Source organism: Pleurodeles waltl, chromosome 9 (genome assembly GCF_031143425.1).
Source record: "Pleurodeles waltl isolate 20211129_DDA chromosome 9, aPleWal1.hap1.20221129, whole genome shotgun sequence".
Lineage (NCBI taxonomy): Eukaryota > Metazoa > Chordata > Amphibia > Caudata > Salamandridae > Pleurodeles > Pleurodeles waltl.
Genome location: NC_090448.1, coordinates 143,083,105 through 143,227,283, shown reverse-complemented (window position 1 = coordinate 143,227,283; position 144,179 = coordinate 143,083,105).

Below are 144,179 nucleotides of genomic sequence, written 5' to 3'. Positions count from 1 at the left end.
GGTTTTCCGCTGCCCTGTAGAATCCTCCATGGCGGCGCAGCTCGCTGCGCCGCCATGGGGATTCTGACACCCCATACCGCCATCCTGTTCCTGGCGGCTCTGCCGCCAGGAACAGGATGGCGGTATGGGGTGTCGTGGGGCCCCTGGGGGCCCCTGCAGTGCCCATGCCAATGGCATGGGCACTGCAGGGGCCCCCGTAAGAGGGCCCCACTTTGTATTTCAGTGTCTGCTTTGCAGACACTGAAATACGCGACGGGTGCCACTGCACCCGTCGCACCTTCCCACTCCGCCGGCTCAATTCTGAGCCGGCGTCCTAGTGGGAAGGCTGTTTTGCACTGGGCTGGCGGGCGGCCTTTTGGCGGTCGCCCGCCAGCCCAGTGCAAAACCCAAAATACCCTCAGCGGTCTTGCGACCGCGGAGCGGTATTTTGGAGGGGGGAACTCTGGCGGGCGGCCTCCGCCGCCCGCCAGGGTGAGAATCACCCCCTATATTTGTATTTGGGCGGGGGGCACATGCCCCCCTCTCTAAGCCTTTGAGAGGCTCCAGAGACCCCAATCACCAGGGCTTACGCAAAATAATAAGAGAAGGGAGAGCACCCCCTTCCCTCCAGGAGCCTAATTTGTCCCCAGAACACTATCAGCTGGGGCCGAAGCATAAGTATTTTTTAAGGGTAGCGGGCCACAGGGACCCCGTCCTCAAGCCTCAAAGAAACCTCAGGGGCCCAATCCGCTGTTGCCGTAATATATTTAAAAAAGGAAGGAGAACCACCTCCCTGAACCATTATAGGCCCTAGGGAGCCCACCCCAGGCTGAAATATGCCAGAAAGGGAAGAGGGGCCACATGGCTCTCCTCTCCGAACCTCAAAGAGGCCACAGGGCCTAAACCCCCTCAGAGCCGTATAACACTTGAAAAAGGGAGGTGGGGCACTTGGTTTCCTTCCCTGAGTCAATAATGGCCTGAGGATCCCAGACCCTGGGCCCAGCCTCACATGCTGTGTCCCAAGGAGGCCACCCAGGGGACACAGTGGTTTCCCTGCCCACCAAGAGGGACATTTTTTAAATCTCCCATCATGCACAAGCAGACACAAAGGCCCTCATTACAACCCTTGCGGTCAGTGATAAAGAGGCGGTAATGCCGTCAATAGGCTGGCGAAAAGTACCACCAAATTATGACCATGGTGGAAACTTCTCAGATAGACAGCCACTTTACCACACCGACAGCCAGGGCGGAAACAACAGCCACCATGGCGGTAGCCGCCTACAGCCAGGCGGAAGTCAATGTTCCGCACACCATATTATGACCCCTGAAACTGCCACCTTTTTTGGGGTGGTACCAACAACATCAAAAGCTTGGCAGAAACTGAGCTCAGAAGGGAAAGGACTCACCTTTGGAGACACACGGAACAACCACAACGGCATGGAGCCTGAGCTGCAAATCTTTCCTATGATATTTTACGTCCTGCTCCACCACGATAACGATGGTGAAGACGACCACGGTGAGTACAGCCGACTAGCACACAGGGATGGGGGGAGGAAAAAGAGAGTGACACACACACGCGCAATACACACCCCCACCCCCACCCCCACCCCCAACACCATACACACAATCAGATATAGTAAGAAAACATATTGACACTATACCCCTCAAGAATATTTTAAGGACAACACGAATAGATGAAAGTGAGTGTAATAATATAAATAAAGTAAAAATACGAACATTCCATCTAAAAATGTATACATATGTACAGTTCAAATGACACTGCCCAGTCCTCAATGTGCGTGGGCCAGAGGGCGAAATGAAAAATTCCAAGGCGCAACTTGTTTCCTGCACCAACACGGAGAGAACACTGCGGGGGCATCAGTTGGAAAATAGGCAGGCACCTCAGGTGGAAGATGGAACAAATCTACTGGTTCTGGAGGGGGCAACATGCCCTATGCTCGGTCCTGGGGAGTGCAAGGCCAAATCTCTCAAGTGGGTAACTTGCCCACATGCCCTGGAGGAGGCAACATGCCCTGTGCTTGGTCCTGGGGAGTGCAAGGCCACAGTCTCTTGAGTGGTTGACTTGCCCACTGGCTCTGGAGGGGACATCGTGCCCTGTCCTTCTGATCCTGGGGAGGCTAGGGTGAGTGGGTGTCATACCCACTGGTTCTGGAGGGAGCATCATGCCCTGTGCTCTTGATCCTGGTGAGGCTGGGGTGAGTGGGTGTCATACCCACTGGTTCTGGAGGGGGCATCGTGCCCTGTGCTTCTGATCCTGGGAAGGATAGGTTTGGTGGGTGTCATACCCACTGGTCCTAGAGGGGGCATCGTGCCTTGTGCTTCTGATCCAGGGGAGGCTGGGGTTGGGGGGTGTCTTACCCACTGGTTCTTGAGCGGGCATCGTGCCCTGTCCTCTTGATCCTGGGGAGGCTGGGGTGAATGGGTGTCATACCCACTGGTTCTGGAGGGGGGCATCATGCCCTGTGCTTCTGATCCTGGGGAGGCTGGGGTTGGTGGGTGTCTTACCCACTGGTTCTGGTTGGGGCATTGTGCTCTTGATCCTGGGGAGGCAGGGGTGAGTGGGTGTCATACCCACTGGTTCTGGAGGGGGAATCGTGCCCTGTGCTCTGGATCCTGGGGAGGCTGGGGTGAGTGGGTGTCATACCCACTGGTTCTGGAAGGGGCATTGTGCCCTGTGCTTCTGATCCTGGGGAGGCTGGTATTGGTGGGTGTATTACCCACTGGTTCTGTAGGGGGCATTGTGCCCTGTGCTCTTGATCCTGGGGAGGCTGGGGTTGGTGGGTATCATACCCACTGGTTCTGGGGGGGGCATCGTGCCCTGTGCTTCTGATCTTGGGGAGGATGGGGTGAGTGGGTGCCATACCCAGTGGTTCTGGAGGGGGCAACATGCCCTGTAATTCTGATCCTAGGGAGTGCAAGGTCACAGTCTCTCAGGTGGGTGTCATACCCACAGGATTTGCAGGGGGCAGGCCGCACAACAGCCCATGGAGGCAGGTCTACAGACTGTCCACCGGCAGTGAAGGCTGCTCAGTGGTGGTAGTGGTGCTGGTGGTGGTAGGGGGAGGACCCTGCTCATCCCCTGCAGCCTCGGATGGCTGCCCATTGCTGGTGGTGTTGGTGCTGCTGCTGGTGGCAGTTGTGGGGGGAAGCTCCTGCCAATCCCCTGCAGCCATGGGAGGCTGCCCACTGGCGGTAGTGCTGCTGCTTGTGGCGGTTGTGGGGGGAAGCTCCTGCCCATCCCTGAAGCATCAGTCGGCTGCCCACTGCTGGTGACGGTGGCGGTGCTGCTGGTGGCTGTTGTGCGGGGAAGCTCTTGCCACGCCCCTGCAGCCTCGGACGGCTGCACAACCATGGTTGTTGTTGGAGGCTCTGAGTCCCAGCACAAGGCCACTTGTCCTTCCTGGCAACAGCTGGGGATCGCTCCTTGCTCTTCTTTGCAGCACTTGGTGCAGGCTCCTTGCCCTTCCTGGCAGCAGCTGGGGATGGCACCTTGCCCTTCAGGGCAGCAGCTGGGAAGGCCTGCTTGTCCTTTCGGGCAGAACCTGGAGCAGGCACCCTTTCCATGAGGCTGCCTGGTGCCCTGGATCCTTTACCACCACGAGTGGGTGTGGACACTACTGGGCCTGTGGACTGGGTGGCTGTCAACACCAGAGCAATACGCACTCTATTGGCGACTAGAATGCAAAAACCCAGCACTCTCAAAACACCGTAATTTATGCATTTTGCTGATATGTTGTGGTTTAACCTTTTGCATTGCAGAGTTAAATCCTGAAGACTGATTTTGAATATGCTTACAAATAATGTTCCTTTGCAATGTATTGTTGCAGGTTTTCAAAGTGTGTTAGGGTGTGGCCCCTTTCCAGGGTCTTCCAGAGACTTTCCCTACAGCATGCCTGGGTGTGGTTGTGGGCTGGGCCAAGACTCTATAAAAGAAGAGCCAGCCCAACTCCCAGTGCTCACTATTCAGAGGTCCCGGTGCAGAACAGCAGCTATTTCCAGAGTTCCTGTCCCGGTGGCCTATTTGATCTTCCAGACCTCTGCTTTTCATGCTTCATTGGTGATCCTTGTTCTGGGCGGTAAGACGGTAGTTGGGTTTACTCCCGACGCCGTTTATTTTGAGAACTCTCATATTCTTGAATCTAATTGTTTATTTGATTAGCGGATTGCTTTGAGCTCAGGAAAAGTGCACTTGAGTGTTTTGTAGTGTTTACATGGCAATTTGTGAATCGGAAAGATGCGCGATTCGTTTTGTGGAAGTTTGGAACTTGTGTTTCATTGCGCGCTGCCATTTTTTACCATGTACATGGACGCTTACGAATGGGCAAGAGGCGCGATTCGTTTTATGAAAATTTAGAAATTGTGTTTCATTACATGCTACCATTTTTAACATGTACATGGACGTTTACGAATCGGCACGACGCACGATTCGTTTCATGAAGATTTAAAACTCGTGTTTCATTACGCGCTACCATTTATTACATGGAGGCTTGTGATTCAATTCAAGATGATTTAAAGCTTGTTGTTTATTGTGCGCAACCATTTCTTGACATTTACATGAAGGTTTACGAATTGGAAAAACACACGATTCGTTTCATGATGATTTAAACCTTGTTATTTATTACGCGCTACCATTTCTTGACATTTTGCATGGCGGCATTCGAATCAGTAAGACGTGCGATTTTCTCCTCAAGTTTATTTCATGTTGTTCATTGTCTACTACCATTCTAGGACATTTGTTTGGTAGTATTCGAGTTGGCAAGTGTGTGATTTATTTCTTGAACTCATATAGTGTTAGTCATTGAAACACAATTCTTCCATAGTGTTTACTATATATAAATATATATATATATCTGCAAAGAGTGTAATCTGTGTTGAAAACATTTCAAGAAAACATTTCAAGAAAACACAAAAGGCCAGAGTTTCTAAATGTAATATTGTATGCTTCTATTATGCATTCTTACAAAAAGGATTCATACCACTAATTTAAAATTTAGTCAGAATGTTCTTTTTTCTGATTCTCATGTAAAGGAAAATGCTTGAATGAGAAAGTTTTAATTTAATTCATCTTGATTCCATTACAGGTATCCGACCATCTTGAAACCTAGTCATTTTAAACTTCATTCTTAGATTGTTCATGTTTTCAGAATGACTATGCTTAAAACCATAGTCTAGTGTTGATTTCAGGTCATATTGTGTGTTCTAACCTTTTTTCTTACTATGGGTCTCCTTCCCAGCTGTTCCCTTCCTAATCCCCTCTTCCCCTCTTGAACTCTCTTAGCCTCTGTGATTTATCTATCAGAGTCTTGGAGCTGTTCAGTGGTGGACGTGTTGGGAACGTGCGTAGACCCCGAGGATCTGGTGACTCTGACAGTGGCTGAGGTGCTTGCCTGGGTTTTAGCCACCCTGGCCAGACGTGAAGGACGGGAGGGAGGGATAGGGAAGAAGTCAATGGTGGACAGGCAAAGCTGCTTAGGGACATTGGGACAGGAAGAGGGAGAAGGTTTGGGAGTGGAGGTTTGGGAGGTGTCTGTCTGCTATATTTGGGTGCAGGTGCATGGGCTGGATGCTGTTGTGAGGTGGATGGCTGTTGGGTGTCTGAGTGGTTGCGTTTGTGTACCTTGGGAGGGGGGGTGACAGACACAGTGGGAGAGGACACAGGAGACGTGTGCATGGCTGTTGTAGTGGTGTCTGCAAGTGAGGTGTGGGTTCTGCTAGATGTTGTGGTGATGATAGTGGATGATGGTGTAGTGCATGCAGATGTGAGTGTAGACGCAACTGGGAGGGAGGTGGCAGAGGAGGGGGAAGAGGGGGACACAGTGGAGGCAGTGGATGTTGGTATGTCTGCATCTGGATGGTGTTTGTGTGGGTGCCTGTGGGATGAAGTGTGGTGATTGTGTTTGCCTGTGCCACTCTTGTGTGTTGTCCTGTGTGCATGCTCATCTGCCTGTGTGCTTGAGATAGGTTGGGGGTGAGGGGAATGGGATTGGGAAGAGGAAGTTGGAGGGGGTAGCGTGGAAACAGGGACAATGGCTGCCATCAGAGAGGAGGCCAGAGCCTGGATTGATGTTTGTTGGGCTGCCAAGCCATTGTGAATTCCATCCAGAATTGCATTAGTCTGTTGCATTTGGGCTGCCAGGCCCTGTATGGCATTCAGAATGGTTGACTGCCCAACAGAGATGGATCTCAGGAGGTCAATAGCCTCCTCACTCAGGGCAGCAGGGCTCACTGGGGCAGGGCCTGAGGTGCCTGGGGCGAAGGAGATGCCCACCCTCCTGGGTGAGCGGGCACGGGCAACTCAATGAAGGTTTGTTGGGAGGGTGGTGCTGGTACAGGGGTGGCGGCTGTACCTGTAGCTGGGGTGGTCACAGAAGTGTCCACCAGCACCAGGGAACTTCCATCGCAGGAGGTATCTGTGTTTGAACTGTCCCCTCCAGACTCCGGCGTGGTGCTCCTCTAGCCCTCCGTCCCACTGGTGCCCTCAGCGTCAGTTGACTGTGCCTCTTGGGTCCTGTGGGATGCAGCTCCCTCTGTCACCTGTGCCTCTGCTGCTCTGCCAGATGATGCTAATACACATAAGAACAGGATGATAAAACAAAAGGGGGGGGAGAGACAAAGGATACACCTGGTCAATGGCTACACCAACACAACTGTTGGCGTACATACCATCCTCACACACAGGGAACAGGCCTACTCACTATACAATTCACTACCAGTCACAATACTAGCCACTAGGGCGGAACTCATAATGCCAATTGCAGCATATCTGGGACCCACACAGCCCTGCCCAGTCGATGATGCCTACAAGCTAGGGAGGAGGAATATCACATCAGAACCCTGCCCAACATGGGACCTACTCTGTAATGTCAGGCACCCACAGACACACATCCACCACCCGGATACCACCCCACCAGGTGTAAGTTGTAATCACAGGCACTGTACTCACCCCCTTGTGGCTGCTGCGATGCCCTCAAGCACCCATCCAGCTCAGGATAGCCCACCGCCAGTATGCGGGTGTAACAGGAGTGCCGCCGAACACAGCTCCCAAACACCTGTCGGGGGAGGAACACAATGGCCCGGGGGCACGAGCGGGAACCTCCCTGCCATGACGTATGACGCTGAGGGCGTCATAAACATCAGAAGAGAAGACGGACGAGAGAGATCGGGGAAAAAGAAGGAGGAGCTGAGAACGCGAGGAAGCCGGAGTGAGGAGATCGCCATCGGAGCATCGGAAGAAGAGAGAGAGACCGCCGTGACCGGAGAGCCGACAACGGAAGGGGAAACCGCCATCACCAGGGGGCCGGAGGAAGAGAAGGACACCGGCGAGGCCGGAGAGTCGGTTACAGCGAGGGGAAGCACCGCCATCCGAGTGCCCGGGACGGAGGAAGAGACCCAGAAGTCAGGACGCCTCGAGGGAAGGAGGAACCATTGGGCAACTCCCGGCCCAGACGAAGAGAAATCGGGAGACCACCCAAGTGCCGGCCGCGCCCCGGGAGGGACGTGGCCCTCCCAGGTACGTCTATACCCTGCCTGGCAGACCCTGTCAGGCTGGCTGACAGGGAAAAGAGGGAGGGGGGGGAAGAAAGGGAGGACGGGAAGACCTTGTGAAAGAAGGGGACTTAGCAGAAAAGGAGAGGGGGACCTAAACTGCTTTAACCCACGGACAGGGACACCACCCGAGAAACCCTAAGAAAAGGAAAAGAAAGGGGTTTTCTTGGAGTAAAAAGGAAATAAGGGCACAATAACCACAGAGTGATACCCACCACCAGCACCAGCCCTACCTAGTCCACACCACCCTACTAACCCCTGTTTGAACCCTTGTCTTGCCCCTACTTTATTCACTTACCTGATTACTTTTATTTTTCTTTTTTTCTTTTGGGAACACGGGAGATCAGAGGACGGAAAAACCAGACCGCCTCAAGACGGAACCAAGACACCACCAGAGACTGTAAAACCCAAGAAGGGCTTTGGGGAAACAGAAAATAGGGCTAATCTTGTGGAAAGAAACAAGAGAGAATTGGCCAACTTTAAATAAAACAGTTATTATTCCGTCAAATAGTGGTGCCAGTCGCATTCTTACATCATTCCGATAACGAACTCATTTACAGTGGTGTCAGAAGTGGGATATTGGAACAGGCGACAGGAGAACCCTAGAAAATGGAGGGTACGCCCACAATGGCGGATATGATGCAGCAACTAGCTGAGGGGCAACGCCATCTGCAAATTGTATGGGAGGAGCAACAGAAGGCAGCCAAGGTGGAAAGGGAGGCTCTGCAAAACGCGCTTAAAAGTCAGGCTACTATCATGGCCAACAATCAGTTGGTACATGACAACGCGATAAAGACTTTGACGGATACCATTGCAGCAACTCGGGTACATCCAAATGTACCTAGTTCTGTTTTGCAGAGATATCAGGAAGGCGAAGACCCCGACGCCTTCTTTACTAACTTTGAACGCGTCGCCATTTCAGCCACCTGGCCGCAGGAAAGATGGGGTCAATATATCGCTCCCTTATTAACCGGGACCCTCCAAGCAGCATACCAAGCGGTTAACCCGGGTGGGACAACACCCTATCCGGACATCAAGAAGAGCATCCTAGAAAGGGTCGGCTTTGATACAGAACACTATCGGGTTCGCTTCAGGAAGGCCAAGTGGGGCCCCTCTGAGAACCCTCGAGCTTTATATTTTAGGGTCAAAGATTTAGGTCTCAAATGGCTTGGACCCATAGGGACGAATAGGGAAGATGTTATTGAGGCCGTTCTCCTAGAACAGTATCTAGACGCCCTACCCGCCAATACTCGCCATTGGATCAAGCAGCACCCGAACCCCGACACGAATACTACTATTGAGCTGGCCTGTGCTTTCCACCGCTCCCTCGAATTCAAAACACCCCTTCCGCGGTTGTTACCTCAACCAGTTAGGCAAAACACGGGACAATCCGCAGCCTCGGGGAAAAGGCCGATAGAGGAACCGGGAAGGTTACGAGGGATAGAGAAGCCCTATGGACAGCAGCTCAGTGTTTTAGTTGTGGGGAATGGGGACACATTGCCCGATTTTGCCCGCTGAAGTCCGGAAAACCCGAACCCATGGAAATAGGGGTTACGAGAGGCCGGGTTTTCTACACCGGGGGGAAAGATACCCAATACAAAAAGATACTGTCCATTAATGGGAGGGACACCGTAGCGCTCATCGACTCCGGATGTAGTCAGTCCGTAATCAGAGCGGATCTGATTGCCGAGCATACACTTGACCCAGGTTTCACAGTATCCATATGTTGTATTCACGGGGAAACAAGAGAATATCCCCTAATATGGACTACCCTTTTTTGGGAAGGTACAAATACCCCCATACGGCTGGGGGTAGTTGAACGGTTGGTGGAAGAGGCCATCATAGGAACAGACTTTAAAGACTTTCCGATCCTTTTGGACAGCACACAGAGCAAGAAAGACCTGGATGCCTGGTTGGGAAGCGCCCCTTTTTCTGAATTACCCATACCAGCCCCGGCGATCCGCTATAAACCCACTAAAAGAGAAAAACGAGAAGCCAGGAAGTCCTATAGAAGAGAGGATACAAACCACGACAGAGATAACGCACAGGTATTCGCCCTCGTTGGTCTTCCGCCCTTCCGATGTAGTCAAAGGGACGATCCCAGTTTGATCCACGCCTGGAGAAGTGCCAAACCTCGAACCATAGATGATAAGGGTCCCTCCTTTGTGATCAATAAAAATCTGTTATATCGGATCACCAGTAACGAGAGAGGGGAAAAGAAACAGTTACTGATTCCCGAACCCTATAGGCAGCAGGTGTTGCAACTAGCCCATAATCAGCCGGGGGGGGGTCATTACGGGAGAGAAAAAACAGAGGAATACCTATTAAGGAAATTCTACTGGCCTGGGGTTTTTTCCCATATCAGAAAGTTCTGTCAGCAATGTCCTAGATGTCAGTTGATAGATCCCGGACCCAGGAAAAAAGCCCCCCTACATCCTCTTCCCATTATTGACGTACCGTTCTCTAGAGTAGGAATGGATCTAGTCGGGCCCCTCCTACCGTCTTCCAAGGGATACCGTTACATTCTAGTATTGGTCGATTACGCCTCTAGGTATCCGGAAGCTATCCCCCTAACTAGTATTAGCACTAAAAGTGTCGCCAACGCCATGATAGGTTTCTTCTCACGAATAGGGTTTCCCCGAGAAATATTGACGGACCAAGGGACCCAGTTTATGTCCAACTTGATGGCTCAGATTTGTCAATTATTAGGGATACGACAGATAAGGACAGCGGTTTATCATCCCCAGACAGACGGACTAGTAGAAAGGTATAATCGCACCCTGAAAACCCTTCTGAGGAAAGCGATCTCCGAGTCAGGTAAAGATTGGGACAAGAAACTTCCCCTAGTGTTATATGCCGTCAGAACCCATGAACAAGCATCTACAGGACATAGTCCATTCGAACTGCTGTTTGGGCGACAGCCTAGGACCCTATTAGACATGGCAGCTGAGTTATGGGAGGAAGACGAAAGCGGGGAGAAACCTCTCCTAGAGTACACCAGTGAGTTAAAGTCCCGACTACAAACGATATGGGAAGATGTGAGAGGGCACATGGAAAAAGCTCAGGAGAAACAGAAGCGTTATTACGATAGGAACACTCAAATGAGATCTTTTGTAGAGGGAGACCAAGTATTAGTGCTTTTACCCAGTTCAGACAATAAACTTTTGGCAAAATGGCAAGGCCCATATAAAATAATAAAAGCAGTAACTCCGGTTACCTATAAACTACAACTCGCGACTAATCCCAACCGATTTCAAATCTTTCATGTTAACTTACTAAAAAGATGGGAGGAATCTCAAGTAGACCAAAATATAAACTGTTTAGTTAACACAGTAAAAGAGCTAGAAATAGGGTGGTGCCCCACAGACCCCCCCTCAAAGGGCGATATACCCCTCCGAAATGCAGAGTTAACAGTGCAACAGAACCAACAACTAAACCAACTCCTTAATGCGCACCCCCACGTGTTTTCCCCTGTTCCAGGTAAAACAGAGCTAATCCACCACCAGATTATAACCCAACCGGGTAAAATAATCCGGTTACGTCCCTATCGCATTCCCGAAGCGAGGAAGGTCATAGTTGAAGAGGAGGTAAAAAGGATGTTAGATTTGGATATTATAGAGCCGTCCCAAAGCCCCTGGTGCTCCCCGGTGGTGTTAGTGCCAAAACCGGACGGATCCATACGCTTTTGTATCGACTTTAGACAAGTCAATGCCGTGTCCCAATTTGATACATATCCTCTTCCAAGGGTAGACGAACTTATAGAACGGCTCGGTAAAGCCAAATACATGTCTACCCTGGACCTAACAAAAGGATACTGGCAGATTCCTTTAGCTAAAGCCGATAAAGAAAAAACGGCGTTCTCCACCTCTTCCGGTCTATATCACTTTAAGGTACTCCCTTTTGGACTGCATGGAGCCCCCGCCACTTTTCAGAGACTCATCGATACTATATTACGACCACATACCAGATACGCGGCCGCCTATCTGGATGACATCGTTATTCATAGCGAAACCTGGGAAGACCATTTAAACCATGTAGGACAGATCTTTAAAGCACTGTCGGCGGCCGGATTGACCGCCAATCCTTCCAAGAGCCGACTGGCTTTCAATGAAATTCCCTATCTGGGTTATCATATTGGGAAGGGGAATATCAGGCCCCAAATGAGTAAAATAGAAGCCATTTTACGTATAAGCGCACCCACCACAAAGAAAGAGATCCGATCCTTCCTCGGACTAGTGGGGTATTATCGAAGATTCATACCCCACTACTCTACAGTGGCCGCCCCCCTCACTGACCTCTTGAGGAAGGGTCAACCCAAGAACATCACAAGTCTAACCGGTCCACAATCACATAGCTACCGTACCTTGCAACGGTGTCTAACCACGCAACCCGTATTAAAATGCCCTGAATTCAGTCGTCCCTTCCATCTCCAAACGGATGCCTCGGACGTAGGCCTGGGTGCAGTACTGTTCCAAAAAGATGAAAATGAGATAAGCCATCCGGTGGTCTTCGTTAGTCGTAAGCTATTTCCACGGGAACAGAACTATCCCATAATAGAGCGTGAGTGCCTGGCCATTAAATGGGCTGTTGAAAGCCTTCAATATTATCTCCTAGGGAGGTCCTTCCTTTTATATACCGACCACGCCCCTCTTACCTGGCTCTCGAGGTATAAGGACACCAACGTTCGCATTTTAAGATGGTTTATGGAGCTCCAACCTTTCTCCTTCCAGGTTTGCCATCTCCCTGGAGACCTTATGGGACAAGCAGACTATTTGTCTCGATTTCCGGGACCTGGGGGGCTCGAACAGCCCCATCCAAGGGAGGGGATGTGTAACGGGAGTGCCGCCGAACACAGCTCCCAAACACCTGTCGGGGGAGGAACACAATGGCCCGGGGGCACGAGCGGGAACCTCCCTGCCATGACGTATGACGCTGAGGGCGTCATAAACATCAGAAGAGAAGACGGACGAGAGAGATCGGGGAAAAAGAAGGAGGAGCCGAGAACGCGAGGAAGCCGGAGTGAGGAGATCGCCATCGGAGTATCGGAAGAAGAGAGAGAGACCGCCGTGACCGGAGAGCCGACAACGGAAGGGGAAACCGCCATCACCAGGGGGCCGGAGGAAGAGAAGGACACCGTCGAGGCCGGAGAGTCGGTTACAGCGAGGGGAAGCACCGCCATCCGAGTGCCCGGGACGGAGGAAGAGACCCAGAAGTCAGGACGCCTCGAGGGAAGGAGGAACCACTGGGCAACTCCCGGCCCAGACGAAGAGAAATCGGGAGACCACCCAAGTGCCGGCCGCGCCCCGGGAGGGACGTGGCCCTCCCAGGTACGTCTATACCCTGCCTGGCAGACCCTGTCAGGCTGGCTGACAGGGAAAAGAGGGAGGGGGGGGGAAGAAAGGGAGGACGGGAAGACCTCGTGAAAGAAGGGGACTTAGCAGAAAAGGAGAGGGGGACCTAAACTGCTTTAACCCACGGACAGGGACACCACCCGAGAAACCCTAAGAAAAGGAAAAGAAAGGGGTTTTCTTGGAGTAAAAAGGAAATAAGGGCACAATAACCACAGAGTGATACCCACCACCAGCACCAGCCCTACCTAGTCCACACCACCCTACTAACCCCTGTTTGAACCCTTGTCTTGCCCCTACTTTATTCACTTACCTGATTACTTTTATTTTTCTTTTTTTCTTTTGGGAACACGGGAGATCGGAGGACGGAAAAACCAGACCGCCTCAAGACGGAACCAAGACACCACCAGAGACTGTAAAACCCAAGAAGGGCTTTGGGGAAACAGAAAATAGGGCTAATCTTGTGGAAAGAAACAAGAGAGAATTGGCCAACTTTAAATAAAACAGTTATTATTCCGTCAAATAGTGGTGCCAGTCGCATTCTTCCAATATCTTACATCATTCCGATAACGAACCCATTTACAGCGGGCCATCAGGAGGGTCAGGGTTCGACAGGCACCCCTTCCTCGCTGGGACACCATCCCCAGCTGGGCCTCCGCCGTCTTCCATGCCCAGCGTCTCATGTCCTCCTACCGTTTCCGACAAAGGTTGATCCACCTGCCGTAGACCCCCAGGGACTGCATGTCCTTGGCGATGGCACGCCATATACCCTTCTTTTGATAGGCGCTGACCTGTAGAGAAATACACACAGGGAAAGTAATTAGTCAGACTATCCTGCCTGTTACAATTATGGCCCACCATACCTCTTCACATCGCCATTTGCACACACAGGGCCCAGCACACAATCTGCACATCGCCCAGGGGACATCTACCAACACCCCCCACACAAGGCCTTCACACACACCACTCCAGTGCATTTGTGCCCCATGCATCGTGCTCACAGTGTACTCACCTGTTGGTCTGGAGGCCCATACAGCAGTCCATACTGGGGTAGGACCCCATCCACCAGTCTCTCCAACTCCTCTGAGGTGAAGGCAAGGGCCCTTTCCCCAGTCACACGCGCCATGGTAGGTCCCAGACACAGGTCACAGCAGCACATGCAGTGTAGGTCCTCTCCTGTTGAAGGTCAGGTAGCAAGTGAGAGAACAGATGACGTCCACAGCGGTCCATACCGTCACCGCCGGCGTACATAACCATTGGCCACTGTACCCCATAGGGGCCAATAGTATCCAATGAGGAGTTGCACTGTGGTTCCTGACCGCCTCCTGCAACGCGGCACAACATCAGCGGAATTACCTCACTTCCACCTGTCCCTCCACACAGGGCAGGCGGATGCCATTTCGGGGGGGGGGCAGGCCCTGGATTATAACTGCGTCACAGTTCACAATTGGACGCACAGGACAAATGCCACTTATACATTTCAAATTAACATCATGCATTGTACTGTTGTGGCTACAATGTTCAGTTTGTGACCGGCTCCTCACTCTTTTGTCCCTTAGACTGCAACCGCTGCGGATGAATAGGAGATGGAGACATACCCCCGTGTACAGACCCCTGGTGGACTTGGCAACAATGGAGGACAGGCACATTATCCTCACCTACAGACTTGTCAGGGCCACAATCACGGAGTTATGTGCCCAACTGGAGCCTGACCTGATATCTGCTATCCGTCACCCCACTGGGACCCCCCTCTTGTGCAAGTTCTGTCAGTGCTCCATTTCCTGGCAACTGGTTCTTTCCAAGTGACAGTGGGCTTGGCAGCAGGAATGTCAAAGTCAGTGTTCTCAATAGTGCTGACCAGAGTGTTGTCTGCCCTGATAAAACACATGTGCAGCTACATTGTATTCCCCCAGGTGGAGGATTTGGCCACAGTGAAGGCTGACTTCTATGCAATGGGACATATCCCCAACATAATTGGGGCAATTGATGGAACACATATTGCATTTGTACCCCCCCCCAGCAAAATGAACAGGTATTCAGAAATCAAAAGAGGTTTCGATCCATGAATGTCCAGATTGTGTGCCTGGTGGACCAGTACATCTCCCATGTCAATGCTAAGTATCCTGGGTCTGTGCATGATGCCTTTAGCCTGAGGAATAGCAGCATCCCAAATGTGATGGCCCAACTACAGAGGCACAGGGTGTGGCTAATAGGTGAGCCCTGGTTCCAACCCGGTGGATGTTGGTGTATGGGTATGTTGTAGGCCATATGGGATGGTGTGTGGCTAAATGTTGTCCCTCCATATTTGCAGGCGACTCAGGTTACCCTAACCTATCATGGCTACTGACGCCTGTGAGGAATCCCAGGACAAGGGCAGAAGAACGTTACATTGAGGCACATGGGCGTACAAGGAGGATTATAGAACGTATCTTTGGCATCCTGAAGGCCAGGTTTGGGTACCTCCATCTAACAGGTGGATCCCTGTCCTACTCACCCAAGAAGGTCTGCCAGATCATCGTGGCATGCTGTATGTTGCACAACCTTGCCTTGAGATGCCATGTTTCTTTTCTTCAGGAGGAGGAGGTGGCTGGAGATGGCTGTATGTCAGCAGTGGACCCTGTGGACAGTGAGGATGAGGAGGCAGAGGATGAAGATAAGGACAACAGAACTGCAGTGATCAGACAATACTTCCAATGACACACAGGTAGGACAGTGAAACTTCATCTTTTGTTGACATTTTCTTGTTTATCTTTGTCACTGGCATGCTGTTTTTCCCACTTCTATGCCCACTCACTATACTCTTTGGTAACTCATTTTGCAGATGTTAGTGCCCCACTATCGCTCCTGGTGTGATCACTGCAGCCAACTACAGGTCATCCAATGTGACCATTACTGTACGTTTGAAATACAATGTTTGAACCTGGTTAAACAAATACATACTTAAATCATTTGACACACTCCATATTTTTTCAAAGGGTGTTTATTTAAGTGATAAGGAGCAGAGGGGCAAGTGCTTTGGGCTGGGGGGAGGATGGAGGAAAGTCCAGGGTATAGTTCCAGTCTATTTGTAGCACAGGTGCATTGTCCATAGGGACATAGGAAGGGGAGCAAAGGCAGTTCAAAGTGGACAAGGTGACAGAGTGGGACACAAGGGTGACAATCAGGAGTGTCTCATTTCCTGGAGGGTTCTTGGCAATAGTCTCTGGCTTCTGCCTGGATTGTAGGGAACGTTTGCGGGGTTGTTCTCCTTCTGCAGGGGGAGGGGTACTTGTGGCCTGTTGGTCCTGTGGCGGGCCTCATGTTCACTAGCAGCAGCAGGGTGGAAGGCAGTTCAGATGTCTGGCTAGTGGCAGGGGCCCGCTGTTGTGAGGCAGCCTCTCTCATAATGTTGCCCATGTCTGCCAGCACCCCTACAATGGAGACCAGGGTGGTGTTAATGGCCTGCAAGTCCTCCCTGATTTCCTGGTACTGTCCCTCCTACAGCCACCTGTTCTCCTGCACGTTGGCCAGGATCTGGCCCAGAGCACCCTGGGGATGTTGGTATGCTCCCAGGATCTCAATGAGTGCCTCCTGGAGAGTCGGTTACCTGTGCATGTCCTCCCCCTGGCACACAGCAGTCCTCCCAGTTTACCTGTTGTCTTTTGTCTCTGTCCCCTGAACTGTGTGCCCACTGCCACTGAGCCAATGTCCCTGATTGTCTTGCGGGCGAGGTGTGCCCTGGGGTGCCTGTAGTGGTGGACACACTGCTGATTGACGTGTCCTGGGGACGGAGGTATGGGTTAGCTGGATGGGTGCTGTGGTGGTGTTTCATGAGGGGGAGGCTCTGTGGTGGTGTGTGACTGTGGCTGGGTTACCGACTGTCCAGAGGTCCATGATGGGCCAGGTTGGTAATCCAGATCCAGGCGCCCAGAGTCGCTGTCATCACTGTGGGCCTCTTCTGTGGGAGGAATGGATATTGCTGGCGCTTCTTCTCTGGTGACATTGGCTGAGTTACCTGTGGGGATGTGAATGCAGTGGTATTGTTTCTGTGTGTGACATATTGTTCATCAGTGGGTTACCCTCTTTGGTTGTATTCACCCTGGCAGCTTTCATTTGTGTAAGTTGGTATGTGGTGGGGCAGCTGACATTCTCTAGTGTGCATGCTTTAGTGCTAGGTGTCCATGCAGGGCTGTGAGTGGTGTCCATGCATTGGTATGGCAAGCAGGGCTTGGCATTGGGATGAGTGATATGTGACTGTAGGGTGTGTGGGAGGTGGTGGAGTGATGGGAGTGAGGGTGAGGGTATGTGGTTGGCATGCACGTAGGGGGTTGATAGAAATAGTGAGTTCATTTACCAGAGTCCAGTCCTCCTGCTACTTCTGCCAGGTCCTCAGGATGCTTGATTGCCAAGACTTGCTCCTCCCATGTTGTTAGTTGTGGGGGAGGAGGTGGGGGTCCACCGCCAGTCCTCTGTACAGCGAGTTGGTGTCTTGCTGCAATGGAACATACCTTCCCCAGTAGGTCGTTCCACCTCTTCCTGATGTCATCCCTAGTTCTGGGGTGCTGTCCCATGGCATTGACCCTGTCCATGATCCTCTGCCACAGCTCCATCCTCCTAGCAATGGATATCTGCTGCACCTGTGCTCCATATAGCTGTGGCTTTACCCGGATGATTTCCTCCACCAAGACCCTTATCTTCTCCTCTGAGAATCAGGGGTGTCTTTGTGGTGCCATGGGTGTTGTTTGAGTAGTGTGGGTGAGGGTGTGTAGGGTGATGTGTTGGGGTGTGTGATGTAAGGTGCTTGGGTGGTGTATAGGTGATGGTGGTGTGTGGCTCTGGTCTTGTCTGTAGTCGTGGTGTCAGTATGTTGGCAATGTTTTTTATTCGTAAGGGATTGAGGGTAATGTGGGTGTGTGTTTTATAGTGGTGTGGTTGTGTGGGTGTGGTGTGTGTATGGGGGTCAGGTGTGTGTTGTTTAAATTGTCCAATGTGATGTTGTTTTGTATGTGTGTGTGTATTTTGAGCGAGGTGATGTGAACCGCCAATGGTTTACCACCGTTGAATGTCCGCAGTGGTGATTCGTGGGTCATAATGTGGAGGACGTTGCTCTGTTGGTGTAACGAGTGGGCTTTGATACCACCAGTTTATCACTGACCTTTGGTGTGGTGGACTTGTGTCTGTGGCTGAATAGTGACGGATTGGTGTGTGTGTCATAATATGGTGAGCGGATGTCGGCCACATTCGGGGTAGGTTGGCGGCAGTCAGCGTGGCGGTAAGTGGGATTTACCGCCAATGTCATAATGAGGGCCGAAGTCTGCTCCCAGCAGGCAGAAGCTTTAAAAATGCTCCCGCCAGATGGGAGCAAACGTTTGATCTGTTACCCTGCCAGCACTGATGGGGGAGGTGAAACAGATCAATAGACTGCTTTTACCTGGAGGGAGCAGCACAAGTAGCTGCTCCCTGTGGGCAGTAACAATATTGGCTCTGCTGCATGAGGCAACTGGCTGGGGCTGTGGGGCCCTGGAGCTCTCCCGTGGCTCCCCACACTGAACATGGTGAGTGCCCTAGGGGGGCACCAGGGCACCTACTTTTAAATCAACAAGCCCCTAGGGATGAGGTCAATGGGGCCTTTAACACCTCAAGTAATGGGGCGACGGGGTCTTCTTCCCCTTTATGTGAAGTAGTAGCCATGGGAGATGGGGTCCCCAGGTCCCAATAAGGCTCGGACAGAGGTCCATATGTCCTCTATCCCTTTAATTAAAAAAAAACTGTCTGGGGGATGGGATCCCCAAATCCTGATAATGCTGGCATTTGGGAATTATTGTATACATTCAGTTGAATGGCCTAAAGAATGATGTCTGCAACTGTCCAATATCTTTCCTTGATTAGTGGGCAAAACATAAAGGAAATGTACATACTCAGAATGAAGGATGGGTTTGTGATGTGAGTCCAAGCTTATTATTTCAGCCCATGCAGGTTTTTATGCGGAAAGAAGAGAAGGCAACAATGTATGAGGGATCTAGGTTTCTAGGCCGTTGTAATGTATCAAAAGTATATTTACTTAGAACGAGTCTAGTTATGTCTGTCATTTGAAGATCTGAGATATGCTTTTGATCTGGTTGATCATTCCAAATATTTTATGTTGCTAAAATCATATGGTCTCTGTCTAACGTTAGGGGAGTCCTATTTGGCTGTTGAATGTGATTCCAGAACACACATAGATTTTGTAAAGATAGGAGAAGCCACAGATGTAGATGAAAAGGGATACATGGGTACTCATTGTCAACCATTTGTTTAATGATTTTATTTGCAGACTAGATTCTGGTTAAAAGAGAATTTTGGTATAAACAAAAAATAATAATCTCTCAAAGTTGCTGCCTTCACCTCACCTATTGTACGTGGTAAGGCACTTGGGATCGCAATGCATACATGTCAAGTTATGGAGATGACAAGAAATCAGAGCAGTGCTTATGGATAAAACACAGAATAAAAGGCTTACAGCCAAGCAGCCAAGCAAGAATAATATTTTAACTACTTTTTAATGGCAGTAGTATCTTAAGAGAAAGGGTGTTTAAAAGATCTCCAGGAAAATTCAGAAAAATGAAATGGTTCCAGATCACTTCTCAAATCCAGGAAATACATCTTAAGTATCTATCTGTCTAGCATAGGGAGATACATCTAAATAGGCTCAGAAGAGCCAGGTGTTGGATTAGCTGCATTCACTTCTGAATTGCTTAGACAGTTTGGGGTTCCATCTTTGGTTTCTCTTTTAAATTGTAGTATACTATCACTCCTAACAGTGCCAGAATCGATTTCAACCCTTGCTCGGCAAGTCAGACTGGGGGTGCAAGTTATGCATGATATGGTCATTCTCTGCCCATTTGTTATTTGGCTAAGGGTTTAGGCAAATCCACAGGAATAAGCACTTTAAAATGATTTGAAGGACCTCTTAAGTAGAGTGTGGCAAATCTTCCATGATTCACACAGGCACAGTTAATTCTGAGGACAATTAATCAAAAACACTATCGGAAGTTAGAACTATTGTTATGTCTAAGGTTCCTAAGTGAAGATCAGGTACTGGGATTTTGGGATTGCATCTACAGCCCTCAAAGTTAGTTTGTCCAGTCTGATGATTTGGTACTTTTGAAGATGAGATTTACTTGGCAGGGAACCATAGTTATAATATAAACGTATCATTTCAACTCATTTGCTTTATGCAAAATACATTGGTGGTGTTTTTCTTTTGGGGTTCATGGCAACATAGGGGAAATTGTGTTTGTAATGGTACCAGATGTCAATCTGTTGCTCCTTTTTAATTTTCTTTGAAAATGTGAAATGGGTATGCTACTGGTACTTTTCAGGCGCTAAATCTGGAGCAATTTCATCGCAGGCATTACTTCGGGAGTCATTACATTGTAGGTAAGTTTGAGAACCTTTATTTAGCTGTATTTTACCTTGCAGATAAGTTACTTTAATAATGATTGAATGCACTTAGTATTAATATATAAATGTATATATGTGGTTGAAAAGGTGTTATAGTTAGGTGTTGAAATAAGGTAAACGCTAATGTTTAAAAAACAAAAAAAGCTTCGTAATTCACCAGTTGTAGTTTACTGATCTAACTATACTTGTGCGCTATCATGCACTGATTAAGACCTCACATATTACATCACACATGACATGTTGAAAGACATAATTGATTACATAATTTATGACATCAAATTACATATTTGATGATATCACTGATCGCATCATACAGTGAGTGTGACACCATCCTATAGGGTTTGTGGACTTGAAATAATTCAACATGCTACACCTGTGAACACATTCCCATTCACCTTAATGGGATTAGCCTCTTGTATAAATCACATGAACCACAATTTTAAGACAACAGGTTGTCAGGTATTCATTTGCCACTACAAAGGCACCTTCTGTCAAGCTCTATGGACAATGCTCTGTGGTTTAGCAAAATACACTACTCCTATTTCTGTGGTGGCATAATGACTGTATTTCATCTTTTAAATAAAAGTAAAAAATCCATGGCAAGGCAGCAGGCTGTGGCCAAAAAAAGCTCCACGTCATCAGATAGTCACTGAATGCGATCTCTGTGAAACTGTTAACTTTTGACAAAGAAGCTTTGAGATGGAAACATTTGAAATCTGCTCTTAAAGAAGGTCTCTCTGGCCAGATACTTTGTGCACCTTCACCATGTAAAGATTTCTACCTTTGGATTCGGTCACTTTTTTGGAGCTCGGACTTCTCAATCAATCACTGCATTTGTAAAGCGCGCTACATACCCGCGAGGGTCTCAAGGCGCTGGGGAGTGGGGTTGCTACTGGTCGAAGAGCCAGGTCTTGAGGAGTCTTCTGAAGGCCAGCAGGTCGTGGGTCTGTCGTAGGATGGTGGGGAGGGTGTTCCAGGTCTTGGCGGCGAGCTGGGAGAAGGATCTGCCGCCGGCGGTGGTTTTTCAGATGCAGGGGACTGTGGCGAGGGCGAGGTTGGCTGAGCGGAGGCTTCGGGTGGGGGTGTGGAAGCTGAGTCGGTTGTTGAGGTAGGTGGGTCCAGTGTTGTGCAGTGCTTTGTGTGCGTGGATCAGGAGCTTGAAGGTGATCCTTTTGTTGACGGGGAGCCAGTGCAGGCCTCTCAGATGGAGTGTGATGTGGCTGCGGCGGGGGACATCGAGGATGAGTCGGGCTGAGGCGTTCTGGATGCGTTGGAGTCGTCTCAGGAGCTTGTTTGTAGTTCCTGTGTAGAGGGCAATCCCGTAGTCGAGTCTGTTGGTGATGAGGGCCTGGTTAACGGTTTTTCTTGTGTCGAGGGGGATCCATTTGAAGATCCTGCGTAGCATACGGAGGGTGTTGAAGCAGGACGCGGAGACAGCATTGACTTGCCTGGTCATGGAGAGAGTGGAGCCGAGGATGACCCCCAGGTTGCATGCGTGGTCCGTGGGTTCCGGGGCTGTGCCTAGTGATGTGGGCCACCAAGAGTCGTCCCAGGCTGATGGGGTGGGTCCGAGAATGAGGACCTCCGTCTTGTCTGAGTACAGCTTCAGTCTGCTGTCCTTCATCCAGTCGGCTACGGCCTTCATTCCTCGGTGGAGGTTAGCTTTGGCGGTGTGGGGATCTTCGGTGAGGGATATGATCATCTGGGTGTCGTCGGCGTAGGAGATGATGTTGAGGTTGTGTTGTCGTGCGACGTGGGCGAGGGGGGCCATGTAGATATTGAACAGTGTCGGGCTGAGGGAGGATCCCTGTGGGATGCCGCAGATGATCTTGGTGGTTTTGGAGCGGAAGGGTGGGAGGCGGACGCTCTGGGTTCTGACGGAGAGGAAGGATGTGGTCCAGGCCAGGGCCTTCTCTTGGATACCGGCGTCATGGAGGCGTGCTGATAGGGTGCGGTGGCAGACCGTGTCAAAGGCTGCTGATAGGTCCATGAGGATGAGGGCGGCTGTTTCTCCTTTGTCCATCAGGGTCCGGATGTCGTCAGTGGCGGCGATGAGGGTGGTCTCGGTGCTGTGGTTACTGCGAAAACCGGATTGGGAAGGGTCCAGGATGTTGTTGACTTCGAGGTAGTGGGTCAGCTGTTTGTTGACAATCTTCTCGGTCACTTTTGCCGGGAAAGGGAGCAGGGAGATGGGCCGGAAGTTCTTGAGGTCCTTGGGGTCCGCCTTGGGCTTCTTCAGAAGGGCGTTGATCTTGGCGTGCTTCCAGCTTTCTGGGAAGGTTGCTGTCTCGAAGGAACAGTTGATTGTTTTCCGGAGGTGGGGCGCGATGGCTGCGCTGGCTTTGTTAAAGACGTGGTGAGGGCAGGGGTCCGATGGGGATTCGGAGTGGATGGAGTTCATGGTTTTGATGGTGTCTTCATCGCTGACGCTGGACCAGACGGTAAGGCGACTGGTGCGAGTGGTAGTCGCAGGGGTTGTGGACTCGGTGGTGGGTGCGGGGGGTCGGGGTTGGAGCTGTCGTGGATGTCGGTGATCTTGCGGTGGAAGAAGGTGGCCAGGGAGTCGAACAGGTCTTGAGATGGCGGGATGTGGTTGGAGATGGAGCTGGGGTTGGAGAGTTCTTTCACGATGCTGAAGAGCTCTTTGGTGTTGTGTGCGTTGTTGTCTAGGCGGTCCTTGAAGGCGGTCTTCTTGGCGGTCCTGATGAGTTGGTGATGTCTGCGGGTGGCGCTCTTGAGGGCTGTGTGGTTGGCTGGTGTTCGGTTGTGGAGCCATTTCTTCTCCAGCTTCCGACAGCTGTGCTTGGAGATCCCGAGGTCCTCGGTGAACCAGGCGGCTTTCTTGTTGGTGTGGTTGGTTGTAAAGGTCTTGAGAGGGGCGAGGGTATTGGTGCAGTCGTTGATCCACTGTGTGAGGTTGGTCGCGGCGATGTCTGGGTGGGTGGGGTCGGTGGGTTGTCTCAGGGCGAGGGCGGTAGTCAGTTGGTCCTCGGTGACCTTGCCCCAGCAGCGGTGTGGTAGCTGTTGGGTGCGGTGGTGTGTGGTGGGTTTTCTGAAGGTGAAGTTGACGCATCTGTGGTCGGTCCAGTGTGGTTCAGTGGTGTGGTTGAAGGAGACATGGGGGCTTGCGGAGAAGATGGGGTCGAGCGTGTGTCCAGCGGTGTGAGTGGGTGTCGTTACGAACTGTTTGAGTCCGAGGTTGGCGAGGTTGTCGATCAGGGCGGTGGAGTTGGCGTCGTTGTTGTTCTCGAGGTGGAAGTTCAGGTCCCCGAGGAGGATGTAGTCCGTGGAAGCGAGGGCGTGGGTGCTGATGAGGTCAGCGAAGGTGTCACTGAACTGTGGGCGGGGTCCGGGAGGTCTGTAGATGAGAGTTCCTCTGAGGGTGGTGTTGGGGTCGGTGTGGATCTGGAAGTGCATGTGCTCGGCGGTGGTGAGGGTGTCATCGGTGTTCGTTGAGATTTTGATGGAGTCTTTGTGGATGATGGCGATTCCACTCCATTGGTGCGGTCTCTGCGGGAGATCTTGTAGCCCTGTGGGATGGCTATGGCGATGTCTGGTGCTGAGGTGGCGTTCAGCCAGGTCTCCGTCAGGAAGGCGACGTCGGGCGGTGGAGTCTAGAAGGTCCCAAAGTTCGATGGCGTGCTTGCGAGCGGAGCGGGTGTTGAGGAGGATGCAGCGGAGGTGGTTGGGTTCTCTGGCTGGTGGTGTGGAGGGTTGGATGCTGGTGAATCTGCAGTTCCGGCAGGTGAAAGGCGTTTCGGGGTGGCCCGGTAGCAGGGGTGGTCTCGTCTGGTGTTGAGTGCGTGGAGGGTGCTTGCGTCGAAGTGCAGTCTGGTGTTGCGGGGGTGCGGGTTTCAGGGGTTCTGGTGCTGGGTGTGGTCCAGGCGCGGACGGGCGCAGACGGGCTTGCCTTAGGCGCGCCTTTGGCTCACCAGCGGCGCGCCCGCTTCGCGGCCTCCACATGAGGGCAGAGGGAGGGAGGAGCAGCTGGGAGGTGGGAGCGGGGCGGCCAATGGGAGTGAAGGGGGCGGGGCAGCAGGGGCTCAGCAGCAAGGGAAAAACCCAGGGAAAAACCCGGGGGAAAACCCGGGGAAAAACGGGGACATAGGGAATACACTGTCAGTCTCTCACATCTATTGTATGCCTCATAATAAACATTTGCCTATATGCTGACTACTGTACTACATTGCCCATAATGCACCATTCTAGTGGTTGCTAGACTGGAATGGAGCTAGTCTGGTTGTGCCTGCTGCTGTGTACTGGGAGAGTGTGGATACTGACTTTGTAGGTGTGAATGCATATTTCATGGTACTCACTTTTGGATGTCCCTGGCGCAGAACTGTCCAATTCTCCCATTTCAGACACGGCCTCAGGCTCCAGGGTCTGCTCCACCATTTCTTCCATGGCTGTGGGTGGTGGGACGGTGGATGGGCCTCCTCCTGTGCCCCTCATTTCCCTGAGCCAATCTGCCACCCTCTCCTTTGTCCCGGAGCACAGGTCATACCACTTTATTTTATTTCATCCAGGGTGCAGTGGCTCACCCCTATAGCATTGATCCGGTCCTGGATTTGCAGCCAGATCTTCTTTTTCTCAGTGTCTGGGACACTCAGGGCTGCCTTGCCAAACAGTTTGCCATGGTGCTGGCAGCATTCCTCAGTTAGCACCTCCAGTTCTTTCTCAGAAAACGTAAGTTTTATTTTTCTCCCTGCACTGCCTGTGTCCTCCATAGTAGCAGCAGCTGGGTGTTGCACTGCAGTTTGAAAAGGGTGTGGTCCTCCCTCTTCCCACGTGTATTTGATGACTTCCTGGGTCTGATGTCATCAGCAAGAGCCAAGAAGCGTATTTCCCAACTGTTATGCTGCACCTCCAGACCAATTGTGGACCAGTCGCAATTTGTGACACCCGACTCGCAAATTGGGAGCTCGCTTTTAGCAAGGTCGCAAAAAGCGAGCTCGCTAGAAGCGAACTCGCAAAATGAGGTGCAACATCATTTGCGAGTCGCAAATTGGTGTCGCTTTTTTTTCTTGGATCCCATTCTGCGAGTCGGAAATTGTGATTCGCATTAAATCGCAATTTCCGACTCACAATTTTTTTCCTACCTACATCTGGCCCTAAATCCCTTGTTTTTTTGCCTAACATGCCACCCCAGTTTGGACCCAACCATATGGAAATCAGTCTTGACCCCCCTCCCCATGGGAACAGTCCAGCCTGAACTGCCAGTCCAGGTTCTACTGAGCCAGAAGCAAGCATCCTGGAACCGGTTTTGGGATATCCCCTCATAAGCCAGACTAGCTTGAATCCAGTGGCACAGTGAGCCCGAGGCCCCTGTCTGGGCATACATGGCGCACCTAAGGCAACAAATGCAAAAAGAACAGATGATGGATGGAATGATGAACAATGTCAAAAATTAATTACCAGTCACAGATCGTTGGCTAAATCAATTTTTTTTTTGCCCACAATGCCACCCCAGTTTGGAACAAGCCATATGCAAATTAGTCTTGACCTTGCTCCCCATGGGAACAGTCCAGCCTGAACTGCCAGGCCAGGTCCTCTATGGACGCGATGCTGTAGCAGCCACCATCAGTGAAGCTCTCTGGCTCCTTGCAGCTTCCTCCACCTCAAACTGGACTTGTCACACTGAATTTTGAGAAGGTAACTCTTGGCAGGGACTACCTTGGTCCCTGTATCTAGCCTGTGCTCCATCGCCATCAGCCTGAACTAGTGACTCTCTCCAAACCCACACGACCAGGTGACAGTGAGTGGCACTTTGGGCTTATAGATGCTATATTCACCTAAATCTTTGAAATCGTTTTTTTTTTCTTGTGTTGCTTTCACGTTATTACTGTTTAAGTGCTGCATGAATACTGTACACATTGCCTCTAAGTACCTAGTGCTTGTGTGTCAAGCTACAAGAGGGGTATCACAGGTAAATTTAGTGACTTTTTGTTGTTTACCTTGACCGGGATTGTGGTTTTTGCTTGAGTAGCGTTTCATCCCCTCAACCAATAACCCAATTTCTCACAATGTAGATCTATAATGAGGCAGCTTATTGGAATGCATCTTTTCATTCACTCTAGGAGATAGAGCTTGAATTATGATCAAAAGTTTGAGACAAAAAGATCTGAGGAGGAGAATAAGGTTCGGGAGAGACAGTGGCTTATAGAAAAATGACAAAAAAGGATGAGGTTGAGATAAAGTTATAACCCTGGTGTTTTGATGCTTTTGTTGGCACAAGAGAATGAGAAGGACGCAGCAAAGAAAGAAGACAGTCCTCAAGGGAATTTTTTTTGCTAGAGTCAGTGGAGTTACAATACAATTGGGTACGGTATAATGTTGGCCATACTATAAGGAATAGAGTAAATTTACAATTGTAAGCTTAGAATTACAATTTCAAAAAGGTTGCTTTTTCATCGGATTCATAAGACTCCAACCCATGGTTATTCGTAAAAAAAAATCATATAAGGCCAGGCCCCAAAGTGACAGAACCCAATGTGTTTCAGTTAGAGCTCCCCCTTAATTTACCACTGTGGAAAAGCCTCCACATTTACAAATATTTCCATGGCATATCTGTTAGAGTAAAATGCCCACACACCTAAAATCAGATTCCACCATTTATGCCTGCTAATGGCACTGTTTCCCCACCTAGGTTGTGCATTGTGCCTGTGCTGATTTAAAGGGGATGCTGTGGGGAGAGAGGAGGAAGAGAGGGACTGAAGGGGTCTAAAATGGGTTTGTTGGATATGCAACAAATGATTTATGTTATTGTGGACGTGAAGTCACGAAATGCAGAAGCTGCAGAAATGAAGAGATATTCGTCATTGCCTCAGTAGGGAATAAGCTTTGAATCGTGTGATGGTGAATCGCACACTTTCATGTTATTTTAAATTCAGTATAACACATGCTAGTTATTGAAACAAAAATCCATTCGTGAAAAGCTCTTGAGACCATTAATTGTAACTACTAACTCACCAGTGCCGGTCATCTTAATTCTGCATTGATTTATGGGCAGATTATTTCTTTATGAGCCTAAAAGGTGTTTAATATACCGTGGGATGAACATTTACTAGCAAAGAAATGCTTTGAAAAAGAAACTCCCTCTTATTTGCAAGTGAGTATTTCAGCCAAGTGTTATTGCACATTTTTTGCTTATTCTAACACATTTCTACCCGGTTTAATTATACACGAACAAGCTTTACATGTCTGAAGAACAGCTCAAAAGATTAAGAACAAAGCCTTTCTCTAGAGCGAACATGCTCTTCAGATATGCCAGTCTGCTGGTGACTACTGCTTAGCCGTAAATAGGTTCTGTCAGTTTGAGCTTTTATCTCCTATGCTCCTGAAGGAATCTGGATTTGCATAATGAGAATGCTCATGAACATCTCATTATATTTTAAGAATAAAATGTGCAGAGAGGGATAACATCCTTGTTTTTATTCCATAGCTGTAAGACAGCCCGTGCCCATCAGTGCTAAGCCAAACTGTTTCCAAATCTAGGTTTCCATGCATCCACTCCGGTAGGTGATATGTATTGTGTGGCTGGAAAATAAAACAGGAAGACATTCATTTTAACCTCTATGTTTAAAATACAATGGTGAAGCAGGTATTATCTTGGTATATAAAACAAGAAAATACTGCTTTGGCTATTCCCATTTTCCATTCCGCCTTAGTTCCAGCCTAATTCATAGTAAACTTGGGTTTTTTCATTATTAAATAATATGCAAATATATTCTGTTAGAAATGGGGTCTTTGGTTGGCAGTCATGTTACCCCCTGTCCAAGCAAGGACCATCACTCTAGTCAGGGTAAGTCACACACAATCCAAATTATCATGTGCCCACCTCTGGTAGCTTGGCACTGAGCAGTCAAGCTTAACTTAGAAGGCAATGTGTAAAGTATTTGTGCAATAGATCATACAATAACACAATATAGCACCACAAAAATTCACCACAGTGTTTAGAAAAATATGTAATATTTATCTGGATATTTGCAGGTCAAAATGATCAAAGATGCAGTAAGTAAATGTAGAGATATAACTGAAAAGTGATATAAAGGCCCATATTTATACTTTTTGACGCACAACTGCGCCAACGCAGTTGTGCGTCAAAAATTTTAACGCCGGCTAACGCCATTCCAAAGCGCCATGCGGGTGCCTTATTTATTGAATGACGTTAGCCGGCGCTGCGGACTGGTGTGCGTCAAAAAAAATGACTCACACCAGGCAGCGCCGGCGTAGGGGAAAATGGAGCTTGGGCGTCAAAAAATGGGGCAAGTCAGGCTGAGGCAAAATTTTGGCCTCAACCCGATTTGCGCCATTTTTTTTGACACCCAACCTCCATTGAAATGACTCCTGTCTTAGCAAAGACAGGAGTCATGCCCCCTTGCCCAATGGCCATGCCCAGGGGACTTATGTCCCCTGGGCATGGTCATTGGGCATAGTGGTGTGTAGGGGGGCACAAATCAGGCCCCCCTATGCCACAAAAGAAATACGGAAACAAAACTTACCTCAACTTCCCTGGGATGGGTCCCTCCATCCTTGGGTGTCTTCATGGGGTGGGCAAGGGTGGCAGGGGGTGTCCCTGGGGGCATGGGAGGGCACCCCTGGGCTCCTTCTGAGCCCACAGGTCCCTTAACGCCTGCCCTGACCCAGGCGTTAAAAAACCGCGCCCATCAGGCTGGGCGCCGTTTTTTAAGGCCCGCCCCCTCCTGTGCGTCAAAATGACGTCTCAGTATAAATAAGGCGCACAGGCCTTAAAGTCATTTTTTGGAAGGGAACGCCTACCTTGCATATAATTAACGCAAGGCTGGTTCCCCCTTCTAAAAAATGACGCACATGGTGGAACTTTGACGCCCGCGGGGTCGGACGTCAAAGTATAAATATGGGGCAGTGTTTGCGCCGATTGATTTTGACGCACATTCGGCGCAAAGAGAGTATAAATATGCCCCAAAGTATCTTAAGTCTTTTGAAAACAAACAAAGTCTCTTTCAAGCACAAAGTATCTGGTTCGCGTGAAAAATTTACCGCAAAGGTCTGCAGAGGAGGAGAAGCGTGGAAACAAAGGGGTGTGAGTCGATTTCTCAGACCCGCACACGGCAATGTGTCGTTTAGTTTCCACGCAGGGACGGCTGTGCATCGATTTCCTGAGCTCGGTCGTGGAACCTCTGTGAGTTGCGGGGTTTTCAGACGCCCCGGGGTCTGTGCGTGGGATCCTGGGCTTGCAGAGCGAAGTCACAAGCACTGCGTCGTTCCGGTGGGCGTTGCGTGGAAACTTCTTCTGCTCGGCAGGCGCTGCGTCGATTCCCCCCCTGGAAGTCAGGTTGCGTCAACCCAGGTCGGCTGTGCGTCTATCCGGTGGGCCGTGCATCGAAGTTCCAGTCACAACGCAGGCGCCGGGTCGATCGTCTCCTTGCGAAGTTGCGGTCCATCCAAGCCCTTGGAGAGCACTTCTTCACCACTGCCAGAGAGCAGCAAGGCAGCAGGCCAACAGCAAGGCAGCAGTCCTTCACAGAAAGCAGTCAAGTGAGTCCTTTGGACAGCCAGGCAGTTCTTCTTGGCAGGATGCAGGTTCTGATTCCAGTTATCTTCTCCAGGAAGTGGCTGAGTTGGAAGGGGCAGAGGCCCTGTTTATATACCTAAATGTGCCTTTGAAGTGGGGGAGACTTCAAAGAGCGGCTTAGAAGTGCACCCGGTCCCCTTTCAGTTCAATCCTGTCTGCCAGGGTCCCAGTAGGGGGTGTGGCAGTCCTTTGTATGACAGCAGGCCCTCCACCCTCCCAGCCCAGGAAGACCCATTCAAAATGCAGATGTTTGCAAATGAGGTTGAGTGTCCTATGTTTGGGGTCTGTCTGAGTGAATGCACAAGGAGCTGTCAACTAAACCCAGCCAGACGTGGATTGTAAGGCACAGAAAGATTTAATTGCAGAGAAATGCTCACTTTCTAAAAGTGGCAGTTCTAAAATAGTAATATTAAATCCAACTTCAACAGTCAGCAGGATTTTATATCACCATTCTGGCCATAAGAAATATGACCTTCCTACTCCTTTCAGATCAGCAGCTACCACTCAAACAAGGTATGAGGGCAGCCCCAATGTTAGCCTATGAAGGGAGCTGCCTCACAGCAGTGTAAAACGAATTTGGGAATTTTACACTACCAGGACATCTAAACTACACAGGTACATGTCCTGCCTTTTGCCTACACAGCACCCTGCCATACGGGTTACCTACGGCATACCTTAGGGGTGTCTTATATGTAGAAAAAGGGGAGTTTTAGGCTTGGCAAGTACTTTTAAATGCCAAGTCGAATTGGCAGTGAACTGCACACACTGGCCTTGTAATAGCAAGTGTGAGACAAGGTTAAGGGGCTACTTAAGTGGGTGGCACACTCAGTGCTGCAGGCCCACTAGTAGCATTTAATCTACAGGCCCTGGGCACATATAGTGCACACTACTAGGGACTTATAAGTAAATTAAATAGTCCAATTGGGTATGATCCAATGTTATCATGTTTAAAGAGAGAGAGCATATGCACTTTAGCACTGATTAGCAGTGGTAAAGTGTGCAGAGTCTAAAAACCAGCAAAAACAGTGTCCAAAAAGTGGAGGGAGGAAGGCAAAAAGTTAGAGTTGATTTACTTTTTTTAATGTTCCATGCCAGATATAAATAATCGTTCAACAATGTTTTAAAATACATCAGCCGGCATGTAGATATTCAGGTGTGAAACACTGGACTTTTTCAAGGTTGACGAGATAACTCAGTCATAAGAAAAACTAGAGTCCTATTACGGCTATTACATGTAAGAAACAGCAAAACGCCTTGCAGTAGTTTATATAGAAGAAAATATGAAAGTTTAAGCCTGCAACAGAATTTATTAGTAGGACCCCTATCAAAAAATATTGCCTACTAACTGATCAAATATCTCAGCTTACATATCTCCCAGTATGATGCATAGTCAGTCACTCAAATATATATTAATTATGCTCTCCAATCTTCTAGTTATTGGTGATCAAATCTCTCTCGCCCATTTAACGCTACACTCAGATCACTCCAATAGAGCCACTATCTTGGGCAACAAACACGTTCTGTACTGTGAGTCTTGACATCAACTAGAGTGATCTACTAGGGTCATGTACACAAACCCATTAATTGTGGTCCCCATCTCACACACCCGACTTCGGAGGCCAAGATGTTGTAAAGTGCTGGTCTAAAGGGGACTAACCACTGATACAAACAGGGACCAAACCATCTGACTTCCAAGCAGGCTACAAGGAGGCTCACATCCTTCCCTTTGTGATGAGTTTTGTTAGTAAGAGCATTAGGCATGCATAATGGGCCACATCTCCCACCACGTTTTGCACCCACTGTAACCAAAATTGTTCAATTTTATTTAAAGTAGGCCAAATCTTGACCAGACCGGACCCATTTATATTGAAATGATGATCACTGAGCATTTCCTTTGCACATTTGAGCATAATTCTCTCCTAGCTCTATCCTTTTTCCAACACTGTATGAAGACATAAATATATTTTCTCACTTTCATTAACACATGTTCTTTTATAGACATTGCAGTGATAAAGTTTGCTGTACTCCCTATTCCACGTGTGGATACCTTTTACTTTCTAAAATACATTGTACTATTTATAATAGGACAGTAATATTTCTGACTAATATGTTATTGTGCGCTTGAAAACCGTAACGAATAAGAATGTAATGTCCCCAATAGGACATCGGTTGTGATTTTACCTACGATTGGTACTAAACTTTCTTCAACAAATTGTGCATGTTATTTACTACAGGGAAAAATCTGCGATTGCAATAAATGAATCTGATACTAAGGCACACACACTAGAATTCTCTTACCACTGGTTTAAGGACATACCCAGTGTCTCACTTTAGTAACCTAAACAGTATTGATATTTTCCAATAAAGGGGCGATATTAGGCAAAGTCTACTTGCCTAAAAGCCCTTCTATGTTACTTTAACACCTCATAGATGAGTAATAACTTGCACTGTAAACTACTTCTTGAATTACAAGTGCCTCCAAAAAGACACTTATACCCTTATGTGCCATAAAAGAACCAAGAGATAGATGTATAAAGCACTATAAGTCAGTCTGCAAAATACTACACTGGCTGTAAAAATACTAGTCGCAAATTGTTACAATCATTTTGAGACCAGTACTTCATACAGCTGGCTCTTGTTTTTCTTTTTTGCTGTTAGCTTATAGGGCATATCCATGCTGAGAGGAAATCTTGTATGGGTTACAGAGGCAGGCATATGGGAACAGCCAGTTCTTTACAGCTCTTTAAAATCCAGGTGGTTGGGAACGCACAGAATCTTTTACTCCATTAGAAATTGGATTTCTGGTTGGCAGAGGTATGCCCCATGTCCAAGCAGAAACCACAATCATAGTCAGGGTAAGTCACAAATACACCCTAAATTAACTGCTCATCCTCTGGTAGCTTGGTATAGCGCAATCAGGCTTAAGTTAAGAGGCAATGTTTAAGGTATTAGTGCAACACTTCAAACAGTAAAATAATGAAAACACCACACAAAAAGATACCACACATGGTTAGCAAAAGAAAACATGATTTAATAAATGAAACAAGACCAAAACAACAAAAATCCACTAAGTAGTACTTAAGCCATGCATTTTTAAAGAATAAATTGTAGAAAAGCACTTAGAAGGAAAAAAACCCTACTGGAGCGGTCTGGTCGCTCAGGACCGGGACAAAGTTAAAAGTTCAGGCCCACTGCAATGAAGCGTGGGCCAGTTCCAGGGCCTCAGTAAGGCCTACTGAACAAAAATACCTTAGTCCTGTTGCGTCGATGTCGAAGATGAGGGGAGCAGGCTGAGGCAATGCATTGGTGTTGATCCCCGTAGTGAAGGCGATGTGCCAATCTTTCCCATGCAGCTGCGAAGATGCATCAGGTCTGAGATGCAGCAAAGGCCATGTGCTAAGGTCGATCCATGCTGGAGAGGCAATGCGCCAGTTCTGATCCACACAATAGTGACGAAGTGCTGGTTCCAATCCACGCAGGGATGGCAATGCATTATTTCAGTTGCAGCAAACACCTTAGATACACTTCCAAGGATCCAGGACTGGTGTGAAACCGCCTGGAAGGGCAGACTCAGGGATTGCAGAGACCAGGTGTAGATGTAGATGAGTTGGAAGTCTTTTATGTCTTTGAGACTTCAAAAAAAAGGAGACTAGTCAGCTGGCCCTTGGAGTCACCCTAGATTCTGCTTTTAGGTGATGTGGGTCTAGTCCTTTTCACCCAGACAAGGAGGACAGCAGGCCAACCCAGCAGAAATCAGCTCTTCCAGAGTAGCAGTCCTTCAGCAGCACGGTAGTCCTTCTGCTTGGCAGGGTATCCACACATCCAGAAATGTACTGAAAGTGGTAGAGTCTGAAGTCTAGGTCTTATGCCCAGTGGTGCTATTGAAGTGGGGAGGACTTCAAAGGAGTGTTTGAACTGCTTAGAGGTCCTCCCTTCTTGCCCTGACTCCAGACCCACTACAGGGGTTAATGCAGCTCTTTGTGTGGTGACAGGATACAGTTTATTCAAGTGTAAATGTGAGGCTTTGGCAGCTCCTCCTTTAGGTCCTGTCCGGATGACAAATGAGGGACCATCAAGTCACACCCAAACATCCATTGTGTGTGGCTGTCTGGAGAAATTACACAAAGTCCAGTTGTCACCCACCCCAGACAAGTGATCAGAGACAGGCTGCAGGTACACAGGGCTAAGAGCAGGAAAATGCCAACTTTGTAAATGTGGCATTCTCAAAATTGTAACAATAAATCCGACCTTACTATTAAAGAGGATTTAAGAGAGATCTACCTCCTCCCAATCAGGAATTACAGCTTATTAAATATATTAAGGATTCCCTAATGCTTTCCTACGGGCAAGATAGGCCTGGCAGTAGTGAAAAATGAATTTAAGAGTTTTTCACTCCCAGGACATGTAAAACTTAAAAGTACATGTCCAGCTTTTTATGTACAGTCCACTCTGCCACAGGGGCTGTCTAGGGCCTACCTTAGGGGTGACTTCTGTATATCAAAAGGGAAGGTTTGGGCGTGGCAAAAGATTTATTTTGCTAAGTTGCATGGCAGTTTAAAACTGCACACACAGGCTCTGCAATGGCAGGTCTGAGGCATGTTTAAAGGGCTACTTAGGTGGGTAGCACAATCGGTGCTGCAAGCCAACTAGCAGCTTCTAATTTACAGGCCATAGGCACACGTAGAGCACTTTACTAGGGACTTACATGTAAATTAAATATGCCAATTGTGCAGAAGTCAATGTTACCATGCTTAGAGTACAGAGCACATGCTCTTTAGCACTGGTTAGCTGTAGTAAAGTGCACAGAGCCCCAAATCCAAGAAAAACAAATGTAGCAAAAAGTGTGAGTAAAAAGGCAAAAAGGTTGGGGTGACCCTGCAGAGAGGGCCATTTCCAACATTTTTGTTCAGAGAAGTTTCCATAGTTTGGCTGTCTGCATCCCAAAGGAGGTTTTCCTAATGTGAACCTTCAGGAATCTGGGAGTAATCACAAATAAGGCCTAATCTGAGGGTCATTTGTGGGTAGTAGGTGCAGAGAGTGTGTTGTAGGACTATTTTTTCCAGTGCTGTGAATTTCACAATGGATGATGCAGGTTGCCTTAGAATAGATATCTTGCCCACTGGGAAACAGTGAAGAGCAAGTTGGGTGGAGGTGATATGATGGCAAGGTGTAATAACTGCTCAGAATGTAGTGCTGGTTGTGCTTAGACACATAATAAATGCCTTTACAATATTTATATATTGTGGACCTCAATTTCGGTAATTTGGGTTTTTAGGGCACTGGCAACAAAAAGCAGAGGATGGCATTGTTGCAAAGCACGTTTGACTAGATATGGTTGCTTTCTAATTGTAGGTTTTTTCCATTCATTAAGGACTTTTTCCATAAAATGTAGCTTTACTCATCAGCTTCCAGGTACTACCCACCAAAAGTAGCCAGGGAAGGGGAATGTGGTGTCTCAGCTTCTTGATGAATATCTTGCAAAAAGTATTTAAAATCAAAATATAGTTTGGTGTAACTGAGGGAAGGCCCAGCCACTGCAGTGGATTGTAGATGCTGTCGATTAACTGGTTAAATGTAGTGTTTGGGGATTCCAACCTGCATATGCCATCTTTAGGTTGCAGACGTTCTGTCCATTCTGAATAAATTATATTCCATAATCAGGCTTCTCCGTTTTAGCACATGAAGTGTTCTTTTTTCAACCACTTGTGAGGATTTCGGACATCTAAAAGGGGAGAACATTGGACTATTTGGCACAAGCCCTGCTCCTATCAAGGTCTCTCATTACATCACTAAATCTATTCTAAATCGGAAAAGCAGGCTCAGCAGCCTTTGAGCATTTGTATTCTCAATTAGGTAGGCATTAATAGCTGTCCCTAGATGTCACCACAAAATAACAGAAGGGGTTCGCTTTCCATTTGCTACCTGAGCCCAACAAAAGCGCCTGCAATCCTGATGGAAGTTAACTAACAGAGCCCCGGGTTGTAAGAAGCTGAGGTATAAATTCCAGATGTTACATCTCCTCCGGCAAGAATAATTGTCTTAAGTGATGCTGCTGGTTGAAAATTGTCTGACAACAAAAGATGAAAATCGACTTCTTAATACTTAAAAGAAGAGCGGTAAGGAACAATCATTGTGCATTTTCTTTCTTGGTTTCTGGCAGTAATGCGGAGCTGAAAGAATAATCAATAAATTCAGCCAGTATGAATCAAATACAACACCATGGTTTACAGGAAATATTCTCGCTAGAACAAAAACTGGAAGCAGGAATAGAAAATATGTGGTTTTCTCAGATAAGGATCTCTCTGTACAGAACATATTTTATATCATGGCACCAAAAGGCGCGTTGACAGAAAGAACAAAACAAGGAAACAAAATAAGCAGTCTGCTCTAGATAGAGGAATGCGGCCAAGAAACTACTTTACCAGGAATTTCTTGATAGTTAATTTCTCAGTATTCTCAAGGGGCGTGTAATGGATTCCCTGAACTAGGTCTGTCATAATTAAAGGGACGTTTACCTCACGAACACATGCACTGAAATAACACTGCAAGGAACCACCCACTCGTGAAGGTCTGCTGTAATTTATTCCGTGATCCACTGTACTGATTCTCTACTGATATGAAATGGAGAGGTCCGTCTGTAAAAGAAGTCTAAAGCATCTAAGCAGATCACCACTCTTCCCAGGCCCAAAGATGCCTCACTTTGGGCTGGGAAGCCATGGTGTTTAAGACCATGGAGCATGCATCAGCCATGATCAATGGAGCCCTTTTCTCTAGTAACGGAGCTGCTTGAAGGATACTGAGCTTGTTCTCTAGGACTCCGTGGGTAGGCGAGGAGAACTTCCTGCACCACAGGTGTTATGCCACCAGCAAGAGGTAGCCTCTGTAGTTTTTTTGTCAGAGTGAAATAATTGGCTTTTCTTTGCATTTGCTTTCTATAAGACCTTTGCACGAAGCTCAGTCAAATGCCCAGGAAAAGCCCATACAATGTGCCAGCCATAATGGAATAGCTCTACACTATTGGAACTGCCGTTCCTGTGTCCCAGGTGGTGTGGTATGGCAGGAACTGACTTAGAATGCGGCTGATAACCCACTCACAAAAATGTGTGTGGAGGGCCATCGTGTCTTACCACTTGTGAGGCTAAGTGGTCACACTACTTTGGGTCTGGAGATTGTGCCCAACATCGCATGATATCTAGAGAAACTCTTAGCAAGAGTTCAGTATGGCAGATACTGGTTTCAGCATCTCTTTCAACAGGCAATGTCATACATGTACCACTCTATCCTGGGGCAGCATTTACAGTTTCAGCTGTCAAAATTTTATTTAGTTACAACACGCAATTTTACAATATAAAGGTTAGGTAGCTGCAAAGGTTTTTCATTAAATTGACATTTTCTGAAGATAGATGCTCGGAACCACAAATGTTATTTTATTTTCAGCAGCGCTCTTCAGTGAATCAAGACCAATAAAGAATAGTTTTTTTAACTATTACTCAAATCACTCTGGATATCCCCACATTTAATCCGCCCGGCATCCAGTGAGACCTCCAAGAATAACTAAGATAGAAGGAGTAGGCTTTCAGTCTGCTGTCTGAAGCATTAGTGATGTTTCCCCTAACCAGTGTTCAAACAAGAAATTTAAAGAGATTATAGTCCTTGGCGTTATAGTCTTTGGTTTAAAATTGTGCATCAAATCTATTTGAAATGTGTTGGACCTGACAGCCTTAGGGACTTCATCCCCCAACTTTTTGCCTACCTCCCTCCACTTTTCTGTCACTGGTTTTGCTGGTTTTAGGACTCTGCCTTCTCCAAAAGTGCTCTCCAAGGGCTTGGATTGTGCTTGCCTCCATTTTCCTGAAGTCTCAGGACCAAAAAGACTTCATCTCTTCAGGAAACTCCTTGTGCGTCCAAAATCAATTCACTGCCTGCTGTTTTCACTGTGTTACTGTATGACTTATTGCACAAATACTTTACACATTGCCTTCTAAGTTAAGCCTGACTCTTCAGTGCCAAGCTACCAGACGGTGCGCACAGGATAATTTGGATTGTGTGTGACTTACCCTGACTAGGGTTGTGGTCCTTACTTGGACAAAGTTGTATACCTCTGCCAACTAGACACCCCATCTGTAACATTGGTGATCAGCGGTGAAGATAGGACTTGGGTTTGTGCAGTGCCATACAATAGCTATGTGTACACTACCCACCCACAGTGAAAGATCATTGTTTTGAATTGTTTCTCCTTGCTACACATGTCCCTGCTTGATGTTTCCTAACCTAATCCTATACAACATGTCTCTGGCTGGGTCCGCAAGTGGAGTTGGAGAGTTTGAACTGACCAAACTGGAGACATACAGGCCCTCATTATGACATTGGTGGTAAATTCTGAATACCGCTGCGTCAGCCAGATTCTGACATACACACATCAAACCGACAGAAACCAGTCACAACCACAAATCCGCCAGACTCCACGAACGTGATAAACTGTCGTAACTAGCACCCATACCGTTACGCCACCAAAACAACACCCTCCAAATAATAACCCACAAATCACTACAGCGGACATTCAATGGTGGTAAACCATTGGCGGTGCACACTGCTGCAGCTGAAATGGCTGCCCAAAAACAAAACAAGACAACATTGGCAGAAGAGCAAAAAACCCACACCTGACACAAATACACAAACCCCACACACCAACCAACAGCACCATAAAACACCACCCACTAACCTTTACAAACATGAAAAGACTGCTACACCTTGCTATGCTGATCCCAAAGACAACTGCACACACACCACAACTACCCATTCATCCGTCATGCACCACACACCCCACCACATTACTCAACACCCTCTGCACAACAAACACACCACACAACACCCATGTCCCCACAAAGGCACCCCTGTGTCACAGTGTCCTTTCCTCAGGATCTGCACGTCGCTGAGCAAAAGGCCCACCTTCTGGCGTCACCAACTCAGAAAGCTATTTTAGCACAGAGTTATGATGAAGCCAGTCGGGGGGAAGGGAATTAGGGTAGGGAACAGCAGGGAGAGAGATCTGAAAAGTAAAGGTTAGAACAAACATGCATTTACTCATTCATAGAAATGTAACTCATCAATAGACACTTGACTAAATGCGACTCCGAGATATCAGATGGAGACCCCTTTTGAAATGAGGGCAAAGCCCCGTCTTTGAAACATGGAACAAGGGTAAACTATGACCTCAGAATCAAGAGATGGCAAGAACTTTCGACTACGATTATACTCAGAATATCACTCCTGTAACATTTATGCCTTCACAACCTAAACCTTTGATCATGACTTAGAAAATCTCAAAGAATTAAATATACTTTTCACATCTTAAGCTTTTCAAAGAACAATGAAAACTATGATTTGCTTATCTCCAGAAATACTTTCACATTCACAACAATAAATGCCATAAAGTTTTACTCATTGAACTTGAAGTGCTTTACTTAATAATACCTGGACGCGCTTTTACTCAAGTAGCCTGAATCACTTAGATTGTTGTGCCAAGAACCTTTTACTCCTGTGAATTGAAGCGCTTTTATTGTCGTGCCAAGAGCACTTTAAACCTGAGGACAAAGGCGCTTGAATTGTTGTGCCAAGAACGCTTTACATCTGTGAACTGAAGCGCTTGAATTGTTGTGCCAAGAGCGCTTTACATCTGTGAACTGAAGCACCTGAATTGTCGTGCCAAGAGCGCTTTACATCTGTGAACTGAAGCGCTTGAATTGCCGTGCCAAGAGTGCTTTACATCTATGAACTGAAGTGCCTGAATTGTCGTGCCAAGAGCGCTTTACCACTGGGAACTGAAGCGCTTTAATTGCTGTGCCAAGAGCGCTTTGCATGTGTGAACTGAAGTGCTTGAATTGCTGTGCCAAGAGCGCTTTACATCTATGAACTGAAGCGCCTGAATTGTCGTGCCAAGAGCGCTTTACACCTGTGAACGAAACGCTTTGAATTGTTGTGCAAAAGAGCGCTTTACATCTGTGAACTGAAACGCTTTGAATTGCTGTGCAAAAGAGCGCTTTACATCTGTGAACTGAAACGCTCTGAATCGCTGTGCACAAGAGCGCTTTACAACTGTGAACTGAAACGCTTTGAATTGCTGTGCACAAGAGCGCTTTACATCTGTTCTCTGAAATGCCTTTGATCTTTGCACCAAGGCCGCTGTACTCTAGAAACTGAAAACGCTTTGCTCGTTATGCTAAGGGGCGCTTTACCTTTTGGAAGTAATGACTTCCTCCAATCTTGGATTCAGCAAGGCCTTACCGCTACGAGTATGACCCACTCGTTTTGAAATGCACCATGGAAACAAGGATACTATGGTTGGACGACACTCTGCCATTCAGGAACTCTGCTCTTCTCCAGAGAAACCCCCACATGGTCTGGCTGCATCGAAATCTTCAAAATAGTGAACAACACGCTTGGGGGTGGCTGGGTTTTATAGGCCTGCCACACCCCAAGATGGCTGCTGCCTCTAAAAACATGGGAATTGTAGTCCCTTCATAGAATAGCACTGATAAGTGAATCTTGTTCACCAATGTCTTGAACCTGCAGCTCTATGAGCTTTGCCACAGGCAGACGACACTGAAGGTCACCTTTAGAACAAGAGGGGATGACAAGTGGTGTGCATAAAGCGCTGCAGAGTTGTGCAGTGGAGTTTCGGGCGCTCCTGGCCTTATTCCTGACACCCGGTTTCACTGATGAGCAATTGCGGGTGATGGTGGAGGAAATAGTCAGGGTAGAGCCACAATAGTTTGGAGCACAGGTACATCAGATCTCCATTGCCAGGAAGATAGAGCTATGGCAGAGGATCGTGGACAGGGTGAACGCCATGGGACAACATCCATGCACAAGGGACAACATTCGGAAGAGGTGGAATGACCTACGGGGGAAGGTGCATTCCATTGCAGCAAGGCACAAGGTCACCATCAGGAGGACTGGCAGTGGAGATCCACCTCCACCCCCACCCCCACAGCTGACATTATAGGAGGAGCAAGCCTTGCCAATACTGCATCCTGAGGGCCTCACTGGAGTAGCCGGAGGACTGGACACTTGTGAGTCACCATTACCAACCTACCACCGCCCCGTGCCTGCATGCCATCTCATCCCCTCACCCTGACTCCCTTCACCCTACTCCATCCCACACAGTGCACCACCCCAATTTCCACACCTAAATGTCTACCCCTGCATGCCATACACACTGCAAGCACATCCCTCCCAGCTCTGCATGCAAACCCACCAGCAATGCATGGACAGCATGGAGAACTACCAATCCCTCAATCCATCACCATACACTACAAAAGGTGGGAGGACAACACCAATATCATTCGGAGAGGTAGAAATGTGCATTATGTGACAGACAATTACCCTAACTAATCACTCACATCCCTACAGGTGCCCCAGCCAATGTCAGCAGCAAGGAGGTGCCATGGCAACCCAGTCCCCCCCCAGAAGATATGGAAGAACTCTCTGGCCCATCTGGGAATACTGGTCAGTCAGCTACCACATCCTACAGCCAGTCCACCACAGGGCCCCCCTCAGACTCAAACACCACAGCAGCCAGCCAACACCACCAAACCTCTTTCCCCAGGACACGTCAATCAGTAGTGTTGCTACTTGTACAGTGACCTGAGTCGACACTGCACAGGCAAAATTATGAAGGTCCTGGTGTCAGTGGGAGCGGGCACACCATTCAGGGGACACAGGTACAGGGGCCAGGGACAGTCAGAGGACAGGTGTGTGCAGGGGGAAGACAGGCCCAGGGAACCGACTGTCCAGAAGGCACTCACAATCCCAGGACAGGATGGGGCAGGTGATCAACATCATGCAGGAGAACCAGCGGCTGCAGGGGGAACACCACCAGGAGGTCATGCAACAATTGCAGTCCTTGAATACCACCATGGCCTCCATTGCAAGGGTGCTGAGTGTCATGGCGAACATCATGCAGGAGTACACAACACACCAGCCGGCCCTACCTCTAGCCAGTATACTGATCAGCCCTCCACATCTGCTGCAGCTAGTGGACAGGAGGCCCTGCCACAGGACTCACAGGCCACTAGCACCCCTCCCCCTGCAGAAGGTGAGCCACCCCGCAAAAGTTACCTCCGACCCAGACAGAAACCAGAGACAGTTGCCAGACCACTGCCAGGAAATGAGCCCCTCAAGGATGTCCCCTTTGGGTTCCACTCAGTCACCTTGTCTACTTTGGACTTCCATTGCTCCCCTTCCTATGGCCCCTTGGACACTGGACCTGTGCTACAAACAGACTGGACCACTACACTGGACTGTTCCCAACCATCACCCCACTCAATTGCACTTCCCATTGTTTTTATTATTCAAATAAACACCCTTGAACACAACTTGAGTAATAGTGCTTTATCAGATAGAATTGTGCAATGTATTGAACTGTACTGAACTCCATTATCCTATGCAAAAGTCCTTTAATGTGTCAATCCATCCAACAAATGTGTCTCAGCAATATGTAGTCATGACATCAGTACACTGTTGTAATCACACCAACATCTGCAATAAGAGAAGGCATAGGTGACAGTTAATTGTGATGCAAAGGTAGTGACTGGCACAATACTACAGCCACACAGCACTTTACTTAATTGGAGACAAGTATGGATCAACAGTCTTACCCAAGTGCCATTGGAAGTACTGATGAATGATATGGGTCCTGTTATCCACATCCTTCTCCTCTTCCTCCTCACTATCCTCAGTGTCTACTGCTGCCACAGGTGAATTGTCACACCCCCCCTCCTACGGCAGATAGGGCACATGGCGTCTGAGGGCTAAATTGTGCAGCATGCAGCAGACCACCATAATCTTGCACTTTCTCAAGGGAGTAGCGTAGGGATCCACCTGTCAAATAGAGACACCTCAGCCTGGCTTTCAGCGCCGGCGGTGACGGTGTTCACCGCCATAGAGGTAACTGCCAATTTCTGTCTATCACTTCACTTCACTCCTGACTTACCACAGGACTACATCTCCACTGCATGTGCTGCTATGATCTGTGCCTGGAACCTGCCATGGTCCGTGCTACAGGGGAAAGGGCCCCAGCCTTCACGTCGGAGAAGTTGGAGAGCCTCGTGGATGGGGTTCTACCTCTTTATGGGCAGTTGTATGGGCCTCCAGACCAACAGGTGAGTACATCATGGGTACGTTGCATGCAACATGGCTGCATGTAGATTTATGTGTGTGCTAGCAGTGTGTCATTTGGGGGGTATGGATGCAGGCAATGTGAATGCAAAGGTATGGTGCCATGCGTGTGCTTGATTAGGGGCAAATGCAGTATGTGAGCCATTTGTTTGACAGGCTGGATTGTCTGGTTCATGGTGGTCATGGTGTTCCTCTGTCTATGTTTTCTCTGTAGGTCAGCACCCACCAGAAGAAGGGGTTGTGGCGTGCCATTGCCAAGGATGTGCGGACCATGGGGGTCCATAGCCGGCGGAGCACCCACTGCAGGAAATGGTGGGAGGACCTGAGATGCTGGGCTTGGAAGACCTATCCTGTGTCTAAAAAGAAAGGGTTCTTTGACAGTCAGACTGGGAGGTTTGTACTCCAATGCATAGAGTGCACTAAGTATGGTCACTCTAAGGGTGACTCCAAATGTCCAAAGACGGCACAGCCCACCACTGTAGGGCAGGCACCTGGGTTAGCTAGTGTAGCTCTCGGTAGGGGTAGGGGCAGTCCCAGTTAGTTTTGGGGAACAGACAGATGGAACCCTAGTGTGCCTGGGATGCAGAAATGGTGCCAAAAGCTCACATGTCTGCTAATACTTCCAAGTATAGGCAGTGGGTCACCATTAATGGGCAATAGGTGGAGGCTCTGCGTGAGACAGGAGCCAGCATGACTACTGTCAGGGGTCAGCTGGTGTCAGCAGAGCACGTCCTACCAAACACATTCCACCAAGTCATAGTCGCTGACAATGGTGAGGGCCACCTACCGGTAGATCTGGTTCCCTTTGAGTGGGGAGGGGGTCTCCGGTACTCTGAAAGTAGCTGTGAGTCCTGCCATGCCTGTAGATTGTCTATTAGGCAATGACCTTGAGCACACTACCTGGAGGGAGGTGGAGCTAAGGTCTCACTTGGAGATGTTGGGATTTCCTGAGTGGGTCTGCATGACCACAAGGTCCATGGCTGTCCGGGAGGGGAGTCAAGGGCGTCTGGAGCCTGGAAGAGTAGCCCAGACAGCTGCCAAGTAGAGGGTCAAGGGGCGTGGAAACTGGTCCAGGAAGTTCTCACAGTGGTTGATGGGGTCCCTGAGGAGGAGGCCCCTGAGCCGACCAGGGAGGACATTGCTGCCCTGGGTGACTTACCTGAGCTTGCTGGCCAAGCGGCAGGTGAAGCCTTTGGTGATCATCTTATCTATTGGGAATGATCTCCTTTACGGTGAGCCTAAGGTACCGGAGGCTGGGGCAACACATGTGCTGGGGTCCCCCAGTGTTACTGGGCCTGGCTGATGACATTCCCCTGGCAGGACATTTAGGGCAAGGCAAGATCTTTGCCAGACTTCTGACCCACTTTTATTGGCCCCAAATGCAGACAGCCTTAGATGCATTCTGTAGGTCCTGCCCTACCTGCCAGGCCAGTGGGAAGACAGGAAAAAGGCACAAGGCCCCACTGATCCCACTCCCTGTTGTGTGCACACCCTTTCAAAGGGTGGGCATCAATATAATTGGTCCATTGGACCCTAAAACTGCCCTAAGCAACAGGTTTTTCCTGTTTTTACTGGGCCATGCCACCTGCTACCCAGAGGCAATCCCTCTGAGGACAGTGACTGCACCGTTGGTGACAAGAACTCTGATGGGAATCTTTACCCTTGTGGGATTACCAAAGGAGATTATGTCTGACAGAGGCACAAATTTCATGTCTCCTTACATGAAGTCCATGTGGGATGCGTGTGGGGTGACCTATAAGTTCACTACACCCTATCATTCTCAATCCAATGGTCTTGTGGAGAGATTCAACAAGACCTTGAAAGGCATGTTCGCAGGCCTCCCTGAGGCCATGAGGCGTAAGTGTGACGTCCTCTTGCCATGCCTTCTCTTTGCTTATAGAGAGATACCATAGAAGGGGGTAGGGTTCAGTCCCTTTGAGCTTCTCTACGGGTACCCTGTCAGGGGACACCTAAACACTGTAAAGGAGGTGTGTGAGAAAGCCCCCTAGACACCCCCCCAGGATGTGGTCAGCTACATGTTGGCCCTCCGCAACCAGATACACCACTTCTGGAAGAAGGCTAAGAGCATCCTCGAGGCCAGTCAAGAAGTTATGAAATGGTGGTATGACCAGAAGACCCCCCTGGTGGAGTTTCAGCCTGCAGACAAAGTTTGGGCAATGGAACCAGTAGAGTCTATATTTCCCCAGGACGCTGGACTGGTCCATTTGAGATTAAAAAGCGTAAAGGGGACGCCATCTACTTAGTGGACATCCAGTCCCATAGGAACCCCGCTAAGGGTGCTCCACATGAATAGACTGAAGCCTCATTTTAAGAGGACTGAGGTCAACATGCTTCTGGTGACAGATAACGGTGTGGAGGAGGAGAGTGAACCTCTCCCTGACCTCCTCTTTGCCCAGGATGGTGATGAGTCAGTGAAGGGTGTCAATCTCTCTGACTTCCTGACCCTGGACCAGCGAGGGGACTGTTACCAGCTACTGGAGCAGTACTCCGCCCTGTTTCCCTCATCCCTGGACTCACACACTTGTGTGTTCATGACATTGACACAGGAGACAGTCTCTCTGTAAAGAATAAAATGTACAAGTTGTCAGTCAGGGTGAAGGCCAGCTTCAAGGATGAAGATGCAAAGATGGCTCTGAGGATAATTGAGAAATCCAGCAGTACCTGGTCCATCCCTGTGTTGCTGGTACCCAAGGCTGCTGCACCCGGTACCAAGCCAGAACTTAGGTTCTGCGTGGACTACCGGGGTCTCAATTCTGCCACGAAGAATGACGCTCACCCCATCAACCGAGCTCATGAGCTCGTAGAAAGGTGAGGAGCTGCCAAATTCTTTAGTACTTTTGATCTTACATCAAGGTACTGGCCGATCGCCTTGACTGAGGTGGCCAAAGAGAGATCGGCTTTTTCATCTCCATTACCAGTTCAGAGTAATGCCCTTTGGTTTGAGAAATTCCCCTCTACCTTCCAGCAGTTGGTTAATGGGGCCCTGGCTAGTAAGGATGCGTTCAGTGCAGCCAATCTAGACGACATTGCCATCTACAGTTCCAGCAAGGAGGAACACCTGCTCTACCTCCAAGAGGTACTCCAGGCTCTGCAACAGGCAGGCCTGACAATCGAGGCCGGTAAGTGCAAGATTGGGCAGGGTGTCGTGGTGTATTCGGGAAACCTAGTAGGCCGTGCAAGGTGCAGTCCCTCGAGGCCAAGACTGAGACAATCATGGCCTGTTAACCACCTAGAACCCAAACAGAAGTGAGAGTCTTTCTGGGCCTCACTGGATGCAACTGCAGATTGGTTAAGGGATATGGCACCATGATGGCCCCCTTAACAGAACTAACTTCCAAAAAGAAACCTATGTTGGTGATCTGGACAGAGGCTTGTCAGAAAGACTTTGATTCTCTAAAGGAAGCTATGTGCACAGCATCCATGCTCAGGGCCCCTGACTACTCCAAGGAGTTCATTGTGCAGACAGATGCTTCAGAGCATGGCATTGGGGTTGTTCTAGTACAGGTGAATGAGGACGGCCTAGACCAACCAGTAGCTTTTATTAGCAGAAGGCCATTACCATGGAAACAGAGGAGGAGTGCCACTGAAAGAGAAGCATTTGCTGTTGTCTGGGCACTGAAGAAGCTGAGACATACCTGTTTGGGACTCACTTCCGGGTTCAGACAGACCACAGACCCCTGAAATGGCTCATGCAGATAAGGTGTGAAAATCCTTAACTCTTGAGGTGGTCTATCTCCCTACAGGGAATGGACTTTACGTGGAGCATAGCCCAGGGACTGACCACATCAATGTTGATAGTCTCTCCAGATTCTTCCGCCTTAGTGATGAGAGCGCCTAAGGGGTTGGGTAGCTCTCCCCATTTTCAGCTGGGGGGACACATCTTTTAGACCTGACAGCCTTAGGGTGGTCATCCTCCACTTTTCTGTCATGGATTTTGCTGGTTTTAGGACTCTGCCTTCCCCAAACGTGGTCTCCAAGGGCTTGGATTGAGCTTCCCTCCTGTTTACTGAAGTCTCAGGGCCAAGAAGCCCAAAAAGACTTAGGCCCTCATTACGACCCTGGCAGTGGGTGCTAAAGTGGCGGTAATACCGCCAAAAGGCTGGCGTAATTACCACCAAATTATGGCCATGGTGGTGATATATCCCATAGACAGCCAATGTACCACACCGACCGCCAGGGCAGACACAACAGTAACCACGGCGGTAGCCGCCTACAGCCAGGGGAAGACAAAGTACAGCCCACTATATTTTGACACAGGAAACCGCCACCTTTTCTGGGATGGTACCAACGCCATCAAAAACCTGGCGGAAACAGAGCACAAAAGTCAAAGGACTCATCATTCAATCAATCAATCAATGAAGAGATTTATCAAGCGCGCTACTCACCCGTCAGGGTCTGAAGGCGCTGGGGGGGGGTAGCTACTGGTCGAAGAGCCATGTCTTGAGGCATTTCCTGAATATCAGGAGGTCCTGGGTCTGGTGTAGGTGGAGCCGTAGGGAGTTCCAGGTCTTGGCAGCAAGGTGATAAAAGGATCTTCCTCCTGCAGTGGTGCTGCGGATGCGGGGAATGGAGGCGAGGACGAGGCTGGCGGAGCGGAGATGTCTGGTGGGAGTGTGGAAGGTGAGTCTGTCATTGAGGTAGGCTGGACCTGTGTTGTGGAGGGCTTTGGGAGCGTGGGTGAGGAGTTTGGAGGTGATCCTCTTCGATACAGGTAGCCAGTGTAGGTCTTTGAGGTGGGGTGAGATGTGGTTGCGGCGTGGAACGGCGAGAATAAGGCGGGCGGATGCGTTCTGGATTCTTTGCAGCTTTGTTTGGAGTTTGGTGGTTGTTCCTGCGTATAGTGCATTACCATAGTCCAGTCGGCTGCTGACCAGGGCGTGGGTGACAGTTTTCCTGGTTTCGACGGGAATCCACTTGAAGATCTTGCGGAGCATACGAAGAGTGTTATAGCAGGAAGAAGAGATTGCGTTGACCTGCTGAGTCATGCTGAGAGTAGAGTCCAGGTTGAATCCTAGGCTGTGTGCATGGGTGGTGGGCGAGGGTGCGGTTCCTAGGGAGGATGGCCACCAGGAGTCGTTGCATTCTGAGGGGTTGGTGCTGAAGATGAGGATCTCTGTCTTGTCTATGTTTAACTTGAAGCAGCTTGATTCCATCTAGCCGGCGATGGCGAGAAGTCCATTGTGGAGGTTGTTTTTTGCAGTTGTAGGGTCTTTCATGAGGGAGAGGATCAGCTGGGTGTCGACTGCGTAGGATCCTATGTTGATGTGATGGGTTTGTGTGATGTTGGCTAGTGGGGCCATATAAACGTTGAAAAGCGTTGGGCTGAGGGAGAATCCTTGGGGGACACCACAGATGATCTTGGAGGCTTCGGACAGGAACGGCAGGAGGCAGATTCTCTGGGTTCTGCCGGTGAGGAATGAGATCCAGTTGAGAGCCTTGTCGCGGATTCTGACGTTGTGGAGGCATGTGCGGATGGTGTGATGACTTACAGTGTTGAAGACTGCGGAGAGGTCCAGGAGGATGAGTGTTGCGGTTTCTCCTTCGTCGAGCATGGTCCTGATGTCTTCCGTGGCAGCGATGAGAGCAGTCTCAGTGCTGTGGTTCTTGCGGAATCCGGATTGGGAGGTGTTGAGCGTCTTGTTGTCTTCCAGGAAGTGGGAGAGTTGGCTGTTCACGATCTTTTCGATGATCTTTGCTGGGAACGGGAGGAGGGAGATCGGCTGGTAATTCTTGGGGTTGTCTGGGACCGCCTTGGATTTTTTCAGCAGGGCGTTGACATCTGCGTGTTTCCAGCTTTCCAGGAAGGTGGCTGACTCGAAGGAGCTGTTGATGATGTTGCAGAGGTGGGGAGCGATGATGTCGCTGGCTTTATTGAAGACATGGTGTGGGCAAGGGTCTGATGGGGAGCCAGAGTGGATGGAGGCCATGGTGTTGGCGGTGTCTTCTTTGTTGACAAGGGTCCAGGTATGAAGGAGGTTGGTGTTGCTTGTGGCGTTGGGTTTGTGGACGTCTGTGGTCTGCTGGTGGGTCTGGGGGTTGAAGCTGTTGTGGATGTCTTCTATCTTTCGATGGAAATGGGAGGTGAGGGAGTTGCAAAACTCCTGTGATAGCGGGGGTTGGAGAGCTCTTTGATGATGCTGAAGAGCTCTTTGCTGCCTTGAGCGTTGGTGTCTATGTGGTTTTTGAAGTTGGTTCTCTTGGTGTTGCGGATCAGCTGGTGATGTTTGCGGGTGGCAGTCTTGAGTGCAATGTGGTTGGATTCAGTAGGTTCAAGCCGCGAGGTTCTCTCCATTTTGCGGCATTTCCGTTTAGAATCCTGTAGGTTGGGAGAGAACCAGCTGGCCTTGGTGCTGTGGAGGGTGTCTGAGGGTTTTTTGAGTGGTGTGAGGATGTTGGCGCAGTCGTTTATCTATAGATGCAGGTTGGTGGCAGCTGTGGCAGGGTCCGGGGTCCCAGGGGCCGGAGCCTGGGCGAAGGTGGAGAGCAGTTGTTCTGTTGAGATTTTGCTCCAGTAGTGTCAGGGGGGTTGTGTGCGATGATGGTGAGTGACAGGTTTCTGGTAGGAGAAGTGGATGCAGCGGTGGTCTGTCCAGCTGAGTTGGGTTGTGTGGCTGAAGGCAACGTGGCTGCTGGCTGAGAAGATGGGGTCAAGTGTGTGGCCTGCAGTGTGAGTGGGCGATGTGATGAGTTGTTTGGGGCCAAGGTTGTCGAGCAGGTTGGTGGTGTTAATGTTGTTGTTGTTTTCTAGGTGGAATTTTGGGTCGCCGAGGAGGATGTAGTCTGTTGAGGTGAGGGCCTGGATGCTGAGGATGTCACCGATGGCGTCGCAGAATTGAGGTCGGTAGATCAGTGTTCCTTTGAGGGTAGTGTTGGCGTTGACGTGGATTTTGAAGTGGAGGTGCTCGGCGACGTTGAGGGTGTTGTGGGTGCTGGTCGCGACTTTGATGGTGTTTTTGTGGACTATGGCGATTCCTTCTCCTGGTTTGTTGGTGCGGTCTCTTCTGGTGATTTTGTAGCCTTCTGGGATGGCTATGGCTATGTCGAGTTCCGAGGCCAAGTTTGTCCAGGTTTCGGTGAGGAAGGCGATGTCCGGTGATGTTGAGGTCAGTAGGTCCCAGAGTTCGATTGGGTGTTTGTGGACGGAGCGGGTTTTGAGTAGAATGCAGTTGAGGTGCTTGTTGGCAGGTCTGTTGTGGTGCTTTAGGGAGCAGGTGAAGTAGCAGGTTCGGCAGGAGAAGGGCCCCTTGGTGTTCATCGGAGTGGACTGGAAGCAGCTGGAGGAGCGTTCTGGATTGATAGCGTGGAGGTTACTGGCGTGCCTACAGAGCGTCTGCTGCGCACGTCCACTGCGCAGTTGCGCAGCGACCGCCATTAAGAAGGGGAGGTGGGAGGGAGGAGCAGCTGGGAGGCGAGAGGGGAAAGCGAATGGGGGTGCAAGAGGGGCAGGGCCGCAGGGACGCAGCGGCGGGAAGCAGAAAGGCTCGGAGAAGCCGAAAACGCAGTGTGGGTGGGGATCAGGGACACAGGCACAGCTAGGTGGTGCTGCGTGCACGGGGGAGCGAGCTCTAGACCAAAAACAGGTCAGAGGTCACTCCCTGTGATGCGCAGCGACCGCCATTAAGAAGGGGAGGTGGGAGGGAGGAGCAGCTGGGAGGCGGGAGGGGATAGCGAATGGGGGCGCGAGGGTGGCGCGGCCACAGGGACGCAGCGGCGGGAAGCAGAATGGCTCGGGGGAGTCAAAAACATAGCGCAAGGGGCAAAAGCGGTACAACAAGGGAATTTAGGCACAATAAGAATAAACAGAGCAAAATACACAAAAACAAGGCACAATTGGAATGCTTACCACTAGTCACCAGGGATGAGGTGGTGAAGGGCCTCGAACACGCGAAGCAGCGTGGGTGGGGGTCAAGGGCACGGGCGCAGCTAGGTGGTGCTGCGTGCATGGGGGAGTGAACTCTAGATTAAAAACAGGTCAGAGGTCAAACCATTGGAGACACAGTGAAGAACCACGCCGCCATGGAACCCTAACTGCAAGTCTTCCAGATGATCTTCTATGTTCTGCTCCACCTGTTAGACCTGACAGCCTTAGGTTGGTGATCCCCCAACATTTTGCCTGCCTTCCTCCACTTTTCTAGCATGGTTTTGCTGGTTTTAGTCTCTGCCTTCCCCAAAAGTGATCTGCAAGGGTTTGGATTGAGCTTGCCTCCTGTTTTCTGAAGTCTCAGGGCCAAAAAGACTTAGGCCCTCATTACGGCTCTGGGGGTGGGTGATAAAGTGGTGGTAATACCGCCAACAGGCTGGTGGGAATTAACACCAAATTATGACCATTGCGGTAATATATCCCATTGACAGCCAATGTACCACACTGACCGCAAGGGCAGACACAACAGTCACCACGGCGGTAGCCGCCTACAGCCAGGTGGAAGACAAAGTACAGCCCACTATATTTTGACACAGGAAAGGCACCTTTTCCAGGATGGTACCAACGCCATCAAAAGCCTGGTGGAAACAGAGCACAAAAACCAAAGGACTCACCATTCGAGACACAGGGAAGAACCACGCTGCCATGGAACCCAAACTGCAAGTCTTCCCGGTGATCTTCTATATTCTGCTCCACCTGGAACACCAACGCCGGTGAAGACGAATGTGAGTACAGCCGCCTAAGGGAGGGTGGGAGGAAAACGACAGTGACACACACATGCACAATACACACCCGACACACACACCATACACACAACCAGCTGCATTACAAAAACAATTAGACCCCGAAAATTTGGAGAATAATGCAAGGACAACAGTAATTGATGAAAGTGGTTGTAATCAGTTCAACAAAAAATCAATAATCCAATTTGTCAATGAAACAGATATGTACACTTGTATAAAAAAGGGACACTGCCCAGTCCATAGTTCAAACGGCCCACATGGCCACAGGGCACAGCCCAAGGCCCAACTCAAATCCTGCACCAATCCGGATGTGACACTGCAGGGACATCAGTTGTCAAATAGGCAGGCACCTCAGGGGGAGGGTGGGGCACCTCAGCTGGATGCTGGGAACAAGCCCACTGGTTCTGGAGGGGGCAACATGCCCATTGCTTTGTCCTGGGGAGTGCAAGGCCACAGTCGCTCAAGTGGGTGTCTTTCCTACTGGTTCTGGAGGGAGCAACATGCCATGTGATTTGTCCTGGGGAGTGCAAGGACACAGTCTCTCAAGTGGGTGTCTTGCTCACTGGTGCTGGAGGGGGTAACATGCCCTGTGCTTTGTCCTGGGGAGTGCAGGGCCATAGACCCTGGAGTTGGTGCCTTCCCCACTGGTTCTGGAGGGGGCAACATGCCCATTGCTTTGTCCTGGGGAGTGCAATGCTACAGTCTCTCGAGTGGTTGACTTGCCCATTGGTTCTGAAGGGGCAGCCCACACAGTAGCCCATGGAGGGTGGACTACATGGTGTCTGCCGGCAGTCATGGCTGCACTGTGGTGGTGGTTGGGGGAGGCCCCTGGTCTGCCCCTGCACGCTGTGATGGCTGCACTGTGGTGGTGGTTGGGGGAGGCTCCTGGTCAGCCCTTGCACTCTGTGATGGCTGCACTGTGGTGGTGGTTGGGGGAGGCTCCTGGTCAGCCCCAACATACTGTGATGGCTATACTCTGGTGGTGGTTGGGGGAGGCTCCTGGTCAAACCCTGCACTCTGTGATCGCTGCACAACCACGGCTGGTGGTGGGGACCCTGTGACAGCTGGTGGTGGTGGCGGTGTTTGGCTGACAGCTTCCGCTGTCGTAGATTGCCTCCTCTCCTCCTGGTCAAGGGTTGGGGATCCCTTAACCTTCCTGGCAGGGGTGAATGGGCTCTTCCCCCCTCTGCCTGCTGATGCAGGCTCCTCCCCCTTCTTCACAGCTGGTGCATGACTCTTCCCTTTCATCCCAGGTTGTGCTGCCTCCTTCCCCTTCAGTATTGTTGGTCTGGTATCCCTACCACCATGAGTAGGTGGTGCTACCACTGTCCCCGAGGACTGTCTAATTGAGGTGCAGAGCTGGGTCCTTGCTATCGTGCCCATACGTGCAGGATGGGGGGAGGGGTAGGGAAGAGGTCATTCGTGAAAAGAATAAGCTTTTTATGTTGGGGCGGGAAGAGGGAGGAGTAATAGGAGTGGAGGATAAGGGAGTGGTCATCGGAGGTGTATGTTTGCTGAATTTGGGTGCAGGTGCATGGGCTGTATGCTATAGTGAGATGGAAGGCTGTTGGGTGTCTGAGTGCTTGTGTTTGTGTCCTTTGGGGGGGACAGACACGGTGGGAGAGGACACATGGGACACCTGCAGGGATGTTGTGAAGGTGTCTGCCAGTGAAGTGTATGTTCTGCTTGGTGTGGTGATGATGCTGGTAGTTGATACTGATGTAGTGCATGCAGGTGTAAGTGTAGATGTAACTGGGTGGGAGGTGGAAAAGGAGGAGGAGGGGGAAACAGTGGAGAAAGTGGATGTTGTTGTGTCTGCAACTGAATGGTGTTTGTGTGAGTGCCTGTGGGATGAAGTGTGGTGCTGGTGTTTGCCTGTGCCACTCTTGGGTGTTGTCTTGTGTGTATGCGTGTCAGTCTGTGTGCTTGGGATGGGTCGGGGTTGAGGAGAATGGGAATGGGAAGTGGAAGTTGGAGGGAGGACAGCTGAAACGGGGACAATGAATGCCATCAGAGAGGAGGCTAGAGCCTGAATCGATCTCTGGCGGGCCGCCAATCCACTGTGAATGCCCTCCAGGAATGCATTGCATAGCTGCATCTGGGATGCAAGCTCCTGGATGGCATTCACAATGGTTAATTGCCCTACAGAGATGGATCTCAGGAGGTCAATAGCCTCCTCATTCAGTGCAGCAGGGCTCACAGGGGCGGGCCTGAGGTGCCTGGGGCGAAGGAGATGCCCACACTCCTAGGTGAGCGGGCATGGGCAACTCACTGAGGGGCTCCTGGGAGGGTGGTGCTGGTACGGGGTGGCAGCCGTACCTGCAGCTGGGGTGGTCACAGAGGTGTCCGCCACCACTAGGGAGCTCCCATCAGAGGAGGTATCAGAGTCTGTGTTGTCCCCGCCAGTCTCCGCTGTGGTGCTCTCCTCACTCTTGGTCCCACTGGTGCCCTCAGCGTCTGTGGACTCTGCCTCCAGGTTCCTGTGGAATGCAGCTCCCTCAGTCACCGGTGCCTCTGCTCCTCTGCCAGATGATGCTAATGCACATGAGAACAGGATTACAAAACAAGAAAGGTGGGGAGAAATACAAAGGATACACAGGGTCACTGACTGCACCAACACCACCGTTGGGGTACACAGCACCCTCACACACAGGGAACAGGCCTACGCACTATGCATGGCATTACCAGTGAAATGGTTAGTCACCAAGGAATGAGGAGGGGCACACACCGCCAACTGCAGCACACCTGGGACCCACGTAGCCCTGCCCAGAAGTGAATACTAACAAGCTAGGTAAGCAGTATTTTACATTCAAACCGTTTGCCACCAGAGGACCTACGCTGCTATGTCTGGCCTGGCCCAGGGGCACCCACTGACACACAACCACCACCTGGATACCAGCCCACCAGCTGTAAGTTGTAATGATAGTCACTGTACTCACCCCCTTGTGGCTGCTGTGATGCCCTCAAGCGCCCATCCAGTTCAGGGTAGGCCACCGCCAGTATGCGGGCCATCAGAGAGGTCAAGGTGTGACGGGCACCCCTTCCTCGTTGGGAGGCCATCCCCAGCTCGGCCTCCGCTGTCTTCCGTGTCCATCGTCTCAAGTCCTCCCACCATTTCCAACAGTGGGTGCTCCGCCTGCCATAGACCCTCAGGGTCCAGACCTCCTTGGCAATGGCATGCCATATTCCCTTCTTTTGATGGGCGCTGACCTGCAGAGGCAATACACACAGGAGCACACCATTAGACAAACAGTTCAGCTTGTCACACAATTGGCCCATCATACCCATTTGCATCACCATTGGCGCACACATAGCCCAGCCCACAACATGTAGACCACCAAGAGGACATTCACCCACCCCCCCTTAAACAAGGCCTTCACACACAACTCCATGCATTCATGCCACATGCATCGTGCCCACAGTGTACACACCTGTTGGTCTGTAGGCCCATACAGCAGTCAGTACTGGAGTAGGACCCCATCCACCAGTCGCTCCAGTTCTTCAGAAGTGAAGGCTGGGGCCCTTTCCCCAGTCACACAAGCCATGGTAGGTTTCAGACACAGGTCACAGCAGCACATGCAGTGTATGTCTTCTCCTATGGAAGGTCAGGAAACAAGTGAGGAATCAGATAGAAAATGGCGGTCACGTTCTTGGCGGTGTATCCCGTCACCGCCGATGTAGATCCCCATTGGCCACTGTACCCAATAGGGCCCAATATTAACCAATGAGGAATTGCTCAGCGGTTCACGACCACCTACCGCCACTGCGCACAACGTCGGCAGCATTACCACACTTCCACCTGTAGCTCCACACAGGACAGGTGGTTGCCATTTCAGGGGGGTGAACAGGCCTGTCGATAATTGCTGCATCACAGGATCAATAGGCACATACTTTATAAACTACACTGTCCCATTACATGTTTGCACAATGTGGACTGCTGCTGTGGCTCCATTGTTCAGTTTGTGACAGCCTACTCACTCTTTTGTCCCTTAGATACCTACTGCTGCAGGTGAATAGGAGATGGAGACATACCCCATGTACAGACCCCTGGTGGACTTGGCTACACTGGAGGACAGGCACATAATACTCACCTATAGATTTGACAGGGCCACAATCATAGAGCTGTATGCCCAATGGGAACCTGACCTGATATCAGTTATCCGTCATCCCACTGGGATCTGCCCTCTTGTGCAGGTTCTATTAGTGCTCTAGTTCCTGGCATTTGGTTCTTTCCAAGTAACAGTGGGTTTGCAGCAGTAATGTCACAGCCAATATTCTCAATCGTGCAAGCAAGAGTCTTGTCTGCCCTGATAAAAAACATGTGCAGCTACATTGCTTTCCCCCAGGTTGAGGATTTGGCAATTTTGAAGGCCGGGTTTTATGCATTGGACACATCCCCAATATAATTGGGGCGACTGACGGAACACATATTGCATTTGTACCACCCGCCAGAATGAACAGGTGTTCAGGAATCGCAAGAGTTTCCAATCCATGAATGTGCAGATGGTGTGCTTGAAGGACCAGTACACCTCCCACGTCAATGCTAAGTATCCAGGGTCGATGCATGATGCCCTTGTCCTGAGGAATATCAGCATCCCAAATGTGATGTCCCAACTACAGAGGCACAGGGTGTGGTTAATAGGTGAGCCCTGGTTCCGACCCAGTATATGTTGGTGTATGTCTATGGTGTTGGCCATATAGGAAAGTGTGTACCTAAATGTTGTCCCTTAATATTTGCAGGTGACTCTGGTTACCCAAACCTATCATGGCTTCTGACCCCTGTGAGGAATGCCAGGACAAGGGCTGAGGAACGTTACAATGAGGCACATGGGTGAACCAGAAGGATGATTGAGAGGACCTTCGGCCTCCTGAAGGCCAGGTCCAGGTGCCTCCATCTGACAGGTGGATCCCTTTGCTACTCACCTGAGAAGGCCTGCCAGATAGTAGTGGCATGCTGCATGTTGCACTACCTGGCCCTCAGACGCCAGGTACCTTTTCTGCAGGAGGAGGAGACTGGAGATGCCCCTGTGGCAGCAGTGGACTCTGAGAACTGTGAGGATGAGGAGGCAGAGGATGAGGATGTGGACAACAGAACATCAGTGATACGTCAGTACTTTCAATGACACACAGGTGAGACGGTGCAACTTCACATTTCTATGAGTATTGGTGTATTCTGTGTGGCATTGGCATGCTGGCATTACCCACTTCTTTGCCCTACTTACTATTGCCTATGGATATTAATTTTGTAGATGTTGGTGAGATGACAACATTCTCCTGGTGTGATCACAACAGCCAGCTACAGGTCATTAATTCTATACTCATACTACTTACAGTTCATTTGCAATGGTTGTAGCTGTTTCAATCAACACAAATTTGCAATAAATGAAATACTAGTAGTCTTATTTCATCCAAGGGTGTTTATTGTTGTGCTAATATATGGAGGTGAAAGTGCAATGGAATGGGGTGATAATGGAGGAAAGTCCAGGGTATTGTTCCAATCTGTTTGGAGCACAGGTGCATTGTCAGTGGGAGCAATGGCAGTTCAAGGGGGACAAGATGACTGAGTGGGACACAAGGGGGACAATCAGGAGAGTCTCATTTTCTGGCTGTGGTCTTGGCAAGTGTCTCTGGCTTCTGTCTGGTTCTCAGGGAATGTTCGTGAGCTAGTTCTCCTTCTGCATGGAGAGGGTTGCTGGTGGCCTGTTGGTCTATGGTGGGGCTTCCTGGCCGCTAGCGGCAGCAGAATTGGAGGCCTGTTCAGATGACTGGATAGTGGCAAGGGCCTGCTGGTGTGCTGTTGTCTCCCTCATGATGTTGGCCATGTCTGCCAGCACCCCTGCTATGGAGATCAGGGTGTTGTTAATGGCCTGCAAGTCCTCCATGATCCCCTGATACTGTCCCTCCTGCAGCAACCTGTTCTCCTGTATGTTGTCTAGGATCAGGTCCATTGTGCCCTGGGAATGTTGATGGGCTCCCAGGATCTTGGAGAGTGCCTCCTGGAGAGTCGGTTCCCTGCTCCTTTCCTCCCCTGACACACACAGCATTCCTCCCAGTGTCCCTGTTGGCCTGTGCCTCTGTCCCCAGAACAGTGTGCCCACTGCCACTGACCCCAGGTCCCTGATTGTCTTGTGTGGGAGGTGTGGCCTGGGGTCCCTGTACAGGTAGGCACACTGCTGATTGACATGTCCTGAGGACAGAGGTGTGGGTACGGTGGGTGGGTGCTGTGGTGTAGATCCTGATGGGGAGGCTCTGTGGTTGTCTGTGAGTGGGCTTGGGTGACCGGCTGTCCAGAGGTGTCTGATGGGCCAGGTAGATCGTCCAGATCCTGAAGTCCAGGGTTACTGTAATCACTGTGGGCCTCTTCTATTGGGGGACTGGATAGTGGTGGCACCTCCTCTCCAGTGACATTTGCTGGGGTACCTGTGGGGATGTAAGCGTTGTATTATGCTACAGGTGTTTGACATTTGTACGTCTGTAGCTTTCCCTCTATGGTTATTGTTCCCCTGCCAGCTTTTGCTTGTGAATTTTGGTATAGTGTGGTTTTGTTAGTTTCGCTATGCTGTGCATGCTTTGGTGATGAGTGTCCACGCAGGGCCGGGAGGGGTGTCCATGCATTGGTACAGCATGCAGGGCTTGGCACTGTGATTAGTGGGATGTGATGGTGGAGTTTATGGGATGTGGTGGAGTGATGGGAGTGAGGGTGAGGGTGTGTGATGGCATGCAGGTATGGGGAGTGACAATTATTAAAAGTAGACTTACCAGTGGCCAGTCCTCCTCCAACTCCGGCGAGTCCCTCGGGATGCAGTAATGCCAAGTCTTGCTCCTCCCATGCTGTGAGTTGTGGGGGAGGAGGTAGGGGTCCACCGCCAGTCCTCTGTATGGCGAGCTGGTGTCTTGCTGTAATGGAATGTACCTTCCCCCGTAGGTCATTCCACCTCTTCCTGATGCCATCCCTTGTTCTTGGATGCTGTCCCACGGCGTTGACTCTGGCCACGATTCTCCGCCATAGCTCCATCTTCCCTGCTATTGATATCTGCTGCACCTGTGCTCCAAAGAGCTGTGGCTCTACCCTGATGATTTCCTCCACCATGACCCTTAACTCCTCCTCAGTGAAACAGAGGTGCCTTTGTGGTGCCATGGGTGTTGTGTGATTTGTGTTGATGAGGATGTGTTGGGTAATGTGGTGGGGTGTGTGATGTGGAATGCGTGAGGGGTGTGAGTGGTGTGTGTGTCTAGTTGTCTCTGTGCTCTTCTTAGTTTCGTGGTGGCAATAGTTGTTAGTAAAGAGTTGTGGGTCTTTTATAGTGGTGTGGGTGTGGTGTGTGAATGGGTGTCAGGTGTGTGTTGTTTAAATTGGCCAATGTAGTGTTGCTTTGAATGTGGGTGTCCATTGTGAGCGCAGCGGTATTTACCACCAATGGTTTCCCGCCATTGAATGTCCGCCGTGGTGATTCGTGGGTTATAATGTGATGGGTGTTGTTCTGTTGGCGTAACGGTGTCGTTTTTGGGACCGCCAGTTTATCACTGATCTTTGGTCTGGCAGATTTGTGTATGTGGCTGTATTCTGTCGGATTGGTGCGTGTGTGTCATAATATGGTGAACGGATATTCGCCAGTGCAGCAGTAAGTTGGCGGCCGTCAGCACAACGGTAAGCGGCATTTACCGCCAATGTCATAATGAGGGCCTTAATCGCTCCAGGAAACTGCTTGTGCATCGAAGATTGACACACTGCCTGCCGGAATAGACACAAAGGGGGGCATTCTGACCCCGGCGGTCTGAGACCGCCGGGGCCAGGGTCGGCGGGAGCACCGCCGACAGACCGGCGGTGCCCCGCAGGGCATTCTGACCGCAGCGGTTCGGCTGTGGTCAGATGCAGGAAACCGGCGGTCTCCTGCCGGTTTCCCGCTGCCCTGCAGAATCCTCCATGGCGGCGGAGCACGCTCCGCCGCCATGGGGATTCTGACACCCCCTACCGCCATCCTGTTCCTGGCGGGTCTCCCGCCAGGAACAGGATGGCGGTAGGGGGTGCCGCGGGGCCACTGGGGGCCCCTGCAGTGCCCATGCCAATGGCATGGGCACTGCAGGGGCCCCCATAAGAGGGCCCCACAAAGTATTTCAGTGTCTGCTATGCAGACACTGAAATACGCGACGGGTGCCACTGCACCCGTCGCACCTTCCCACTACGCCGGCTCAATTCTGAGCCGGCGTCCTCGTGGGAAGGTTGATTTGCCCTGGGCTGGCGGGCGGCCTTTTGGCGGCCGCCCGCCAGCCCAGGGCAAATCCCAAAATACCCTCAGCGGTCTTTCGACCGCGGAGCGGTATTTTGGTGGGGGAACTTTGGCGGGCGGCCTCCGCCGCCTGCCGAAGTTAGAATCAACCCCAAAGCCTGCACTGCGACCGAGAAATCGCCTGACAGCTAACTGGAATAATGCAACCCTGGCTTCCCGACCAGAAAATCGATACAGCGCCTGCTTTGCGATGGAAAATTTGATGTCTCACCTTCCGGATCGACGCAGCGCCCCTTTCTACTTTCAAGGTGTCAAGGATTTTGCTCCACATCATCCCTGTGTGTCAAAAGATCCCCGCATTACAGTGAGGAGCCAAGACTGCGCACCGAAAAATGGTGCAAGCCCCTTGCAGCATGGAAAGAAACAACACATTGGGGGTTATTACAACTTTGGAGGAGGTGTTAATCTGTCCCAAAAGTGACGGTAAAGTGACGGATATACCACCAGCCGTATTACGAGTTCCATAGGATATAATGGACTCGTAATACGGCTGGTGGTAAATCCGTCACTTTACCGTCACTTTTGGGACGGATTAACACCTCCTCCAAAGTTGTAAAAACCCCCATTGTCTATTCCACATCGCATTTATCCATGCATCTCCTCCTCTGAGGTCTCCGTGCGTGATAATTTTGACGCATACCAGGTACTGTGTGTAACAAAGAGACAACTGTTCATTTCTAAGGATTAAGACTCATTTAAACCTTTTAAATGTGATATTTCAACTTTTGATAATTGGATCATTGTTGTTTTTACCTTATTTTATTCAAAATATTATCTATTTTTCTAAACCTGTGTGATGTATTTTTGTGGTGCTTTCACTGTGCTACTGTATGATTTGTTGCACAAACACAAATACAAATACTTTACGCATTGCCTTCTAAGTTAAGCTTGACTGCTCAGTGCCAAACTCCCAGAGGGTTGGCATATGATAATTAAGATTGTGTGTGACTTACCCTGACTAGGATTGCAGTCCCTACTTAGACAAAGGTGTATACCTCTGCCAACTAGAGACCCCATTTCTAGCAGAATGTCCACCTCTTGGAGCACATTTTCTTTTATCAGTGAATCTTGAGAAATGTGTATTTGTGAGAGAATATGCATGTCTGAGTAGTAGAAATGACTGCAGTGACCCAATTGTAGGAAGAGGAAGTCCTAGCATAGGATTCAGAAGACAGACACCATGGAAGTCATATAACTCCTTGCTGGTACTTCATAGATCTAACCACCGAAAGTGTGTCACCATTTGTGAGTTCCCCTGAGAAATGTTGAGAAATTACCCAAAATACAGTGAAAAGTTCATTTTTTTTCAAAAAAATGAGAAAAAGGGCTGCAGAAGAAAACTTGTGTTTTTTTTCCTGAAAATGGCATCAACAAAAGGTTTGCAGTACTAAAATCACCAGCTTCCCAGCTTTCAAGAACAGACAGACATGAATCAGAAAACCCAATTTTTAACACAATTTGTGCATTTTTCTGGGACATACCCCATTTTTACTATTTTTTGTGCTTGCATCCTCCTTCCAGTTAGTGACAGAAATGGGTCTGAAACCAATGTTGGATCCCAGAAACCTAAACATTTCTCAAAAGTAGATGAAATTCTGAATTCAGCTAGGGGTAATTTGTGTAGATCCTACAAGGGCTTCTTACAGAAAATAACAGCTGAAAGAAAAACAATATTGAAATTGAGGTGAAAAAACAGCCATTTTCTTCACGGTTTACTCTGTAACTTTTTCCTGCGATGTCAGATTCTTTAAAACAATATACCATTACGCTTGCTGGAATCATCTAGTTGCGGGGAAATATAGGGTTTGTAAGTTCATCAAGAACCCTAGGTACCCAGAGCCAATAAATGAGATGCACCTTGCAGTGGGTCTTCATTCTATACCTGGTATACAGCAATTCATTTATTGAAATATAAAGAGTGAAAAATAGGTATCAAGAAAACCTTAGTATTTCAGTAATGAGCACAAGATAAGGTGTTGAGAAGCAGTGGTTGTTTACACATCTCTGAATTCCGGGGTACCCAGGTTAGCATGTGAATTACAGCGCATTTCTCAAATAGACTTTTTTTTTTACACACTATCTTACATTTGGAAGGAAAAAATGTAGAGAAAGACAAGGGGGAATAACACTTGTTTTAAAATTCTGTATTCACCCAAGTGTCCCGATAAAAATGGTACCTCACTTGCGTGGCTAATGCTCGTGACAAGAAACGCAACATGGACACATCACATTTTTACATTGAAATCTGACCTGTTTTTTGCAAAGTCCCTAGCGGTAGGTTTTGAACTCTAGCTCAGCCGGCACCTAGGGAAACCTACCAAAACTGTGCATTTTTGAAACATAGACACCTAGGGGAATCCAAGATTGGGTGACTTGTGGGGGCTCTCACCAGGTTCTGTTACCCAGAATCCTTTGCAAACCTTGAAATTTACCCCCAAAAAACACTTTTTCCTCACATTTCGGTGACAGAAAGTTCGTGAATCTGAGAGGAGCCACAAATTTCCTTCCACCCATCGTTCCCCCAAGTCTTGCGATACAAATTTGTACCTCACTTGTGTGTAGGCCTAGTGCCCGCGAAAGGAAATGCCCCAAAACACTATCTGGACACATCAAAATCAAATACAAAACTACCTGTTCTTGCGGGCGGGGGACCTGCGTTTTTGGTCCTGGGCTCAGAAGCCATACAGGGAAACCTACTAAACCCAGACATTTCTGAAAACTAGACACCGTGGGATTGCAGGGAGGTGTGACTTGCGTGGATCCCACAGTGTTTTCTCACCCAGAATCCTCAACAAACCTGAAATTTAGCTGCAAAATCAAAATTTTCCCACATTTCTGTGTGGGATCACCTCACCGGGCCAAATTTCCTACCATCCAACATCCCCCTCAGTCTCCCGGTAAAAATGATACCTCACTTGTATAGGTGGGCCAAGTGCCTGGGACAGGGAAGTGCCAAAAACATGTCGTAATTGAGGGGGAACCAAAGTGGGTCCAAAAGGGCAGTTTGAAAAAAAACAAATTTAGGCTGTCAAGTGGGGGAGAATTTTTTTCAGTATAGAGGAGACAATGCTGGGTGGTAGGAATTTTGTGGATTGCTGCAGATTTTGGAAGGTTCTATTACAAATATCCGGAAAAATTTCCACCCAGATGTTTAGTTTTTAGATGTGTCTAGGTCTTGTGGGTTTTTCTACATGGCAGCGTCCCAAATTCCAAAAAGTGCAGTCCTCACAATTCCAAGTTGGACGATTTTGAGAGTTAGCCAAGCTCTCATGGCCCAAATGTAAAACCAAAACCCAAAATAATCAAACGTCCTCTTGCTTGCCATGGGATAAGATGTTTTAGTGTGCGGGGGATAACTGAAAGACTGTTATCCCCTTCAGTTGGGTTGGGGGCATAACCGTGCCAATACTGGTTGGTAGCCACCACCACCACACTATTGTTTTTTTTTTCTTAATTCCCTGGCACCTAGTAGACTTTCTGCCCTCCCAGGGTGTGGATCGATGGTAATTGCCCCATCTGCCCACTGGTGGTCAGAACAACTTTGTCCCCATTTATTTGGGATGGGTGTATGGCCATGCCCCACCCTCTTATTTTGAAAAAAAATCTTCCCCTTGAGGGAAGATGGGCCTTCCAAAAATAGTGGATATGCCCCAAGGGGGGCAGATATGGCCAACAGTAATGTGCCCCTATGGAGAGCTACCCTTGCCGAAGTGGCTGCTCCCAAACAAAACACACACATACACACACACACGCACACCAATCCCTGGTGCCTAAGTGGTTTCTGCCCACCCCGGGGGCAGATCGGCCTAATAGAAATAGACTGATCTGCCCCAAGTGGAGCAGGAATGGCCTAAAATAAATTTGCCCCCCCAAGGGAGCGACTATTCCCTAAGGGGTCGCTCCACTTGCGTTAAATTGGCGCAAAACAAAAATCCCCGGTGCCTTGTGGTTTCTTCCCCCCTTGGGGGCAGATCGCCCTAATAAAAATAGGCCGATCTGCCCCCAAGGGGGGCAGAATGTCCTGAAATAATTTTGCTCCCCTGAGGAGCGGTCCTTGCCCAGGGGACCGCTCCCCTCATTCAATAATATATAAAAAAAAAATCCTTGGTGTCTAGTGGTTTCTGCCCCATACAAATAAGCAGATCTGCCCACAAGGCGGGCAGAAATGGCCTAAGAGTAATTTTGCCCCACTGGAAGCAACCGTTGCCTAAGGGGTCGCTCCCCACTTATAAAAAAAGATATATAAATATATCCCTGGTGTCTAGTGGTTTCTGCCCCCCCTTCCCCCTCCCCCATGGGGAGCAGAAAAGGCTTTTGCCCCCCCTGGGGAGCGGCCTTTGCCCAAGGGGCTGCTCCCCTTATGCATACAAATAAAAAAAATCCTTGGCGTCTAGCGGCCATTTCTGCTGCATGATCGGGGTGCAGAAATGCTGAGAATGACATCTAAGGAAAGGAAAGGAAAGACCTTTCCTTTCCTTTAATGCCTTTATCGGCCCCTCCACGTAATTGGAGGAGAAATGCAAAAGTAACTCAATGCCACGTTTTGGGTACTTGAATTGATGACCCAGTGATTTTTATTATTTTCATGCATTCCAGGAGCTTGTTATTTTTCTCAAAAGTTTGGTGTGCAAGAAGGTTTGTTATTGAGCTTTATGTGGTTGTCAGGTAACATTGTAAAAAGTAGCACTAAGACTTTTGAGCTTTTGAGCATGGTACAGGCACCTGAATAGTGAAGAAATGGGTGAGGTACCATTGATAAGGACAGAATCGCCCCTTTCAGTTGGACTGCCTTCCTAATGAAGCTGTGCTCAGGGATCATCTCACGAGAGTGGACTGACTTGAAATTCATCCACTAGAAGCGGATATGTTAGAAATGAGGTCTCTAGTTGGCAGAGGTATGAACCCTGGTCCAAGTAGGTACCACAATCCTAGTCAGGATAAATCACAACACAGTCCAAATTATCCTGTGCCCACCCTCTGGTAGCTTGGCACTGAGCAGTCAGGCTTAACTTAGAAGGCAATGTGTAAATTATTTGTGCAAACAATCACAGTGAAAACCCCACAAAAATCCACCACACAGGTTTAGAAAAATAGATAATATTTATCTGAATAAAATAAGGTCAAAATGATATATATTACTTTTAAAAGATTTAAAAGAGTCTCAATCCTTAGAAATAAACAGTTGTTTCTTGGTTACACACAGTACCTGGGATAAGTAAATAATACTGACGCACAGAGACCGCAGAGGAGGAGATGGGTGGAAAAACAAGGTGTTGCTTCAGATTTTCCGACGCGGCACAGGCAATGTGTCCTTTCTTTCCACTCTGCAAGGAGTTTGCATCTTTCTTCATCGCACAGTCTTGGTTCCTCACTGCGATGCAGGGATATTTTGAAGCCCAGGGACGATGTGTTGAAAATCCTTGACGTGCGGGAAGAAGGAGCAGAGCCTGCATTGATCCAGTAGGCAGTGCGTTGAATTTTCAGTCGCAAGGGTGGCGCTGGGTCGAATATCCGGTCGGGAAGTGAGGGCGTCCTCATTCTGGCCGGCTGTGCACCAAATTTTCAGCCGCAATGCTGGCTTTGTGTCAATTTTCACAGACATTGCGTCCATTTTTGATGCACAAGGAATTTCTTGAAGGGATGAAGTCTTTGGTAGGTCTGAGACTTCAGAAACAGGAGGCAAGCTCAATCCAAGCCCTTGGAGAGCACTTTTGGGGAAGGCAGAGTCCTTCCAGCCAAGTCAGAGGCCAGCAGGGCAGCAGAGGACAGCAGGACAGCAGGGCAGCAATCCTTCCCAGAAAAGCAGTCCAGATGAGTCCTTTGAGCAGCCAAGCATCTCTTCTGACAGGGTGCATGTGTAGGTCGAGAAGTGTCTGAGTTGGCAGTTTCAGATACCCAGTTTATATACCCAAAAACAGACCAGACATTGATTAGAGACAGGCTGTAAGGCACAGATGGGTTTAAGTGCAGAGAAGTGCTCACTTTCTAAAAGTGGAATTTCTAAAATAGTAATATTAACTCCGACCTCACCAATAAGCAGGATTTTGTATTACCATTCTGGCTATACTTAATATGATCTGGTTCCCCATTTCAGATCAGAATCTACCGCTCAAAAAGTATACAAGCGCAAAAAGAACAGTTGATGGACGGAATGTAGAACAAATCAAACATTCACCCCCAGTCACAGATCTGGCCACCACCTTCCCGGGACTAACTCTGAATGTGCGGGGGCACGCAGGCACCCTGGGGATCACCACCTCCTGCGGGGCAGTAATGTAATTTAAACTGGGAGGGGGGCCACACTCAGACAGACACTCTCACACCCACTCTCACACCAAGCAACACCTTCTGATACCTATTCTCACACTCAGAGAGATAGGTCCCATGGCCAACCCCTGGGGAAAGATTTGGGGGTTATGGTTGTTAGCCGCAGGGCATGGCCTGTGGCCAGGCCCTGCTGCCCACCCCCACCACGAGGCGCAGGGTTGGGTGGTTATAGGAGCTTGGCTGCAGGGTCTGTGACCCACCACCAGAAGCCCCAAATCTTTCGCCAGGGGTTGGCCACAGGGCCTCTCTGAGGGTGTGAGAATAGGTGTTGGAAGGTGTCTCTAGGTGTGAGTGTGAGGGTGTCTGTCTGAGTGTGGCCCCCTCCCAGTTTAAATTGCAATACTGCCCCTGCACATTACTGCCCATGCACAGCAGGGATTGGAATAACATATTGTAATTAAAATGACTTTACGTTCAAACAAACATAGAAATTCACTGAAAAAGCCAAAGGTTACAGGGACATTACAGTTATGAATTTCTATGTTGTTTTTAGCATACACACACATAAGTATAAAAGCCAAAGGTTACAGGGACATTACAGTTATGAATTTCTATGTTGTTTTTAGCACACACACACATAAGTATAAGCAGTGCTGTGCATGGACTTTGGCCACATGTGGCGTGGGTTTGCCACAGGGCCTGGCCAACCCTCCTGCATGCATCCAAACCCAGCATTTGGCCATGCGCAGCGTGAGTGTAGATGCAATGGGTGTTTTTTTTAATCAATTGTTTCTCTGGATTTGTGGATCCACAAGTGGATTTGCGATTACAGGGTCCGTGAATTCAACTGTGTATCCGTGGATTTGCAAATTGGATGAAAAAAAAAATAATTGGGCAATTTTTGCTCACGAGGGGTCCCTGGACCCTTCTATGTGTCCTATGGGGTCAGGATACCTGTATCCTGAACCCTTATGTGTTTTTTCACTCTTCTTTTCCCACCCTCAAGCCAGTGCGACAAACAAAATGGCGGCTGCAACTTTACTGTCTTGTTGTGGGCAGGCAATCAGGTCCTTGCTTTTCCCCTGAATCTGCAATTCCGAATCCACAAATCCGAATCGGAATGTGTGGCACTAGATATCTATATTTTTCAAACTCTAATATCGCAGAAACTACTGAACGGATGTACACCAGAACACAAAAAACACAATTTGTGAACTAAGATCTAACTTCCTGCCAAATTTGATGTAATTCTGTTCAGCGGTTCGGACTGTAGCTGTGTCTAAAGAATGCAAAATCCCTGCAGACACAGAATGGTAAAAAAGTGTTTTGGGAACCCCCCCTTTATTTTGACTCCCCTTTCATGGATCATCACAAATCTTTTAGCACAGCAGCTGAACAGACTAAAGTATACGTTTTGAAAATGTTGTGAAGATCTATCAAAAGGCAACAAAGTTATTGACAAAACAAAAAATGCTCCGTCTAAGGGTCCTAACTACAACTACCAAGTGGCGACTGCCACTGGGTAATATATATATATATATATATATATATATATATATATATATATATATATATATGTATATATATCTATATATATATACATATATATAGGGTTTATACTTAACTGCAAAATGTTTGCACACATATGCCTTTACAATGCATGCCACTACAACGAAAGTGTATGTATTTTACTGATAAGTACAAACCCATTATATATGTATATAAAAAAAGGTTTATACTTGTAAAATACTTATATTGCCGTCATACAGGCATACATTTTAAAGGCATATTCATTGTAAAATCTTGCATGGTAAAGGCATGTGCAATAAAGACACATGCGTTGTAATAACCCGGTTGTAAAGGCAGGCGTGTTAATGGCATGCATAGTTCCGTCAATCAACAACATAGACTAAATGCTAATGAAAGTACCATGCTAGACTTCAGAAAGGAAAAGAATGAAGAAGGATGGTAACAACCCTTTGTTAAGCAGTTCATCCTTTTTTCTATTAAACTTTCTCACTTTGCCTCCCCTCCCATGACTCCCTTCACACTGTTGTTCATGTCCAGTACTTTACTGGTCGGGACTCATGTCCTTCGATGTCCCGCACAGGGACCGAGTGCATTCACTGAAACTGAAAGAATCACTACTCCCTGGATGTACGTCTTCGGTGCAATGCCACATGCCTAAGCACCGGCCTAGTTACACTACAGTCAGGAAACACACATGAATCGTATAGTATCTGTCACTGTACACTCTATGATAGGCTACCAAAACGAGAACCGGAGACGACTGGTTGGTTGGTAGGTGTATGTATGAGAAGTAATACTGTATACTCTAGACATCTGGGTGTATGTATCATTGTTATAAAGTAGAAATGTCCCATTCCATGTGACAGTGTAGATGCCTAACATCCACAGATAATGACACATTATTTCAGCCCACTTACCCCTAGGTATAAGTGGTACAATACTGTTCACAAGCAAACTTGATCAACTATAAAGTGGGCATTTGGATTGTCCACAGGAATAGGAGCGCCCTGGAGCATGATCCTGGAATGTGCTGTAAAATCATTGGCACATGTGCCATGTTGCACAATACTGCCATCATAAACTGCCTGCCAATGGATTATTTATGCGATTACTCTGATGGCGATGAAGGTGATCTCGCTACTCGACTCCCACCACCATGACATGAATGGACAAGAGCAGCAGAGGATCGTAACTTCGGGGATAAAGTTATGTACAACTGCTTCTAAGGTATATGTTATGTATCAAACGTTTAATACCTACCTATGGCAACATGTGCAGTTTTTACATAGTTGTTTTGTTTATTAACAGGATGAAATGTTGAAGACCCATGAACAATAAAGACAAATTGCCTACTGGCATTATGTACATTTGAAATTACACTCAAACGTAAATTAAGTAACATAAACAACGAATTTATTTGCTCCTTAGTCTTCTCGTGATTGGTATCTCTGGGGTACACTATGTGGCACGTACTTGTCCTTCACAACTGGGATGTTGAGAGTGCCTTGTGGAGCCTATCTGAGCCACGGATATACCGCGCAAACTTGAGCCCTCTTCGCTTTCCCCTGTTGCTATTCCTGTCAAACTGGCTATATTAGATTTTCCCATCTGCAATGCAGCATATTGGTAATCTGAGCAAGACTCCTAGCAACATCACCGTGGTGGTGAATCAATTCAACCTGCTGATTGATAGTTAATCTACATACAGTTTCAGTAGCTAGCATATCTACAGGACCCCCAAAAGCTAGGATACACATGGGCTATGATATTGTTGATGTGTGTGTTGCGGAGCACCATACCATTTGTTTGCACACATCTATAACAGTTTACATTACTTCATTAAAGCCAGATCAAATGACTACATTAACCTCTGGCATAATAATGTCAAGTCTAGCCACGCTACAACTTACTTCTGTAGCAGCACTGTGCTCATTTCATTGTATCTGTAGCATGGATTGTTCTAATGCATGGAACTGTAGAGCAGTTGGTGTATTTTCCCTTTCTTCAGTTAGTTTAGATCTTCACTTGGCCTTTGATCTTCTTTCAGTAAGAAGCTCTAGGAGGCCTTCTGAGTGATGCAGATTGAGGAATAGGAGATGGTGATTCTGTGGTGCAGGGCTGGCAGTATGGCTGGTGGGTGTCAGAATTGGCTGTGTGGAATGTGTTACAGTAACACTCCTCCTTGCTGGCTCAGTTTCTCCATGACCGGAAAGCCGCCCCATGTGGGGCACATGTCAATGGAACGCAGTTGATATGGGATGCGGCACATAGACTACATTCACCATCTGATATATTTAAAAAAACATAATGGATCATGTACTCCTAATATTCTTTTACTTTAATTGTATATTAAATAGGATAGATGAAAAAATCAAGTAACCCTTTGCCCCAGTCCCATTTATTGTTAAGGCAACTAATGTAGTAATCTTAAATTTTAATTAAAAAACGCTATAACTAATAAAGTAAATATGTGAACCGGAAAGCTGGGTCACAAAACAGATATTTGCTTTTTAGACCTAAACAAGGTTACTGAATTTGCAGATATATTAATCGAGAACACTCCTGTAATTGTCTCTGGCTTAAAGGTGCTCTCAATCTTTTCTTCCATGGGAGTAGAGGGGAGGCTTATAGGGAGGGCCCCCACCTTTTGCTGCAATCTGCTGCCTCCTCCATTCAGATTTCATCCACAGTCCTGAAGATTACTGTGAGAAATTGGGTTATTAGAGGAGAGGCTAGAGGTGTGAGAGCCTCACTCAAGTAATAATGACCCAGTACTTGGTAGAGTGAACGACACAAGTCACTAAATAAACCTGTGTTTAACTATCTGGTAGCTTGGCACAAAAGCAATCAGGCTTACCTTACATTATGTAAAGTATTTATGCAGCGATCAAACAGTTACAAATTGTAAGATATAAAATAGCACCAAAACTATAAAAATCCAAACAGTTAGTTAGATAGTTTGTAAGCATCCTCCCAGTACCTTTTGTGTGTCTGATGTACTGCCCTAAGTGGCCAAAGGTATGTCCAGACATTGGTCCCTTGCTCACTGTTCCACTGGAATCAAGCTATGCCCAACTGAAAAGCCACAGTCAGGGAAAAACCGGTCTTGAGTTGTTTGTGTTCTAGCTCAGAGGGACCCTGGTGTGACAGTTTGGGCAGACTCAATCAATCAATCAATCATAATACTTGTAAAGTGCACTACATACCCGCAAGGGTCTCAAGGCGCTGGGGGAGGTGCTGCTACTACTCGAAGAGCCAGGTCTTGAGGTATCTTCTGAAGGTGAGCAGGTCTTGGTTATTTTTTAGGCTAGTCGGGAGGGAGTTCCAGGTCTTTGCGGCGAGGTAGGAGAAGGATCTGCTGCTGGAGGATGTTCGTTGGATGCGGGGGACGGTGGCGAGGGCGAGGTTGGAGGTGCGGAGTTGTCAAGTGGGGGTGTAGAAGCTGAGTCTGCTGTTGAGGTAGGCTGGCCCGGTGTTGTGCAGTGCTTTGTGTGCGTGGATGAGGAGCTTGAAGGTGATCCTCTTGTCGACGGGGAGCCAGTGAAGGTTTCTCAGGTGGGGGGGTGATGTGGTTGCACCGAGGTACGTTGAGGATTAGTCAAGCGGAGGCATTTTGGATGCGTTGGAGGCGTTGCAAGTGCTTGGAAGGGATGCCTGCGTAGAGTACGTTGCCGTAGTCAAGCCTGCTGCTGACGAGGGCCTGTGTCACTGTTTTTCTTGTTTCGGTCGGTATCCACTTGTAGATCCTGCGGAGCATGCGGAGGGTGTTGTAGCAGGAGGAGGAGATGGTGTTGACCTGTTTTGACATGGAGAGGGATGAGTCGAGGATGAAGCCAAGGTTGCGTGCGTGGTCGGTTGGAGTTGGTGGGGCACCCAGCGAGGTTGGCCACCACGAGTCACCCCAGGCGGATGGTTCCTTTTGGAGCACGGTCAAGACTGATGTGCACATGGGTGGGTCTAATCTGAGGTGGCATGGTGGGCAAAAGAAGGATGGATTGGAATGCTATCCCAAGCGACTGCCAGTGGTTAGGCTTATTGCAACCATCCTTTTGTGTGTTTAAAAGGCTTAGTTTGCCTGGTAAAATGGTAGTTTTAAAACTGCATACAAGGGTTGCAGTGGTAGGCCTTAGACATGTTTTACAGTACTACTTAACTGGGTGGCACAATGAGTGCTGCAGCCTACTAGTAGAAGTTAATTTAAGGCACTGAGTACATGTAGTACCATATAGTAGGAACTTATACGTAAATGAAATGGATCATTCACAAGTATACTGATTTGCCATGTTTAAGAGAGAGATAACAAGCACTTTATCACTGGTTAGTTGGAGTAAAGTGTGCAGAGCCCTAAAAGTCAACAAAAAGGGGTCAGTAAAGGAATGCAAAAATCTGGGGTGACCCTGCAGAAAGGGCCCAGTCCAACAGTCACCCCAATATAATTAATTCTCTGGTGTATTCTGCTCCATTTTTGTTTTTGAGCTACAGTGGGGTTAACAAAGAGTTTTGCATGTTCAGCCACACAGCACTTAACAAGAATCGGCAGTTCTTGATCGCTGAACTTTCAGGTAGTTTTCCTCCCAACCTCCTCCGGTAGCTCTTGGCTCAGCATGAAGTATTAATTGCGTCATATCTCTACATCTTTTGTAAACCACCCCCCTCATGCTCTGTGGCTGCACTAATGACACTCTTTATGGCTGATCTCATCAGTGGAACGCTGGTGTAGTAGATGTAATTTGCAACGTAATTTATGGTTTATAATTTAATAATTTGAATTGATAACTATTGATTATTGATAATTTTAGAAAACAATTGGTACATAAATATCATTATGCGATTTGTATTTTGGAATTCACTATTTCTCATTATCAAAAGATGGAAAATAACTCGTACTTGAGCCTCTAGGTTTTTTATGTCTATATTGGTGAGAACTATGCAACAGACATGCTTCTGCCCAGTAATATAAAGAAACTCTTGGGAACTGGATGAGGTGTAAAGAATTATCACTCAGCTTCCCATAGATAGACAGTTACAGAGCACGACCAGACTTAACTGAAATTGTCGAAAGGGGCCAAAGGCTCATGGTGGAGATAAAGAAGGGTCTTGGCCTTAGCCTCTAACTAGCCGCTGACCCTTGACACACTCTCTCCAGCAGGTTGATCACTTTCATTTTTAGTTGAAACTGAATTTGTTTATGCTGTTGTTCCTTGTCAGGTCACGGTTACCTGCATCCCTTTCACAGATTACACACATTAGACCTGCTGGTACTTAAATATGTGTCACTCTTTGTGGTTGGGACATCCCCACCTCTCGTCGCATGGTCTCTGTTAGAAATGGGGTCTTTGGTTGACAGTCAGGTTACCCCCTGTTCAAGCAAGGACTCTCACTCTAGTCAGGGTAAAAGAGAATCACCCTCAGCTAACCCCTGCTTACCCCCTTGGTAGCTTGGCAGAGCAGTAGGCTTAACCTCAGAGCGCTAGGTGTAAATTATTTGTACCAACACACACAGTAACTTAATGAAAACACTACAAAATGACACAGCACCGGTTTAGAAAAATAGGAATTATTTATCTAAACAAAACAAGACCAAAATGACAAACATCCGACATACACAAGTCAAGTTATTAATTTTTTAGAGATTAAACTAAAAAATAGCGCTTAGAAACAAAAATGCTTCGATGAGATGTTAACACGACATCGTGACGGAGTCGTTCTCATCAAGCCGACACCAGCCGCCCCGGACGCAGAGTCGTGTAGACCCCCAAGTACAGTACCTTTGGTGAAGAGTGAGAACAAGCCAATGCGCGAAGTCGGGGATCGTGGCATCTGTGCGAAACATTGAATCCGTGCACTTCGAGCGGCGTCGGTCGCTACGTGGTGTGGCGACTTCCACGGAGTCACGGACTTCAGCGGGGCTGCTGCGGCATCGGGCCTGCGAAGAGCGTCGCGTTCCAGCGAAGGTCACGGCGTCGGGTGCAGGCGGCGTTACTGGATTCAGCAGCAGCGTCGGTCAGGAGTCGTCCGAAGTCGATTTCCGTAGATTTTCCACCAGCTTTCCTTTCAAGGGCCCAGGAACTGGATAGGGCACCACTTGTCAGGGCAGGAGTCTCTCCAGAGACTCCAGGTGCTGGCAGAGAGAAGTCTTTGCTGTCCCTGAGACTTCAAACAACAGGAGGCAAGCTCTAACTCAAGCCCTTGGAGATTTCTTCACAAGATGGAAGGCACCCAAAGTCCAGTCTTTGCCCTCTTACTCTGGCAGAAGCAGCACTGCAGGAAAGCTCCACAAAGCACAGTCACAGGCAGGGCAGCACTTCTTCCTCAGCTATCAGCTCTTCTCCAGGCAGAGGTTCCTCTTGGTTCCAGAAGTGTTTCTCTAGTCTGTAGATTTGGGTGCCCTTCTTATACCCATTTTAGTCTTTGAAGTCACCTTTCTTCAAAGGGGACTCACACCTACTTGTGAAATCCTGCCTTGCCCAGACAAGGCCTCAGACACACACCAGGGGGTTGGAGTCTGCATTGCCAGAGGCACGCACAGTCCTTTCAGATGAGAGTGACCACTCCACCCCTCCCTCCTAGCAGAGATGGCTAATCAGGAAATGCAGGTTACATCCCAGCTCCCTCTGTGTCACTGTCTGGTGTGAGGTGAAAAACAACCCAACTGTCAAACTGACCCAGACAGGGAATCCACAAACACGGCAGAGTCACAGAATGGTTTAAGCAAGAAAATGCTCACTTTCTAAAAGTGGCATTTTCAAACGCACAATCTTAAAATCAACTTCACAAAAAGATGTATTTTTTAATTGTGAGCTCAGGAACCCCAAACTCCACATGTCCATCTACTCTCTAGGGAAATCTACACTTTAATCATATTTAAAGGTAGCCCCCATATTATCCCATGTAAGAGACAGGCCTTGCAACAGTGAAAAACGAAATTGGCAGTATTTCAATGTCAGGACATATAAACCACCTTACTTTATGTCCTACCTTATCCATACACTGCACCCTGCCTTTGGGGCTACCTAGGCTTACATATAAGAAAAGGGAAGGTTTAGGCCTGGCAAGTGGGTACACTTGCCAAGTCGAATTTACAGTGTAAAAATACACTTACAGACACTGCAGTGGCAGGTCTGAGACATGATTACAGGGTTACCTGTGTGGGTGGCACAACCAGTGCTGCAGGCCCACTAGTAACATTTGATTTACAGGCCCTGGGCACCTCTAGTGCACTTTACTAGGGACTTAACAGTAAAACAAATATGCCAATCATGGAGAACCAATTACGTACATATTTTAAACAGGAGCACTTGCACTTTAGCACTGGTTAGCAGTGGTAAAGTGCCCAGAGTAACAAAAACAGTAAAATCAGAGTCCAGCACACATCAACAACCTGGGAAACAGAGGCAAAAAGTTAAGGGAGACCACACCAAGGATGAAAAGTCTAACAGTCTCTTGTATTGTGTACTGTACCGTTAAAGGCTGGCACAGGAGGGCCCACTTGGGCGCACACTATTAAATGTGAATGCCATACTGTTTATGAAAATCAATGACATTGTGTTTCTACTGAGGAGCAATTAAATTTGTTCACAACATTCCTGATACTTTGTGCACTATTATAACGCAGTTTATACCTCATGCATGACTGAATGGCATGACTGCTTCCAAAAATACTTCAAAATACTTCCAAAAATACTACACTTCAACATGAGGTATCATTTGAATTACTCTCAAAATGTCCTCAGGACATGTTGCGTGGCAATATACATGAGGTACACGAGAGTTCTAATAACCCTATAAATCACAATATCATGACAGTTTTAAACAAAAAATGCTTGATAATTGTATCATAGAGTGTTAATAGTCTGCATGAAATCTGTGTGATAATCGGACTCACAAATGCAATTTTGATGCATGATGAAGTCTCTAATGTTGTGAACATTTCAGACAGTAGTGTGCTGCTCATTAGAAAGGGGTAGTAAGAGCTGGATAAATGCCAGTCCCAAACTACAACAAATGTAATGATTAGGTTTTGCCTACCAGACAAGAAAGCTTTCAGCTCGCCCATTTCTTATGATTGGGTTGCCTTTATTGTCACTGTTAGTCCCTTGTATCTTGTTTGTTGGCTTGCCTTACTGTTCTTGTCTGTGCGCCTCTTCCAGGGCATAGCCTCTTTAGTTAATTCGTTTGAATTATGCTGATGTAATTTGCCTAATTTTGGTAATTTCATTAAATTAAATTTACAATTAATGTCAGAGACTATGCTTCTACTCCATGCAGCATAATGAGAATACTAACATGAGAACCATAAAAACAATGCGATCAGCATGATAGGGTTAGCGTGTTAGACCTTAATAAGTAAAATTACAAGGGAGACGCGAATAGGTCGATGAACCTTTTGACTTGCTTCGAGGTTTTCCCACTATAAATCCCGTACATGCAGATCAATAGTCAATAACAACCAATAACATTAGTAATCAAAAAGAGTCATGAATAACCACACCTTTATATAAAAGTTAAAATGTTTATTTCCCCATATTAACAACGCTAATGTAATGTAGGTTAATCAATTGATAAACATACAGGAACAACACTGGCTTACCGAAATGATGAAAGAATCACAATCTAATCAAAGGTTGCTCTACTGCACATTCTAAAGTTTCAGTGCAAATCAATAACAAGAATAACTGAGCAAATAATGTTCATTAGTGAGCTCCCTAAATAGCACCAGATTAGCATAGCATGTTTGGACTTCACGCAAAACAATTTAGTCACAGAAATTTGGAAAACGTCTAACTATGGCTCTATTAAAATAGCGGTTGGTACCTAAAAACAAAAGCAAATAGACATAGCAAACAGTATCATAGTCAATATATACCTATCCTCCGTTTGGATCAGCAAGCTGTGACAGTTTTCGTCATTAGGACATCAGTCTGGTCAGCAAGGCATCAGGATTCAGCATCAAAGTTAAGAAAAGGCAAAGTCTAGTCTTTTAAGCAATAAAGTGAAGCACGTGTCTTCTCGAGACGGGAAATGGGCAAAAATGAGATAAACTCTCAAGAGTAATGGGGACAATGGCGAATGGCAAAATGGTGGCTTCTCTGTCTAAGTTAGATTTCTTAAAACTGCTTACCATATCCTAATTGGTTCACAAATCGCATGTTCACACTTTGTCCAATAAAACTAAAACTTCAGTTCTACATTTCTACTAGTATACGGTTCACATGTTGATGATTTGCTCCTTTCGCACTATTCTCATCATCCAGCTCATCAGGTAACAATATTGTTGCAGCTTATACTCCAGTCAGTATGGTCTTTGTCTTCTCCTAGGAAAGATAGTCTCACACACATTACATTAACAATGTTGCATTAGCAAGTACATCATCTCCTAGCAAGCAGTTCTCATGAGAAAGATTTTTAGCTACAAGCACATGGATAGTTCAGTGGAAAATCACAACTTAATTCTTTAGACAGCCATTTTATTAAACGCCTAAGAAATACAGCTTGACATGAGGCTGTGCAACTAGGCCAAAACCTCCGCTAAGTTAAGGCCTAAAATTTATAAAACTAATACATAATGCATAACCCTTAATATGAAATATTACTACATTAATCAAACCTAAGCTCATCATTTCATATTAATAAGTCATTAATAAGTACACTTTGTGAACATTGGTGGCCACAATAGTGGGCGCTCCTTCAAATGCATGCATTATTTTCCTCTAAGTTATTACATTTTCTACACAAATTTAACACTCAGAATACACGAATAATCATTAATAATGTCATTAAAAACTCATTGTTAACAATAGTGAGAAGTATTTTCTGAACATGAGCAGCCAACATGGGTTGGCAGCATATACTTCAGGTTGCCTTTTTACTCGAGTGAACTGTTTGGGTTACTTTTTTGAGCACCAAACTTTAGTTCTGAAAATAAGCAATAATCCTTTTAATGTGAGTGGCAGAAAATCAACTGAAACATATATTTTCACCTGAGTGGACCATAATCTTTTTGGTGAAACACAGTTTACCATTTCTTTTCTTTTTTACAGGAGAAATGTGCTATAGAAACTGGAAAGCTGTGGTACGCATAGAAACAACTTCCTTTTCCTGTCCTGAAAATTCCTTCCTCTGGTTTGTTCTGCCCTTGGTAATTTTGGATATGGACTTTAGTAGGAAAATATCACTCTCTGTGTAACAAGGAGGTCTGGAGTAGGGGTCTTTGGGGATTCATATTTCTTACGGGATAATGTTTGCAAACATTTGGAATGGTGGAAGCCTGGCTTCACATATACATTTTCTCAATTTCCTTATGTTTTTGCTGTGAATTGTGTCCACATTTCTCTTCTTATTGGGATGCATTTCAATTTTTGGGGCATAGTCTGCTGTAAGTCTTGGATGCTTGTTTTAATATATTTTTTCACATTCTCACTACTTTTGTGCTATACATATTTTATATAACTTTAAGATGGTGTGATTGGCCTTGCATTCAAGGCACATTTAGTTTTTGTCTGCATGGTGCTCTTAATAGCTAGTTTTGTGGTGGCCTCAGGAGTCCAGGCCCATGTATTCCGAAATTTTCTTTTGTTCTTCCCCATGTGTTTACTCACCATTTTATGTATGTATGTATGTGTTTGTGGGAGCTGGTTGACTATTTTTCTTCACAATTTTAAGATATTTTGCAGTGGTAATTGCTGTTGTTAGAAATGGGGTATTTGGTTGGCTCTCAGGTTGCCCCCTGCCCAAGCAAGGACCCCCACTCTAGTCAGGATAAAGAACATTTACATTCAGTTAAACCCCACTCACCCCCTAGGTAGCTTGGCACGAGCAGGCAGCCTTAACTCAGAAGCAATGTGTAAAGTATTTGCACAAACACACACAGTAATACAGTGAGCTACTACAAAGTGACTCAACACAAGTTTAGAAAATAGTAAATATTTCATCTAAATAAACAAGACCCAATATGATAAAAATCCACAATACACCATTAAAAATATGATCTTAGCACTTAAAAACACAAAAATAGTGCCTAGAGGCACAAATGCTGCAAGCTGATATTAAGTGGCGTTGTGACGGAGTTGTTTCCCACAATGCTACGCCACCGGCGCCGTTTATGGAGTCAATCAGACCCCCAGGTCCAGTACCTTTGTAACAAGTAGAAAAGAGGCCAGTGCACGGAGTCAGGAAGTGAGGCGTCGTTGGATCCGATGCACCGTCGGTTCAGGTGCTACTGGGCAGAGGAGCAGAGGCGTCGCAAAGAGGTGTCGGGTCTTTACTGCAGAGTGGTGGAGGTGAGGCAGCATCGGTTGTGAGGTGTCAGTCCCTTGGTTCCAGCAGATAAGAAGTCCAAAGAAGTCACAATGCTGCACAGCGACCTCACGGGGTCGCAATGACTTTCCAGGGCTGCGATGGCATCAGATGTCACAAACGTCGGACTTACGACACTCCGATCACAGCTAGATCGTGCGGGATCAGCGGCTGTGGCGAAGCAAGGCCTGCGGAGTCGTTAGGGTGATCGCACTTGGCTCCATGGCTTCGGGGCAGGCAGTGTCATGGTTTCCATGCAGCTGCGTCCTTAGCAAAGTCGCAGAGCGTTTTCAGGCGTTGTTAGACAGGATTTCATCAGAAATACACTTCCAGGAGCCCAGGGACTGGAATGGCACCATCTGGCAAGCTAGAGTTCACAGCATGTAGACTCAAAACTGGATGGTGAAGCCTTTGCTGTCCCTGAGGGTTCAAAACAGGAGGCAAGCTCTACTCCAAGCCCTTGGCGATTCCTCTCAAACAGGAATACACAACAAAGTCCAGTCTTTGTTCCTTTTCACAGGCAGACACAGTAACTGCAGGATAACTCAACAAAGCATATTCATAGGGAGGGGTAGCACTTCTCCTCAGCTCTTCAGTTCTTCTCCTTGGCAGATGTTCCTCTTGATTCCAGAAATGATCTAATTTTCAGGGGTTTTGGGTCAATTCTTATACCCCTTTCTGCCTTTGAAGTTGGCAAACTTCAAAGGGAAGTCTCTCTTCTTTGCAAGATCCTGCCTTGCCCAAGCCAGGCCCCAGACACACACAAGTGGGTTGGAGACTGCATTGTGAGAGTGCAGGCACAGCCCATTCAGGTGTAAGTGACCACTCCTCCCTCCACTCTAGCACAGATGGCCCATCAGGATATGCATGCTACTACCTCTGTCTCACTGCCTATAGAGGATTCATAAACAGCCCAACTGTCAAACTGACCCAGACAGGTAATCCACAAACAGACAGAGTCACGGAATGGTTGAAGCAAGAAAATGCCTACTTTCTAAAAGTGTCATTTTCAAACTAACAATCTACAAACAAATTTCACTAAAAGATGTATTTTTCAATTGTGAGTTCAGAGACCCCAAAGGCCATATTTCTATCTGCTTTCAAGGGGAATCTGCACTTTAATGATATATGAATGCAGCCCCCATGTTCACAAATGAGAGAGAAAGGCCTTGCAACAGTGAAAATTGAACTTAGCAGTATTTCACTGTTAGGACATGTAAAACACATCAGTGCATGTCCCACCTGTGACATACACTGCACCCTGCCCTTGGGGCTACCTAGGGCCTACATTAGGGGTGCCGTACATGTATAAAAAGGGAAGGTTTAGGCCTGGCAAGTTGGTACACTTGCGAGGTCGAATTGACAGTTTAAAACTGCACACACAGACACAGCAGTGGCAGGTCTGAGCCATGTTTACAGGGCTACTAATGTGGGTAGCACAACGAGTGCTGCAGGTCCACTAGTAGCATTTGATGTACAGGCCCTGGGCACCTCGAGTGCACTATACTTGGGACTTACTAGTAAATCAAATATGCCAATCATGGATAGCCAATTACACATACATCTTACACAGGACCACCTGCACTTTAGCACTGATTAGCAGTGGTAAAGTGTCCAGACTATCAAAAAACAGCAAAAACAGAGTCCAGTACACATCAACAACCTGGGAAGCAGAGGCAAAATGTTAGTGGAGGCCACGCCAAGGATGCCAAGTCTGACAGCTGTGTTGTGCTGTTTGTGTTTGGGTATTTTTCAAATGTATTTTTCCTTACTGTTTCCATTTTGCTGTGCTGTGAGATTAATTGTTGCAGTTTTGGTGGTGTTGTACTAGGAGCATGGACAGACCAGTTACATTTTGGGTGTATATTTGTGAAATCCTTTTCCTGTAATTCTGCATGGAACGGCATGGGGAGGAAGGTCTTCAGTAAGGGGAGGGCAGCCATGTTTCCTTTTTTTTCCAAGCCTTCATGTGGTGACTAGCATTTTGTAGCTCCAGTATGTATCATAGGTGGCCATTTTGTCTTTGTTCTCCATGCTTTATTCCTTGCTAGAAATGCTGCAACAACCATTTTGCCCTCTTATCTTGTACTAGCGAAGGCCTTTTGATTTTACTAAAGATATGTGTATAAAATAATTTGTTAAAGAGGCTTTCAGTTTGCTCCCTGCATCTGTTTGTACATTGTTGCATCCTTCACATTTTGCATTCACCCATCACAGCATACAGAGTAGGGCAATGGCTCAGCCTAATTCAGCCACTAACTAACTTCACTTTTAGTGATTGCATTTTGCTCTTTCACAGGGAGCACATTTGCACACAACATAGTTTCCTTCAACGAAAGTGCCAGTGTAATTTTTTTAATGTTATTATTCCTTCAGTGCTCTCTTTGTGTTTAAAGCATGATGTGCGAGCAGGACGATTTGATGTGTGCACAAGGATTACTGACAGACTATCAGAACTAAAAATATTGTGTTAACAGAATATCATGTCAAAAATATTGAGGACCAAAATATTGAGAAGGTAAATGCAAATAGTTAAGTATAGAATTACTATTCTTAATTCCACATCTATCTACCTTGAAAATATATATCATCATGAATATGTATATGTGGAGTTATATATAGTAAAACTTAGTTCACCTGTAGCAAGTTACTTCACAATGTTTTTGTCGATTATATTCTTGACACAATATTTTGGTCACATTATTTTTATTATATTCTTTCTAAATGCTGAGCACAGGGCACTGTTCAGCTTTATCAGTTCTGTGTCCTGCTAATGCTGCTTCATTTGAAACGGCCTTTGTTTATCTGACTGCTGGTATTTCACATAATACCAGATTGTGTCCATTTGAAACTGTTCTTTATGCAGTTATAACATTTTTAGTATGCACACAATGAAGTGCATGTACAACTACATACCTGTATGTCATGCTGGTATATATTTTAATTGATGACTATGTTATATTGTAAACCAATTTAGCTTGTATGTTCTGATGGAATAGCTTTTTAGTTTGGCTTTCAGGGTGCTTAGATGTCATATATATATATATCCATGTAACTATTATATTACTAATTGAAGCTGTGCTGTTTATTCCAATTTACAATACCCTTCATGTCTATCTGCATATATTTGCAATCCTATTTGTCAATTTGTCTACTAACTACATGTCGTTTATTTATCTGCCTGTCTGTCTGTCTATTTATCTATCTACCTTTCTCTCTACCTAGCTATCTGTTTGACTTTCTACCTGCCTATCTACCTCTCTATCAATCCACCTGTCAGTCAACCTGTCTGTCGATTTATCTATTTACCTCTCTGTTGCATCTATCTATCTGTATATCTGTCTGTCTGTCCGCTAAGCTTGTCCTCATTAAAATAATATAAAATCATAGAAAGAGACTCTCTACAATGGTTTTTCCCTCAACTGATGGAATTAAAACAGAAATGTAGAAGGCAGGAGAGAGTTTGGAGAAAAAAGTGTCCGAATGAGAAAAGGGTTAAATACAATCAATGTATTCAAGAATATAAAAATCTCATCGTCATTGACAAAAGTAAACATTTCTTGGGTAAATTTCGCTCCACAATGAACTCTGCGAGAGAACTTTTCAACCAGCTCAGACTCTCTCTAATCCTTCTGCATACTCTTCAGTGGTTCCTTGTGACCTATTTTGTGACCAGCTAGCAGAATTTTTCAAAAACAAAGTAGAGGATATCCATTGTAGAATATATTCTAAGGGAAGCTTGTCAGCCTCAGGCTCAGCCTCGGTAACTACCAATCAAACTCCTGCTAAAACCTTCTGTTTAAAATTCCCCAACTTACTGAGGAAAGAGTATCTGAACTCATATGTCAAATGAAATCAGGTCTCAATTTGACATTTGTCCCTCAAAAATCATTCATGTAGTGGTAGAGGTGATAACACCTCCCCTTACTAAATTGTTAAATGACATTATAGACTCTGGAGTTTTTCCTCCAGAATGGAAGAAAGCGTCTATTCTTTTGCGGTTGAAAAAATCCATGTTAGATCCAAAAGAGATTAAAAAGTATCAGCCAACTGCCTTTTTTAGCAAAAATACTGGAAAAACATATGAACACACTCTCCAAATGTATTGAGGAGAATGATGTTCTTGATACGGCACAATTTGGATTCAGGCCTTATCATAGCAATGAAGCAGCTCTAGTGGTAGCCACGAGGAGTTGAGAAGCATCTTAGATAATGGTGGAAATGCAGCTATGATCCTGTTGAATTTATCGGCAGCCTTTGATACTGTAAATTGTGAATGTATGATGGCGCAATTGGCAGAGAATGATGTGGAAGGCTCTGCTTTAGAGGTATTTTGCTCCCTTCACTTTGGCAGAGAACAGATTGTTACCCTTGGGGTTTATGAATCCAGATCTTTTACTTTGCCACATGGGGTTAGTCAAGGCTCTTCCTCGAGTCCCTCACTTTGTAATAATTGTGTGGCACCCATAACCAAATTGATTCATACCTTTGGTTCAATTCCAGTTGAGTTTGCAGATGAATCACAAATTGTGGTGTCTATTACGTACGATAACGAGGAGACTTCATGCCCTTTTAATGGTTGCATGTGAGCCTTTGAGAACTGGATGAGTACCAATAGTCTGTTGATGACTTTGTTTAAAACCGAAATTCTCTTCTTTGGCAAAGAGAGTGTATCCTGGGACTAATCTTGGTAGCACCAGAAACTCAGTCCTCCTCCCTCACCAGTGTCATCAGTTAAGAATCTAGAAATAATTTTTTACTCCAGTTTGTCCTTCACGGTACAGATTAATAAACTGACCTCCTTTTGTTTTTTAGGTTGGGGATACTAAAAAAGGTGCTTCCATTCATTTCATTTGAAATTGAAAAATCAGAAGTCACCACCTTAGTGTTGTCAAGACTGGATTATTGCAATGCACTATATCTGATATTCACCAGAATTCTTTGAAAACAACTTCAAAGCCTGTAGAATGCTGCAGCCCGCCTCCTATTTAAAAGTCTTATTTTCAAGCCAGTCGCAGAGGCACTGCATAAACTTCACTGGCTTCCTGTAATCAAAATAGTTAGGTTTAAGATCCTATGCCTAGCTCATGAAACCTTGTATGGGGAGAGTCCAGAAAAACTGCATGTGGTACTGTCCCAGAATAATGCTATGTTCTACCAACTCTCGGACAGTCACTGTTGGTAACATTTGAACTAGGAAATGGGGAGGAGGCAGGAGCTTTATTTATTCTGCAGCTCAATTGTAGAACGATCTTCTAGGACTTCTTAGTCATCAGCCCAATATTCTTACTTTTAGGAAACAACTTAAAAAATGGTTATTCTCCTGCTCTTTGTAATCAACGATTACCCCTAGATCCTGTCTTTTTCTGCATGTAGACTTAACTGAAGGTTTCATTTTGATGATAAGCTGTCTTTAACTGGACTTTCCCTCAACTGCATGCAGTGCATATTAGTGCCAAGACACCTTTGGCATTTGAGTGCTCTAGAAATTCATTAAGCTCAGTATCTGACCATGTGTATCTATTCAACAGTATTATCTAAACAACCCTCTTTACCTATCTTTGCAAGACTCTTTATTTGTCTAGTGTTAGCCAAGACTGTTTGATTACACTAAAATAATATGTATAACATAGTTAGATATAGGGCTTTTCACCTTCATCCATTAGTCTGTAGTTGTGTCATTCACACTTTTCTTTCACTCGCTCTAGATTGCGATATGGGTCAGTAGGGATGCCTCTGCAGCCACTGGCTGACGTAACTGTAAGTTCCGGCATGCTCCTCTTTCACAAGGAGCACAGCCACACACAAATTAGCCCCTTCAGTTGCAGGATCCTCTATTGTATTGTGTGTCTTTTGAAGACAAAAAATATATAGTTGCCTCTCGCCAATGCTTTTTTTTTAGATTGATGAGGGTCCAGAAGCTTCACCATGACAGAACAACCAAGAATTGCAAAGGCAAAAGACAGATGGCTAGCATTTTACCTATTGGCTTTACCAATGCTTGTTGCTTCAGCCTCCATCCTTGCTGACCCATGCTGTGTTGGAAGTGACCACCATTTAGTTGAACAAGTGGGTGTTCCTGATTATTCATTGTTTTTTTTCATTTTCTAGTAGCATTCATAATCAAAGAAGCCTATGTTATTGCTCCCCATAATTTGTTTTTTACTAACATATTTATTTCTGATATATTTGTTTATGTTTGTGGCTGATTGTAGTAGTCTTTAGTACACAGCTGTTGTTTTAGATGAATTTATTTGATTTTTGCCTAACACCCCTACCTCCCATAGTGATCCCATGGACTCTGGATGGACCCTAGTTATCATGTATTTAGCTTATTTGATTTTGGTCAGTCTCTGCATGGGTTCCATGGCTTCTGGAGGGACACCAGCTCCTGTTTAATTAATTTATTTGATTTTTGAATGCAGTTCATTTGGGCCCCACGACCCTGGATCAGCACCAGCTATCATTTATCAATTTATTCCTTTTTCCATGTCTTCCGCTGCCTCCACAGAGATCCCGTGGGTCCTGGAGGGACATCAGATATTATTTAAATAATTTATTTGATTTTTGCCTACCTCCCAACCTGGGGCCTGCAAGGACAAAGGCTATCATTTAATTAATCAATTCAATATGTGCCTTCCTCTCTCTGCCTCCCAAAGGGGCTCATTAGGGCTGCAGGGACACTAACTATTATTAAATGTAATTATGTGACTTTTGGCTGACTCCCATATGGATCCTATAGGTCATGTACGGACCCAAGACATTATTTAAGGAATTTATTTGTTTTTTGTTTGCCTACCAGCCTCACTTAGGGGTGCTATTGGCCTTAGAGCGAGACACTAGAAATAAATGAATCATTTAATTTGATTTTTGCCTTCCTCACATCAGTCTTGGAGGGACAGCAAGTTAGATTTTCCTCTGTAATATCTAGCCAAAACAGTTAGTTTATGCATGGGTACACTATTGTTAAGCATTTGATGAAGATAAACTTGATTACATTTGCTATATTGCTCAAATCTCACTGACATCCTGCTTATATTTTTGTTGCCTGTAGGTAGAGAGGATGTCATTCATGATACTAAGGCAAAGAGAAGTCAGTAATTTGCTGACAGTGTGTTATGTATAGTGTGTAATTAGAATATGGAATGCAGGGCTCGGGGTGGTGGAATGTGGAACAACGAGCTCGTGGGGACAGAGATCGGCGGTTGGCTTTGAGCCAACAATACGCGTTGTAGGTGGCTCCTGTTTTGCTCTTCAAATAAACATATTTTTCGCACCTACTTCGTTTCCTCAAGTTCCTGAACCGCAACATAATTTTGGCGACGAGCGGTTTGTACTACCGGAGCCACCTCGGAACCTACGCGAGCCTTCAGCGTGTTTTCCTGTTTCAGTCAACAGAGGTGAAGACATTTCCTTGCGTAAGCCTGTGATTCTGCCCTCGGTTTCATCGGAGGTCGTATTTCCTTGTTTTGGCATTTTGTTGGGTTTTGTTTTTACGCTGGAGTGTTTGCCAAGCAACAGTCTAGCACGGGCACGTACTACAAGCAACGAGCGCGAGAGCAGAGTGTGCGCGCGTCCGTCTACTCGCCGATCAGAGGTTTCATGTTTACTTTGTATCCTAGTGACCGGAAAGCTCAAAAGGAAGAACCTTCGTCTGCGGAGCGGTTGCTAGGCAATGGACTGTTGTTGTCTTCTCTTTACCTGAGGATTTTCACGCTTGCTTTTGAAGTTTAATTTATACACCTGGGCTATATAAACGGCAAATTTTTATCTTATGGAATTTGTGACAGCTTAAAATTAAAAATTTATCTTTTATATTAACATTCTACTTGTACTTAAAGAGGTGCGGGGCAGTTTGACAGGAATTGACTGTTTCTTGTTCACAACACATTATCTATTAACCACCAAATATTAAGGATTAACTGTTTCTTGTTCACCACACATTATATAATTCTTCAAACATTAAAGGACAACTTGTCTTGCATTATGCAATCTGTTACTGCTCCCCCGCCATTCTTAGAAACACCTGGAGAACCACCTGTTTCATGGTCTCAATGGTTCGACGCTTTTGAAACTTATTTAGGGGCAATTGGGGCGTCACGTTACAGACCTGGGAGGAAAAAGTTTTTATTGTTACACTCTCTAGGTTTTGAAGGCCGGGAAACTCTGAAACATCTCCCAGATGTCGAAGTTGCGGAAGGCGAAAAATTGGATGAATATCAGGAAACAGTAAAAAAACTGGTTCTGAGATTTGATAAACAGCCGAGTCTTGTTGTATTACGCCACAAATTTTTCAAGAGGGCCCAATTACAAAGTGAATCCATTGATGAGTTTGTCAGTGCACTTCGGAAATTGTGTGCACAATGCCAGTTTGGCACATTCCGAGATCAACTTGTTAGGGACCAGCTGATAGGACATTGTGTTGACAAACACATTCAGCAAAGACTACTTACGATGGGGGACCCTTCACTCAAAGATGTGATCAAGCAAGCTAAGAGTATTGAACTGGCTCAAGCATCCCTTAAAGAACTATCAGCCCAACGCAAGGAAGAAGAGAAAGTCAGTATCAACGTCGTCTCTACACGCAAAGAACATAAATCTGTGAACAATCAATTTTTTAAACAAACGAATATTTGCTTTAGATGTGGAAACTTTCCACATGCGAAAGACTCTAAAGTTTGTCCAGCCAAGAGTGTTGTGTGTCATAAATGCGGTCGTATAGGCCACTTCGCTAAGGTGTGTCAGTGTAATGTAGACAAGAATGTCAAAGTTAACAGTGTATGTGAAGCCAGTGAAGTATCAGATCAAAATTTGGAAAGTCAGTTCCGTGATATGATTGTTGTGGTCACGGATGAACAGGCTGTTTCAGGTAATCCTGAAGAGTGTGTTGACCCCTATGTAGACATTGCTGTGGGTGGCAAGATGCTTCATTTGCTTGTTGATTCTGGTGCACGTATCACCATGGTGACATCGGACGTATTTAAGAAAACGTGGGGTTCTAGGAAATTGTTTCCACCTGACAGAGCTCCTGTCTCCTATGAAGGTAGGAGGATAGAACTTGAAGGTTTCATTGAAGATATTTTGGAGTTCAAGGGGCGCAAATTCCGGGAAAAAGTGTATGTTGCAGTAAAGGGTCTTAACATTTTAGGTTGGTTCCACCAAGGCCTCTTTGGTATGGTACTGAGTCGGTTACCAGTGAGCAAGTAATGGTGGTTAAAGACTGTGGTGGTTTAAATCTGCAAATCTTGCATAAGACATTCCCCGGTGTGTTCTTAAAAAAACTGGGGTGTATCAAGGGTTTCAAACATAGAATCCAAATCAAACAGGGCGCCATTCCCATTAAGCACAAACTGAGAACGATCCCTTTCAGCTTGAGAGAAGATCTTAAATTAGAGTTGGAAAAGTTACAATTGGCTGGGGTAATTGAACCGTTGGAGTCTAGTCTGTGGTTGTCTCCTATTGTGGTTGCTCGCAAACGCAGTGGCGAAATACGCTTATGTGTTGACTTAAGGAGTCTGAACAAGGAGATATGGGTTGACTCTTTTCCGTTGCCCAGAATTAATGATTTGTTGGGTAAACTCAATGGTGCTGAATGGTTTTCCAAAATTTACTTGGCTTCAGCGTACCACCAAGTTGTCCATGAAGAAGACTCTAGACATTGTACTGCTTTTAACACACTATTTGGTACTTTTCAGTTTCGCAGGATGCCTTTCGGTCTTGCTTCAGCAGCATCAGTTTTCCAGCGTATCATGTCACATCTGTTGAGGGATATTGAAGGGGTCCTGGTGTTCCAGGATGATGTACTTATTTTTGCTAAACAATTGACAGAGCACGACATAATACTTAATTTAGTGTTACAGGTTTTTGAGGAGAATGGTGTTGTGGTAAAAGATGAAAAGTGTGAATTTTGGAAGAGGGAGATTGAGTTTTGGGACATGTTGTTTCGTCAGAGGATGTCAAACCAAGACCTGGTCTAGTTGATGCGGTTAGAAATTGCCCTCCCCCTAAAAATAAGGACGAGCTGCGCTCTTTTATGGGCTTATGTGAGTTTTATTCCAGGTTTATTCCTAATTACGCCTCCAAGATGAAGTGTTTGTCTAATATGATGAAAAATAGTGTTGCGTTCATTTGGGACAAAAATTGTCAAGACACATTTGATTTAGTGAAATCTGAAATGACCAATGCTAAAGCGCTACGTCCATACGATCCCCAGTTAACATGTAAAATAATGGTTGATGCCAGCAAATATGGATCGGGTGCTGTTCTCGTCCAAGATACTAAACAAGGAGAAGCGATTATTAGTTATGCTTCTAGAGTGTTGAGAGAGGCAGAGTTGAATTACTCTGTGATTGAAAAGGAGTTATTGGCGTGTGTCTGGGCAAGTGAAAAGTTCAGGATTTATGTTTGGGGAATAAAGTTTGTGATTGTGACCGATCACAAACCGCTACTTTATATTTTGAGTGGTGACAAAACTAATTATACCACCCCGCACATTGCTCGACTTACTACAAAATTGTTGCAATATGACGTAGAGATTAAGGGTCAGATGTAGGTAGCTAAAAATTGCGAGTCGGAAACTCGCAATTACCGACTCGCAATATGGTATCAAACAAGAAAAAGCAACTCCATTTTGCGACTCGCAAATGAAGTCGCACCGCAGATTGCGAGTCCGCTGTTTGCGTGGTCGCATTTGGCGACTGCGCTAAAAACGAATACGCAAATTGCGAGTGGGTGTCGCAAATTGCGACTGTGCCTCAAATTGAATGCAGGTGCAGCAGAACACTCTGGAAAACACTTCCTGGCTCTTGATGATGACATCACAGCCAGGAGGTTTACTAACACACCTGGGAGGAGGGGGACCACACCCATTTCCAACTGCTGAACAGCCAACAGGAGGAACAGCAGCTACAATGGAAGAAACAGCCAGGAAGAGAAAGATAAAATTTGCTGAAAAAGAACTGGAGGTGCTGACGGACGAATGCTGCCAGCACCATGATCATCTCTTTGGGAGAGCAGCCCTCAGTGTGCCAGAGCAGGAAAAAAGGAGGATTTGGAGTGAAATCCAAGACAAAGTAAATTCAATGGGTGTGAGCCACAGGAGCATTGAGGAACTTAAAAAAAGGTGGTATGACCTGCGCTCCCGGACCAAGGAGAGGGTGGCAGAGCGCCTCCGGGAGATGAGGGGCACTGGAGGAGGACCATCTACCATCCCACCACCCACACCCTTGGAGGAAAGAGTGGAGGAGACCCTGGAGCCAGAGGCAGGGTCCGGAATAGGAGAGCTGGACACGTCAGCGCCAGGACCATCAACCAGTGAGTACCATGAGACATGCATGTACACCCATATCTGCCATACCCCCACCCACCTAGTACACAGCAGCATGCACAACCAAAATAGCTCCATTTCAGAGTAGCAACCACCTGAATGGTGCATTATGGGCAATGTAGTCAAGTAGGCAGCTGATAGGCAACAGTTTATTAGCAAGCATATAACAGATGGTAGATACTGACAGTGTGTTCCCTATGTCCCACAGGTCTCCCACAAGACACCACCTCCAGCCACACCGTCCAGGGGCCACAGGTCAGCCACCAGGCAGCACAGGACCCAGAAGAACCCACCACAGGGACCTGCACCACCCAACCACAGTCCCCTCCAGATGTACCAGTGGCCATACTGGAGATTGAGGCAGCACCCGGGCCCAGCCACAGTGCCAGCGTACAGAACACAGAACCACCACCGCGTCGCAGGCGACGTGTCAATGTCCCTACAGTGTCACAGGGAGCAGTAGGGGACGCCTCCATTTCCGCCGCAGAGGCTGCACTCATCCATGGTCAGCGCCTGCAGACAAGGGAAATGAGAATTATTTCAGGGGCCAGGCGGCGCATGGAAAGAAACCAAACAACAGGGCTGCAACAGGTCCACACAGAGCTAAAACATCTAAACAGCAATGTAGGTGACCTTGCGCTCTCACTCAGACAACTGGTGGCTGAACTTGTCACGGAGAGAGAGGGTGCAAGGCGCCGTGACTGGCAGCTCATCCACCGCCTAGACCGCATGGCTGCCTCCATCGTCCAGCTGGCTGTAAACACCACAGGGCTGTCACGCCGCACAGTCAGCCTACAGGTGGACATGGGCCACTTTGCCAGCGATGTGGCTTGTTGGCTGGGACGCATTAGCCACGCAGTTGATATGATGGAGGCACGACAGGTGGCCAGGGGCGCGGCAGACACGCCGCAAGACAGTGAGGAGGGCTCTACGATAAGTAGTGCATCTGCCACAGACACCAGGGTGTTGCGTAGTGGAAGTGCACGGCAGGGCACTGCAGACGCTCCAGGAACCAGCCATGCTGGGCGAGCACGGCGTAGTGTGTGAGCTACGCACTGACATACAATGGAGGCACATGAGGTTAATGTGTCCTCATAGCAGGTGGACTTTTACAGCCCCTGATCAGTAGTTCCTGTAAATAGTTTATTGCTTCACATCATTAAAGTTCTTGTTTGTTCCACTTCACACCTGGGCTCTTTGTGTGTGACATTTGTGTGTGTGGTGACAGTTAGCATGTACCTTCCAAAGTCACCTCTATTCAACCACTCTGAGCCATGTAGTTCTACCAGCAGTGCCTGCTCTTTCTTTTTACAAATCCAAAAACCTGAGCAATCACCAGCTCTCCCAGTCACAGCCCGCCATAGGTGAAGGCAAACTGAACAGCCTACCTCATCAAGTTTATCATATTTGACACATTAAAAAAACTCTCCTCCCTTGTTTGGGACTTCTTTACACTCTAGCCTCATGAGGGGCACATCGCAGAATGTTCGGTTTGACACAATTTGCTGTATTGTGGTAAGCTAGGTGGGCATTACAATACCAGGGACCAACTGGCCCATCTGAAAAATCAGCACACAACTGTGTGGGAAGAGGAACTCTAACAAATAGCTGCTAGTGAGAGAGAAGAAGCTGAACTGATGAAAGCAGGTGGTGATGAGGAGGAAGAAATGGATTTCAGCTTCATGCGAAGCAGCCCTGTTGCTCCTAGTGTACAGTCATCACCTGCAGCTACCACAGAATGGCACAAGGGACAGGGGGATACAGTCACCCCAAACATCCCATAGTTCATTAGTGGAGGTATCACAAAGAAGACAGGCACAACAATCAGCTCTGAAGGTTATGTTCTCCAGCAGTCGCCATACCACTGAACCCATAAATTCCATGTCCACAATGGGAAGCCTGCCAAAGTGTTAGTGCTTGATCGCCTCTCTTTTTCTTAAGAATGTTGAATGAGACAGAATGGTTGAGACATTTATATATTGCAATGATTTATGTGGGACAGTGAAGTAGTTGAAAATGATTTAAAAACTACATTTTGAGCAATATAATTTGATAATCAGTGCACATGCCACTTTAATATAAGCACCTTATTATCTGTCATCATAGCGTATTTACTGCTTTCTATGGGATTTATTATTAACTTGTGTGACATATTTATGCCTTCTTTTTTAGAATGTAAGAAATAAAAATAATTTATCGCTTTTAGTATGTTAACTTAAGATGCATTTCTTGGTGCAATGTATAAGATAGTAAGGGCCAGATGTAGCAAGCAGTTTTGCCCATTCTGTGTCTATGGGAAAATGTGTTCGTACATATGGCCCTAAGTGTTTTGTTTGTTGATAATGGGAGCATTAGTGCACTTTAAAAATTATCCCAAATATGGCACTTCTTTGTGAGAGCAAGGTCGTGGAGAAAGCTGAAACGTGTTATGTGGACATAACCTAAAATAAAGTTTAGTGCTTTAAGCTTATGAGCTCCGGTATGTTGCCAGCCTTTTTTGGGAGAGAAATAGGAGATTCGGAGAATGGAAATGGAGTGAGCTGACTCCAGTTCGTGCCGACGCTACAGCCTTTGTGAACAAAGAGGCCAGGCCTTGTAGGGAAACATGCTATTTTTTTTACTCAACAGGACTTGTCTGATAACAGTTGAGTTATTTGTGTAATTATGCAAACTTCTTCAAAACGTATGCAATCATGCATAATTGTACGAAATACAAATTATTTTACGCGGAATGCGTTCAAATCCACTGTGCATGTGATAACCCATTTCATGCTAAAAAAGACAGTGTTAAAAACAAAAGTGCTGCGATCGACATAAACTCACATTCTGGTCGTTTCCATTGTTCTAGGTTTATAATTTTGTGGTGAATGTGGCGTAATTATGTGACATGGCTTAATTTCAGGAATTTTGCAATACAACCTTAACATCAAATTCTAGAAATTATGCCCAGTACTTGAAATTTAGCCTAGGCCTGGTAACACTGGTGCAGACTAAAATCATTTGCTTAAATAAACATAAGACAATACGTCAAAGAAGCCTGGGGCTGTGTCCTTCTTATGCCATATTTTACAGATCTGTCAGTACATCCAGAGGAACAGGATGCACTAAAAAGACCAGGATTATAAAACTGAGGTTGCCCCGTTTAATAATCTTAGAGAACATTATTGTGCGTGACATGTTTTATAGCGTTTCTCTCTTTGGCTCTGCAGACAGATGTAGTGAAAGACCGGAGGGTGAAGTGGAATGGATCTACTGGGAAGGACACTCCAAATTTGTTTCCATTTTAGAAAAAACAGCCCACATGCTTTTTGTTAAGAATCAAGTCTTCCTCAAAGTTTAGTGCTAACTGTGCTGTGCCTCAGACTGAAAGAAAAGCAGAAGGCCTCCTGTTTATGAAGCCAGTAAGGAACAGAAAAGAAAATAAAGCCTTCTCTCCATGGTGCATGCTACCTGAAAGTAATATAAATCTATGCAATCGCTAAATCAGCATATCTAACGCTACAATAGGTTTCAATTGACGTAGTGATCTGAAGCTTGAAAAGATTACAAAAATGTATTATCCTTCGTAGGTAGTGAACGGTGTTAGCAGTTTAGGTCTGGAGGTCTTGCTTCTAATGGAAAATTGGAAAAAAGGTTTGACCCAGCAGTAGATGCAATCTGATTGCGAGTTTCTAAAAATATATATATTCAAACCTCATGTTTCAGCTTTTTCAGCGAATTTGTTTGCACGTTTTTCGGTAGCCTATGTAAACTGATAGAAAAACAATTTAAAAATAACAACATATTCTCAGTGCTTTCTGTTGTCTCCGGTTAGACGCACAGACATCAGCAGTGCTTGCAATAACCATCCGAGCTTTCATAGTAAAAAGAAGTGCATTTTGTATAGTTTCTGAAGGTGAAAGACCAATAAAGTAGTCACAGAATATTTTGTTCGGCCTAACCTAATTTCTGCTTGTACTCAGGGTCAAAGTTCCATTAGTTGCTGCCAGTGGCGGTTCGCAGGGGTGCCGAAGGGGCGGGCGGGGTGGCGCGCGGAGGGTGGCATGGGGGGAATAAAAATGAAATGAAAAAATAAGAAAAAAAATCTTTCCTCCTCTGTTGCGCCGTGCTGCTCCTCTGCCTCCTCCGGTCTCGCTGGTGCTCCAGGCACAGTCTCCCAGCCTGCCCTGCGACCAATTTTGATGCTGCTCAAAGCAGTATCAGGATTGGCTGGGAGCACCCAGCCAGGCCCTCCCAGGCAGACTGGGAGCCTGTGCGTGCTCTGTCCAGCCCAGCAACCGTGTTGCTGGGCTGGACAGAGCCACGTGCAAGTGTGTTTTACCAGTCCATTAGGGCCAGCCTAACATCCATGCACGGTGAGGGGGAGTGCTGTGCACTCTCCCTCGGTGCACTTCACCCCCGTGGCCCCGTCCCTTTCAAAGAAAAGGGTAATAAACATAGTTTATTACCCTTTTCTTTGAAAGTGTTTGCAGCTGCCACTGCTGGCGGAGCGCGACGCTCCTCCACCCTACTAGAGGAGCCACCCCTGCTTGCTACGAACGACCCATAAATTATGCCGAAAAACACACACACACACATTAAACATTTTATTGAAAGGTAACATCATAAATTCTTTCAGCTTCAAAAAAAGGCTCACCCCAGGACTTCACATATGGGTGAGAACACACGGGTGAAAGATGCCTTACTGAGCTGAGTCTCCTCTCGAGCGCGGTGCAGGAAGCATGTAATTAATTTCAAAACTCATAGTAACAAGCTGTGCAAATTCAGATGCACCTCTTGCCACCTGTAGTCTCTACTCCCACCCTTTAACATCTTGTCACAGGATGAGGTGAGTGTAGGGTTCGGGGCCCTAGGCCTTCATGCTACGAACAGAATGGTGACACAGACACATAGGCCCTCATCATGACATTGGCGGAGGGCCTCTTTTTGTCATGAGGCCATACAGGAGGCCTGAAACCCGCTGTCCTTTTTTTGAATTCCCTGCTGGGCCAAGGGGTGGAAACAGTGTTTCCACCTGCTGGCCCAGCAGGGAAGAGGGCCTTAACATTGCAGCCAGCTCCTAATGGAGTTGACTGCAATGTGGTGGCGAAGCGGGTCCAGCAGCAGCTGTCGCGCATTCCACTGCCCCTAATTCGGACAGTGGAATGCGTGATGAAGCTGTGCATGGGAACCCCTGCACTGCCCATGCCATGTGTAAACCACCATGGACAGGCTGGGGGATGGGGAGTCGTAATCCCTAGGGCAGCGCTGCCATGGTGGATTATAACTGCTGGGACCACTAGGCTGCAGGCTAGCAGCAGCCTGGCAGTGTCGGCGGTTGGCCATGGCGGATCTGCCACGGTCATAAACTGTGACCCTGGCGGACTGGTGACTGCCAGGGTCATAATGACCCCCATAGTGTGGTTTGCATAACGGGCCTGGGGATGGATGTGGGGCGAATGTGGAATCCAGCCCTCAGCTGAGTGGCAGGTGAAAACATTAGAATGTGTCCAGAAGGACACTACATCCCTCCCAAAGTTTGTTGAAAAACGAACAACCAGATCCAACCTGTGGGACAGAAACATAAACACTAAAATAAACACTAAGGCCCTTATTACGAGTTTGGTGCTCCAAGGACCGCCACAGTTGCGGTCGCACCACCGCTGGCCTGGTGGAGAAGACCGCAATATTAGGACCATGGTGGTGTCTCCAACAGAACACAGTAGGGTACCCCCAGTGGTACCGCCGCAGACAGCGGCAGGCATCTTCAGTCCGGCAGGGACCATGTTACGGCTGAGCATATTACAAGGTTGCACACCGCCAGGATTTCCGGGGCAGTCGGACCGCCACCAAAACCCTGGCGGAAACAAGCAGTATAAAAGGAAACACTCACCTTCAGGAACACAAACTCATCCAGAGCCGCCATGGAACCTCAACTTGGAGTCTTCCCTCTGATCCTGATCGCACTACGACTCCAGAACCAGGGACGGCGACGAAGACAACAACCATAAGTACACCCACCTAGCACACACTGGAGGGAAGGCCATTAGTACACATGCAGACAAAACACACATAGCCGGAACGGCTAGCGACAGCCACACACACACATGCAAAAAAACACCTGTATCAACACACACACACCCCAACATACACATATGCACACACAAACTACACACACCATGGCCAACATACACATGCCATATACAAACCACCCCACACACATCACCACCACTGTCTAACACAACCATACACAACACCACCGCCACTGTCTAATACAATCATACACAACACCACCGAGTCACAGAATTATATCACTTCCGCAACCACACAAATGCATTGGCAAAGAAGAGCACTACATACCTCCACATGACAACACATACTGACAGCAACATGTAACAACCGCACACAACCAATCAATACCAAAACTCTACCAAACAATGTGTCAGATGTCCCACCATGTCCACACAACAAACAACGGACATGACATATCCATCACCACACACACATGGACGCACACACAACAACCACACAATGCCACACAACACCATCACAACACATCACACCAAGTATACTGCACAATTTAGCTAACCAACTCATGCTGCAACAAAATCACATCACATAACACACACAAACCAAATTGCCTAAATGCAACACATTCATGTTGAAGAAAAGGCAGGACAAGTATGCAACAAGCAAAACCAACACGCAGTTGGCCCATATATATTAGGCAGAAATGAAACTCTGCAATACTATATACAAAAAAGGCCAACTGACCAGTCCAATGTGTCCAAGTGCCGCAGGCACATCTAATATGGCACTTGTCATTGCCCCAATTTGACTCCTGACTGCAAAATTGCCTCCACATGGTAGGGGCATAAAGGGGGCAGACAGGCACCTCAGGGGAGAGGGAGGTGGCGAAGGTAGGGGTTTTGGCTTGGGAGGGTGGTCCTTGGGCTTAGGTTTCAGCGGGGGGGATCGGTTTAGGTTTAGTCCTTGGGGGCAGCTCTTTCACTTTGGGCTTGGGAGGGGTGACCTTGGATTGGGGACTTTATTTTTTTGCCGGCGGGGGGGGCATGGGCAACACCAGAGGTTGCAGGGGAGGACTGGGAGGTGGAAGGGCTGGGCTCGGTGAGGGACACAGGGTGCTTTGGGGAACCACGGGGTGGGGGAGTGGTAGGGAAGAGGGAACATTTATAAAGGAATCTTTTCTTAGGGACACAAGGGCGGTCATGGGAAAAATGTGGGAGTTGAGGGAGACGGAGTGGTTGTGGGGTGTGTTCTTGTAGGTGTCTTGGGTGCAGGTGCGTGGGTGGAAGGCATGTGTGTGCTGGGTGTCTGTTGGGTGGGTGAGTGAGGGTGTTTTGGTGTTTTGGGAGGAGGGAGAGATGAGGTGCAGGGAGATGCCATGGTGAATGGGTGACTGTCTGTTGTGGTGTCCCTGGATGGCATTCATGAGGGCTGACTGACCCACAGAGATGGACATCAGAAGGTCAATAGCCTCCTCACTGAGGTCATCAGGGTTGACTGGGGCAGGGGCAGAGGTGTCTGAGGTGAAGGAGACGCCAACCCTCCTGGGTGAGCGGGCACGGGCAACTGGGTGGGCAGCTACAGGGAGGGCAATGTTGGTAAGGATGTGGTGGACAAGGATGGTGTTGGGCTGGCCCCAGATGGGTCCGCCACCACCAGGAAGTGTCCACCGGAGGAGGAATCCGAAGATGATGTAGATGATCCGGTCTCCCCCATGGCACTCCCCTCAGCCTCAGTCCCACTGGTCCCCTCGCCTCTGCTGGTATCAGCCTCCTTGGTCCCATGGGCTCTTGCTTCCCCACTCGCCAGTGCCACTTCCCCTTCGCCTGATGATGCTGATGGACACAAGGACAGAAGAGGAGAGAGAGGGAGGGAGAGAGAGTAAGATAGGGTGTAAAACTTTCAATACCAACCTACCATTTACACAGATCAACATGTAAATCTCCTTGATTATATTATGGCAGGCCATGCCATTACAATGACACTCCATTTCTGCAAATACACGTTGGATAATTCAGGATGCAGTGGTCCAAAACCTGCTATTGTGAGAACATTTTGACTTGGTGAATTGGTCAAGTCTGAAGCACTGCATAGAAGCATTGTAATTGCCAGGGCAATGTCATGCATGACATGTAAACATTAAGATTAGACTCCGGGGACCTCCCAGGGGACTTATCACATCTAGTACCATACCATTGTTGGAAAGGCAAGTCCACAGAATGATAGCTTCAAAAATAGATTTTACTGTGCTATTTGCTCATATGAGACACATGTAGCAGAATGCCATAGTTGTTTCCATACACATATCCTACACTCTTAAGTCAACATATGTCAGCATGGTGAGCTACCATTGCCAAAATCCTGTCCCATTGAGGCCATTCATGTAGTTAACCCTGATACCACCCCCGCAATCAGTCCATGCAAGCTACTGTATACAATAGAGTTTGCCTCCGTGTAGGAGGCTGACCTGGTTTGTAGTGGGTACCAAAGGTACTTACAGCTTATACACGTTATTTTAGCAAACTAGACCTGCCGCTGTGCACTTTAACCTAGATATAATTTATTTAGCTTTGTGATATTATTTTAGCATTAGCCACATTTGTGGTCTTGTTTTATTTTCTCTATCTAGCTGTTCTTCGTCTAGGTCAGCACTGCGTTTTTAAACAGGACATTTCTTTCACTCTGTGCTTTTCTCAAGGCTGCAGTAAGATAGGTTGCCGGCGAAAGTGGTACGCTTTGTTTCCAATGTTCACAGAAACACACATACTCTTACGTGGAGATCCTTTCTTGGAACATCATATTTTGTATTATAAAAACACTACTTTGACCCATGTACGTTAGAGGGAGATTCCAGCCAGAAGACCATGATTTCATGCTGATTGCTGATCGCTTCGCTTCGTTATAGTTGCTTATGTAGACTACAGGCCGCTTGCTCAGGTATGAGGGATGATGTCTTCCCAGGGGGAACCTGAAAGCCATAATTGGAGCTTAAGATGCTGTGCTCTAACATAGCTTAGGTAGGAACTATTCCTACAAACCTTAGTGACACTATGGTAGTGTTATTCTTGTGTTTTTCTTTCCTTGTCACAATTTTAATCTTATTGTGCTTCATCGTCCTAGTTATCTGAATACATGCTTTATTATCTAAGATGCAGTGACTTCAATAAAACCTTATTGAACTTTACTCTGTCTCTGATTGTCCTTGCATATGTGAGACTAATGTACCTGAGAGAAGGGATGAGATCTGAGTCACCAGGATTCCCCTGAGGAGTCATGTATGTCATGCGCCCGGTTGCCCCAATCATCCCTGCTCTTGGGTGGAGATGAGGCACTGCTAGTTAGCCGGAACAAAACCAGATTAGGCCGACAGGTGTCCCATGGTGCGGAATCAGACTAGTCCCCCGCCGTACAGATGATTCAGCCACCCTAATCCAGTAGTCTCATTAGGATAATGAGAACCTATGCAACATGGCGCCTCCAATGTTTGGTCAGGCATTAATTTTCGGGTCCTCCTGAGTATCTCTGTCTTAATATATGCAAAGACACCTCAGTACTATATGCGGAGAAGTCAGAGGTATCAAGAATTTTTTCCTCCTCAGCTAAGTATGGAGTACCTAACTAACGTTTTAGGTTGTTCAAGCTTCAACCCTAAAAGGATAATCCCCATTTGGTGTGCTTATCTGTGAACAAAATTTAGCATTGACCATGGCAAACCTGCAGTGGATAGCAATTGCAGTCAATATGTGACCGCCCCTTACTGCACAATTATTGGCACAAGGGCTAACGTCCCAGGGGGGTTCACTTACATTTGTTGTTGAAGCTCATGCAGCATACAGAACAGACATTTTCTATTCTTGGGACACATTTCCAGCACTTGATGGGAACACAAATACATTTCACCACTATACACCTGCAAACATACCTGCACAATATAGAGCTTATGCATATTTAGAGATGCCTCCATCTTATCAAGACCATCATAATTGCCTTGATGGTGCCCTACCACTTGCAATCCTACATGTTAGGTTAGGTCCTCTTAGTAATGATGGTCCTATGTGACCATTATTGCCCACATATACACCTCACCCTGATGCAGTAACCTTGGCAGAAGCTGAGGTTCGCCGCTTATATACTAAGCTTACGGCAATATACAGACTATGAGTATAGTTTCTAATGCAAATATTAAATACAATCCCCAGCACATGCTGCCCCGGTGCAGCCAAATGCAGCAACTCCAGGCATTAATCCTGCGACTGTACATTCGATCATGGGTAAGGTACCCGTCAAAAGGGAAGAGATTCCGTTTTGGTTAGCTCAAAAAATAAATGCACAGAAAGCAGTATTTCCGCATACGGGACCTCAGGATAATCATGGAATATTAACTATGTGCTTGCCATTTGGGATGGTTCCCACAGTAGATAACTGCAGTACTTGGGGCACGGTATTTGCCACGCTCTATACTACCGCACATCAATACTTGCCAATCTTTCAGAAGTGTTAAAACAAATTCAAGATGAATACAGGGCTGCCCTGGACTTGGGGATGCAGCTAATGGGTAATTTTGCCACTGTATCTTCCATTATACTAAGTATCTTTAAAGGGGAAGCAGTTACACTAGCAGTACATATGTAGCTCCAGGACGTTCCTGCACAGGATCAAGAACGTGAGCTGCCAAAGATTATCGCAGAGACCTATTCTAGTATTGGGCGAGATAGTCTGGGGGTCAAACCCTTGTAACCACAGTTTCTGGGTAAATCTAATAAAGATTCTACCAAGCAAGTACTTAAGGGTTCTAAAAAACACTGGGATAAAAAACAACAAACACCTAGAAAGGAAAGGGGAGAATCTCCTCATTTGGAAACCCCTCAGAATAGATGTAATCTCAGAAATAGAGATAATATAAAAATGCCTGATGGATATCAATATACTGATAGACGCCAACCTCGTTCCCTTCAGGACTGAATGGAAAAATGCATTGAGAGAGGTGGGTGGTCAGAGTGGAGAACTTAGTACGTGAAACCGAGACAGGAATCACAACGCTCTACAGAAGTTTTTGTTAAAAATGAAGAGAAACTTCCCCAACAAAAACCCCAATTTAAAAAGAAAAAAGTGGCAGCAGTTGTGATTCGTCATGTCACTCAGGAAGAAGGCTCTATTGAAGAACAAGACTTGGGCACTAGCTCTGCCAGACAGCGCAGCAGAGGTCACAATAGTTCGCTGGAATCTTCAAGAGCATCTGGAGCTGAAAGCAACTGATAACTTCTTACAAGTTGAAACTGCGGACATGCATGTCTCCACGCCTGACAGGGTGTACAAAGTAACGGTACAGTATGAAGGAGACACTGAACGCACAATTGACGCAATCATTTGGGGCCACGTAGTCAACATTTATATTTTACTGGCCGAAAAGGATTGGCCACCTGAATTTGTGCGTACTTGCCCATATGGGGAAGAGGGTATCAAACCTTCTGTTGGACCTGGCGTTTTGACAGGGACATCCCCAAACTTTTTGCCTCCTTCCTCCTATTTTTTCTGACCTGTTGTTGTTGGCTTTTGACCTCTGGGCACGTTACCACTGCTAACCAGTGCTAAAGTGAATATGCTCTCTGTGTAAATTGTACTATTGATTGGTTTATCCATGATTGGCCATTTAATTAACTTATAAGTCCCTAGTAGAGTGCACTATGTGTGCCTAGGGCCTGTAGATTAAATGCTGCTAGTGGGCCTGCAGCACTGGTTGTGCCACCCACTTCAATAGCCCCTTAACCTTGTCTCAGGCCTGCCATTGCAAGGCCTGTGTGTGCAGTTTCACTGCCACTTCGACTTGGCATTTAAAAGTACTTGCCAAGCCTAGAACTCCCCTTTTTCTACATAAAAGTCATCCCTAATGTGTGCCCTAGGTAACCCCTAGAGCAGAGTGCTGTGTGGGTAAAATGCAGGACATGTACCTGTGTAGTTATATGTTCTGGTAGTGTAAAACTCCTAAATTCGTTTCTACACTACTGGGAGGCCTGCTCCCTTCATAGGCTAACATTGGGGCTGCCCTCATACACTGTTGAAGTGGCAGCTGCTGATCTGAAAGGAGCAGGAAGGTCATATTTAGTATGGCCAGAATGGTAATATAAAGTCCTGCTGACTGATGAAGTCGGATTTAATATTACTATTCTAGAAATGCCACTTTTAGAAAGTGAACATTTCTTTGCACTTAAATCTTTCTCTGCCCTTCAATCCACGTCTGGCTAGGTTTAGTTGACAGCTCCTTGTGCATTCACTCAGACACACCCCAAACACAGGATACTCAGCCTCACTTGCATACATCTGCATTTTGAATGGGGCTTCCTGGGCTGGGAGGGCCTGCTCTCACACAAAGGACTGCCACACCCCCTACTGGGACCCTGGCAGACAGGATTGAACTGAAAGGGAACCTGGTGCATTTCTTAGACACTCTTTGAAGTCACCCCCTCTTCAAAGGCACAATTTAGTATAAAACAGGGCCTCTGCCCTACCTCATCAGACACTTGCTGGAGAAGAAACCTGAACCAGAAACTACATCCTGCCAAGAAGAACTGCCTGGCTGCTCAAAGGACTCACCTGTCTGCTTTTCTACAAAGGACTGCTGCCTTGCTGTTGGCCTGCTGCCTTGCTGAACTCTTGTCTGGCTGTAAAAGTGCTCTCCAAGGGCTTGGATAGAGCTTGCCTCCTGTTCCCTGAAGTCTCAGGACCAAAAAGACTTCTCTCTTTCACTTGGACGCTTCGTGCGGCAAACTTTTCTACGCACAGCTTGTTCCGCGGTGAGAAAAACGCCGCACACCGACGCTGATCGACGCGACGCCTTCGGGACGACCGGAACTTCGACGCACGGCCTCACAAGGACAACGCCGCCCGACTTCCAGAGGAGAAATCGACGCGACGTCTGCCGTGAGATCGAAACTTCGACGCACAGCCCCACGGAACGACGCGCAGCCGGAAAACAAGCAGGAGAATCCACGCACAGACCCGGGACATCTGGTAATCCCTGCGACCCATAGAAGGAGACGGTCCGCGTGCCGGAAAACGACGCACGTCTTCCCCGAGTGAAAAATAACGACGCAAGTCCGTGTGTGAAGGGGCGCAACCGATGCACACACCATTTTTCCTCCTGTAGAACGATGCCCGTCTCCCCGCGTGAAAAATAACGACGCAAGTCCGTGTGTGAAGGGGCATAACCGACGCACAGACCATTTTTCCACGCATATCCTCTTCTGCGTCCCTCTGTGGAGATTTTCCTCCAGAAACCAGGTACTTTGTGCTTGAAAGAGACTTTGTTTGCTTTTTAAAGACTTAAGACACTTGGGCCCTCATCCTGACCTTGGCGGGCGGCGGAGGCCGCCCGCCAAAGTCCCGCCGTCAGGTTACCGTTCCGCGGTCGAAAGACCGCGGCGGTAATTCTGACATTCCCGCTGGGCTGGCGGGCGGCCGCCTTCAGGCCGCCCGCCAGCCCAGCGGGAAAGAGGCTTCCACGATGAAGCCGGCTCGGAATCGAGCCGGCGGAGTGGAAGCTGTGCGATGGGTGCAGTTGCACCCGTCGCGTATTTCACTGTCTGCGCAGCAGACAGTGAAATACATTTAGGGGCCCTCTTACGGGGGCCCCTGCAGTGCCCATGCCAGTGGCATGGGCACTGCAGGGGCCCCCAGGGGCCCCGCGACCCCCCCTACCGCCATCCGGTTCCCGGCGGGCGGACCGCCGGGAACTGGATGGCTGTAGGGGGGGTCGGAATCCCCTCGGCTGCGCCGCCTTGGAGGATTCCAAGGGGCAGCGGAAAACCGGCGGGAGACCGCCGGTTTTCCTGCACTGACCGCGGCCAAAGCGCCGCAGTCAGAATGCCCTGCGGGGCACCGCCGGTCTGTCGGCGGTGCTCCCGCCGACCCTGGCCCCGGCGGTCTAAGACCGCCGGGGTTAGAATCACCCCCTTTATATCACTTTTCAGTGATATCTTTACAAATTCTTATTGCAACTTTGATCGTTTTGAACTGAAAATACCCAGATAAATATTATATATTTTTCTAAACACTGTGTGGTGTATTTTTGTGGTGGTATATTATGGTATTGTATGATTTATTGCACAAATGCTTTACAGATTGCCTTCTACGTTAAGCCTGACTGCTCGTGCCAAGCTACCAGAGGGTGGGCATAGGCTGATTTTGGATCATGTGTGACTTACCCTGACTAGAGTGAGGGTTCTTGCTTGGACAGAGGGCAACCTGACTGCCAACCAAAAACCCCATTTCTAACACCTTCTTTCTCACCTCTTGTTCCCAACAAGCTCGTAGAATCCTATGCCATTGATTGGGCATTGGCGCAGGCACCCACGTAATACCACAGCCACTTAGGGTGGGATAAAGATTCCCCATATCATGTCATTCCAATTAAGAATTAACCCCAACCTCAACTCCAATACCCAATAAACCATGATGCTAAAGCACTTGTGAGGGGCATCCTCACACAACTAGAATAGCAGGGCGTGATCGAACCCTGTGTCTCACCAATGAATAATCCTTTATTCTCTGAAGCTAAACCCAACCATTCATACAGAATAGTCTTAGACTACAGACACTTAAATAGTCATGTACGCATATATAGAATTCTGATAGCACAGCGCTTATGAACAACATAGTGTGAAAAAAATACAAAACAACATTGGATTTTTGCCAATGGCTTCTTCTGCCAAAATATAGCACCTGAGAGTAGAGACCTAACAAGTTTCAGTGCACTAGACTCCCAGAAAAAATTCTGTCATTTAACACAGGGGTACAAGAACAGTCCAGGACTGTTCGGGGTTCATGTAACTTCAGTATTGCATGACATTGACTCTGAAGCGTTGTCCTACGTAGATGATATCTACCTTACGGACAATGAATTACTGCAACATCTAAGACGGGTAGCCCGCATTGTTGTAGGATTTGCCGGCTATAAATTCAACTTCAAAAAAACAAAAATAACCTTCCTTAGTGTCCTGTTTCTGGGATACAAATTATCAAGTGAAGGAAAGAGTCTAGCGCCACAAATCTTAGAAAAATGCGCACAGTTACAACCTCGAAATACCATTAAAAATCTCCAATCACTATTGGGTTTTCTCAATTTTGGCAGAACATACATTGCAGATTATGCATCACGCATCAAACCCTTATATTAATTGATACGTCCTGACTTTTCTAGTAAATTCTGGACAGTCGACCACACACGCATTCTCAGAACATTGCAACAAGACATGCTTGCAGTGGAACACCTACACACAAGGGACAATAAAAACATCTGGTCATCAGAGTAATTGCTGGTGCCATTGGTTTCACCTATGTAACGTTCAATGAGGGTGAGACAGTCCCGATTGCATACAAATCACATTTGCATTCAACAGCAGAACAATGTTTTGCTCCCACTGAGAAAATTCTCACTGCTGTTCAGATGGCTGTCATTAATGAAAGACCACTAGCCTAGGAGAAACGCATTATTTTCGTATCTCTGATCCCAGCCCTTGAGGCTGTTACCAAAGACAGCATTCCAAATGCTAAAGCATTACATCCACGTTGGATCCAATGGGCTACGTCTCTGACAGCCACTGATGTTGACTATATTTTTGACCCGAAGTTACAAACTTAAGAATTTTTGCAATATGAACTAGAATACCCAGTTCCGGCAAATACATTACCTATTGACCAATATCAAAGAGTCATGTACACCGATGGCTCAGCACAACCTGCTATGGGCACAAAGCAACAATACTCCGCTGCTTGCGCAGTCGTAAGCGGCTATATGGAGGGTAATAAATTCTAACCACAACATACCTTTACGCAAACCCTAGGGGATTACATTTCACAACTGGCAGAGCTAAAGGCTCTGGTGACGGCCTCGTAACATACGGCTCCTGACCAGCTAACACTGATTGTCTGTGATTCGTACTATTGTGTCCAGTCCTTCAATGAATATCTGCATTACTGGTGCCAGAATGGGTTCAGAGATTCCAAAGGTAACACCATCAAACACAACTTCTGTGGGGGAAAGTAGAGGATCTGAAGGAAATGCTAACAAATGTCTATGTAGTACATACACTTGGACACCAGTGCGTTGTAATACACGTTGCTGGGAACACACTGGCTGATGAAGCAGCCAAATCAGTAGTAGCTACGGCTTCTGTTGCTGCAGTAACTCGCTCTATGACGAAACTGGACGATGAAATACTGGCTGCCGTGAAAGCCTCATCTGATGGCACACCTTTACCTAAAGGATATCCCACTAAATATTCCTACCGGATGGGAGGCATGCTTGATGCAGAAGTAAAAATACCAGGCGTAGGAGTTTGAGTAATTCCCAATAAAGACCTAAGATCAGAGTTGATTAAAGAAGCGCATGAGGGAGTTGCTTCTGTCCATGCAAGTGTGGTGGCTACAATATCATTGTTGCAAGCTCGTTATTGGTGGCCAGGTCTATACAAACAGACCAAGCAGTATATCCTTTGTTGTGATATCTGCCAACAAATTAAGGGGTCCACCGTTAAATGGCTACCACAGACACCCCTCATAATTTCTAACAAACCATTACAATCTGTGTACCTGGACCATTGTGGTCCTTTAACACCTGACAGTGCATACAAATACATCTTAGTCACTCTTGACTCCTGCTCCAGATTTCTATGGGTGTGGCCACAACGCTCGGCTGATGCTCGGACTGTTATTAAAGATTTGCAAGTCTTTATCGGCACATATGCAGTTGCAAATTTCCACTCGGACCAGGGCCCTGCTTTGGCCTCAGGGGCATTCAGGGACGTCATGGCTTCATTAGGGGTCCAACTCCATTACTCGTCTCCATTTCATCCCAAGAGAAATAGTGTAGTGGAGCGACAAAACTAAGATTTATAGCAATCCTTAAGAACCAGAGTACTAGGTACGGGTCATAGTTGGCTTAATCACCTGTATGGAGTCCGGAGAGCACTCAATAATCTGCCTAGAAGATGCCTGGGGGGTCGTACTTTATACGAGTGCCTGTTTGGAACTCAAATGTATGTTCCAGATCTTGATGGTCCTGGCATGGAGGCTGCTTAAACACCCTTTGACATAAATGAACATCTAATTGTCTTGCAGGAATTACAACAGTTCTGTGATGACAACGCTTCTGCCAGTGCTGCCTGCTTAGGAGTTAAGGAGTACCAATAACATCTACCGGCTGGATTCTGAAGGCTGGGGATCGAGTATGAGAAAATGTTGCTGTGAAAAAGGAGTTTGGTCCTTCTTATCGTGCACCGGTCCCAGTCCTGGGGATACACAGTTCCAGAACTGGTATTCTACCACCGCTTCCTGGTTCCAAAGAAAACCGCTTTGTATACATCAACAAATGTCAAGTTACACCATGTGGCCGATCTTGCACAGCAGACCAAGAGGAAAAACCAGTAGTACCCAAATCCCTCTCACTACTGGTCAAGATGTCTCTCTACAAGTTTTAAACAGCAATGCTGACACCTCTCCGAGCTTGGGGAGGGTGGAAAATGTTCTTTCATTAGTTCCACTAGCATCCTTTACAACAAGCAACACAGAAAATGTTGATCAATCATTCTCAAATTCCACCCAAACGGATGGCATTGTCTATTACGAACCACCGCAGGAGACCACTGTTAGTTTTCCTCTTCAAAATACAGCTACAGTTTTTGCACAAGCTGCTTCTGGATACTTTGCTGACATCACTGACACTTTCTTGGACTCATCTGCCTCCTCTGCATCTGAACTGTCAAAAACACGTAAGCTGATAATTTGGCTCAAAACAAATTACTTTATTTTCCCATAGAACTATCTGTGATTTTCCTTAACTGTACTAGCTTTCCTACCTTGGATTGGCTTTGTTATTACTTTCTTTCTACTAATACACAGTCATTACCTTCCTGAATGATCAACATTTGAACTGGTGGATGAAGTCCTAAAAACAAATTTCTCTCCTCACAAGGTCTGCAGAGACTTGTCTTACGTGAACATTTCCGCTATACCAATTCCTAATGGGATTGTTTGGGATAAAGTCAGATTTGATATATACGGCCCAACAGAGGTCATTCACATATCATATGTGTTAAACTTTCTATGAATGATGTAATAATACCCAGAGTTGTTTCTGATGAGAGAGATGTGAAAACAGTTAATTCTATGATGACTAAGTTGCAGTATTTTACTGTTTTTGAAAGTGAGAATGTTTATCAATCCAAAGAGAATTATGGAGACATGTTCCGTTATAATTATTATGGACACCATTTCATTCACAGAGCAAGTACCCCGAAGACTATTTTTAATTACACACAATGGGAACATTGTCCACCTCCTCCACAAGGAAGTTCTCAACTATATTCTGAAAAATTTACATATTTTTCTGGGCACGATGTTTAAAATGCTGAGTCATATTATTTCAAATTGCCATTTATGGAAAAGGCACATATATCATTGACAGATACGAAATTCATTTATTCTGATTCCCTTGTTTCCCGGTTGGCTATAGAAGGCTATGATTATTATTTGAAGTCGATTGACTTAAAAAGTGTGTGGGGAACAAAAAAATTGCCAAATAAGGGGTAAGAAAGCTTTATTTAGAGCACGCCTGATACCTGTTCAAATGATATTTTTAAATGAAACTGTACAAAAGACAAGTTGTTTAGGTCTAGCAAACATTAAGGATTTGAATGCACCCAGTATTCCTGCCCCTGCAAAATTTTACAAATGGCAGAAATGTATCAATGCAACAGAAGATCAGCTTTTTAAAACAAGTAGGCCTGACCCTCGCTGTGTGTCATCTGAACATGCAGGTATAGTGATGAAATATTGTGTAGGAAACTATGCCAGCAATGGTTGAAGAGTTCCTCACTAGATGCTGTTTAAGATAGCCTCAGTCTCCTGTCTAATAATCCTGATTTACAGGATTTCCTGATGAACCCCAGAAAACAACGCAGAAAGTGCAGTCTATAATGACATTTCAAAGCTTTCACAACAAGAAGCTGCTGCCCGGTTAAGGCAAATAGATCAGAAAAGCTTACAGAAGGCATTAGCTGTTGTAGATAATGGGATTAATACCCTGTCCGACCGAACATACACCTAAAACAACATTGTTTCCTCTGCAATAGACATAGTTCAGAGCGAGATGTCCTCTTTAGACCATGGACAGAGTCAACTAAGATCCATTATGCAGTTAGGTTGGACACTACAAACACTGAAAGCAGGTCGCGTTTCCTGGCAACACGTTTGCATGAGGGACATATTTTCTACATTTAATTTAATGCAACAACAACAACTAATGGCTAAGAAGGAAGCAACTTATGTCATGTTAAATATTGAAAAATTAGAAAAGCTGCCTTTCACTGTGGCTGAAATACCATCTGCTGAGTGGTTAATAAACGGGGTCATCAATCTGCCTATTTCAACACTTCAGTTCACATCTTGCTTAAAACACATTCCAGTGGGCAGATATGAAAGGCTAGATGATAGTTTCAAAAACGAGGCGTGGGAGTTGCCCTTCTAGTACAAATGTCTCAGCGGCATGAAAGAGGTCTTTCTTAGCTGTAGTGAATGCAAGGCTTCTGTCCGGCATTCAATGGTTTGTAAACAGCAGTCCTTGCACACGGCATGTAACGCTTCTGCAGCAAACTTGGCTTGTTATCTGAAGGGAGTCCCAGTCCCCTTGATCAGACCTGCATTCCAAGTGCTCTCGAATGGCAGCTATGTGCTCCTTCATAGTGAGCGCTGTTGTGGGATCCGAGACGGAATAGTTTATGTCATTTCGGTCTCCAAAATTGTTACATACTGCGGGAATGTACTTTTTCCTCCTACATGACAGAGGGAAGTAGCTGAGATGTGGCCCCATATCGTTACTTCAAATATGAATTTTGACAGGTTGAGCAGACTCAAGGCTTTATTGTTTCAAAAACATGTGGCACTTACATCTGCACGCAAGACCTATGCACTTCAGGTTGCGAGGTCATCCGCAGAGATAGAGTCCCTTTCAAGTACTAACTTTCCGAGACACTTTGGTGAACTCGTAGGTCAAATATTTAACACATCCAGTACTCCTGGAATCGCACATTTCTTTAAGGCTGCTGGTTCTGGTTTTGTTCACACCTTTTCCTCTATATTTGGCTTAATACCTTTAGCCCTACACTCAATATTTTCCATTATTTTGGGGGGATTTCCAATAACTTTGGCTATAATAGGTGACATTTTGCGCTTACTACTTTTTCTGCTCTATGGCTGTCCCTTTACAACAAGGAGGACTGAAAGCGCTTTCCCCAGCACAGCTGCGTCATGAACCCATGATGCAGTACTTTGGAGCACCGCTCCTGTTGCGATTGGAGTGAGACTGGTCTCTGTCATTCAGACCTGTTTTGCACTGTGTGCAGCCCGTGTTTCAGTGCCTTTGGTGCCCTTTTGAATATGCACTGAAAGTTTGTCTTTCTACGCAGCACTTGCTTAGATTGGATGCTGATCTGTTGATGTTCTCACTGAGGGCTCATTACTAAACATGCGCGTTGAGGGTGAGTTTGCTACGGGAAGCTGTTTATGAGTTGTCCTTTGTGGATCAAGAAGCTCTAAACTCACTGTGGGGCACACCACAGAATGCTGCTGCCTCGGTTGGAGCTCAGGCTTTAGAACACAAATGTTACTTGGTTCTCCTTGGCAAGGAACTTCCTACTTTCCCACCTGACGAAGTGGAAGATCTCTTATTTTCAATCATCCCGGATTCAAATGGTGACTTTAAAACTGACTCTGACTTTTGAAATTCGGCTTCTAGACGGCACAGTTAATATTTTAAATTGTCCTTTTCATAAATGCTTAAGTGTCTTTTAACTTGTCATTATTGACATTACCATAGATATATGCTTTAAGCCGAATTTTAGTAGCTTTTATATATTAAATTAGGTTTAGAGCCACCTTTGAACTGGCAAGGGGAGGGTGTTGTGTAGCCATTTTAGCTATCATTTTATACATGTTATTTTAGCAAACTAGACCTGCCGCTGTGCGCTTTAACCTAGATATTTTATTTAGCTTTGTTATATTATTTTAACATTAGCCACATTTGCGGTCTTATTTTATTTTCTCTATCTAGCTGTTCTTCGCCTAGGTCAGCACTGCATTCTTAAACAAGACATTTCTTTCACTCTGTGCTTTTTTCAAGGCCGAGGTAAGATAGGTTTCCAGCAAAATTGGTACGCTTTGTCTCCAATGTTCACAGAAACATACATACTCTTACGTGGGAATCCTTTCTTGGAACATCAGATGTTTTATTATAAAACACTACTTTGATCAATGTACTTTAGAGGGAGATTCCATCCAGAAGACCACGACTGCATGCTGATTGCTGATCATTTCGCTATAGCTGCTTATGTAGACTACAGGCCTCGCGCTCAGGTATGAGGGATGATGTCTTGCCAAGGGGAACCTGAAAGCCAGAATTAGGGCTTAACATGCTGTGCTCTAACATAGCTTAGGTAGGAACTATCCCTACAAGCCTTAGTGACAGTATGGTAGTGTTATTCTTGTGTTTTACTCTCCTTGTCACAATTGTAATCTTATTGTGCTTTATCTTCCTAGTTATTACAATACATGCTTTGTTATCTAAGATGCAGTTACTTCAATAAAACCTTATTGAACTTTACTCTGCCTCTGATTGTCCTTTCATATGTAACACCAATGTACCTGAGAGAAACAGATAAGATCTGAGTGACCACGATTGTCCTGAGGAGTCATGTATGTCATGTGCCCGGTTGCCCCAATCATCTCTGCTCTTGGGTGAAGATGAGGCACTGCTACTTAGCTGGAACAAACCCAGAATAGGCCGACAGGTGTAACATGGTGCGGGATCAGACTCAGTCCCCCTCATTACAGGTGATTCTGCCACCCAAATCCAGTAGTCTCAATAGGATAATGAGAACCTACGCAACAATATCAGGTCCAGTTACCCCTCACTAGTGAAATGTAGTCTATGTCTAGCTGCCAGGTTGTCTAGGGGTAGCTGTAGCTGAGCAGCCAAGGCTGATCTAGGAGACATGCAAAGCTCTTGAAATACCACTGTAGTCACACAGTACACACCCACACATGAAAGACAATACTCAGTGTTACAAATATAAAGGTACTTTATTTTTAGTGACACAATGCCAAAAATACCTTAGAGACTATACTCCCCTAGGAGGTAAGTAATATACACGGTATATACACTAGAATGCAGAAATAGCTGTAAAAACAGGGAAACATCCTTTTTTACGACTTTTTTTTAACGAAGGTTGTGGTTAACGAAAGCGCAACAACGCTTTTTTTAACCACGACTTCGGTTTTTTGTGCCTTAACTACATATGTTCTGAACAACGAACATGCGTGGTTAAGGTACAAAGAAGGGACTTGGCGAAGGTAAGTGGTGGGTTTAGGTTTTGGGGAGTGGGTGGGGGGTCACAGGGTTTTAGGTTTTAGGGTGGGGTTGGGGGGTGGGGCGTTTTTGGTTTTGGGGAGTGTGTGGGGGGTCAGGGGGTTTTAGGTTTTGGGGTGGGGTTGGGGGGGTGGGTCGTTTTTGGTTTTGGGGAGTGGGTGGGGGGTCAGGGGGTTTTAGGTTTTAGGGTGGGGTTGGGGCGTTTTTGGGGAGTGGGTGGGGGGTCACGGGGTTTTCGGTTTTGGGGTGGGTTTGGGGGGGTGGGGCATTTTTGGTTTTGGGGAGTGGGTGGGGGGCCAGGGGGTTTTAGGTTTTGGGGTGGGGTTGGGGGGGTGGGGTGAGGGATGTAGGGTGAATGGTGCCTATTGCTAATGATTTTATCAGGAATGCCTTTACAACGAAATATCGTTGTTAAGGCATTCGTGGTAAAATCATTAGTAGTAGCAACGAGGTCGGTGTTCCGACCTCGTTGTTAAGGCAGTAGTTGTTTTTGCAGTCTTTGTTTCGTCGTATATTTGTAAAAACAGTCAGAAACTGTGCAAATAGTGAAAATCACAATAGGTTGCAAAGGGCCTAGGGGGAACACAAACCATATACTAAAATAGTGGAATGCAAAAGTCGGTTTCCATCCTAGGCAAGGGTATCGTGGGAGTATAAAAAAAACACCAAAGGTAAGTAATAGAACCCACCCCATAGCCCAGGAAAACAGGAGTAAATGACAGTAAGTTTCCTGAAGCACAAAAGAAGTTGTGATAGACGATTATGCAAGAAACAGAAGAGACTGCAAGACACCAATGATGGATTACTAGACCTGAAGACCTGTGGAAGAAGGGGACCAAGTCGAAGAAGCTCTGAAGAGTCCAGGGAGAACAGGAGTCCCTGCTAACCCGGATGAAGGTGCAAAAGAAAAACTACCAGTGAGAAGACAAAGTCAGTAATGCACCCACAAAGACAGATGTGGGTTCCTGGTTGGTGCAGAAGATGCCCCACGCCAGATGGATGATTGCAGTCTGGTTTGCGTCACTAGATTCTGCCAACAAGCATTGGCACATGCAAAGGTCACGGGTGGCCAAAAATGGTGCTGCAGGAGGAACATAGTGGCCTCTACCCAGGAGTTGGAAACAAAGGGGCACTCAGCAACTCAGAGAGCCCTCAGAAGACCAGGCAGCACACACAGGAGTCCCACAGCACAGAGACAAAGACAGTGCAAATGGAGGCCCACGCAGCATGACACAAAGGGATCCCACGCTGCCGGGGAACCACTCAGGAAGCTGTGCATCACAGAATGGAGTGCTGGAGGCCTAAGCTGTGCTGTGCACAAAGAACTTCTTGGAAGGTCGCACACAAGCCTTAGCACCTGCAAGTCAGACGGTGCACGGGGGTACTGTCTTGCGTGGGGAGGCACGCTCTTACCTCCACCAAAGTTGGGCAGCTGGATCTTGGGACTGTCAAGGTCACTTTAATCTACCACTTGTGTTGCTGGATCCACGCTCGCCATCTGGAAAGGGGACCCACGCCACAGGTCGTCGCTGCAGAGAGGTGCTTGCTGAAGCAGGGAAGTGACTCCGTCACTCCAGGGGAGATTCCTTCAGTTCTTCTGGTGCAGGCTGAAGACAGCCAGTCCTTGGAGGATGCACAACCTGGAAACTGTTGCAGTTGCTGGCAGGAGCTGAATTTACAATGTTGCAGAAGTCATCTTGGCTTCTTTGTTGCAGTTTGTAGAGCTCCTTGAGGGTTCAGCTGAGGTTTCTTCTGTAGAAGATAAAGTAAAGGATGCAGAGGAGTCCTGCTGGAGTCTTGCAATCTGAGGAAACACCCAGGAAAGAGACCCTAAATAGCCCTGAAAGGGGGATTGGCTAGCTACACAAGTAAGCACCTATCACGGGAGGGCTCCGACATCACCTGCTGGCACTTGCCAGTCAGATGCTCCCAGAGTGCCTCACCACCTTGGAATCCAAGATGGCAAAACCATGGGACACTCCGGGGGATCTCTGAGCACCACCCATGTGGTGGTGATGGACAGTGGAGTGATCACTCCCCTTTCCTTTGTCCAGTTTCACACCAGAGCAGGGACTGGGGTCCCTGAACCGGTGTAGACTGGATTATGCAAGGAGGGCACCATCTGTGCCCTTCAAAGCATTTCCAGAGCCTGTAACACCTATTTCCAAAGGGAGAGGGTGTACCATTCCTTTCCCAAAGGAAATGCTTTGTTCTGCCTTTCTGGGCTTGAGCTGCTCAAGCAACAGGAGGGCAGAAACCTGTCTGTGAGGTGGCAGCAGCCAGGGCTGCCTGGAAAACCTCAGAAGGCTGGTATGGCAGTACTGGGGTCTACTGTGGAGCCCCCAGAGTGCATGGAATTGTAAAACTAATACTGACATAAATATTTGGGGTACAATTCCCAGGTGTTAGACACCTTACATGGCCATATTCAGAGTTACCACTGTGAAGCTGGGCATAGGTATTGGCCTATGTCCAGTGCACGTGTAAAATGGTGTCCGAACACTGTTGAAGTCTGGGAAAATGGTCCTGGATGACATGGGGGCACATCAACTAGTGCAGGGGTGCCCTCACACTCAGGTACTTTGCACCCAGCCATCAGGTTTGGAAGGCCTGACATATAGGTGACTTATAAGTGACCTGGTGCAGTGAAAATGGCTGTGAAAGGGTGTATGCACCATTTCACGCAGGCTGCAATGGCAGACCTGCAGAAGCCTTTGCATGAGCTCCTTTTGGGTGGCAAAGTAATGCTGCAGCCCATAGTGAGCCCCTGGAACCACAATGCCCTGGGTACCTAGGTATCACATAAGGGGGCACCAGTATGCCAATTTGGGATGAAATACTGGGTTACCAGTATGTGGTGAGAAATTTGGGAAGAGAGAGAGCATAAGCACTGGGGTTCTGGTTACCAGGATCTCAGTGACACTGTCAAGCATACTGACAAAACAGTCAAACATACTAACAAATAGGCCATAAACCGTAAGCATTAGGGTCCTGGATAGTAGGATCCCAGTGACACGGTCAAACACACTGACAAACAGGCCACAAATGGTGGTAACCATGCTAGAAAGAGGCAACTTTCTCACACTCAGTCATTGTGAGAGACAAATACTGATGTGATAGTACTTACACCTCAGGTACACTGATGCCTATAGAAGAAGCTGGTCTGACACAATGCGTAGGGTGTCTACATTCACCCATCCATCGAATGTGTCGATTGGAGATACATTGACAGCATTGTAATGGTACACATAATCGATTCAGAGCCTTCCAGGGTGACTTATACCAATTGTCTATATGCATCTACCACTGATAACATGCACATCTGCCCACAACTAAGCCACCCAATCCCAAGCAAGGCCTTTCATGTGCGAGGTTAGAACCTGTACTGACCCCCTTATGGCTGCTGTGCTACCCTCAAGAGCTCATCTACCTGAGAGTAGGCCACCACCAAAATATGGGCCATTAGGGGGGTTAGGGTTCAATGGGTACCCCTTCCTCCTTGGGAGGACGTATCCAGCTGGGCCTCCGCGGTCTTCTGGGCCCAGAATCTCAGGTCCTCCCACCGCTTTCTGCAGTGGGTGCTCTGCTGGCTATGAACTCCTAGGGTCTGCACTTGCTTGGTGATGGCACACCAGATCCCCTTCTTCTGATGGGAGCTGACCTTCATGGGTGACACAGACAGAAGGAAAAATTAATGTAAAGTGGCACCACATCAGCAGCAGTGGACTACACACATCATACACATCAAATACCCACACTAACATGTCTTCACTTCACAAACACATTTACTCCATGCCCCCTCCATGCATCCACTCCCTGTGCGGCATGGCAATGCCTTACAGCCTCACACACACACACCCCTATTATTCAGGACAATGGAATTGGGCTCACCTGCTCCTCTGGTGCCCCATACAGCTGGTCGTACAGGGGTAGGACCCCGTCCACAAGTTTCTCCAACTCCTCCTGAGTGAAGGCTGGGGCCCTATCATGTGCAGGACATGGCATGATGGCTCCCAAAGACAGTACACAGCAGCTCACGTAGTGGAGATCTTGCTTGCATGAGTGTCAGGAGTCAAGTGAGCTAGGCAGAAGCAAATGGCGGTCACAGCCTCCACGTACATGACCGTCCCCGCCAAAGGTGATCATCATTGGCCCCAGTCTCCCATTGGCAACAATGTTAGCCAATGAGGATTTGCACAGTGGTTTCAACTGCCTACCACCATGATGACATACACCTGTGGAATTAGGTCACATCCATCTGTCATCTGAATCATCACACCATCATGGAACTGTGTAATCAGTTGGAGCCAAAACTGTTGGCTGCCATACGTAATCCCTATACAATCCCTCCCACAATACAGTTTTTTTCACTACTAAACTTCCTTGCCTCAGGCTCCTTCCAGATTACAGTGGGCGTGGCAGCAGGGATGTCACAGCCTATGTTCAGTCGGTGTTGAAGGATGTACTATGTGCTTTTCTGAAATACCTGGACAGCTACATCAGGTTCCCCCATTGTACAGATTTGTCCACTGTGAAGGTTGACTTCTATGATATGGGACACATTCGTCATGTGATGGGGGCAGAGATGACACCCACATTGCTTTGGTTCCTGCCAGGGCCAATGAACAAGTTTACAGGAACAGGAAAAACATTTACTCCATCAATGTCCAGGTGGTGTGTCTCGATGACCAGTATATCTCCAAAGTTATGGCCAGGTTTCCTGGATCTGTGAAGACTCCTACATTCTGAGGGACAGCAATGTCTCACACATGATGGAACAACTACAGAGAGAGATATAGAGAGAGAGAGAGGGGGGAGAGAGAGAGAGAGAGACAGAGAGAGGGAGAGAGATAGAGAGAGCCTGGCTAATCGGCATATATTCAATAATATGTGTGCAGCTGTGATGTCACATGTAATCCCATTCTGCCCTGTGTCTCTATCGGTATAGTGCCTTTGTGCACAGAGGTGACTCTGGCTATTCTAAGCTTCACTGGCTGTTGACACCAGTGAGATATCCTACAATGGATGGGGAACACTGTTTCAATGAGGCCCACGACAGGGCGAGGTGTGTAATAGAAAGAACTTATGGGCTATTGAAGGCCAAATTCAGGTGCCGCCATGTATCTGGAGGTGCCCTGCTCTACACTCAGCAAAAGGCCTGCCAAATCATTGTTGCCTGCTGCATGCTACACAATCTGGCCGTGAGACATCACATACCATTACTGGATGATGAAGAGGTGGCAGCTGGACCAGTGGCTGATGGTGGTGACATATGAAGTGATGATGAGGCTGATGATGAAGGTGCAGCTGACTCTAGGACTGGGCTGATCAACCAATACTTCAAGTGACATTCAGGTATGTATATTGTGTATTGTCAGGTCTCTGATTTCATGTCTGCCTTCTGACATTGCTCCTCCTGGTCAGTTACATCAGTGGAGGTGTTCAGTGTACCTATCCCTCTGTTAGGCCTGTGGTGGGTGACAGATTTCACATCAGGAGCTGTCTTACTCATCTGAAGTCTGACATGTGTTGACAATGCAGATTGGTATGTTGACATCTCCTATGTACAACCGTGTGGTGTGTTCTCAGTCCCGCAAACTTCAATGCAGATGTTTTGACAACTATAGATTGGGTAGTGTGAATCACTTATTTTCCTGTTCCCATTTCCATTCATGGACACTGGCCTTTCCTAACAGTTGTATATGTATTTTGTTGGCTCATATCAGCTGTTAGCTAGCGGCCAATGGCAATATGTTTCCGGATATTGTGAATGTGGCATGATGTGCTGTTTTCCCATGCTACTTGACAATTCACACTGAGGCCGACTACAATGTACTGTATATGTGTTGTGTGTGACACCATGACTCCTATCCTGATGGTTGTCCCTGTCTTAGTCTATTTGCAGGTTGGATTAGTGGAGCTACTCTGGTGTCTGCTTGAACTAGTGGCTCCCTTTAAAAATGGATTTTAGAACATGTCTGAGGTACTGTGTGACCTGCTGGTGAATCCTCTCTCTCCTGTCCATGTAACAGACTTATGGTGAATGTGGATTGACACACATTACTTTCTGGTGAGCACACATTGGAACATGTTACAATAAAGACATGAATGCAGTAGCTGTGTTCTATGGTGTTTATTGTGCATCTATTGTTCAATGGGTGATGAGTGGGGCATGGTAGATGAAATCATCAGAGTAGGTGGCCCAGCTGTAGGTAGTACAGGTCCAGTGTCCAAGGGCCAATGGAATAATGGGCCATTGGCCAGTCAACAGGGTGTCTCAGTGGCACACAAGGTCGAATGTTCAGGGGAGGGTCACTTCCTGGCAGTGGGTTTGGTCTTAGAATCAGCTCCTGTAGGATGTCTGGATGGATGACCATGTTTGCGGGGAGTTTCTCAACTACAGAGGAAGGGGTGCCAATGGCCTGTGGTTTCTCAGACAGAGCCTCCATTCCACTAGCTGTGGCAGATGTTGAAGACTCAGTTGGTATGCTAGTACCTGCTGGTAGGTGGAGGTCGCACGCCAGATGGTGGTGAATTTCTTTAGCACCCCTGCAATGGAGGCCATGGAGCCATTGTGCGCCTGCCACTTCTGCATGGCCTACTGGTGGTTTTCCCTCTGCAGCCTCTGGTTTTCCTGCAAGATGGTAAGTATCTGGCCTATCTTGTCCTGGGATTGCTGGTATGCTCCAGGACTTGAGTCCCTTGGGGGCCCATCCTCTGCACCACAGAATCCCTCCCACGCACCCTGCCCCCTGTACCTGTGCCCCTGCCATGGTGTGCCCACTCCCAGTTACACCAGGACCTTCATCGTCTTGGGTGTGAGGTGTCGACTCTTGTCCCTGTACTGTGGGGCACACTGCTGATTTAACAGTCCTTAGGAGACAGGTCTGGGGGTGAGGGTTTGCTGTTGATGCCACAGGGTTGGGGGACTTTGTTGTGGGCAGGGTGAGGCTGGTAGTGGTGGACTGACTAATAGTCTCAGATGGGCCAGGTAAATCATCACTGTCCAGACATCCAGAGGCGCAGTCCTCACTGGGACCTTCATCATGGGGTGGGCTGGCTGTCTCAGGCATCCTCTGCACAGTGGCAGTGGCAGGGTTACCTGTGGATGGAGTGAGAGAGAGTTACATAGTGGAGGAGTGATTGGTATTGTCATTGTGTGATGCATACTGTGGCTTGACTTGTATCCCAGTTATGGCAATGACAGATGCAGCACTGTTGATATAGTTTGTGGGTCATGGATGCAGAAATGGGTACCATGTTCCGTTCCGAATTGAGGAATCAAAATTGCATTGCTGCCATTGCCATGTAGTGGTCCTCAGTTGTAGCGTGCAGTAGGTGCAGCAGGTGCAATAGTTAGCCATGCAGGTGTTGCACTGTGATGTGGACATTTCAGGTTGTCATGTAGCTGGGCAGGTGCATTGTGGGAGTTGTAATGATGATTTGTGGTTGTGATGTCAGTGCACTGGGTAGGGACAGAGTGGGGATAGTGGCTAGGTGGTGGTGTGGCATGCAGGGGAGGGGCATTTGGTGATCGGGTGGGAGGTGGAGTGGGAGACAGGATGACTTGGGGAGTGATGGGTAGCAGGGATGCATGCTGGACAAGAGTGCGAGGAGAGTGTTAGTGACTTACCAGAGTCCAGTCCACCAGTTATTCCAGTCAGGCTCTCAGGATACAGTATGGCCAAAACCTTCTCCTCCCACGTGCAAACTCTGGGAGTGGAGGTGGGGGCTCACTGCCGGTCTTGTTGATCGCAATCTGATGTTGTGATGCCATGGAACACACCTTTTCCCGTAGGCCATTCCACCTCTTCCTGATGTCCTCCCTCATGAGCCGATGGTTGCCCACTGTATTGACACTGTCGATGATCTCCTGCTATAACTCAATTTTCCTGGCAATCGATGTTTGTTGGACCAGTGCTCCTAACAGTTGTTGCTGTACCCTGATGATTTCATCGACCTTGACCCTCAACTCTTCTTCTGTGAAGCGTGGGTGCTTTAGATGGGACATAGTGGTTGTGTTGTGAGTGGGGGTGTGTGTGCAAGGGTGCAGTGTAGGGTGCTTGGTGGGGTGGGGGTGCTTGGTTGTGTGTGCTGGTTGTTTTGCTGTATTTATTTGTGTGCTGTGTTGATGTGTGTATAGTGTTGTTCCTGCAGTTGTGTGATGTGTGCTGAGTGAGATGTGTAAATGTGCACAAGTACAAAATCTTATGATCTTGGCCCCTCGCTGTCTGTGATTGACGTTTGAGTTGTAAAGGATAGTGGATTGTGTTGGGGGTGTGTCTTATAGTGGTGTCTGTAGATGTGTCTGGTGTGTGAATGTGTATCAGGTGTGGGGTATTCGAACTGTCCAATGTGGTGTGGTGTTCTGGCTGAGGTGGGTTTTTGACCACGGTGGTTCGCACCGCCAATTGTTTTCCGCCATGCAATGACCGCTGTGCTGATTTGTGGGTCGTTATAAGGAGGGCGCACGGTCTGAGAGTCTATTTACAATGTTCGATGTGGGTGCATCAGGAGCAGTGGGGAGTCCACTTAAGGGAGAAGGCATTCAGGCTCCAGGGGTAGCGAACCTCCTGTCAGAACTAGGGTAGTGCGCTGTCTAGGGCCCCCTTCAACCAATGCGTTACGAGTTCTTCAACATACATGTTTGAGACATTAGTGTGGTAAGGCCCATGAGGCTGCACCCAGAGCACGTTGGTGGTGGCATTGTCATTGCATGCGTTAGAGAGTGTGGAGAATCAGTCGAGGATATATAGTATTCTGCAAATAATCTGAGCTGTATGCATAATATTAGCTTTTGCCTGAATCTATGCTTGTTGATTTTTCTTGACAATATTATTACTTGGACTTGTGGTTGTTTTACCTTTTGCATGAGCCTATGCTTTTTCTCTGCAAATAATCTGAGCTGTATGCATAACATTACCTTTTGCATGAGCCTATGCTTGTTGATTGTCCTTGACATTATTTTTTTATGCTCTCTGTAGAGGTATCCATAGCTACCAGGTTGGGTGCATCCAGACTATAAAGCCTGCCACACCCAGTTCCCAGGTGCTCACTATTCTTCCAGAGCTTTCCGGGTTTGGTCCTTCCTCTGGCTGTGGCTCTGGCTGTGGCAGGCCTTATCTCTCTCGGCTTTGAGGGATTGCTTTCTATAGGTTGATTTTGAAGTTTATTGAAGACCAGGTCCTGCTCTTAGTGGTGAGATTTTATCTTAAGTAGATATACAAAGGACATTTGCTGGAGTTTGCTGGCAGTCTGCCAGATGCAATATTTATTGCTCTTTTCCTATTTCTAAAGATATGAAGTTACATAACTAAAGGAACACCCTGAATAGAACAAAGTGTTTGGTTTTATCTGTGTATCTATATTGCAAGAAAAATTCAGAGGAAATTATTTCTTCCATGTAATGGATATTTTTGTTTTGCAAAGAGGATACTAACTTAAATGTCTTTGGAAGATTACTCTTTATTTAAGACAGGATATTTTAGAAATGCAGAATATTGCTGAATTGTCTAATGAATATCAGCGTTAACAATATCTTTAGGACACTTTGCTTGGGGGTTAATCTTTTTGTTTCATTTTTTTTGGTCATCATATTCTTGTTGTAATATTCAGTAAATTTTGGTGAGAGAAAACAAATTCTTGACTGAGGGATTATAACAATGTTATAGTTAGTTATAAGATTACATTGCTGTGTGTTGCTATTTCTTTTTGCAGGTCTCCTTACCGGCAGTCCCCTTCCTAATTCCCTTCCCCTTGCCTGGTCACTCTAATACTCTATGCTACAAAGGTTTCCAGAGTTGGAGGTGCCAGGAGGTGGGCCTAACTTGTCATCTTGTACAGATCCTGAGGACACCTCCAAAGGCTGAGGATGACCTGGATGAAAAGGGTTGTCCTTGAAGGCATTGATGCATCTTAACGTCCGTTGGTAAAACAGCTTCAGGCTTCCCTCTCGTGCCAGAACTCTATCGGACAGGAGTCTCCTTGAGGCCCTTCGGCAGGCTGCCATGGGATCGTGTGGACTGTGCCTGGCCTATCACAGGACAAGCGTAGGCATCGCTGAGGAATAGCCAACTGAACCACCTCCAAGTCACGCTCGGAGCCACCAAGGTTGGTTGTCACAGGGTTTGTGTACTCTGGCTGTCAGAACTCAGGTGCACTGGCCTTTATCCGATAGTCTTTGGGTGACCAGTCTCTGTCCATGACCTCAGTGCATCCCGGTGCCTGTCGTGGAGCTGCCTCAGACATATCTCTCTTGGTTGGGATTCCCCTCTCACCGGAATTCCCTTGAGGCCCTTGTCCCTGGATTGCCACCGGACTACGTGGGCTGTGCGGGCAATTCATAGATCGCCCCAGGGGTGGTGCTGAGGAACTCCCAACAGGGCCACGTCCAAGCCACGTGCAACCCCAAGGGTGGATGGTCCAAACGGTCTGGTAAGGATGATGACCTTACCAAATAATAGTTAGATCAACGTGGGTGACTTGAGGGACTTCATGGCCATGTGTGGTTCTTGGCGTGTGCAGTTGGCAGCAGGGATGCCATAGTTGTCTAAGCAGCCGGTGGCAGGACGGTCGTACTGAAAAGCGTGGGGCCTGAACACAGTTCGTGCATGCTGGTGGCTTACACCCATGGAGCTGTCTCCAGTGACGTCTGCTCACCCCGGTGGCTGGCTTCTGGTGATGGATGCCCTCTCTTATGCCGGCATGAATCCTCAGTCCTGTCACTCTTCTCCCTTTCTATTGTGCACCTGTGGTGTTCCTGATCGTCTGTGTGACCGGTCTGTCACACGCTTCTTCTTCAAACCTTCACAGTGTGCCATCGTGCCACTTTCCTCTCTATCTGTCCTTTCCCCTTCTTGAGGTGGCATTTTCATGTTGCATCACATGGCCCATTCACTGGCTTGTTGTGCACCTTGGACGATGCATCTTCTGTCGCAGCCTCTCACAGGCTTAGTCCTGTCAGTAGGACTTGATTCCTTCTCCACGTGGACCGCGCACAGGTCCTGTCTGTTCCGAAATCTTCTTGGTGGTCTGCTCCTTGAATGGAGGGTCATCGTTCCATTCTTCCTGTCTTCACTCAAGGGTGCTGCACTTGCACCTCGAGACTACGCCGTTGTAGCGCTTATTCCTGCCTCCGTTTGCTTGGCAGGGTCAGTCAGTCTTCCTGACCTGCTCGACCGTGGGTCAACAGTGGCCATCTTGTGCTGTGGTGTGGCAGACTGGTGCAGCCTCTTCTCACTTGGCATTACATCTCACTCTCAGAGGGCTGTCTGTCTCTCTGGCTTCTGCCCATGCTGTCAGGTTCGCAGGTGTGGTGCTCTGTGCACCTCTGACATTGTCTCTTCCTCCATGGGCGCTCTTTTGCTGACACTTGTCATTCCGGTTCTCCGGGCCTACAATGATGGCCGTTCAATGCTAAGATTCTCTCTTTACATATCCTTCCACCGAGGAATTCTCAAGCCCCTGCTGCCTGCAAACAAAGGTAACTAGAGGCACTGCTTTGTTGTGTCCAGTGAGGCAGAGGTGCTCACATCATTCCCACTTTCCTCATGGCTTATCTCTGTGCAGTTTTGACCTAGTCACTCAAGTCTCTTGGTGCCTTTAACTTAGCCTCCCCAGACTTCCCAGGGATTGCTCACCTTTGTATATCTCTACTGCAAATATCTCAGTGACACTGCAGGGCGATGCTAACAGCACAATATCATAGCATCTGGAGGCCTCCTATCACATTAGGCTTCCCACCCGTGTTGTGTGGGGTGTGGTGAGGATCCTCTAGATGGCATTGGGTCCACCTCTCGTTTCAAACTGGTATGGCCACTACAGTCGTGTGGCTGGGCTGTGTAAAGTTAAACTGCCAATACAAGGCTTCCTTTGATGCTGGTGCACTGGAAAGGCCAGTAGGTGGTGCTGCAACCACTTCTCAAGGCCACAGTAGCCTTCTCCCCGCTGCGGGCCAGGCAGCTCTCATGTATGCACAGTTTATGATGCCACTGGGCGTACTGCAGCTTCAAAATATTGAAAAACAGGCGCAGCGAAATTTTATTATTTATGTAATGCTGTGCCGCCCTCTGACAGTGACCGGCTATCAATGTAATTTCTTCACCCATGGTGATGGCCCTGCACCATTTAATGGAAAGGCAACGGAGCCACTTCAGTGCCTGTGCGGTGGGCCTCTCCAGGCCTTGCAGCTGTCCCTGTGGGCCTGGGGAAGGGGCGTCCCTCTAATGTGGCCACTGCACACCTCTTCTCTTCTCTCCCTTTGCCAGGATATGGATGGCAGCAGGTGGGCGGGGAGCTAGACAGCCCCTGCTGGCCCAGCATTGCAGTGACACTCCTCAAGCTGGTGAGGGTACCTTGCTCAGGCCGCAGCACACCGCCTCTTCACAGATTTCTCACCCCCACGGCGGCAGGCGAGACAGCAGGTGAACACCACAGCAGGTAGAGCACTGTTTCTAATGTGATGGGGAGGTCACTGGCTTTGTTCCTCCGTGGCGTGCCTGAGATGTCGTGAGCGCCCGGTGGCTCATGCAGTACCCCTCGCCCCACGTGGGTGTTGCTGATGCAGGAGGGTTCCCTCTCTCGTTGAGCAGTTAGCATGGTTTCCCGAACGCAACAATGACCACAATACTTCACCCCCATTTTCTCCTCCACGTGCGGTGTCTGCTGCTACCTATGGGCTCACCTCATGCCCAGCAGGCTAGCAGGCACTTCGTTGGGGCTGTCACCACCTTCCTAGGGTCACGGCAACATGGACACTTGGACAGCTCTACTGACTGGCGGCACAGACTGCGTCACTGAAGGGCGCTTCTCTCATCTTTTCGCCACTGGCATTAGACAGGCTTTTCCGCTTCTGGGGTGCAGTAGGAGGGCAGCTGTGGGGTCATGTGCAGGCAGGCACCATCATCCACGCCTACCGGGTGCAGCTTGTCAGCATGGGTGACTTCGACACAGGCTATACATCTCGCTTGAGCTTCAACTGAGCAGCCACAGGCTCATACGTGGGGTCCGACCCCCTTGTTGCCATTGTAGTGTTGGGGGCCCTCATGCTACTAAGGGAATGGTGACAAGGACACATAGGCCATCATTACCATTCTGGCGGTTTTAAGACCACCACAGTCACGGTGGTGGGAGGACAACCGCCAATGCGGCGGTTGGGCCACCACATTACGACTGCAGCGATAGCGCCAAGATCGGACTGCCAGCACTGCCACTTTTCCTCCACAGGATGGTGTAGTGGTGCTTGCGGTCCCAATGTACCAGGGCAGCGCTGCTCTGGGGATTACGATTCCCTCCTCCACCAGCGGTTTCTTGACAGTAGCACCGCCATGAAATGGCTGGCAGAGACGGGGTGGGCACTTAGCGTGGGCAGTGCAGGGCCCCCCTTGGACAGCCCCGTTGCAAAGTTCACTGTCTGCTTTGCAGACTGAACTTTGCGACGGGTGCTGGTGCACCCCATGCACTACAGCATTGCCGCCGACTCTATTATGAGCCAGAGGCAATGCTGTAGGCTGTTTCCTGCTGTGCCTGCGGGCGGAAACTGAGTTTGGCTGGCCCACCAGGAAACTCGTAATGGTCCCGGCTGGAAGGCAGCCACATTGTCGGCAACCTCCCTGTCAGAACTTCGACGGATGGGCTTTTCCATCTGCCAAAGTCTAAATGAAGGCCATAGTATAGTTTGTATAACTGGCCTTGGGTACATGCACTCAGCCTCTTGTATTTGCAAGGTCACCTGACTGGTGATGCCTGTGATGGATGGGTGTGGGGTGAGTGTGGAAGCTTGCCCTCAGCAGAGCGGATGGTGGAAATCCTAGAATGTGTCCAGCAGGACACTACAGTGAGGTCTGTGAGACTTGCTGATGGCACCCCACTGTGTGACAAGGGTGGGGTATATTGGCTACAGCTTTTGATGCACGCGCAGCCCTGAGGTGCTACAGAGCTTCAGACTGAAGCACCCGTGGGCTAGCTTTGCAAATTTGCATCCGCGCAACGGGGGTGGAGATTAGCCCAGGAGGCAATGATTTTGCCGAGCTGTTGACCAAATGGCCTCAGCTCTGAGCTGATCAGCCCATCAAATTGTGAATGATGGCAGTGTGCCCGGCAGTATGACAATCCGAGAAGGTCTATAAAAGCAGAAGTATTTGATTGAGGTGAGTGCTTTTAAAGCACAGCCTTAAATTTATCTATCTTTTTTTAAATAATGTTAATAATTATTGAGGAAATTAAAAGCAATTGTGGGAGAAAAATAAATGGAGTGGAGCTTTCATATAAGAGAACCGATATGGATATATATTTACGATACACATTCATTTATATAAAAAATACATATATATTATACACATTTATTTATATATATATATAAAACATATATTACCTAAACATACCTGTTTTGTGAATATTGCCACCCGAAAAGCAATAAATATAAAATTATATTTTTGTAAACATTTCTTACCTAGCCCCACCACCTCGACACCAAACAGGTCAAGCAGGTCCTCCTCCCTTGCTTTGGGTCATCCTAGTGGTGCGTAGGCTGGAGTTGGGTGCAGGAGACCTTGGTGCGGTGGATTAAACTGTGCTGCACTCTACACCCCCACAGTCTGCGCTCTACCAGGCGTTTTTTCTGGGTCTGTTGTCTCCCTCCAGCATGGGAGGTGGAGAGGTGATGTTGCGCAAAGTAAATTAGCACTGCCATCTCCATCTCATTAAAAGGGTGATGGGTTGTTACCTCCTCATGCAATTTTTGAACACCAGGAGTCTGGGCAGGCACAGCAGAGATGTGGCTATGGATAACTCAAGGAAAAGTGAAGACAATGCAAAAATAGGCAAATTACTAAAAATGAAGAATAAACACACAGGCAGTCAACAAATAACAAAAAGTGCAAATAAAGCAAAAAAAGGAGAGAGGTGGACAAGAAGGGGGTAGGTGGAAGTGAAAGAGCTTAAGAAACAAGGAAATATGAGGTATGGCTAGGCAGGAGCAGACAAAACAAAATAGTAAGCTAAATGGCTGCACGCTTGGACAATGTGGCTCGTTGTTTTGTGCTATTTTTTTTTTAACCTCAAAATATATTTTTTAATGCGAGTTGCAGCAGATGCACATTTTTTCAAATTTTGCAAAATTGTGAAAAACAAATTATGCAAATTTCACGCACCTCTACTCTTTACAGTCTTTTTACTGGCGAACTTGTATCCTTCCGCTGCTCACTTTAGGGGAGCTACTTTTTTCCTTTTGGTTTAGTACTCTATGAGAGAGCATGTCTTTTCAATCTCTCTATCTTGTGTGCTTCTCCCATGCTCCGTGATGGTTTCTAAATCAAATCAAATCATTAACATTTATAAAGCCCGCTACTCACCTGTGCGGGTCGCAATGCGCTAGGGGAAAAGGGGGGGTTATCGCTGCTCGAACAGCCAGGTCTTTAGGAGTCTCCGGAAAGCGGAGTGGTCCTGGGTGGTCCTGAGGCTGGTGGGGAGGGAGTTCCAGGTCTTGGCCGCCAGGAAGGAGAAAGATCTCCCACCCGCCGTGGAGCGGCGGATGCGAGGGACAGCAGCGAGTGCGAGGCCAGAGGAGCGGAGGAGGCGGGTGGGGACGTAGAAGCTGAGGCGTCTGTTGAGGTATTCAGGTCCCTTGTCATGGAGGGCTTTGTGTGCGTGGGTGAGAAGTCGGAAGGTGATCCTTTTGCTGACTGGGAACCAATGCAGGTGTCTCAGGTGTGCGGAGATGTGGCTGCTGCAGGGTACGTTGAGGATGAGGCGGGCCGAGGCGTTTTGAATGCGTTGCAGGTGATTTTGGAGTTTGGCTGTGGTCCCAGCGTAGAGGGTGTTGCCGTAGTCCAGGCGGCTCGTGACGAGGGCGTGGGTCACGGTTTTTCTGGTGTCGGCGGGGATCCAGCGGAAGTTCTTGCGGAGCATGCGGAGGGTGAGGAAGCAGGCAGAGGACACGGCGTTGACTTGCTTGGCCATGGTGAGAAGAGGGTCCAAGATGAAGCCGAGGTTGCGGGCGTGGTCTGTGGGGGTCGGTGCGGTGCCGAGGGCCGTGGGCCAGCAGGAGTCGTCCCAGGCGGACAGGGTGTTGCCGAGGATGAGGACTTCAGTTTTTTCAGAGTTCAGCTTTAGGCGGCTGAGCCTCATCCAATCTGCGACGTCCTTCATACCGTCTTGTATGTTGGTCTTGGCGCTGGCGGGGTCCTTGGTGAGGGAGAGTATAAGTTGGGTGTCGTCGGCGTAGGAGGTGATGATGATGTCGTGCTTGCGTACGATGTTGGCGGGGGGCTCATGTAGACATTGAAGAGTGTCGGGCTGAGCGATGAGCCTTGAGGTACGCCGCAGATGATCTCGGTGGGTTCTGAGCGAAACGGAGGGAGGTAAACTCTTTGGGAACGGTTTGCGAGGAAGGAGGCGATCCAGTCCAGGGCCTGGCCTTGGATCCCGGTGGAGCGGAGGCGGGTGATTAGGGTGCGGTGACAGACGGTGTCAAAGGCAGCCGAGAGGTCGAGAAGAATGAGGGCGACTGTTTCACCGTTGTCCATCAGGGTTCTGATGTCGTCTGTGACTGAGATGAGGGCGGTTTCAGTGCTGTGGTTGGTTCGGAATACGGTTTGTGAGGGGTCGAGCAGGTTGTTGTCTTCCAGGAAGGTGGTCAGCTGTTTGTTGACGGTCTTCTCTATTACTTTGGCTGGGAAAGGCAGAAGAGAGATGGGGCGGAAGTTTTTCAGGTCGCTTGGGTCAGCCGTAGGTTTCTTTAGTAGGGCGTTGACTTCGGCGTGTTTCCAGCATTCGGGGAAGGTAGCAGAAGAAAAAGAAGAGTTGATGACGGTCTGGAGGTGCGGGGCGATGATGTCGTCGGCTTTGTTAAAGATGAAGTGCGGGCAGGGGTCCGAAGGGGCGCCGGAGTGGATAGAGTTCATGATGGATTTGGTTTCTTCCGTGTTGATGTGGGTCCAGTTGTTGAGGGTGATGGCCGGGGATGCGGGTTCGGTGGTGTTTGGTTGGGTCTGGTGTCCGAAGCTGTCGTGGAGGTCGCTGATCTTGCGATGGAAGAAAGTGGTGAGGGATTCGCACAAATCCTGTGAGGGCGTGACGGCGTTGGCATTGGCGCTGGGGTTGGAGAACTCCTTGACGATGCTGAAGAGTTCTCTGCTGTTGTGGCTGTTTTTGTCCAGTCTGTCGGTGAAAAAGTTCCTTTTGGCAGCGCGGATCAGGTGGTGGTGTTCGCGGGTAGCGTTCTTGAGGGCGGTCATGTTGTCAGCGGTGTGGTCCTTGCGCCAGGCTTTCTCAAGGGCGCAATAAGTTTTCTTTGATTCTTTGAGGGTTTCAGAGAACCAGAGAGGTTTTTTGGTGTTTGTCTGTCGATGCGTGTGTTTGAGGGGAGCAAGGTTGTCTGCGCAGTTGGAGATCCAGTTTGTGAGGTTGAGGGCTGCGTCGTTGGGGTCGGTGGTGAGGGTGGGTTGGTTGGCGGCGAGTGAGGAGAGGAGTTGCTCTTCAGGGATCTTGTTCCACTGTCGACGAGGGATGGGTTGAGTGCGGATGTGGCGGGTCTCGCGTCAGAATGTGAAGTGGACGCAGCTGTGGTCGGTCCAGTGTAGGGCGGAGGTGTGGCTGAAGAAGAGGTGTTTGCTGGCAAAGAATATAGGGTCGAGCGTGTGTCCGGCGATGTGGGTGGCGGTGTTCACCAGTTGTTTGAGGCCGAGGTTGGCGAGGTTGGCGAGCAGGGTGGTGGTGTTGGGGTCGTTGTTTTGTTCCAGATGGAAGTTGAGGTCACCTAGGAGGATGTAGTCCGGTGAGGCGAGGGCGTGCGGGGAGATGAAGTCGGCGATGGCGTCGCTGAAAGAAGCACGTGGTCCGGGAGGACGGTAGACGAGGGATCCTCTGAGGGTGGTCCTCGGGTCGGTGCGAATCTGAAAATGCAGGTGTTCAGCGGCGAGAGCGGTGTCTTCGGTGGAGGTGGTGACGCTGATGGAGTCTTTGAAGACGATGGCAATACCTCCTCCTGCTTGGTTGGTGCGGTCTTTCCTGGAGATCTTGTAGCCTTCGGGGATGGCGGTGGCGATGTCTGGAGCAGAGGAGGTGTTCATCCAGGTCTCCGTGATGAAGGCGACGTCCGGTGCTGTGGTGTCCAGGAGGTCCCAGAGTTCAACGGCGTGTTTGTGGACGGAGCGAGCGTTGACTAGGATGCACTTGAGGTGGTTGATGGCGCGTGGGCTTGTGGTCGTGGTAGTTGCGTGGTGGAAGATGCGTTTGCAGGAGTTGCAGGCGAAGGGTCCATGGGTGCGTTTGGGGTGAGCTTGGAAGCAGGTGTTGGAGCGTCCTGGGTTGAGGGCGTGGAGGGTGGTGGGTCGTAGTGGATCAGCGGGGCTTGGGAGAGCTGGGGACCAGGGGTTGTGGCGCTGGGCGCGGGCCAGGCGCGGACGGGCGCAGACGATCTTGCCTCTGGCGCGCCAGCGGCGCGGTGGCGCAGCGGCCGCCATATGAGGTAGGAGGGGGGGAGGGGTCAGCAGGGGGCGAATGGGAGCTGGGGGCGGGGGCGTGCAGGAGGTCGCGGCGGGAAAGCGCAAGGGAGGGGGGACAGGTAGAGTGAGAAGAGCTGAGGGAGGGGGGTTTAAGGGTGGAGGGGGGTGAGTGTTAGGAGGTTTAGGAGATTATGGAGAAAGATAGGAGTAGGATTGTGAAGATAGGGGAGAGGGGGTTGTAGAGGTGGGTGAGGGTGAGAGGTAGAGTGAGAGGATAGGAAGATAGGTAATAGAGGGGGTGGCGGGAGGGGGGAGAGATAGAGAAATAGATAGAGAAAATAGATAGATAGAGAAATCGATAGATAGAGAAATAGATAGAGAGATAGGAAGATAGGAGGAGGTGGAGAGTGAGGGAGTTAGATAGTGGGATAGAGAGATAGGTAGATAGGAGGAGTGAGGGAGGTAGATAGTGAACGGGTTAGATAGGGAAGATAGAGAGGGGGATGCGAGTGAGGAAGGGGGATGAGGCAGGAGCAGGAGGGCAGGCGCGGGGAGAAGAAGACGTAGGAGGCAGAAGAGCCGAAGGCAGAAGATAGAAGATAGAAGACCAGAAGACCGGAAGACCAGAAGACCAGAAGACCAGAAGAACAGAAGAACAGAAGAACAGAAGAACAGAAGAAAGGAAGACCGGAAGAACAGAAGAACACAGAAGAACACAGAAGAAGATACAGAAAACGAAGAACAGAGGGCAGAAGACCACAGAAGAAGATGAGGAAGAAGAGAGGCGACAGGAGAGGCTGAGAAGCACACAGAAGAAGAGAGAAGACGGGGAAAAGAAGAGTACAGAAGAAGATTACAGACGAGGAGCGAGGAGGAAGAACAGAGAAGAAGAAAAGAAGAAAAGAAGCAGGAGAGAGGATGAGTAGCGAGGGGCTAGGAGGTGGGGGGTACTTACTGTGAGGTGGGTCTCAGGAACTCAGGAACCTGGAGGAGCTGGAGGAGCTGCAGCGGCAGGGGGAGCGACCTACCCTTGGGTCAAGGGTCGCTACCACTGTCGCGCAGCGGCCGCCATATGAGGTAGGAGGGGGGGGAGGGGTCAGCTGGGGGCGAATGGGAGCTGGGGGGCGGGGGCGTTCAGGAGGTCGCGGCGGGAAAGCGCGAGGGAGGGGGGGACAGGTAGAGTGAGAAGAGCTGGGGGAGGGGGGTTTAAGGGTGGAGGGGGGTGAGTGTTAGGAGGTTTAGGAGATTAGGGAGAAAGATAGGAGTAGGGTTGTGAAGATAGGGGAGGGGGGTTTGTAGAGGTGGGTGAGGGTGAGAGGTAGAGTGAGAGGATAGGAAGATAGGTAATAGAGGGGGTGGCGGGAGGGGGGGAGAGATAGAGAAATAGATAGAGAAAAGAGATAGATAGAGAAATCGATAGATAGGGAAATAGATAGAGAGATAGGAAGATAGGAGGAGGTGTAGAGTGAGGGAGTTAGATAGTGGGATAGAGAGATGGAGAGATAGGTAGATAGGAGGAGTGAGGGAGGTAGATAGTGAACAGGTTAGATAGGGGAGATAGAGAGGGGGATGCGAGTGAGGGAGGGGGATGAGGCAGGAGCAGGAGGGCAGGCGCGGGGAGAAGAAGATAGAGGAGGCAGAAGACCCGAAGGCAGAAGATAGAAGATAGAAGACCAGAAGACCGGAAGACCAGAAGACCAGAAGATCAGAAGAACTAAAGAACAGAAGAACAGAAGAACAGAAGAACAGAAGAAAGGAAGACCGGAAGAACAGAAGAACACAGAAGAACACAGAAGAACACAGGAGAACACAGAAGAACACAGAAGAACACAGAAGAACACAGAAGAAGATACAGAAAACGAAGAACAGAGGGCAGAAGACCACAGAAGAAGATGATGAAGAAGAGAGGCGACAGGAGAGGCTGAGAAGCACACAGAAGAAGAGAGAAGACGGGGAAAAGAAGAGTACAGAAGAAGATTACAGACGAGGAGCGAGGAGGAAGAACAGAGAAGAAGAAAAGAAGAAAAGAAGCAGGAGCAGGAGAGAGGGTGAGTAGCGCGGGGCAGAGCGAGGGGCTGGGAGGTGGGGGGCACTTACTGTGAGGTGGGTCTCAGGAACTCAGGAACCTGGAGGAGCTGGAGGAGCTGCAGCGGCAGGGGGAGCGACCTACCCTTGGGTCAAGGGTCGCTACCACTGTCGCGCAGTGGCCGCCATATGAGGTAGGAGGGGAGGGAGAGGTCAGCTGGGGGCGAATGGGAGCTGGGGGGCGGGCGTGCAGGAGGTCGTGGCAGGAAAGCGCGAGGGAGGGGGGACAGGTAGAGTGAGAAGAGCTGGGGGAGGGGGGTTTAAGGGTGGAGGGGGGTGAGTGTTAGGAGGTTTAGGAGATTAGGGAGAAAGATAGGAGTAGGGTTGTGAAGATAGGGGAGGGGGGGTTGTAGAGGTGGGTGAGGGTGAGAGGTAGAGTGAGAGGATAGGAAGATAGGTAATAGAGGGGGTGGTGGGAGGGGGGGAGAGATAGAGAAATAGATAGAGAAAATAGATAGATAGAGAAATAGATAGATAGAGAAATAGATAGAGAGATAGGAAGATAGGAGGAGGTGGAGAGTGAGGGAGTTAGATAGTGGGATAGAGAGATAGAGAGATAGGTAGATAGGAGGAGTGAGGGAGGTAGATAGTGAACGGGTTAGATAGGGGAGATAGAGAGGGGGATGCGAGTGAGGGAGGGGGATGAGGCAGGAGCAGGAGGGCAGGCGCGGGGAGAAGAAGACGGAGGAGGCAGAAGAGCCGAAGGCAGAAGATAGAAGATAGAAGACCAGAAGACCGGAAGACCAGAAGACCAGAAGACCAGATGACCAGAAGACCAGAAGAACAGAAGAACAGAAGAACAGAAGAACAGAAGACCGGAAGAACAGAAGAAAGGAAGACCGGAAGAACAGAAGAACACAGAAGAACACAGGAGAACACAGGAGAACCCAGAAGAACACAGAAGAACACAGAAGAACACAGAAGAAGATACAGAAAATGAAGAACAGAGGGCAGAAGACCACAGAAGAAGATGAGGAAGAAGAGAGGCGACAGGAGAGGCTGAGAAAAACACAGAAGAAGAGAGAAGACGGGGAAAAGAAGAGTACAGAAGAAGATTACAGACGAGGAGCGAGGAGGAAGAACAGAGAAGAAGAAAAGAAGAAAAGAAGCAGGAGAGAGGGTGAGTAGCGCGGGGCAGAGCGAGGGGCTGGGAGGTGGGGGGTACTTACTGTGAGGTGGGTCTCAGGAACTCAGGAACCTGGAGGAGCTGGAGGAGCTGCAGCGGAAGGGGGAGCGACCTACCCTTGGGTCAAGGGTCGCTACCACTGTCACGCAGCAGCCGCCATATGAGGTAGGAGGGGGGGAGGGGTCAGCTGGGGGTGAATGGGAGCTGGGGGCGGGGGCGTGCAGGAGGTCACGGCGGGAAAGCGCGAGGGAGGGGGGACAGGTAGAGTGAGAAGAGCTGGGGGAGGGGGGTTTAAGGGTGGAGGGGGTTGAGTGTTTGTGTTGCTTTACTCTTCAGAATATCAAAACTATGCACTTCAGGATATTTTAAGGCACAATGTAAAGCGAGCACTCTCAGACACCTTAGTGAGTAAAATAATCAAGTTTATTTAAGGGGCAAGTTCTCATATGGCAAAGCTAACCACACTAATATATATACATATATATATATATCAAGAGAATAACATGAGAATAATGGTGAGAATATAAGCACTCTGTGAATCACTGCAAGAGTAAGTGCATATAATACACGCACACACAATATACTTCAATGCTCAATAGCATGAAAATGACTGCAAGAATAAGTGTATATTACGCACGCACACACAATATACTTAATAAATTGAAAAGCTTCACCGAAAAGAGCGTCTGCATCCCTCCGCCGTACACAAAGCCGGGGAACCCAAATCAGCTGGCACAGGGAGCCTCTTTCGGGACAATCAGTCCTCCTGGCGTTGCGTCCAACCCAGAAGAGAGTTCCTAAACCAGTCCATCCAGGCCCCCAACCTTTATAGTATTTACTAACGCCCAGGAGTCTTTTCTAGAAAAAGACCCCCTCCTTTACAAAGTGTGCAATCAGCGGTACCTTGTTCACCCTTCGAGACGTCTCCTCAGAACGGGCCAAGTTCCCAGGAGAGGGCTCCAAGGTGAAGCTTGCATTCCTCCTTGTGTACAGGCAGCTTGCATTCCTCCTTGTGTACAGGCGCATCCCCCTGTTGTTCTAACTGATAGCTCGTGGAATGTAAATAGCGCCCTTCGTATCAGGCAGATGGAGCGAAGTTGAGCAGAAAAACACCCCACCCTTCAGCTTGCCGAAGCTTGTGGAAAAACACAGAACAGTGCCTTACGCACAGAACCAGACTCGACAAAATGGAGTCGTGAACCAAAATGGAAGCGAAGGCCAATGGAAGCAGAGGCCAATGGTCCACACCCTGCACCATTGTTTATCTTGCACGTAGTGCATGTAGCACTACATTTCCACCCTTGGACCATTTGGCCAACTTACAACTAAGTATATCCTATAAGCTGAAATGGCAATGTTCTTGGGCGACACTGAGATAGAAGGTTAGGCACACACTGAATACAACAACATAACGAAATTAGAATAACTGTTATGATAATGATTACACCAAAGATATAACGCAGTTGGCCTAAATTAGGCAGCCATCCAAAAGCCCAATCCCACCACCCCTTGTAAACATCCTGCTGCACCCCATTCACTAACTTATGCAGGGCCTCTATATGGGAGTTGATTGATATGGAGTGGTCGGATAAATTGAAGCAACACAACCCTTCAAAATCACTGCAGCCATGGTTGTGTTTAAGCAGTAAATAATCAATAGCAGCGCGATTCTGCAAAGCACCTCTTCTAATTCCCTGTACATCTAATAACAGCTCAGATAAGGCAGCTGATGTATAGTTAATATTCTTGACTACTAAACATGCACGTTTATTAATAACTCTGGTATTATATACTGCAAGTCCTGGCACCCCTACGATAGAACCAGCTAAACTAACATATTCTGTTTTGGAAAGCAATGAAATTTCAGAATCACAGTCCGTAGGTAATTGAATAGTGTCTCTGGTATAGCGAGGGTGTAGAGCAGTATCCATAGGAAACATGAGAAAGCCTAAGCGTGACCAGGCACAAGGCCCTCCGGTTAAATTGGCTGGAATATAAGTAAAAGAAAGGTTACCACAAGAAAAGAGCCAACCTTTAGGCAACTTAACATTTTGAATGTGGCTGGCAGCAGGCACCACATGCTGGCAAAACATTGAATTATTTACATTCAAACAGGTCAGGTCATTCCGTGAGTGGCACAACGTCCGTTGTGCAGCAGTTAAGTTTTTGTCTCTTTTCTCCAATTTGAGCTGAGCACATTTACCTATTTTCATAGGATCACAGGTCAACGAATAGCACACATCCCCATTGGAGATGTTAAACGTGAGTATAGATGTCATGTTCCTCCACAACCGCCTGCCCACCTCCGGGCAATGACAGCAGTACTCATAGAGTGACAGATGGGAGCGAACGTCACTCACATCCACCATTCCATCCTGGTTTGTATTGTTAAAGATGTGCAATAATACAACAGCAGGAGTGGGCACTGCCACTAGACAAGTGGTAATCAGATCTTGAACGCTTTGCATGTTACTCATACAGAAGTGAGATATATTCAGCACTTCCTGCGCTAGATGAATCCAAACATTGTTCGGTTGATGCAGCAGCGTCGGCATCTGCGGCTGACGGTTGAATTTTTGGGCTATGAGCCCCTCCCGCTCCCCGGTGGAGTCTCCCGAACGGGCTCCATACACCACACTCATGGCACAGGCACTCCACAGGATGATCTGAAAAGAACAAAGGACAAAACACGTATTATCATTCTCGCAAATAGCATTTGTCAGCGGGAACATGTTCCCATTTGTCTTGACCAGGTCGCATAACTACCAGGACATTGTCTGGTCCAGTGGCGATGACATCAGCGGGTTGAGGAGGGTTATTTGGGGATTCAATCCACACTTTGGCCCCTGGGTTCTTGTCAGTAGATCCGAACCCTCCTTTGCCTCTTACAGTGAGAAGAGCTGGGGCGCTCCCCTTCTTAACAACACCTCCATAAACCGGCATGATGACAATTTGGGCAACGCGATCACCAGGTTGCACCACTAGGTCTGCGTCACCACTGTTCAAGAGAATGACTTTCAACTCGCCTTGGTAGTCTGCATCTATCACACCTCCTAAAACTTGGATGCCTCTCAGGGCAAGCCCAGATCGAGGGGCGATCAGACCGTAATGCTCAGGGGGAATCTGAATTCCCACCCCAGTTTCAATCAGAGTGATGTCTCTAGGCTTTAATCGATGCATATGAAAAGCATGCAAGTCAAGTCCTGCAGATTCTGGTGTAGCTTGATATGGGGCCAAAGCTCCTGGAGCTGTTTCCCAATACACAATGGTATTGCTCGTTGTAAACGGATTAATCTGTAAAGCAGGTGTGAGCATTCTCATGAGAGGTGTCTCGGCATTTGTAAGGGGTCGGTTGTTCAAAATTTGCAAAGCATCGTACAAATTATCCCTCCACCCCTTCAGTGTCCCATCAGACAGTTTACACAATTCTTCTTTCAACAACCCATTCATTCTCTCAATCAGTCCCGCTGCTTGTGGGTAGTAAGGTATGTGAAAAATCCACTCAATATTGTGTTGTGCACAATAGTCCTGCACTAGTCTGCCCTTGAAGTGGCTGGCGTTATCACTTTGAATCTGGAGTGGCACCCCATAGAACAGAATCAATAGATCTAATGTTTTCAGGGTGCTCTGCTGAGTTGCGCGCTTGCAGGGAAAGGCTATGAGATAACCAGAGTAAGTGTCTACCACAGTGCAGGCATACTGACACCCTCTGCTCACTGGTATCGGTCCGATGTAATCAATCTGCCATATCTGTCCTGGCAATTTACCTCTGCCTAGCTGGCCTCTCACTACCTGTGGGACCGGTCTGTGCTGTGCATGCTGACAAATGGGACATTCAATGATCGCTGTTTTAATCAAATCTAGGGAAAGATGCATCCCTCTAATCTCGGCCCACCTGTGAGTAGCCTTTTCTCCAAGATGTCCGCATTTCTGGTGTGCCCATTTAGCCATTCCCACCAAATCAGAATTCTGCGCCTCCACTTCAGCCTCTTGAATCTTGGCTCGATCGTCTGCAAGACAATTGAACCATCGGTCTAATGAATCAGTTGGACAGTGAGCGTCCACATGATAGACAGTCACGGTGCTTTGAGCTAACATTTCCCAGATCTCCTTCCATAACTCCTTCCCCCATACCTCTTTGTTATGGATTTTGTACTGATGTGCATGCCACGTGGGAAGCCAAGTAGCTAACCCATTGGCGGTAGACCAGGAATCTGTATAAATGTGACATTTTCCAGGTAGCTCTTCTTTTAAAGCCTGATACACGGCATAAAGCTCTGCAAACTGGCTACTTCTTCCCTGTCCTGTAGTTGTCAAAAGCTTCTTTGTAACAGGATTATAGGACACTGCCTTCCAGTGCCTTTTCGCTCCAACATATTTTGCTGAGCCATCCGTGAACCACACATGTTTTTTGTCATCTCCAGACAAGTCCGCGAACAGCTGGCCCCACCCTACTGGGGATTCACACACTGAAGGTACATCATGCCACATTTCGGAATTCTCCACTGGAGCCTGCGCTACCTGCTCATGCAAAACGGCGGTTCCTTTTGGACCCGCTCGTGCCCTGTCCTGGACATACCATTTCCATTTTAAAATGCTGGCTTCCTGCGCATGTCCAATTCTATGAGTTTTAGGGGAACTCATCACCCACTGCATGATGGGAATTTCAGGCCTTAAAATCACATTGTGTCCCAGTGTAATTTGCTCAGTATCAACCAGGGCCCAATAGCAGACCAGCAGCTGCTTCTCAAAGGGAGTATATCGCTCTCCTGCCTCGGGTACCTTCTTTGTCCAAAATCCCAGGGGCACCCTCTTTCTTCCTTGTTTTTGCCATAAACTCCAATTGGCATACTGCCCCTGGACTGTCACATTCAACTCAATGTCTCCCTCCCGAATCGGCCACAAATCCAAAGCATGCTGAATGGCGTCTTTCGCCAATTCAAACGCGCGCTGCTCCTGCTCTCCCCATTCAAACGCATTTTTCTTTTGTGTAACTTTGTACAATGGGGCCAAAATCTGAGACAAATGGGGTATATGCTGTCTCCAATACCCGAATAGTCCAATAAAACTCTGGGCTTCCTTCCGATTTTGCGGCACTGCAAATTCCTTAATCTTTTGTTTCACTTTTGGCAACACTTCTCTGTGTCCCTGATTCCACTGAATGCCCAAAAATGTCACGCTCTGAGACGGTCCCTGCACTTTCTCGGGGTTAATCTCCCACCCTTTATTCTGCAAATGTTCCACCACCCTATCTAGCTGAATCTGCACCTGTTCTTGTGTCTCTCCCTGCATCATCACGTCATCTATATAGTGAGAAATTTGCACTCCAGGAACCACTGGTACTTTATCCAAATGCTCTGCCACCAGCCGGTGGCAGATAGTGGGGCTATGTAAATACCCCATGGGCAATCTACAGAAGGTGTATTGACGCCCCGCCCACTGGAATGCCAGTTGTGGCTGGCTCTCAGTAGCTATTGGTATCGTAAAGAACGCATTGGCAATGTCAATGGTGGCATACCAAGTCCTACTGTGTCTCTGTATGTTCTCAATCAAGGTAATGGTGTCTGGGACCGCTGCAGTCAGAGGAGGTGTATGTTTATTCAATTGGCGATAATCAATGCAAATCCTCCAACTGTTATCACTTTTACGAACAGGCCAGAGGGCATTATTCCACGCAGTGGTGATGGGAACTATTACCCCGGCCTCCAGTAAATCATGTATAGTCTGGCTAATCTCCTCATGTCCTCCCGGTATTCTGTACTGTTTCATTTGAATCACCTTAGTAGCTTGGGGAAGTGTTACCGGAGGAATCTTCAACAGCCCCACCCTTGCGGCGGCTATTGATATAAATCTTTTGGAACCAAATTGATAACATTCATCTTCCAAATGTAGGGTCATCCCTTTCAAAATGTCAATTCCAATAATGTACTCGGGAATGGGCACAATCAAGACAGTGTATTCTCTTTTTGGAAGTGCCCCTATTTTCATGGGAACCACTATCTGCACTGCCGGAGTTTCTTTTCCGTCCAATCCCGTAATGGTGAAGTACTGTCCCCTGAATTTTCTTGGGTTGCCATGAATCAAAGAGGCCTCCGCTCCGGTGTCAACGAGGGCTCGAACTTTTTGAACATTTCCACGTTTCCAATAAATTTCTACTTTGACATGAGGTCTGTTATCTTTGCGAGCCCATCCCTGCACCGGAGTTTGACCTGTTTCCTAATCTATTTTCACTCTGCGCACATCAGAATCTGCCCAAGTCAGATCTGGATACAGTTTGCGGTAATTCTCAGGGAACTCCTCCTCCCTGTCTCTACTTCGCAACCTCTCTGAGCTTACCAGCTCCCTCTCCCACTCTCTTCCTCGAGTTTTCCCAGAACCTGTCAGTTCCCGGTCTCTCTCCCTGCTCCGGGTTCCCTCTGAGCTTCGGTGCTCTTCCTCCCAATCTCCATCATCTGGGGATCTCTCCCTACCGTGGGGCTCTCTCCCTCTCTCTCCCTTTTCACCCTCACGCTCCTCCCCTCCTGCCTTTCTCTGGTTCACCACTTTGTTATCCTTCTTGTTCCCTTTCCTGCTCCCCTCCTTTTTATCCAAACCGCGTTTGCGGTACATTTCCCACATGTCCTTGGTGCTTATCCCATCAATTTCATCCCTGGTCACCCCATCTCGCAGCAAGGCCTGAAACATGTCTCGCCTTGTCACCCTGTTGTTTTCAGTACGATTCTCAGACCGTAAATTCCTCTCTGGCTTAGCCCATTCTCCTAAGTCACTTAACTCACGCACCGCTTCTACCACCTGAGACAATGGGTTACCCGTCTGATTAATTAACAAAGTCATGATGACATGCTTATATGCAGGAGGAGCGGCCCTAATCAACTGGTTTCGCACAGACACACTTAAAATTCCATTCATCAAATCATGGGCATTACCCATAAAGATAGCTGTTTTCATCCCTTCTTCCTTCAATCTCTGTACTGCATCTCTCAAAGTATACCAAGGTTTATCATTAGGCGGCCAGTCTGACTCTGTCGGATACTTCTGAGCACACCCTTGCGCAGCTAACTCCAACAAATTGGTCATGGGACCATTCCCTGGATAAGTTCTAAACTCATTTTGGATAACCGGGTCTGTACTTAACATACAAAGCCTCGGGGCGTCGCCGTGATCCAATTGGACCCCCTGACCCCCCATATCATGCACACGCACCATCCACGTAAGCAATGTTTCCCCAGACCTCTGTCGAAATCTGTCTATCACATCACTTAGTTCTTGCTGTGTATAATCCTCCAGGGCATCCAACATCACCCCTCCAGGATTAGCTGGGCTATGCTGTAACTTTCGCCGATATATGGGCTGCGCACGGACAACATTCCTGCGCTCTGTCTTTTCCTGTCTAACATCTTGGCAGTCATCGCCCCCGGACTCATCTGAAAAATCAGATGTATCTCAGATGTTTCCATCCCAAAATTCAGGGTCAAAGGCTAATCCTGCCTGAGAGATAGCTAAATGCACCTTCTTTTTATTAACTTTCCCTCTTCGTTTCTTGTGTTTATATTTAGCGACGCTAACGGCCGTTCTCTCTGTAACCAGTTGGTACATTTCCAGCTTATCACTTAATAATTTATTTTGACAAGCTAGCATGGTAGAGGAATTTCGGGCTCCTACTAACTCCTTCTCCAGCTGCTCGTGGTCTTTTTGTAACTGTAAACATTTTTCATACAACTTTCGGTACGCAGAAAGCAAGATCCAGCCTCGCCTCCCCAATGCACAAATCTCCCTTCCCTTATCAATTGATACCTTTTGTAAACTTGTAAGAACATCTTCAGGTTCTGCATTTAACATACACGCATTCCAATTTTCACACAAACCAGAACATCGTGACCATTCCTGAGCTAAAAGTTTATACGGGGCCATTTCCCACCCCGGTATTTCTATGTCTGGATTTGCTACATGAGAACTTGCTTTTGAGTTCGCTTTGATCTTATTAAGCATTTTCCCTTTTTTTTCGAATCCTGCAAACGACTATGCCAATTTGTGTTGCTTTACTCTTCAGAATATCAAAACTATGCACTTCAGGATATTTTATGGCACAATGTAAAGCAAGCACTCTCAGACACCTTAGTGAGTAAAATAATCAAGTTTATTTAAGGGGCAAGTTCTCATATGGCAAAGCTAACCACACTAATATATATACATATATATATATATCAAGAGAATAACATGAGAATAATGGTGAGAATATAAGCACTCTGTGAATCACTGCAAGAGTAAGTGCATATAATACACGCACACACAATATACTTCAATGCTCAATAGCATGAAAATGACTGCAAGAATAAGTGCATATTACGCACGCACACACAATATACTTAATAAATTGAAAAGCTTCACCGAAAAGAGCGTCTGCATCCCTCCGCCGTACACAAAGCCGGGGAACCCAAATCAGCTGGCACAGGGAGCCTCTTTCGGGACAATCAGTCCTCCTGGCGTTGCGTCCAACCCAAAAGAGAGTTCCTAAACCAGTCCATCCAGGCCCCCAACCTTTATAGTATTTACTAACGCCCAGGAGTCTTTTCTAGAAAAAGACCCCCTCCTTTACAAATTGTGCAATCGGCGGTACCTTGTTCACCCTTCGAGACGTCTCCTCAGAACGGGCCAAGTTCCCAGGAGAGGGCTCCAAGGTGAAGCTTGCATTCCTCCTTGTGTACAGGCAGCTTGCATTCCTCCTTGTGTACAGGCGCATCCCCCTGTTGTTCTAACTGATAGCTCGTGGAATGTAAATAGCGCCCTTCGTATCAGGCAGATGGAGCGAAGTTGAGCAGAAAAACACCCCACCCTTCAGCTTGCCGAAGCTTGTGGAAAAACACAGAACAGTGCCTTACGCACAGAACCAGACTCGACAAAATGGAGTTGTGAACCAAAATGGAAGCGAAGGCCAATGGAAGCAGAGGCCAATGGTCCACACCCTGCACCATTGTTTATCTTGCACGTAGTGCATGTAGCACTACAGTGTTAGGAGGTTTAGGAGATTAGGGAGAAAGATAGGAGTAGGGTTGTGAAGATAGGGAAGGGGGGGTTGTAGAGGTGGGTGAGGGTGAGAGGTAGAGTGAGAGGATAGGAAGATAGGTAATAGAGGGGGTGGCGGGAGGGGGGGAGAGATAGAGAAATAGATAGAGAAATCGATAGATAGAGAAATAGATAGAGAGATAGGAAGATAGGAGGAAGTGGAGAGTGAGGGAGTTAGATAGTGGGATAGAGAGATAGAGAGATAGGTAGATAGGAGGAGTGAGGGAGGTAGATAGTGAACGGGTTAGATAGGGGAGATAGAGAGGGGATGCAAGTGAGGGAGGGGGATGAGGCAGGAGCAGGAGGGCAGGCGCGGGGAGAAGAAGACGGAGGAGGCAGAAGAGCCGAAGGCAGAAGATAGAAGATAGAAGACCAGAAGAGGGGAAGACCAGAAGACCAGAAGACCAGAAGAACAGAAGAACAGAAGAACAGAAGAACAGAAGAAAGGAAGACCGGAAGAACAGAAGAACACAGAAGAACACAGAAGAACACAGAAGAAGATACAGAAAATGAAAAACAGAGGGCAGAAGACGACAGAAGAAGATGAGGAAGAAGAGAGGCGACAAGAGAGGCTGAGAAGCACACAGAAGAAGAGAGAAGA